This window comes from Amphiprion ocellaris, chromosome 16 (assembly GCF_022539595.1).
Source record: "Amphiprion ocellaris isolate individual 3 ecotype Okinawa chromosome 16, ASM2253959v1, whole genome shotgun sequence".
Lineage (NCBI taxonomy): Eukaryota > Metazoa > Chordata > Actinopteri > Pomacentridae > Amphiprion > Amphiprion ocellaris.
The window spans coordinates 30,980,933-31,089,199 of record NC_072781.1 but is presented as its reverse complement, the minus strand read 5'-3'; the positions used below and the strand labels follow the sequence as shown (position 1 = coordinate 31,089,199).

Below are 108,267 nucleotides of genomic sequence, written 5' to 3'. Positions count from 1 at the left end.
TATCATGATGCAATTGTTGAATCTTACAGAACGGGGGTGTTTTTAGTCGCAAAGATTCAACAATCAGTCCAGGATTCACCCCACTATAACCAAGCCAGCACTGGCTGGACGTGATTGGATGATGTTAGACTTAGAGGCTGCCTGTTCCTGGATTTCAAACCATACTAATATGGAGGCTTGCTTAGAAACTCTCTCTTTTATTGTGAAAACGTGTCAGTGAAATGTTACTATCTTATTCAAGGGAGGAAATAAACTATCCAGTTGCTTGGGGCTGGAGTCTATCCCAGCTGACTTAGGGTCAAGGCATGGGACACCCCAGTAGGGCTGGACTTGAATATCCAAATATTTGGTCATTGTGGTGGTATCCTAATATTAATTTCGAGATCCAAATATCCGGATCCCCCCCTGGCTGTATCACGCGGACCTACCAACCCTGATGTCACGCTTCACTTCGACCGTGTTAGTAACCAGAAGACAGATACGGAGATATCCATGCTATTACTATGATAATGCTGTCGGACTCTGAAGCAAAATCAAACTTCCTGAAAATGTGCTTCAACCCCCCTGCTCAGCGGACAACGAGCGTGAGGGGAGCGCATTTTCAAGACAAGCTGAATATTCGGATATTTGTCACTAATTGAGACCGAATATCCAGAGCCCAGAAATTGCTATTCGGACCAGTTCTACACCCTGGACAGGTCACCAGTCTATCACAGGGCTGCACATAGAGACAAACAATCGCACTCACATTCACACCTATGGACAATTTCGAGCTACCAGCGTGTTTCTGGATGGTGGGAAGAAGCCAGAGTACCCGGAGAAAACCCACGTATGCTCAGGGAGAACATGCAAACTCCATGCAGAAAGATCCCGTCAAGGCCGGGACGTGAACCAAGGGTCTTCTAGCTGCAAGGTGACGGTGCTAACCACTGATTGCAGCCCTGATTTCAAAAATGTTGCCTATGAATCAGAATAGTCCGTTTTAACATCTGCTCTGAGATGTGAGGACCCGTCTGCCCAGTCAGACCAACCAGTTGTCTCCTGAGATGATCAAGTGGTTTAGAACAGTTATCTCACTAAGCCCTCTGGTTATTTACTGCTGACACTGATGTTGGTAGTGTTTATATATCACATAATTTCTAAAGGAAGATAAGCTTTGGTCTCAGCTGAAATGTAACATTTCTTCCTGCCAGTTCGCCTGAAGGCAAAATTAGCTTCATGTTTACTGAACAGCACAACGCTGCCTCTGTGGACTCTGGATCTGGCGTATACATCACCACATTTCAATGAAACTGACATTCAGACAGTCTGTTTATGGACTTCTAGTGGATTGTCTGTTGTATTTACAGTGCAGTAAAGTTGTGTAATTATCAGAGCCAAGCTGAGCTGCTGGTGTCAGCAGAGCGTTTCTGTTACAGCTGCAAATATCCGTCTTGGCTGCAAGGGTCTGGTGTCCTAAGATAACCGGCAATCCTGTATTATAAGGAGCATTTTGGCTACATATGCCCGTTTTTTGGGTTTCAACATAAATGTGGTAGTTTTTTTTATAACCTGTCTCTTTATTTTCCAATCCCACATCAGACAGAGATGACTAAATGCAATCTGATATTGGGAAAGAATTCACTGGTATTGGAGGAATCCTTTGGTGATGGAATAACAAATGGTCATTTACAATCATTTACTGCTTTAACACCTGTTCTGGTGCACAAAAAAGGATGGATCCATCTGATAGACAAGAATAGTGTGTTCCATCACATACAGCATCTGTGGTCAGTGTTGGATCGCCAACAGGGGAAAGTGGCCTCAGAAATCATGGTTCAGTGCATTTTATTCTGCTTGTGGAAGATATCTGAGAAGGCTGCCCCTTGCTGCCATGTAGCAGGGACTCATGTTAAAAGATGGGTTTAACATATTCATTTAAATAGTCATCACCTGGTACATGTCGCTAAATCAGTTTGGGTATGAATGAATAGTGAGACAGCAAATGTTCACCTCAGGGTCATTAAAGTGGTTAATCTGAAACACATCTGGACAAGAAATTAAATGAACACCATAAGTTATTTGGCAGCAGAGCTAAACTAGAAACAAAATCAACTTTAAATAGGTCAGACTTATTAATCCGTAGACTGCAGACAGTGAAGTAGAGGGCAACGGGAGCAGCAGGTTTGATCTTCCTCCTTTTACAAACACTAGTTATGACATGACTGAGCTTCTGGGATGCTTAAAGTCGCACTAGATGCCCTTTTGCATTTTTAAAATCAGCTCAGGATGTAAAACACCTCAGACTGACCTCCAGCGTGCCCTGAAACAGCACTCCAAGCTCCGCCGCTGGCTCTAGCAGAGCCTCCCTTCCTTCCCTAAAATGCTCATTTACATATGAACAGCCCCTCAAATACCTTCAAACAAATCATGTGTGATTACCTGCCTCTCTGCTGGATGAAAGCTTCTGCAAAGAGACTCACGAGGAGCAGAAGGAGCTCATAATGACCACCGTTTCATGTTTTCCTTTGTGCCACTCGCAGTTGCTCATTAGTGGCAATATTCAAAATATGAATCTTCCTCGCAGTGGGCTCCACTAAGAGATGTGAACACACGGACCAAAATATCTCATAGCTGATGAGATGCAGACTGGAGTAAAACTATCAGATAACTTGTGGAGTTTGCAGAGAGTGTAACACAGGGCTACGGATTCTTTGAATAAATACACAACCAAACTACGTCTGGGTTTGCTTTTGGGTTATTTTTCATGCTTTGAGTCCTCTATAACAACAATATAAGGGAAATGCAAAGATTATAATGTGTTTGAAACATACTATATCAAACTAAATGTTGTCTGATCACTTATAAAGGCACAAATGTTAATACCTGTTCCAACATGCATCCTCAGCATTGTATATACTTTGAATATTTGGCAGAAAAATCACCAATTGGCTAATAAATTGGATAAAAAGTACCATGTCCAAGCCCTCCAGATGTGTTTGAAAGGTAAAAGACCCTTTGTTTCTGGGGTAGACATATTAAAAATATACCAGTGCACGCTTGTGTCTTCTTTACAAAGAAACAGTAACATTTGCATTCATCACAGTTGTGCAACACCTGCATCTGTACCTTGGCTGTTAAGACAAAATAAACTTCATTGTTCCCTCACTGGGGAAATTTACATGTTACAGCAGCTAAATGCAAACACAGAATGGGGAAAGCAAGTCAAAAAATACAAAACTGCAATAAAGATATAAGGTTATGTTTACATTTTGCATACAGATGAGGCGTAATGAATTTACAGACTCGTAAAGGTATGCAGGTCATGAACAGGTGAGGTAAGGGTTAACCAAAGCATTTCATAAACTGAAGTCAGAAACAAACACAAAGAAGCTCAAAAAACTAAACGGGTCATTCCAGAATTGGAGGGCATTTTACGTCCCACCCATGAAATTTCAAATAGACCATGAACAAATTACTAAAATATGCAGTTGTTGTGTAAATTGACTTGTCCTGAGACCAAATCTAAAAAAAACTAGGAGAAAATAATGTTTGAAAATATTTTTTAAAATACCAAATAGGTCTAGAGTTCCCCTAAAATGCCATTTCTCTCTTGTCCCACCCCCTGATGACCAGATTGAATCTCAGATAAAACTATTAAAATTAAATTTAAATCTCCTTTTTGTTACAGCTTGGCTCATAGCCTGCAACAAAGCAGGGAGACAAACGCAGTGTGGTGTCTAAAAGTTAGTTTATTGTAGCCAACCAATCCAAAAAGTGCACAACAAACCACAACTGAAAAGCCCAGAAGCACACGGCTGAAGCTCCACAGGCTGAAGCTCCACAGGCTGAAGCTCCACAGGCTGAAGCTCCACAGGCAGCAGATCCACAGGCTGAAGCTCCACAGGCTGAAGCTCCACAGGCTGAAGCTCCACAGGTAGCAGATCCACAGGCAGCACATCCACAGGCAGCAGATCCACAGGCAGAGAGCTGCTGTAGAAGTGGAGAAGGTTGAACCCAGGTGTGGCTCATCAGCTGACAACCATCAGCTCCAGAAAGACAGGCACACCTGTCCAGGTGGAGGGTCGTCACACCTTTTATTTGATTTTTTTTCATTGATGTCTCTTGTAATTGTGGAAACATTTTTTAAATCAACATAATATTTTAAACAATAATTATTATGCATGGAACGTGTGTCCTACAACAACCCTACTAGCATAACCTTTTTAGCTGGTAGAAGAAGAAGAAAACCTTGAACTCACTTCTTAGGTGTTTAATCTGTTGAGAAAGTATCACTTCTGTGTTTATTCTGGTGCATAAACATTCCCATCGCTTCAAAAATATCTCGTTCAGACAGATGTCGGCTTTCAGATCTCTAACCACTTTTGGCTCAAACTCCACTTTTCCTTCAGCATTTCCATCCTCAGTGTCTGTAAAGGGTTTTATTCCTGTTGAACGACCTCTTCTGAATTCTGCTGCCAAGTCTGTTGCAGGTAGCTTTGCAAGGCATGTGGAGGACAAATATCATTCTTTGGAAACTGTTCATTTGTACTTTTTACACAAACAGCTTATCTCCAAAACAAAGAAAAGAAGGACAAATTATATAAATTTTCACAACCTGCATCACACAGTTACCTGTACCACACTTTTACCTTCTGAACAAACCATTTTCTCCCCCAGGACACTCTTATAAATAGGGAAGAGGGCTTGTCTTTCCAGCTTAAACTGGCCACATCTATTATCCAATCATAAAAAGAGCTGCTCTGGAGGCGTGGCTTCCCTTAAAAATCCAGGACAAGATGGACATCGCAAGAACGAAACTCTGACAGGTGATCTTTAAACTGAACGTCTTTTTAACAGGCTGCTGCTTTATTCAGAAACTAACTAAACTTAACTTTAAGAAGTAAAATGCTCTCCGTAGCTACTAGAGTTACAAAACAAACACAGTCAACAACGGAGACGGAAAACTTTAGCATCGCTCCTTCTGAACCACTACTTCCTTATTTCCACTCCCATGTGACCAAAACAACCAATCAGAATCATGAAAGGCTCAACCTGCGGTATCTGTAGCTCTGTTAAAGAGACATACAATACATGTCTGTTTAAACATGAAAATGTGTAACGTATAATTTAATATAAAATGATTTAATCACCTAATGTGTAAACATAGATATGTAAACACTAGGACAATATTTAAATCTGCAAATGCTACTGAAAATATTCACATTTTATTACATTAATTGTATGAATTACTACCAAAATATGAATTAGGAACTTGTGCATCTTAAGTTCGCATGTAGTCATGGTTAGTTTTTTGGGGGTTTTTTTTGCATTATTTACAGTGACAGAGTTGCTATAACTGTCATAGGTTTAGATTTTCTTTGCTCTCCATTGTGGCAACCTTCTTTACTCAAGTAAATGACACAAAATTTGTACATTTCATGCAGAAAAGAAGTCAAATGATTAACAAAGAAAGTTAAAAACTCCAATTGTAATACCCTTTATCTGTGATTGGGTTTAAACTTTTGTTCACCTGCACACTGCACACCTGCTCCTCTTCCAATCATCCATCTCCCCCCTGCAGCGCTTAAAATCAGTTAATTTTTTACCCAAATCATTCAAACTGTCAAGTGGTACTAGCCCTGTTCTAGTATCTGTTACTCCTCGTGATTCCTCTGCATTGTTTTACTCCGTGTTTCCTTCAGATTCTCACCTCCTCATGTAACAAAAACTCATCATCGCCGGCCACGCTTCACACCACTCACCATCCACTCTGCTGCCAAACCTCCACGCTTCAGCTCCGTACATCCAGTCCTCATCCATTCAGCTTTCACTATTGTACTTAAACGCTGCTTGTGTTTGTCTCAGAAATCCCTGCTTACATAACAGAAAAAGCAGACAACATGCAACGTGGGTAAATCTATGTGGACACCTACTCCTTGTTGAGTTCCACTCCTCTGGTTTCAGTCTGTCCACCAGATGCTGAGGCCTGGTTACCTGGGTTTTCTGCCCTGTCTTGTTGCTGCTCTTTCACATATTTTGTAGCTTTTTTTGGGTCATTTTGTGCTTTTTGGAAATTCTTTTGTGTCTCTTTGGGACGTGTTTGATGCAGGTTTGTCAAGACTGGTGTGTCAAAGTTTGCTGCACATCTTTCTATGGTAATTTTCCATCCTGTCTGGGTTTCCTTTGTGTCTTTGAAGTTAATTTTTATCTCTGTGGTCATTTTGCACCTTTTACAGTTTATTTTTTGCCTCTTTGTGGCTGTTTTGCATCTTTGGAGGGTCACTATGTGTTTTTGTGGTCATTTTGTATCTTTTTGGGAGTAATTTCTGCCTCCTTTTGTTCACATGTCTTGTTTTTGTTTTGCATCTTTGGAGGGTCACGATGCATTTTTGTGGTCATTTGCGTCTTTTTGGAGTAAGTTCTGTCTCCTTTTGGTCACGTGTCTTGTTTTTGTACCATATTTTGTGCCATTTTTGGGCATGTTGGGAGTAGTTTTGTGTCTCTTTGGGTCATGTTTGATGCAGAATTGTCAAGACAACTGCAGCACAGTTTGCTGCTCATGTTTCAGTGGTCATTTTCCATCTTCTATGAATTTATTTTGTGTCTTTGAAATAATTTTTTGTGTCTTTGTGGTCATTTTGCATTTTTTACAGTTTATGTTTTGCCACTTTGTGGCTGTTTTGCATCTTTTTAGGGTCACTAACTCTGACTGTTTTTGTGGCCATTTTGCATCTATTTGGAGTAATTTCTGTCTCCTTTTGGTCATGTGTCTTGTTTTTGTACCTTTGTTTGGGGCCATTTTGTGCCTTTTCTGGAACTGTTTTGTGTATCTTTGGGTCCTGTTTGATGCAGGATTCTAAAGACCAATGCATCACAGTTTGCTGCTCATCTTTCCATGGTATTTCTTTTGCCTTCTCACAGTCTCTTTTGTGTCTTTGAAGTTCATTTTTGTTTCTTTGTGGTCATTTTGCGTCTTTTACAGTTTATTTTTTGCCTCTTTGTGCCTGTTGTGCATCTTTGGAGGGTCACTTTATGCCTTTTTTGTGGTAATTTTGCATCTTTTTGGGGTAATTTCTGTCTCCTTTTGGTCATGTGTCTTCATTTTGTGCCTTTTTGGGGTCATTTTTTGCCTTTCTGGAACTGTTTTGTGTCTCTTTGCTTCATGTTTGTTCCTTGTTCTCCTTGGTTTCAGTCTTTCCACCAGATGCTGAGGCCTGATTGCCTGGATTCGCTTTCGTTCAGCTGCTTGCTGGCTGATAAGATCTGGCACACAGTTCCAGATGATCCCAAAGTTTTTCATGGCGATGAAATCAAAGCTCTGTGCAAATCTTCCACACCAAAAGAATATTTCCTTTAGATCTGACTCTGCACACAGTCATGAAATATACACACAGTTGGTCTCTTTGCACTGCAAAAACTGCAACACTTGGCTAGGAAAAATTGCACAGAGTAACCGAATAATTCACGTTGCATCCAACCTGTATGCGTCTCCACTCAAAGCTGCACTGATTTGGTGATTGTAAACTGTATGTAGTCGGCTGAATGAACACTCGAGTGCAGAAATTACCATGAAAGATGGGAAACAAACATCTCAGGAGCTATTGGCAGCTTTGGAGGATTGTATCTATAATCAAGAAATAATCACATTTTCAAAATTCTAGATTCAAAAAGGAGATAATACAAAACAGAGACATTATTCTGAGGCATATTTTTTTTATTACCAAGAAGGTAAATGGAGCTTAGTGTTGATAAATGCATCTTCATGAGGAGTCAGTCAGGTTTCCAAACATAAAATGACCTGAAAACCTGGGTTTGCTGCCTGTCTTGTTGCTGCTATTTCACAGATTTTGCACCTTTTTTTGGTCATATTGTGCATTTTTGGAATTGTTTTGTGTCTCTTTGGGACATGTTTGATGCTTAACTGTCAAGACCAGTGCATCACAATTTGCTGCACATCTTTCTATGGAAATTTTCCACCTTCTCTCAGTTTCATTTGTATCTTTGAATTTCATTTTTGTCTCTTCGTGGTCATTTTGCATCTTTTACAGTTTATGTTTTGCCTCTTTGTGGTTGTTTTGCGTCTTTGAAGGATCACTTTATGCATTTCTGTGGTCATTCTGCATCTTTTTGGAGTAATTTCTGTCTCGTTTTGGTCATGTGTCTTGTTTTAGTACCTTTATTTGGGGTCTTTTTGTGCCTTTTTGGAATTGTTTTGTGCCTCTTCGGGACGTGTTTGATGCAAGATTGTAAAGGCCAGAGGCTCAGTTTGCTGTACATCTTTTTATGCTCATTTTCGGTCTTCTCTGGGTTGCTTTTGTATCTTTGAGGCTAATTGTTGTCTTTTTGTTGTCATTTTGCATCCTTCACAGTTTATTTAGTCTCTCTTTGTAGTTGTTTCACATCCTTTGGGGGTCACTTTTTGCCTTTTTGTGGTAATTTTGCATCTATTTGGAGTAATTTCTTTACCTTTATTTGGGGTGATTTTGTGCCTTTTTGGAACTGTTTTGTGTCTCTTTGGGTCATGTTTCCCTCTTCGCTGTTTTTTGTGTGCGTGTCTTCGAAGTTAATTATTGTCTCTGTGGTCATTTTGCATCTTTTACAGTTTATTTTGTGTCTCTTTGTTGGTCATTTTGCATCTTTCTGGAGTAATTTCTATCTCATTTTGGTCACGTGTCTTGTTTTTGTACCTTTTTTGGGGTCATTTTGTGCCTTTTCGGGAATTGTTTGTGTCTTTCTGGGTCATGTTTGATGCAGGATTGTAAAGATCAGGGGTTGAAAGTTTGCAGCTCATCTTTTTTATGATAACTTCCATCTTTGCTGTTTTTTGGGGTTTTGTGTGTGTGTGTCTTTGAAGTTAATTGGTTCTGGGATAATTTTGCATCTCGTACAGTTTATTTTGTGTCTCTTTGTTGGTCGTTTTGCACCGTTTTTGGGTAATTTCTGTCTGGTTTTGGTCATTATGGTCATCATGTGTATTGTTATTGGTGTTTCACATATTTTGTGCCATTTTGGGGCCTTTTGGCCTATATAAAATTGGGTCAAACATGTAATGAATTATTATTCAAGCATCACAAACAACTAGACTGAAGATGCAGTAATTTTTATAATTAAGCTCTTCATGTCTTCTGTTAATGATTTATATTAATGCTTAATGTTATTACAGCAAAGCAGTAATGTGTTCCCATGTGACGTTTAATGTCTTTAGCACTTTATTATCAGTTGGCCTGAAAGAAAATTAAATGTATCCTGATGAACGTCTGCAGCAGCAGCACTTTTTTTGGCAGATCAGCATGAATTTTAAAGTTGGGCTAAAAAGACAACGTCCTAGATTTTGAACAGGATGTTATCGAGCTCCGGATGACATTTAATTACAAAAAAATGTAAAAATAGAATGGCTTGAATGCAGAGCGCGACTCACCATCCTGTTGCCCCTCATTTCCTCTCGCTCGTCTTTTCACTGAAGCATTCTCCAAAAATACACACCCGCATTGTCAGTCTGATCTCATCTGATGTAATGATAACACACATTTAATTATTTTTGGGGGCTCTTTTCTACTTCAAAAGAAATGACTCATCGGTCTTTTTGAGGGGAAAGCTGTCTTTTCAGTGTTCAGATCTTCAACAGTATCTGGGATTCATTCACATCGCTGCTGTCAGAGGAAAATGTTTTGTAGTCTTCAAAAGTAGGTCTTATCTTCAGCAGAATCGAAGCGATCGCTGAGAGTCTTTTTTCTGGGAGAAATCTTTGACAGAGAATAACAGAAGACACAGAATAAGGTTCTTTTTGCTCACTCTAAAATATGAACTTTGGTTAACAAAACTGCACCACATTCTGCAGATGTAACTATATGTGTGCTCAAAGAATAAAGAAAAAAAACATAAAATATCCCCTGATAACTGTTCATAATGTGCAGATACTGAATGACATGTTTAGCTTGATTTTGAGAGATTGTTCAAAAAGAAGAGGATAGATAATAATAAGCTAATTGTTTAAATCAGTCGAACATGCGGCTCACGGGCCAAAACCGGCCCTCCAGAGAGTCTAATCTGGCCCACCAGACGACTTTGTAAAGTGTAAAAACTACAGAGAAGACATTAACTGCAAATTGTACATTTGTAAAATTATAAATTTAAAATAATTTCTAGACCATGGGAAGTTGTTTTCATCATAAAGTAAAATCCCAGATAGCTCATTGTTCTTTTGTCATTTTGTGTCTCATTTCTGTAATATTTTGTCTTGTTTTTATTGCTTTTTTGGTCTGACGTTTCTCATTTGTCTCACTTTTTGTCGTTTTGTTTTTGTTTTTGTCATTTTGTGTTTCCTTTTTGTCTCGCTTGTGTTTTTTGTCTTATTTTTGTCATTTTGTGTTTTGCTTCATTTGTTGTTTTGTGTATCGTTTGTGTTGTTTTGCGTTTTTTTTGTCTCACTTGTGCTGTCTACTTTTTTGCCATTTTCTTTCTCACTTTTGTCATTTTTGGTCTTGTTTGTGTCATTTGTGTCATTTTTTTGTTGTTTGTCTATTTTTTGTTGCTTTGTAACTTTTTTGTCTAATTTTTTGTCTCTTTTTTGTTTTGTTTTATGTCATTTGTCTCATTTTTCATTGTTTTGCATTTCGTTTTTGTCATTTCGTGTCTCATTTTTGTAATGTTTTGTCTTGTTTTTGTTGTTTTTGTCTGACTTTCATCTGACTTTTGCCGTTTTGATCATTAAGTAAAATACTACATCATTCAGTCCCAGATAGCTGTGACTAAATGTTGTGTTCCTTTGTAGAAACTCTGTGATCTGGAAGTTGTAATGTGTAAATTATAAACTGGGGCATCATATTTTTGAAATTGAGCTTATTTTTCATAAGAAATTCCAGGTTGTTCATAATGTTTTGTAGAAAGATAATTCCTTAAAAGTGAACATTTTCAGATTGTACCTTTTTGCACTAAAACAAAGGAAAAACTTGGAGTTGTTATTTATAGGTTATTATGCTGTGATTTTACTGGTCTGGTCCACTTGAGATCAAATTGGGCTGAATGTGGAACCTGAACTAAAATGAGTTTGAGACCCCTGATTTAAATAATGATCAAAATGGCTCTTTTGTTGTTTTTTTGTTTGTTGTTATCTCTTCTATTGTGTATAATTACAGTTAAATGGTCAATTATTTCATTTTGTCCATTGAAAAAGGTAAAAATGCCCTGACAGTACGTTATATCCAACCTCACCGAGTGCTAAACGCGTCAGAAACGTGTGAAGCTGTTTCTCCACCCAACACATCGACGAGTTTCGCAGCTAATTAATTATTTGTTGGTTTTTCTGCCTCGAGTGTTGCTCAGATTCACATCAATCAGCCACAACATTACAACCACTGACAGCTGATGTGAACAATGCTGATTATGTCGCTCCAGTGGCACCTGTCAGAGGCTGGATTTATCAGGCAGGTCTTGAAGTTAATGTGTTGGAAGCAGGAAAAAATGGGCAGCGTGAGAATCTGAGGGACTTTAGCAAACTGTGATTACTGCTTCAGAGCAATGAGACTGTTGTGGATATTCCCAGGATGCACCAAAAGTGGTCCAAGGAAGGAAAACTGGGGAACCAACGACAGAGATATGACTGCCTGAGGCTTCTGCAGCACAAACTGTTGGAAACATGAACACACAAAGCATCACAGTTTGCTGGTTTTGGTCATCACGGTCATCATACGTACTGTTTTTGGGTCATTTTGCGACTTTTTGGAATTGATTTGTGTCTCTTTGGGTGATGTTTGATGCAGGATTGTAAACACCAGTGCATCACAGTTCGCTGAACATCGTTTTCTGATCCTTTTCCTTCGTCTCTGGGTTTATTTTGTGCCTCTGTGGTTCATCTCTTTTCCCATGTTGCATCTTTTTGTCTTCATTCGATGCCTTGGTGGGGTCATTTCCTTCTGTTTGTGGTCATAGTGCACCTTCTAAGATTTATTTAGTGTCTCTGTGGATGTTTTGCATCTTTGCAAGGTCGCTTTGTACCTTTATGTAGTCATTTTGCAGCTTTTTGGGGTGATTTCTATCTGGTTTTGGTCATCACGTGTACTGTTTTTGGGTCATTTTGTGCATTTTTGGAATTGATTTATGTCTCTGTGGGTCATGTTTGATGCAGGATTGTAAACACCAGTGCATCACAGTTTGCTGTACATCTTTTTGTGGTTGTTTTCTATCTTCTCTGGGTTTCTTTTGTGTCATTTGCATCTTCTTGGCTTCATTTATTGCTTTGTGGTGTAATTTCCTTCTGTCTATGGTCATTGAACATCTCTTGGAGTTTATTTCATGTCTCTTTGTGGTCATTTTGCATCTTTTTGGGGCAATTTCTCTCTGCTTTTGGTAATTATGGTCATCATGCGTCTTGTTGCTGTTTTTTTTTTTTATCTTTGTGGTCATTCTGCATCTTTTACAGTTTATTTTGTGTCTCTTTGTCATGTTGTGCCTGGGATACGATGGCAGCAGGATGCACTGTAGGAAGAAGACAAGCCAGTGGAGAAAATTGTGATGTTCTGCTGAGAAATTTTGGATCCTGCATTCATGTGACTGTTACTTTGACACCTTTAGACCACATACATCCCTTGATGGTCCTTCCTTTGACACCTTTAGACCACATACATCCCTTGATGGTCCTTCCTTCCACACTGCAAATGTTGTTCAGGGACGGTTTGAGGAACATGACAAAGAGTTCAAGGTGTGGAATCGACCTCCAAACTCTAGACTTCAATCTGATTGAGCATCTGTGGGATGTTCTTGCAAAACATTGGTCCATCGAAGCCCACCAGCTTGCTAATTCCAAGCTTCAAAGGCTCGTCTCAGTGCCTGGTACCACAGGACACCTTCAGAGGATTGTGGTCGGAGCCGTTTTGGTGGCACAAAAAGAGATTTGAATGTTATGGCTGGTTAAAATTCCAATCTGCAGAACTGACAACATGTTCTACTACCTGTGTCTTTTCGTCCATCGTCTTATCTTTCTTGTTGAGTAATGCAGATCTTTAAATGCATTTTTAAATGTTTGTCATATTCCAGGTAAACCACACGTTCTCATGATGAAAGAAAGCAGCCAGAGCCCTTAAACACACCACTTACTCTCACCACTTACAGTGACAGCTCCTTCTGCAGGGAGGACTTTTTTATAAATGCGATGTCTCAGGTTGTTTTCTGCGTCATCCAGCTGTCCTGGAGCGTGACAGGGAATCAATAGCATCTCCACCTTTGAAGTATCGCAAATAACCACTGAAACACTGCAGACAGAGGGTTGTTGATGCTTTATATTTTTAGAAAGGGCTGACTTTGAACGCTTTTATTCTCGGTGCTGTCTAATCAAACACAGAGCAGCGATGTTGGCCACTGAAAGATGGAGATTAAAAAAAAATGCTTTGTTTAGTTTCAAGTGTTATTTTTGCACAAAGCAGGATGTCATTCTGTCATGTTTCTCAAGAAAGGGTCACGTTTTCTTGCAAAGCTGAAGATCATCAATGAGGGTGCAGGTTATGTCGTGCCTATTTAAAGTTTTGCACATGAGGGGTGAGATGAGGACGAGAATCAGTCGTTTTTAATGCAAAAGGTGGTTCTGCAAGCTCATGTTCTACATAAATGTAAGAGTAAAGACCTTGTCATTGTGTTAGAAGTCAGATATTTGTTACTCCGCCAAGAAACACAATGGAGTTATGTGATAATTGGCATTGGGTTGTCTGTCTGATTGTCTGTCTGTTAGCAGCTTAACTCAAAAACGGACAAACAGATTTGGATGAAATTTTCAGGGAAGGTCAGAAATGACACAAGGACCAAGTGATTAGATTTTGGCAGTGATGCAGCTTATAGTCTGGATCCACGGATCTGTCAAAGATTTCTGTATTATTGCTGCACCCTCTGAGTGCTTTTCTTGTTGAAGACACTGAAAGAAATCACACCTGTTTCATGTTTAAGTGTTTTTTAATGATTCATTCGAGCAAACATTCGCTCATCACTCAGCACCCTGATAAAACTGTACAGACTTTCAAATATATTTACATTTTAAGCAGCTTTGCTTCCATCATTGCGTTGTTCTTCTTAAATTTCATTTCACTGCTTCACATAGATCTTACTTCATGTTTTCAGTACTAAGCTTCATGGCCGATGCTTATAAAAGATCTTGGAAAACCTGCAGTTCAAGTAAAAACATAAGAATGCAGCAACACCCTGACGAGAACGACGTGTTTTTACAGTCTTTTCCACGTGAATGTGCTGATATACAAAGAAGCTAGCCGTTTGATTGGTCAAAGACGCATCACATGTGTGCAGATTAATCCCATAAAGCTTCTCCTGCTGGGCTTAATGGGACGTTAAGCCCAGCTGTTGTGGTCACCGGGGAGCAATGGAGTCCTTTCTCTTTTTTTATATCATCATAATATATGTACAGCAGTTTCACACCATATATACATGTCAGTAGAGCGTATAAAAAAAAAAGCAGTGTCGCCCCTCGAGGACCCTTCTGGCTTCTCGGCAGCGAGGTTCTGCAAAATCAGCGACGTATAATCTCTGCGAGCAACATCCCCTTTGGTTCAGATACTTCATATTATGAAAAGGTGACTAAATGCTCAAGAGCTCGACTTGTCTGGGTCAAAAGTAGCTCATGATTAGGACGCTCTCTTGGCACGAAATTAGCATGAAATTACACGAATATCTATTAGCAGAAGGGTCACCTCCCATTCTTCAGCCTTGAACAATTTTCTCTTCACATCTTTAGTCGTTTTCTGAGAGCGTTTTCAGGTCAAATGGAGGATTTATGGGAACAAAACCTCGCAGTTTCTTCTGTTTGGCAGCTGTCAGGTCTGTGGATAATTAGATTTTTGGTTGACGAGACACTGACACAGATCTCACCGACATTTTCTCACCGGTTTCTGACTCTTATTTGTAACATCTTGCCATAGGTTGTGATCAGAAATTGATTTTTGCCCTCTTTGGTTTAATGTTTTTTTAGTATTTCTAAACGTCACTCACAAGAAAAGATGCAGAAAAAAAGACCATGTTTGATTGAAAAGCCCAAAAATTGATCTATTTTGAGTGTTTTGTTGATTAAAAAAGCTCAATTTTTAAGTAATTGATACATCTTTCAGCCATAAAACATCATTTAAAAAAAACAGCTAAGATAGAACAAAACTTAAAAAAAGACAGAGATCCTGCTGCTGTTTATTTTAGTGCCGTTATCTGCTAAGGTGACCGGTTAGATCTGATACTTTTATTTGCCCACTTCCAGTGTTTTAGGGGTCGCTCAGGCTAGAAAAGTGCAGCTCGGAGGGTAAAAAAGCTTTTAAATTCGACTCCTTTCAGTGGGAGGAAGCATTCGGCTGCACTGACAGCTGACAGACAGCGACTGAATGCCGGTTTAGGTGCTTTTCTACCTTCCATTTAACACGTCTTTCCTCTTTTCTGTCTCGTTCCCAGCATGTTCTCTTTTGCTCTATTTCCACTAGAGTCGCAGCATCTTCCAGACATGCTGTCAGGTTAACAGTACCTTTGCTTCTCGTGCACATTTTGCGTGATATCGGTTCAGTTGGAGCTTCTGGATGCTCTTTTCAGAAACATGCAATCCTGCTCATATTCACTGGCAGCCGTCCTGCGTATCTTTATGACAGGAAATGCAGCCGAGCCAGTGAGCCCAGAGTGAGCACAGTTCAGTGGATCTCAGTGAATTCTTTCTGACTCTGCAGAAGCGTAAACTCTGACAGCAGAAGACGACTTTCTGAAAGAGGTTTTGCTCCCACAGATCCTCCACAGTGACGCATACTGGATGAAATTATAAAGTTTTCTTGTTTTATTTGTGTGGTTTTGCAGTGATCAAAGCTGACGCCGGGATTTCATTTTGGCAAACTTGTAGGCATCTACATAAGGGGTGTCAAACATGCGGCCCGTGGGCCAAAACTGGCCCTCCAGAGGATCCAATCCAGCCCGCAGGATGACTTTGTAAAGTGTAAAAATTACAGAGAAGACATTAACTGCAAGTTGTACATTTGTAAAACTATACATTTAGAATGATTTCTAGACCATGACAAGTTGTTTTGATCATAAAATAACATACTAGATTGCTCATTGTTCTTTTGTCATTTTGTGTCTCATTTTTGTTGTTTTTTTGTTGTTTTTGTTGTTTTTTGTCTGACTTTTGACGTTTGTCTCATGTTTTTGTCAATTGTTTTGTTTTATTTGTTGTTTTGTCTAACGTTTGTATTGTTTTGTGTTTTTTTTGTCTCGCTTGTGTTGTCTACTTTTTTGCCATTTTGTTTCTCGCTTTTGTCATTTTTGGTCTTGTGTCATTTGTGTAATTTTTTGTCTCATTTTTATCGTTTGTCCATTTTTTTGTCGCTTTGTGACTTTTTTGTCAAATTTTTTGTCTTTTTGTTTTGTGTTGTCTCATGTTTGTCGTTTTCTGTTTTTTGTTGTTTTGTGTTTCCTTTGTGCCTGCTTGTGTTTTTTGTCTTATTTTTGTCATTTTGTGTTTTGTTTTGTCTCCCCTATGTTTTTAATCTATTTTTTGTAGTATTGTTCCTTGCTTTTGTAATTTTTTGTCTTATTTGTCCATTTTTTTGTCATTTTGTAACTTTTTGTCTCATTTTTTTGTCTTTTTGTGTGTTGTTTCATGTCGTTTGCCTATTTTTTGTCATTTTGTGTCTCGTGTTTATAATATTTTGTCTCGTTTTTGTTGTTTTTGTCTTTTTTTTTCTGACTTATCTGACTTATCTTTTTCTGATCATAAAGTATTATACTGTATCATTCAGTTCCAGATATCTGTGACTAAATGTTTTGTTCCTTTGTAGAAACTTGTAATGTGTAAATGATAAACTGAGGCATAATATTGTTGAAAATAAACTTATTTTTCTTCAGAAATTTCAGGTTGTTCATGATGTTTCGTAAAAAGATAATTCCTTAAATGTGAACATTTTCAGAATATACTTTTTTGCACTAAAACAAAGGAAAAAACTGGAGCTGTGGTTATTTATAGGTTATTATGCTGCGATTTTACTGGTCACTTTAGATGAAATTGGGTCGAATTTGAACTAAGATGACTTTGACTCCTCCTGATCTACATCCCTTCTGCTGTTGTCTGACTTGCTGATTAAGGCTCAGAAGCTTGGTGTGTTTTAGTATTTGTCTAAAAATAAAACAAAAGTTTCACACAGACCAGCTTTAATTAGTGATTAAAAAGAGAATTCGGCGTTCACATTTCCTTGATTTTACTGCTCCTTCTAACTTGCACAAATTCAAGTTAATGAGGACAAATTTTCACTGGCATGGTGGTAAAAAGTGCATCTCTTTGAAGAGTTACAGAAATACAACTGCCGTCCTATAGGTAGCAAGAATTGATGCTTCATCTGTACATGGTGAAAAACACAATGTTAGGAAATAATGCTGCCAGAAATAGGACCAGGCCGTCATTTCCAGGCTACTGCAAGAGCTTATTCCTGTTGTCATACACAGGGGAGAGGACATTACATTAAATGGATTGAATTTTTAACGTGCATATACAGTAACCTGCTCCGGTTGATTCCACCAGAGCTTAAACCTGTGCTTTACAGTGATCTCCTGGCCTCTGAGGGAGGTGCAGCAGTGAAATCTGCTCTCTCAAATCCAAATCAGATTCCTTGTCTGGGCCTCAGCCTACATTAACTTCCCCAGAGACGTCCACGTTAGATCCTCCACCGCTGTAATGAGCGTCTGCTGTCACGTAAAACGCAATAATAGCAGCAGCGGGTGAAGAGGTGAACAATATCCTTTCAACAACACACTGGAAGTCAAATAATTAACTTAAATACTTTAGTGAATAATTGATCAATAGAGGGTTGATTGATGAATATTTTTTTGTGACTCTTTTCAGTTTATTTGCTTTGGAAAAGGGGAGATTTTTGTGCATCATTGGAGTCAAAAGTTACAGAAATCTAATCAACCCAGTGTCCTGATGAGGCAGATTAATGTAAATTTTTTAGATTTAAGCATTAAATAAATAATAAAGAGCAATTTTGTCATGATTATTTAAGGCAGTAGAAAGAATATTGAAGATTGGAAACCAAGTTTGTAGGTTCACCAGCTTCTCTAATTCCAAAATTAGCAGCTTTATTCTGTTTTATATCTGTGTTAATTCATTATTTTTGGGTTTGGGGGCTGTTGATCAAGCAACAAATACACAATGTGTGCTGATTGACAAAATTTATTTATTTATATATATATATATATATATATATATAAAAATAAAAATAAAATTTACATTTTTTTTGCTAAGCAGTTCAAGGGAGATTTTTGTTTATCATTTGAGTCAAAAGAGTCAAAAGGGACAGAAATCTAATCAATCATTGAAATCCAGTCAACCCAGACTGTCACATTAAACATCTAACAAAAAACAACTGAGAATGCTGTGCTTTAATGGGATTGTTTAATGCCTAAACCAAGTTTTTAGTGCATTAGCAGCTTCCAGCTTCTCTAATGCCAACATTAGCAGCTTTATTCTGTTTTATATCAGTGTTAATGCTTTATATTTTAAGTTTGGGGCTGTTGATCTGGCAACAATGCATGTTGTGTCACTGGAAATAAGAAAGATTGCCAGGAAGTAGTTTAAAATCCTCCGTAGCTCTTTCCCGCCTTTTGTCAAACCTAAAACACGTCGTGCATAGTTTGAAAGGAGACTCTTGGCCCTAATCGGTGACGCAGGAAAAGGCACAGACACATTCAGGAAGTGTCCTAAATGATCTTTTCAGGTCTTTATCTCCAGCTTGTTGACTCCTACACAATCATAGATTCTAAAAATGCTTCTTTGTTCATCACCAAAATGATCGTCCTGTAAACTGGTTCTCAACAAAAGGGGCGGCTGTGACTTGAGCGGAGGGGAAGGGATGTTGTTAAATCAGAAACTGATACCAGGTCCAACACATTGGAACAGTTTGTTCCAGAAACAGACTTGTGTACAGTTTTTTTACATGTCAGTGGAGTTTTAATCCTAATTTGTCCACTTGTTGTTGTCCACATTTAGAAGCAGTGAAAAACAGTGTCGCTGTGATGACCAAGGACCCAAGGTGAATACATTTGGTGTTTTAGCCTCGTGGGCCGCTTAAGCTCCTCCAGGTTTGTTTGTGAGGGCAAGTTTTCCTTGGCTCAAACTGGGATTAAAAGAGTTATTTCCACCCACGGCAGCAGCCCAGAACAAAGTCAGGGAGCTCTGGTAGCTTTTGCAGCAACATAGAGTTCTGAATGCACCAAGACAGCGACCATGGTTACAATTGTTGGACTTTACGACACGCTGAAGAATCATTCAGATGTTCTTGATCAATCTGCGGCACACACAGCTAAAGTTTTCCTCTTTTTCTTCTTTTTTCAATCCCCCAAAATAAAACCTCATCTGCGCCTTCGTGTGGATCCATCTAATCACAGCATTCCGTCTCTTCTGGCTTCTTCTTCATACAAGTTTGGGGAAATAACCAATCCGGCAACATGATGGCCGTGTGCCACAGTCTTCCTCCCCCCTGTTGGTCGATTGGCAGAACCTGCAGCTCTACACATCAGCGTCTGGCTTCTCCACCAGTTTCAGAGCCTCATGCATGCCAGCCGCCGACAGCTTCCGATTGATGTTCCTGTAGCGGCACCGCAGGAGGTTACTGTAGGTGGTCCTCAGATCGCGGTTGAAAAACGCATAAATGAAGGGGTTGATGAGGGAGTTGGCATAGCCGAGCCACAACAGCGTCCTCTCCAGCCACAGCGGCACGCAGCTGCACTCCACGCCGCAGACGAACGGCCTGGCAGTGGACACCAGGAAGAACGGCAGCCAGCAGAAGCTGAAGGCGCCGACGACGATGCCCAGCGTGGCGGCGGCCTTCTGTTCCCGCTTGAAGATGGACTGGTTTTTCCTCTTCCGGCGCTGGTGATGCTCGCCGGTCTTGAGGAGGCGAGACACTCGGGTGCTGCACTCCTCCTCCACCTCCCGCTGGAGCTTCAGCGCCGCAGCCACGCAGTCCAAACTCTCCTCCTCTTCCTCCTCGGCCTCCTGCTCCACCTCCGTCCCCTCCACGCTGCCCGTCTCCCCAGACTCCACCGGCTGCTGGGCGTCCGGCACCCCTCGGCCCCCTCGCGGAGCCGCCCCTGCTCGGTGCTCCCGTTCTCTGGGGAAGCCGGTGATGGTGTGCTTGGCGGCGCTGAGTTTGGCCGCCCGGTAGATCCTGTAGTACATGATGAGCATCACCGACATGGGGATGTAGAAGGCCACGGCCGTCGAGTACACGGTGTAGCCGAAGTCCTGGCTGATGAGGCAGACCCGGCCGTCGTTGACGTTCTGCGCCCAGCCGAACAGAGGAGGGAGGGTGATGGAGGCGGAGAGCAGCCACACTGACAGGATCATCTTGGCCATGCAGCAGCCGTTCTGACGGACCGGATACGTCAGGGGTTTGGTGATGCCCAAATACCTGCAGGGAAAAATCAAACATCACATTTTTTTCTGTTTCTATTTAAATCTTTCGGTGTTTTCTTGCCTCAACAAGGTGCAATTCAGCAGAACACTACAATCTGATGCAGCCTCCAGGTGGAAACAGGGTATTTTTATGAATGGGAAACTCCAGGAAGCCGAGGAAAACATATGTGATCAGCAAACCGTTGTGTGATTAATAAAGCTCCTTCCTAAAGCTCCATCCTGCTGGGTTTTACCTGTTCGCCTCTGAACTATTCACCTGTCACCTCCTGCTCACCCTGTGGACTCACCTGTCCTGGTCCTCCTCATCAGATTTGCTTCATTCTACCTCATTCGCTCATCATTTTCCAACAGTCTTGTACTCATCCCTTGTTCTGTTTTTTTTTTAGCTTCTCCCTGCCTGGATTTCTTTCACTCTGAGTCTCTGATTTACCCTGAATGATCACGCTCCAGTCTCCAGTTTGATGTTCACGCTCTAAGCAATCATTCACAAAACACTCACTGACAAAATTTCATCTTCTCAGACAAGCAAAATAAGATTTTATGATTCTATTAAAGTGATTCAGACAGATTCCAAATTAAAGAACATAAATCAACAAATACAGGTAAATTTTGGCATTTTTGCACCATTTATAAAGACATTTTGGCTCCCAGTGGACAATCAGTCCAGCTGAAAGGTCGCAGGTTTGCTAAGAACATCGGGACACTTTGTCTCCCAAATTTGGAGTGATTGCCCTTGAACGACTCTGAACCACAGCGAGGATTTCACAAATCCCAGGTTTCAATGTCGCAGAGGACTGAGCGGCAAAATATCCTCTTAGACTGCGCACAGGAATCTGTTAGAATATAAAATGTGGGATTAAAAATGGCACAAAAAATGTGTCCACTTTTGGCAATTTTTATGTTCCAGTCTCTGGTTCCAAACAGTGATGAAGAATTTTAAAGCAGTTCTAGGAGAAGGTGGTTCTATTTTATGGACAGTTTGGCTTCTTTTCTGGTTTTACTCAACAATAATTAAGTCGTTTTGTTTGATTTATGATTAAATGCACTTTCGAATAAAATCCGACTTCTTGAAAGGGAAAAGAAAAGTTTATCTCACCTGTCAATGCTTATTACGCACAGAGTCATAATGGACGCGGTGCAGCACATCACATCCATGGCGATAAAAACGTTACAGAAGAACTGTCCGAATATCCACTGACCCCCGATCAGGTCCGTGATGGAGACGAACGGCATCACGGCCAGAGCCACCGACAGGTCCGCCACTGCTAGAGACACGATCAGGTAGTTGGACGGTTGGCGCAGCTTCTTGACGAAGCACACGGAGATGACCACCAGTAAGTTCCCGCAGATGGTGGACAGCGTGAGCATGGTGAGGACCCCGCCGATCAGGACCTTCTCCACCCGGCCGTAGCTCAGGATCTGCTCGCCGCACCGGGTCCCGTTCGTCTCCATGACCTGCGGCTGACTGGAGGTGGACGGAGAAGTGGCTGTTGCCGCTGCTGCCGCAGCCTCTGCGGCGCCCTGCGCAATCTTCAGCAGCCGGGGCGCAAGAGCCTCCGAGATCATCATGTTGGTGGAGCCCCCGGGATCCCCACCACCGACTCGATCCTCTACCATGAACGACGACCTCATGTTGCCACCGCCGAAAGTTCCGTTACTCGCTCCCACAACAACCATTCTGCTGCCGCCTGTTCCTTTTTATCCATGGACTTGGAGACCCGTCCGGTGGTGACATAGACGCGCACAGATGTGCCGGTGTTGGTGTGAGAAGTGAGTAATCCCTGTTCCACAGCCCCCCTCAGGATAAACTACGCTGACATGCTCTCTTTCTCTTCAAAAAACCTCGACGCCTTAATTTTTCTATTTAGAGGCAGACTCGTCATTACGCACGTGGCGCGCCGCAGGCATATTCCCAAAATACCTGACCCATAAAATGCCATTTAATTTCCTCCTGTCTGTGTCCTGTACCTGGCTACGGCTCTCACTTTTCAGCCTTGTGTGCAGAATGACAGAAACTTCCAAACCGTCCTGCGCGCATAGCCAATATATATCTGAAAAGTTGGCGTGTGACGTCAAAACACATGTTGGGTCGCCTATAGGCTGCCGATCAGCTCCTATCGGAACATCTACACCAACGGTACACACGGAGCAAAATCTCCTGGGCCCCTTTCTGGAGTGCATTCAAGCAAAAAAAAAAAAAAAAAAAAAAGGACAAACTGTGCCCATGGATGGCCGTGCGTAATTACGCAGAATGGAGAAATGTTCTGTCGGTGTGAAATGCATGCATGGCTCCAGTTATTATTCACCTCCACGGATCAAGGTGAGGCAGCTGGAGTTTTAATTTCCCCCCAATTCCCCCTTCAATCATCTTTCATTTCAGCCAACAGTCCAGGCGGAGGGTTTGAATGATGAGTGTGAGGAGCAATCATCTGTCTTCGTCCCACTTCTCAGACTTTTAAGATTTATGCTGCTTGAGGTGAGAACGGGACCCCCAACTGCGTCCAAAGACTCTTCATCATTCTTTAATCTGGGCCCAATTATTGCAAGATTATCCCAGACGTCGGCATGAGAGGCTGTTCTTGCTGAGGATAGCCTTGGATAGTACCGCCCCCATGCGGTCAGAACCCTCAACTGCACTCTGTTCCTGAATTCCCTACAGTGCTGGAATTCCTGTGCTTCTGATTATTTACTGTCACAGTTTAATTTGGACATTTTTAGTGTACAGTGTGTTTACCAGACAATATTCATCCACTGAATTATATGTTTAAAAAGGATTAATTTCAGAACTGTGGCACAGAGGTCATCAACGGGTCCAATTTCATTTTGATTTGATCCGCTGGAGGTTGTTTCCAAGATGAATAATAAAATCTCTCTTACAGTTCTGGTGGCTTTTCGACTTGTGTCCCCAGAAAATGAAGCAATGCACACACCTGGTTTAGTTTAAAGGATGAAACGCTTCAACAGAACAAAATAAAGAACATTTTCTATAACAGAAATGTGTTTTTGTTTGTGTTGTAACTCCTTTTGGGATCTGAAGCCAAAAATTATAAGCCGGAGTCTTTGATACACACATATGGGTTAATCTGATCTTACAAATGTATAGACTTGAGTGGAGCTTTAAGGTTCTGCTTCTAGAGGAAGAACTTCCTTCTTCACGGATCCTCTCAGTTCATGTTGATGTAAAACACTGTGGACACTGACAGCTGTGTTCCAGCAGCTTATCATTCATTCAGACCTCCTTTTTGAGGATTCTTTGTTGACTCTTGACCATCCTGACCCATTGTTTCCCATTGTTTGTGTTTTCGTCCTGATGGTGGCAATAACACAACTGGATCATGAACTTTGTACTGACAAACAGATGATTTTGGGATCTGAAGCTGCTTTCAAGTGACTTTCTGACTTGTTCATGACAGTAATTAGCTTTTTCAGATCTTTGCTGAGCTCCTCAGACTTTCCCAGTGTAGTGGGAAAGTCTGAATCCATGCAGCTCTAATGAGTGGATCTAATGGGTTCTATTTAAATTGGCTCAGAGGAATCACCAGCTGTGGTCAATCATAATCACTCACTAGAAGATAAGAGGTCACGCCACTTGGATCAAACAACTTTCTACATCATCAAACCTGATAATTAAAGTTTCTGTATGTATATTTCTGACCCAGCAGATTTTGTCATATCCCCAAAAGACCTGTACTAAATTTATGAAAGAACCAAAATGCATCAAAGTTTTAGTGACAGAGATGATCATCGTTTTGTATTGTTTTATGTCTGGTTTTTGCCATTTTACATCTCGTTTGTGTCAATTTTTTGCCATTTTGTGTCTGATTTTTGTCATTTAATGCCTTGTTTGTGTTGTTTTGTGTCTCATCTTTGTGATTTTGTGTCTCATTTGTGTTGTTTTGTGTCTCGTTTTTGGCAGATTGATGTACCAGCCTGATGTTCTGATATTACTGGTCATTCTTATTTCTGATTGACAGTTTTTAGTTGTATTTTTACACATTGAATATTATGGACATTTTGTAATTTGTGAGATTGCAAATCTTGAATATTTGTCTAAAGCTTAGCTCGTAAAAACTTTAGCAACTTTAGTTTAGCAGTAGTGAAGAATAGAACATAATAAATACACATTAAGGTCTTAACCTTAATATCTAATTTAGTCAGATAAATTTGCATAAATCTGAATATTATAGGTTCTTAGCCTTTTTCAATTTTGTCATGTAAATTTTCATGATTAAAAGTATTGCAAGGTTCTAACCTTAATATTTAGTTTAGTTAGGTCAATTTGTAATATCTACAATATTGTTGGCTGTCAACCTGAATATCTCAGTCAGGTAAATTTATGCTACATACAGTATTGTAAGGGTCATCAAATTTTATATTTAATACAGTCAGGTTACGTACATTTTTTCTATAATATTGTTGTCTCTTACCCTTATTTAATTTTGAAAAGTAAATTTGCATGATAAATAATACTGTTTTTTGTACTGCTGTAAATGCATTTAGCAAAATAAGACTGTAGGGTCTTAGCTTTAATATTTAACTTAGTTGTGTTAGTTTGCAAAATTGTTGTTTTTGTAACGTCTTATTTATTTAGCCACAAGCTAACATCCAGTATGCTAATGTTGTGACTCTAATATGGCATTTACAGGAGTACTAGCATATTAGCATGCTATTAGCACTAGCATTCATCTATGCTACATCCTGCAGGTAAGAGCTAAATATTATACCGCACTTTATGACACAAATGTGAATTTCACTTTAAAATCTACTAGAATCACGTTTTTTCATTATTTCAATTTTAAATAAATTCCAGGTTGTTGTGAAGGCAGTGTTGAGCTCCACCTGTCACCACACTGATAATAAATACAGGGTCTTAAACTTAATATTTAATTTAGTCATGGAAATCTGTATGATGATTAATTAATAATATTGTAAGATCCTAACCATAATGTTAAATTTAATCAGGTAAATTTTAATTACACAGAATATTGCTAGTTGTTAACCTGAGTATCTCATTTAGTCAGGTAATGTTGTTTTTTATATGTATAATATTGTAAAGTCTTAACCTTCATTTTTTATTTACTGTATTAAATGCATATATAATAAAACTAAATAGCACTCTAGAGTCTTAAATTTATTTATTTATATTTATTTATAATATTTAACTTAGTCAGATGTTTGTATTATATCTAATATTGTAATGTCTTAGCTTTAATATTTAGTTATCCAAATTTGCCTAATTACTATTTTTGTAGAGCCTAGTCTTGTTTATTTAGTCACAAGCTAACATCCGGCATGCTAATGTTGTGATGCTAACATGGTATTTACAGGAGTGTTAGCATGTTAGCATGCGATTAGCACTAGCATTCATGCATGCTGGGTCCTGGATGTTGGACCTAAATATTACACCGCAATCTGTGATTCGGCAAAAAAAACTGTGAAGTGATCTTTAAAATCCAATGGAATTACACAAGTACACAATATTGTATGGACTGAAATAAAACATTTAAATTAGTCATGTAAATTTTCATAATTGTTATTTTTATAGGGTCTAATCCTGTTTATTTAGCCACAAGCTAACATCCGGCATGCTAATGTGATGCTAACACGGTATTTACAGGAGTGTTAGCATGCTATTAGCATTAGTATTCATCTATGCTACATCCTGGAGGTAGGAGCTACATATTAAACCACAGTTTATGACACGGAAAACTGTGAATTTCGCTTTAAAATGTAATAGAATCACATTTTTAAACCGTTATATTATAACGTACTTCCTGTGAAGATGCTGTGGCTGTTCTGAGATGGGCGTTGAGCTCCACCTGTCGCCGGACTGACACAGCCGATCCTGTTCCAGCTCCTCCTCCTGCATCCTGGCCACAGTTTCCAGCGCCCCCCCGGAGAAACGGCGTAAATACTGTGTTGCCAGGTTGGACAGAAATCCTCCTTTTTAACAGAAGAGCGGAGGGCTTTTCTCACGTAGCTGCCGAGGCGTTTTCCTGGCGGATCGACAGCAACAGATCTGGTCTCCGGGAAGACCTGTCCTCTGATGAGGAAGAACCAAGCGACGGAGATGAGCGAAGGGCGTTTATTTCCCGGATTTAACCCCCGCTGGACGCCTGACAGTCTGTGATTATCCGTCAGGTGCCTCCGCCGTTCCTCCTGGAGGCCTCAGCCGGGGATTTATGAACCCGCACCGCCGCTTCCTCCTCGGATTGACGGCCGGCCTGACATCACCGACGCCCCGGTGAATCATCGCCTCCATCCGGGGGGTCCGGGGATGCTGTCACCGTCGCTGCACCCTTAAAACCGCGCAGCCGAGCCCCGCACACGCCCGCCCAGCCGTCGGATTAGAACAGCTCCGGAGGCAGCATGGAGGAAATCCTGAGAAAACTGCAGAAAGACGCGTCCGGCCACAAAAACAAAGGCATCCGCGACGCCTGCGTGTTCGCCTGCGGTGAGTCCTCAGCAGCCCCCGGCTCTCCGGCTGGAGGATGGACGGCTGGTTCACCTGCTCGCTTTTAGGAACCAGCAGCTCCCCACACTAACCCCACAGGCCTGCACAGAGAAAAACACAGAAAACAAGCCTGTAGCACCAATAAACCAGCGTTTTTAACGAGTTGAGAAGTGATTTAATGTCAGGGTTTAGGTATGGTTTCAGCTTCATCATCCAGAAGCTGCACCTGCTGCCAGTTTTAGTGTTTAACTTCACAAAAGTGAGATCAGTAAAATTATCCAACACGTTAGAGGTGCAATGGTCTACTGCTTAATTGTCAACTAGCAAATGAATTAGCTTTAAAAAAAACTACTAAATAAAGTCTGACTTCACTGATTGCAGCTTCTTAAATTAGAATATTTGCCAGTCTATTATCTGTTGGCTGTGGACAAAATATTTTATAGACCAAACAACTGCTTGATTAATAGAGAAAATGATTGTTAGATTAATTGTCAGTGGAAACAATTATTTATTTTTACATTTTACTGGTATTTTGCAGATTTTGCTTGTTTTATTTATTTATTTTTTATTTAACAGATAATATCTAGTTAGCTTGCAGAAAAAGTATTAAATTACAGGTTAGCTGTGGGGAAAAAATGTAAATAATGTCAACATCAAAAATCTGTGTGGTAATTATAGTTACCACACAGATTTTATTATCTATTTAGAATTCTAATTATGGTTATTTGCCCTTTGACAAACTTTTGACATTAAAATTACATGTTATTTAAATGTAACAATAAAAACATAATTAGATTACAGGCATTTGCTGTTATTTTACAGAAGAATTATATACATTAAGGGCTGAAAAATGATGAATATTTTTTCACTGTGGTTTTGTAGATTTTCTCAGTTTTTTATTTTTTTTAAATTGCAGATAACTACTTGTCAAATCACAGAAAAATTATATTAATTTATAATTAAATTTTTTAAAAAAAGGCCAAAACTGTACATCATGTCACAATGTATGACCATAAATTTACAGTTTTACTGTATTTAATTCCACTAATAATAGAACTATTTTGCTGATTTTTTTTTTTTAAACAACAGTTCATGTCTAGTAAGCTTGCAGAAAAAATATTAAATTACAGGTTAACTGTGGAAAAAAGGTCAAAACTGGAAATGATAATTTTTAAAAAAGAATCGGTGTTTTCACTAATGTTAATTCACCCATTTACAAACTTTTGACAGTAAAATATTTGGTTTTCCTCCTGTATTTAAATATAAGAAAAGAAAACCAATTTGTTTTACAGGTGTTTTTATATACATTAAGGGGCTTAAATATTATAAATATTTTTTAACGTGATTTGATAGATTTTCCCTGTTTTCATAAATTATGGATAACTACTTGTCAAATCACAGAACACAGTATTAATTTATTCTTAAATTTAAAAAGGCCAAAAGTGTACATCATGTCACAATGTGTGACCATAAATTTACAGTTTTACTGTATTTAATTCCACTAATAATTTAATTATTCTGCGGATATTTGTCATCTACTTTTTTATGTTAATGTATTTTAAATGTGTTTTCCCCTGCACTCTTGCTGCCAGACTTTTGCCATTATTTATTTATTTATTTATTCATTTTTATTCATTTTTATTCTTCTTCTTCTTTTTTTCACGTGTCAGCACATCCATTAATATTCCTTTGGGGCTTGGTTGTGTCTTGCACACAAATATCGCTTTAAACGGCTTAAACTAGTGAAATGCTCGACACAAATTGCCCACTTTACACGCGATAATCTGTAGATATTTCAGTCTCCCCTGGCAACCACACAAAGCTTTATATTATAGTGAGCATTAAAAATCAGATGAACGTCACATTTCAATATCAATCTGAGACAAGCTGTTCCATGCAGGAGTATTTCTAAAGTATAATAACGATGAACTCAGAGCGTTATTTATAATTTACAGCGACTGTGACAGTAGCAGCTTTACAGGCAAACACTTTATGATGAAATCATACATGACACAGCTCAGTGTTCACAACACAGCTGCTGCTTTACTGCTAAATATTAGAGCTGTATGCCAACAAAAGTCATTTATATTATATCCTGAAAGAAGAAACACCTAAGGGCAGCATATGAAATCAAACACTGAACTTTTTGCTGACTCATTAGCTCCGTATCTCTCCTGCAAATGCGAGCACCATTAAGAACCTTTTCAGCAACAAGAGGTTTCCCAGACTTTGAATAAAAACCTTTTTACGAGTCTCATTACTGTCTGTCTGCACAGTTCAGTGCTTTTCCCCTCCAGCTCTCTCCTTGGCGAGACAGATAAGCTCAGAAATTATATGAAGCAGCTTTTAGGCATGTGGAGGAAAAAAAACAAAAAACGCTGGTTTCCACTGACGTCACTGGGAATACTATTAGTATTTGCAGGCATGATGGACCAGCCTGACCTTTGGTGAGACAGCAAGTGAAGAATGGGTTCAGGTTGTGCTGATGAAGGGGGAATAGTGTAACACATACACTTTATTTATGCACACACACCATTCAAGGACATGTACAGACCTAATTAGCCATGTCCGGAGTGGACTGCAGACCTTGAAGGTGTGCATGTGTCCACACTGCAAAAAATATAGATTTTAACTGTAATATTTTGCACAATTTACATTTTTTTAATAGACTTTCCCTGCGTTGTTAAGTTTCATGTACAAAATTGGTATCAAACACGTATTTAAATAAAAAAATGTTATTTTACAGATTTTTGGCCATTATTTTGAAGAAGAATTATGTATATTAAGAATTTAAAAGTTGGAATTTTTTTTTTTTTTTTAAAGGTAATTTTCCTTGTTTGTTAAGTTACAGGTAATATCTAGTAAAATCACAGAAACAAGAGGGTATTAATTCACACGTTGACTGTAAAAGAAAAATGGCTAACATTGTGTATTGTGTTTATAAGTGATTGTAACATCACACTCTTTTTCTGTATTTAAATAATCAAACAGATTTTATTTTACAGATATTTGCCAATTTTTGAACGAAAAATGATGGTAATGATAAAATTTTTTTAAAGTGTTGCAGGTCTTTTCTGTTTGATAAATTACAGGTAAAATCGAGTAAAATCACAGAATAAAAGTCTAATAAAAACACGCAAATTGTAGGCAATGTATACATCAAAATCTGTATTGTTCTAAACATTTATATTCGTTATTTTACAACATTCAATCATAATGTTACTTTCAGCTTTAAAAAAACAGTCAAAACTGGTATTTCACCGATATTTTCCATTATTTGAAAATAATATTATGTGTGTGAAAGTGTAAAACAAACATTTTTAACCACACATTTTTATCTGTTATTTTACAGATTTTCCCTGTTTGTTAAATTACAGATAATATGTAGTAAAATCACAGAGAAAAAGTATTGATTTACATATTGAATGTAAAAGCAAAATCGTGCAATATGTCCACATCCAAAATCTGTATCTTTGCGAATAGCAATTTATTCTTTTATGATTAGTTTTTTTTCTTGCAGCCTCACTGCCAGATTGTTTGTTTACAGACTTCCATAAAATGTATAGAGACACACCCATAACATCAATCATTGTGCAGTTTATAATGATCCTGAAACATGAAGGAAGCCTTGACACATACAGACTGCAGAGCAAGGCTGGCGTACGCTAAACCTTGAACACGTATGAAACATGATAGCGTGTGCAGACTGCACGAGGTTTATACTGTTGAGCACATCTCATATTGTAAGTTTGTTCAGGGAAAACTGTTGTAACTCAGTACTTTTCAAAGTGTGAAGCAAAGATCATATATAGTGATTTAGATGTACAACTAACTGAGTTCACAGCATTACTTTTAGGATAAAATGATTATTATGCAGACGTTTGATACTTTCTTCAAGTGGAACCGCATTTATTCTGCATCTTTCTTTTTTGTCTCTGTCATTCATAGAGGAGACAAAAATCAGATTCTATTTTTCAAAACCTCTTCTTTCCTAAAACAGTTGCCTGCTGTAGTTTTTATTCATGCAGCTGCTCAAACAGGTGATGGAACATTTTCTTGGCACTGTTTTCATCTGTAGGAGCTAAATATTATACCGCAGTTTATGACATGGAAAAAGTGTGAATTTCACTGTAAAATCTAATAAAACCACATTTTTAAATTAATTAATTTTAAAATTAATTATTGGTTGTTGTGAAGGCAGTGTTGATCTCCACCTGTCACTGGACTTAAACTTAATATTTCATTTGCATAATTAATTAATTTATATTGTAAGATCTTAACCATAATGTTTAATTTAATCAGGTAAATTTGTATACCACAGAATATTGTTATATTATATATATATATATATATATATATATATATATATATATATATATATATATATATATATATATATATATATATAGATGAACGTGTTAAAGTTAAAATCAACTGTTTGTTTTCACAGTAATAAAAGAACTTTGTACAACAGAGTGACTTGCTGATGTGTTTTTGCCTCTGGCAAAAAAGAATGTGAAATATTGGGCATTACATACTTTTTCATAGTTTTTTTTCCTTGTTAATTTTTTTTTAATAAGAATTTATTGTTATTATTTTTCATTATTCACCATCAACTCTCTGCCTCTTTTGTGCTCAATTGTTAATGTTAAATAAAATACTGATTAGCATTCACAGCTGTTGTATTTCATGCTTTTAATGTGCCGGTTATGCTTGTGTGGGAAATCAGATTTTTCTTAGAGTAAAGGTAAGTCTTTCTAGCTTCAGAAACAGGTTTTACAACTGCGACTTTGTGTTTTTTAAGTAAATCACCCTGTCTTCTTTTGTTTGTTCCATTAAACTACAGAAACTCTCGAGTCTCAGAATGGATCTTCCAAGATTTCCCCTTCACAGCTTCGGTAAGTTAAATTCCACTAATCCTGTTTCGTTTACACTTTGTTCAGCTCAGATCAAGTGACTTCAACTCAGAGTTTCTACAGCATGAAGTCAAAACTGGTTTTTAATCACTGTAGCAGAGAACAGAAAAGAATCTTTGGGGCTGATCATCGTCACTGGAAGTTGTATCGACCAATCAGCGGTTTATTTGAATCCTTCTGTTCAGTCATCTGACTGTCCTTAGCAGCATTCTATATTAAATATTTAACATAAAAAGAAAAATTATCTTGCAAGTTTTGTGTCATCAATTTGGCTCTTCTGATCACCAATCAGATTTTTAGAAGAAATATTTTTGGAATTAAAGCATCTTTCAAAGAGAATTTGTTAGAAACACCTGATGAACCTGATGACTAAATATTGAAATTCAAACTGCTCTGGCTTACACACCTCTAGTTTGCATAACCGACATGATTGGTATGGATTTTAATACCTGGGTTGATAATGCAAATGTTGAAGTTAAGCTCTAAACTCAGGCCTCTTTAACTGACAAACACAACACTTCCCTCAGTTTGAAAGTTTCAAACATGGATGCCTTTTAATTACCGGAGGATAAATCAATCTAAACTTAGCAGCTAAAGGATTGTGCGAGCTAATCCATCAGCCTTGTAGCAAATACTAACTTTGTAAAGCGCATGATAATGTTATTGGCTCGGTGTCCGTTTGTCCGTTTTTGAGTAATGTTGCTAACAGACAGACAGACAGACAGACAAACCAACGCTGATCTTCACATAACTCGGCTGCATTCCTTGGTGGAGTAATAAGTGTTGGTTCTCCTGTGTGTTTAGTTTATCAAAGTAGGAAATTTAGTCCACAGCTGCAAAATGACAAAAAAATTCATATTTACAGTTTCTGATTTGATGTCAAATCCGACTTGTCTGGTTTAGTTAAAATGAACTCACAGTTAGCATGGTTCATTTAGGCTGCTGTGAAACCTGCAGATAGGAGAATCCAGCTTGTTTATTACACCGTTTTGAGATCTACTTACATATTTGTGTTTATATTTTTTTAGTCATTCAAACATGGCACAGTTTTCTTTGGTTTGTTTACCTTAAAACACATTTCTCACTGCTTTACGCAGACTTTAGTTTGAGGTGACGTTAGTGCTTTTGCCAACTCGGTGCTCACAATTTGTTAAATTCAATGAAAGAATAACTTCACTCAATTAAATGCAGCATTTCTGGCAACCAAATCCTCTGCTGAACACTGCAGTTTAAGACGGGGTCTGTTCCGTTACGTAATGCAGCAACTGTGTTCGAACCACAAAGCTCAAGTTGTTGTTTTTTTCCATTACTTTGCTCTTTCTTTGTCTTGGTTGTAGCGTTCCCTTCGCTCGCTCTCTATCTCCCTCTGATTATTTGTGCTTGGTTGAGTCACCGTCTCTGCTGCTGATAGCCGACGACCGGCCTTCATCTCTGAGCTCTGAGGCTGCCCCTGATGCTGCCACAACTTCACTGTTTCAAATGGGCTGCGAGGAGACACAACTGGCGCGGTAGTTCCCTACATTTTCAACAAACTCACAGCAGCAAGAAGCCACAAAGAAAATGGAGAAAGAGATGGCTTACTTAGTCTCAAAAGGAGCAAAATTAGAATAAGAATGCTCAGAAATGTCCACAGACACACCCAATCCTATGATTTTAATGAATAAATACACTACTTTTTGAGTTAATTATGCACATCCTCAAACAAAAAACATCATTATTCTGTCTATTTTCAGGAAGAACAACAGTTTTATCCTCATTGTCATCTCAGTTCGAGTGGCTGAGAGCCTATTTTGTAATGAGAAACCTGAAACCTCTCTTGTGGAGACAGAAGAGCACACTGGCTGAGAATCCTTGCACCATATTACAAAAGCATTATCATCAATATTTAATCTAATAATCTCTAATAAAACAACAGAGGTTACTGGATGAATAATTCACAGCATGTGTGAGCTGCAACAGCATCCAGAATTTATGGCACGTCATCAACCATCCAGCATCAGCAGCAGCTCGTCTTTCACTTTGCATTTTACTCTTTATCTCAACTCACAGATTAGCTTCTTACAAACAAAGAAATCCAAGAATTGTGTGGTTCATATTCCTGTAATGAAGAACTATGATGGTGCAGCAGTAAATATAGACTTTAAGTTGTAAGTACGGCTTCTGGCAGCCATGTTGTAACTCCACAGCTCTTTGGCTAAAGTCCCTGTGAACAGCTGTCTGCATTTTTTATACCTCCAACCAGGTTTTCTCAACATTATTTCATGTGTAATTAGCATAAAAGGACATGGAGCCAGTAACAGGAGCACCTGTACAATTTAAAAGAGCCCATATGGTGAAAATCCATTTTCATTACTTCGCCAAGGTACGCAGTGGAGTTATATGACGATCGGCGTACGTTTGTCTGTCTGTTAGCAACATTACTCAAAAACAGAAATCTCACAATGATACAGAAATCTTTAACAAATCCATGTATCCAGACTATAAGCCGCATCACTGCCAAAATCTAATCACTTGGTCCTTGTGTCATTTCTGACCTTCCCCGAAATATTTCATTCAAATCTGTACATCCATTTTTGAATAATGTTACAGACAAACAGACAGACAGACAGACGCCGATCGTCACATAACTCCGTCGTTCCTTGGCGGAGTAATAATGGGACCAGATGTCGGTGAGATGGAGGATGAAGGTCAGGAAGGGAGATAGTTCGACAGAATATTTGTGAATCCCAGTCGTCTCTGATTAAAGTTTGTACAGTTTCTTGGTGTAAAATGTTCTCTGCAGAGGTGGGTGTTGGTGGAGATCCTCAGCTCTTCATTAACACAAAATAAATCCACCTCTTCATCTCATCCTTCTGAGCGAATTTAAACAAGGAGATCGAGCTGTTCTGCAATTTGGTGTTTCTAGAGAGGATGCATTTGCACAGCTAGTAATTCACAACCCAACAGGAGAAGCACTCTAGTTTCTTTCGTGTTTCGGGGACGCGTCCTGCAAAGTCCAGTGCATCATCGAAACATAAATTCTGACCCACCCAAAAAGTCAACACAGAAATGACAAAAAACATTCTAATGATCAAAGTCCATATTTCAGTGCTGCATAAATAGTTCACACGTTTTCAGCAGTTATTTTCCAACAAATATTATGTGTTTACAACAATATCTGCATTTTCCTTACACATATTTAAGCAGAAACAAAGACAGGAAAGAGCATTTAAACTAAATAAACACAACAGAACAGTTGAATGGTTGTAGTAAACATGTTCATATTCTCATAGCTTTTATTTTACACCTCCAAGTTTACAAAAAACACAATAAAAATGTATTTTCTCCATATGGGACCTTTTATCCAGGAACTACTATCCTCTCCTGAATCTTTCTAGCTTTCTTTCTTCTTAAAAACACTAAAAAAGTGGACCAGGACAACCAGACTCCGCTACAGCAGCAGCGTTTAACCACAGGCTGTTTAGTGTAACCTGTATAATGCATAACTTCAGTGACTTACTGTAGGTTTCTCCTCTGTTTGTGCCACGAAAGCATATTTGTTCTTGAGACTGTGATACCCAGAAGAAGTGAAGATAGAAGAGGGAAAACCTGAGAAAAATACAAATATGCAGATTTCCATCTCAGACCTTGATTAGAGAATCTCAATGGGACTCGGTGGTCGGTTAAATCTGGAGAACAGACGAGAGAAGCTCAAGTAAATCGTCTCCCACTCGGCTGTGATGAGAAACTACAGTATCGCAGAGAACAAAGCAGAGCGGAGAGGATCTGGGAGACATGATTGAGGTCAAGACTGAGACTTTCTCATATTCTGCTGAGCCGCTCTCCCTTCACATCTCCAGCATCTCACTTCCTATTAAATTCTGCAGGTCAACAGAGGCTCTCGCAGATTTAAACAGGGTTGATCAGATGCTGTGGGTTCAAGTTGTTGTATTGTGTTTTCAAGAAACCTTCCAGAGACACAATTTCAACCACAAATCACAGATTTTATTTAGTGTCTTTATTGCCATTAGTTTTCACCAGTCACATAATGAATTTTTTTGGTAGTACAGTCATCCCTCGCCATATCACGATTCACTTTCTGTGGTCTCATGGTATTTTGGATTTTTAAGTTGTATATATCCACTTTTGTATCGCGGATTTTCACTATATTGCGGGATTTTGTGATATATAGATATTTTTGTATATTTATTATTTTAATTATTTTTGAGGTAAAATAAGCATTTTCTACCCTAAAAAATTTAAAACAATACAAAAGAAATACAAAAAATAATAATTGAAGCATATTAAAAGAATATTAACCTCCTAAGACCAGAGCTTTGGTTGAGCTACATTTTAGATTTCTTCTAGTTATTTGGGATAAGGAGTAACCAATATATATAATAATCGGGTAATACCTTATATCTGCTTATTAGATTTATTGTATTATTATTATTATTATTATTATTATTATTATTATTATTATTATTATTATTATTATTATTATTATTATTACTATTGTTACTATTCTTCTTCTTCTTCTTCTTCTTCTTCTTCTTCTTCTTCTTAATAATAATAATAATAATAATAATAATAATAATAATAATAATAATAATAATAATAATAATAAATTAAATATTTTTTTATTGTTGTTATTATTATTTTTTGTTATTATGATCAATACGCTCTTTTTGTGGAAAAAAGTAAAAAAGATGTCCATATATGTGGATGCCAGGTCTTAGGAGGTTAAATGGAATTAAAATGCATGGTGTACAGTGCTGGGTGCTGATTGGTTCAGCGACTGTAGCATCAGTCTCCTGTGTATAGCATCGTTCAGCATCTCACTTTGTCCAGTTCACATCGACGTCTGATCGCTGTGCATATTGTTGCTCTGCGGTGTGTTTTTGTGAAATTTTTGTAAAAAATGTTTTTTATTTCAAGCCCTATGATGTCAATCAAACGTTCTGCGCCTTCTGAGGCTTCAGGCACCAAACCCAAGCTCCAGAGGAACATGCTTGCCATCGCAGGATAGGTGGAACTCCTCGACATGCTGAAGGAAGGGATGTTTAAGAGCATAGTAAATAATTCATGCTTACAACTAAATGTCAGTAGAACTAAAGAAATGCTGATAGATTTTCGGAAAAAATCAACCTGTCCCAAAACCCCACTTTCATTAATGGTACAGCTATGGAGATTATAAGCCAGTACCAGTGTTTGGGAACCATCTTGGATGGCAAACAGATTTTGAGGCCAACATGGACTATATCTGCAAAAAAGCCAACCAGAGACTGTTCTTATTAAGGAAGCTGAGGAATTTTGTGTTGACAGTATGGTTTTCAGAACGTTTTATTCATCCTTTGTTGAGTCACTCCTAACTTTTTCGGTGATTTGCTGGTACAGGAACCTCAGCAGAAGTAATAAAAATCGGCTGGGGAACATTGTCAAACTTTGCCAAAAAATCAATGGCACCCGCCTGCAGCAGCTTGACAATATTTATCAAGCAAGAGCCATTCAGAGAGGAAAGTTCATCTTAGCCGACCCACATCACCCTCTGTATGCTGAGTTTCCACTTTTGCTTTCTGGAAGAGGTATACCTTCGCTAAGAGGGCCAAATCAAACAGATACCTCAGATCATTTGTTCCCTCAGGTTTCTAACTAAGATTTAGGTTTGTGTCCTTGCACTGTAGGCTACATATCTGGTCATGATAACTCAGCTGATGAAATTTATTATTTATATCTATGGTTCAATGTATTGTACTGTACTGTTTTATGGTATGAATTTTGTTGTCGACCGCTGTTGCAAATCAAATTGCCCAAAATGGGACAATACAGACTTTCTAATCTAAGCTAGGAAGTGTTTATAAGAGTGTGCGAAAGGTTAATAACAGCGTGGTAAAGGTTTCTAAGAGTGTGGGGAGGGTTTATAAAGCCGTAAAGTATATTTAAATAATAGAATAAATATAAGGTTGCTACTTCGCGGACTTTTTAGCCAATACAGGGACCACTGTACCGGCTTAAAAGTCAACATTAAAATACATGGACAGTAAAACATACAGTGCATTAAAGAATACCTGAAAAGTAAGAAAATATATGTGCAACAGACTGATTAAGGTGGAGCAGTGCAAGGTGTAGTTTTGGTTCCTTTCGTCTCAAGCTTTTAAAGTGAGAGTGTGTGAGGTTGTACAAAGTTTACAGCTCTGGGGAAGAAGCTGTCCATCAACCTGGTGGTTCGACTTCTTATAGACCTCGTGCCAGCCCTTCTCTGGAGGCAACCAGCATAAACAGGTTGGCAGAGGGCATCCCACAATCCCCTGAGCTGCCTTCTTGTTTGTTATAAGCTACAGTTCTTTAAACTGCCTTTCAATCCGATTCCCGATGAAACATTTCTTCTACTCTGCTTCAGAAATACATGTTCCCTGGTTGGTTCCCTGTGAGTTTCTTTTCTGTTGTGGCTGAATGTGTCAGTTGAATGACAAATGCAAAGGACAGTGGTTGTGTTACTCAGCAGCTTCTTCTGCTATCCTGAAAGTTGCAGCTCTGTTTTGTGTTTGTGTGCTTGCAGAGAGCGCTGCCTGCTGCCTCTACAGATGGCTCTGGAGTCCAAAAACACCAAACTGGGACAGACGGCGCTTACTGGCATGCAGGTACTGGAAGATACAGCAGAACTGTATATCGCAACTGTTTTCTTTATCCATATTTTTCTTTATGCAGAAAGTTCTGGTTCTGCACAGAGGCCAGATTAAAGTGGAAAGTACAAACTGAAGCTCTTGCCTTTCCCCATCCAGAAGCTCCTGTGCGAGGACCGGTTTGTGGGCGCTGTCGGTGTGGAGGTGGAGGTGCTGGAGAAGCAGCTGCTCAGCCAGATGTTGGAGGCCATCAGGATCACCCCGTCTCTCCACGAAGACCTGCAGGTGGAAGTCATGAAGGTGAGAATTGGGGAAGTACGATTTGTTGCCCTCAAATCCTGATCCAAGTTCCTGAAGACCAAGAATTAGAGTCAGCAAAAACAATGCGAATCAGTTTGGTTTAACTGTAATTTTCCTGCACCATGTTGCACAGTGCACCAGCTCCACATTAAACTGGGATTTAAATATTACTGGTAGTCAGATAGTTCTGTATGAAGCAAATTTTGCCTGTTTTGCTGTTTTTTCTGATAGTTTCCTACAATTTGGCCTCTTAGCAGCTCTGTAAGTCACCATCTGTTTTTGTTTAACTCATGAACTAACTTTGTCACACTGTTTGTGATTGTATTTAAGTTAGATCCATTAATTTAATTTCCCCTGAGCTGTTAAATTTCTCTCCCCCATGTTATTAACCCTCCGCACCTTCCAAATTGTTGCAGGTTGGAAAAGTATCTCTAAAAAAATCACCAAAATTACAGGATTTTTTAGCGCCAGAAACTGTAAAAATGGAGGACGCGGTGCTGGATTTTCAACTTTCCAACAGTCATTGAACTAATCGTGTGCCACTTGTGGTTCTGTCAGGAAAATAAACCAGATCTGAGCATAAACTTGTGATATTTCATTAAAATCAATTCATTCTAAACGTCTCATTTAAAAATGCGCCATAAAAACTGAGTTTTTTCCAGCTACAGAAAACTAATAATTCTGCCTAACTTGTTGCGACTGAGAAGTCTTGACTGACTGGCAGAAATGACAGAAGACAAGTATGGAAACAAACTGTTGATCTAAATACTTAAATATCTATAGTATGTAGAGAAAGCTTTTTTTTCAGTATTGGTAGCACCTGGGAAAAATATTGTACATGTTGAGTCCCGTATTTTTACCCTGCCAAGGAATGCGGCAGAGTTATACGACGATCGGTGTTGGTTTGTCCGTCTGTCTGTCTGTTCGCAACATTACTCAAAAACAGGCGAACGGATTTGGATGAAATTTTCAGGGAAGGTCAGAAATGACACAAGGACCAAGTGATTAGATTTTGGCAGTGATGCAGCTTATAGTCTGGATCCACGGATTTGTTAAAGATTTCTGTATCAATGCGAGGTAGCTGCACGGTGTCATTGTAACCATGATAACAAGTGAACACGACGTCAGCTGCCTGCTGACGATCACATGATTGCGATCCTTATCGGGACTTATCCATTGGAAATGATACAAGGAACAATTGATTAAATTGTGGGGGTGTTTCTGAGTCCCATCAATTCTCGCCAACCACTGCATATTTAGGTGATACGATTCGGTATCCGTACTTAACGTACACATGCATAACACACGCCTGTACTCAGCACAAGGTCATTTTGTTTGTGAGTACAGTAGGTCCTTGGTTTACGACGTCCTCAACCTTACGGCATTTTGTGGTTATGTCGCCATCTCCCGTAAATTTATTAAAGTCTTGTTCCATTATTCCGACGTACAGCATTTGTGACGTTAAAACAAATTTCATGCGGGAACTAGTTGGCAAGCGGAGTGGACAATTTCATTCCTGTACAGTGTTTTTATGTCCTAGATTATGATTTTACCACTGTGTTAGCCTAAGTGAGTAACATAGGTACTTAAATACATATGTGAGTTATGACTTGCGGCAAAAATCGTGTTCCGTCATGCCATGCCGTAGAATCGAAATTCTGATGTAAGTCGAGACCCACCTGTAAAATGGCAATATTCTATATTGCTGTGATTTTGGATCATCAATAACTAATAAACAATTGCTGCATTTCTAAAAAACAATGTTGCATTTCTAACAATGCCCTATGGGGGATTGAACAGCCTTGGTGGAGTACTGTGTTCTCTGAGTGCTTTTCTTGTTCAATTATTGTAAAGTAAATAATGAAATTCGATCAAATTCAAATTTTGCTTCTTTTTTTAAGATTCATGGCACACTAATAGTGTCATACAGCAAAAGATATTTCTGAGCTCTCTCTCCTTCTCTCCTTCATAGTTATTATGTTTCCACAGATGTGCAGGACTTTATATAGCAGTGAAAAATGAGTCTGCAGTGAAGAATAATGTGACAGGAGAAAAGTATTCCAGAAGCTGCTTAGTATTCGGAGGCTTTAGAACAATAGAAGCATTAATCACATTATAATGAATTCCTCCCTATTATTAAGAATGTGTCTCTGTGTTCTGTGTTCAGGTCCTGCTGTGCATCACCTACTCGCCAAACTTTGACATTAATGGAGACTCCATCCTGCGGATTGCAGAGGTAGGACTGCCCATTTAATACATGACAGCTTCAATGTTAGATATTTGATATTTTAATCCAATAACATGCATGGACTTGGAGTAGTTTAGACTCCATGTTCAGCTGTAGTTTGAAAGAGAAAACTGTGCAATAGCCAAAGGTGTAGCTGTTTAGATGCAGCTGTTTGTATCCTTAAATGATTAATTATGCATCCGTTTTTGGCTGGAATGATTAGACAGATTTAGATGGACTAAACTGGGATAGACAAGAACAGTTTGAAGTTGTTTTTAAAGAGCAAAATGAGCTTTAATGTGGAAGTAACCTGTATACACAAAAAAACAGCCCCAGACCATGATACTGCCACCACCATGCTTGATGGTAGGTTTCGCTCCTCCAAACATGTTTCTGCTAATTGTGGCCAAATAGCTAAATTTTTGTTTCATCTGACCTCAAAACTTTCCCCCAGAAGGATGCTATAAACTACACATCCTCTTCTGTTCACCCTTTCAGTTTCTTATTTGTGGAGCCATTCTTTAACTTTTTCCACCGTGACAAAGCAAAACGGAGGCATAGATTTTTTGTCACGGTCACGGTATTGATCGGGCTGTCTCAGACGGAGCCGATGACAGATTGCATCACTCGTTGTTTTTGAAAGGAAAGTAAAGTGTGAGCACAGCAAGCGGAACATCAAGTCTATTTTTAAATGCGAAGCTTTGCTCTGTCCCTGTTCACCCCGAGGCCTTAGTCTCACGCTATAATCCGATTGGTTATTCAGAAAAAAAGTGAGATGAGTTTTCCAACGTGCACACACCAAAGCACATAGGCGTGAAGATCAGCTGACACAAACAAAGAGCAGGAGGAAGTTCTGAGGTGAAAATAAAGCAACGGCTGTTTTGGTCATGCTAACTCTGGGAGGGATCACTGAACAATATACTGTCGGCTATGAGTGACCTCTGAGCCAGTTGGGATTTTTAAGGCCGAATCACCATTGAAATGCTGAAATATGTCTGTGGAATTGTTTATTTGTTTGCCTCTTTTCCTCTTGAAAAATGTGCATGTTGTAGTCCAGTTTCTGATGTTATCTCTCAACTTGCCTCGATTGTTGCTCGACAGTGTTGCTTAAAATAAACTAGAGAATATAAAGAATATGAGCTTGGAGGAATAATGAATGCTGTTACTAAGTATTGCAACCATTTACTGTAATCATTATAAAAGCGTAATGCAGCCGTTAATCAGAGCTTTCTGTTCTGTTGGCTGCACAGTCAATCAGGTACAGCGACATACAACCTTGTAATCACTATGTCCACTGAAAACACTGATAAAAACAATCTACAACATCATTTTTTAGGCTAATGAAGGTGTGGAATAGTTTCTAGCACACTCTTGTTGCTGTTTTATGTCAATCTTAGAGCAAACTGAAAGGATTTTCTTAGAATGGTACCACTTAGAGGTGCACAAATGCATCATTATCTGCATCTGTTCAACCAACAACCTTATTTGTTTTTGTGTGAGAGCTGCACAATGTATTGTATCAGCATTGGAAGTGCAATTTGAAATGATTAGAATTAAATCCAACACTTCATGCCATAACTTCTTTTGCTGCTTGATACAAAATGAAAACGTTCAAGTCCAACAGAACAGTATTTACTCACATTTAAGGGCTTTTGGTTTTTCTTTTAAACTTTATTTAGAAAAGTCTAAGTTCGGTGACATGCAAGCCTCATGTGCCCATCAAAATGAGGGAGGAACAAGAGAAAAGAACGATTTGGTTGCAAAAAGAAACATCAGTCGCGCAACTGTTGCTGCTATACAAGGCATCCCCAGTACAGATCAGAATCACATCCAGAGCAAAAGGCTAATTTGTCAATGAGAACGGATGCAAACTTTATCAGCTTTTTAGAGATATTTTTTTCTATTTTTGATGCAGATTGGCTTCTACTGTAAAATCTGTCCAATCATTGTACAATTATTAATTCTTTCCACATTGAGTGGTTCAATTCATCTGTTGAAATCTCCTGTATTTTATATATCACAGTATATATATAGAAAAAGTAAATATTGCAATGTCAATTTTTGGAAGTGTCGTGCAGACTTATGTTATATCTGTAGACTGGAAGTGTTGTTTAAATAACCCTGAAATACTTAAGGTGTTACTGGATGCTAAATCAAAGTTCCATGAAACCCGTAGCCGATACATGCACTATTACATATTTAAACTGATAAATACACACCAGAATGCAAGGTAAAATGCTGGTTGTTTCAGTATTTGTTCTATTTTCTTTTAAATTGGATGAAATCACAACATACTGCTTGAAACTACAGGTTTAAAGCTTCATTTGCATCTAAAATTTGCAGAGGTTTGAGAGAAATCCAGCTGCCAAACTTGGCTTTTGTCTTGCTAACTCCCACACGTGGTACTCCTCTTTTTGGATGCAAGTTTTTCTGAGTGTTAACCAGGAACAGACAAATATGAAACAGTTTGATGAGGTTTATGTAATGATGGAAGCACAAACATGTCAATCACGGAGCTCATTTATTTTGCAGAATAGTAACAAACAAATTTGGGTAGAAGAAAGATCTGCTTCTGTCACATTATTTGTGCTTTTTTAAGTTACGTATTTGGATTCGGATATATCCTCAGTACCTATGATGTCACAGCATATACAATTGAGTCATAAGGAGATACAGTCATGACCATAAAATAGAATCAAAACATCTATAGAATCTTCTCCTACACTGTAGTCTTCATCCCCACTGATCTGCTTGTTCAGAATGTTTAAAAAGTTGTTGCTCTGTGTAAAAATACCCCATTTATGGACCTTTACAGCTGCAGTTCAATGTAACAGTAGCACATTTAGCTCTTTTAGGGAGTATTTAGAACATATAAAACTCTACATATACTGTCTGTAATGATATTTGGATGCTTTTTTGGCACATATTACAATCTAAGATGACTATGCATGCCTATGCAACGGTAAAAATGGGCTTCAGAACCATATTAAACATAAGTGTTGTGACTATGATACTCAAAAACCAAATTTAAAGACTTTATGATTCTCTTGAGAAGGACACATTTACAACAAGTATAATAAAATCGTCGTTTGGTATTTCTCCTGAGCAGAAATGCAACATATTCAACTGAAAATGTCATCTTAGTCATTAATTCTCAGTCCCGCCACCCCTTTTATCTCCAAACATAAACCCAAATACCAGAATTCGCGTATTGTTTTCCACATTACCGAGTGTTTTCCTGTAACGTCGCCTCCCTCGGCGGTGGCGTCTCCTGTACCCAGGTGATGTGTGACATCCATTAACAGCCCATAAAAACCTGGTCAACATGGTGTGTTAATGGGCTCTGTGCTGCCAGGACCGGCCATCTGGTGCCGGAGTGCTTCTGTTTGTGTTGGGTTATAACTCAAGCTGGCTGGAAGGGCTGTCAGCAACACTCCATTATCAGTAACATCCCAAACAAGCAGCCGGGCTCAGTGCAGCCTCTTAATGCAGGGATTGGCAGTGCTGAGGGATTTGTTCAGTTTCAGACGCTGGGAGCTCGAGGTTTAAACTTTATGTCTAATATGAGCATCAGTTACATGAACACATATCTCCAACTGGAGACAGTCGAGGCAGTGAATTTCCTCTTTAAATATTTCCTGCAGAAAGCTGATGCCACCATTGGAACCACCAAAACCAGACATAGCTTTCTTTGTCCAAGCCCCATCTGCATCATAGACTGTATATAAAAGGTAGATGTCGTGACTGTGGCGTCCTCCATTTCTCGTTGGTCACATGAACAAATGGTAGTAAGATACATCGTGTGTACCTCAGGGCTCCATCTTGGGCCCAGCCTTATTTTCCATCTACATTACTGATGTTGCAAAAGCTGCTGGAGTTCCCAGATCAATTTATATGCAGATGAAACCATCTTATACTCAGTTGGCCCTTCATTCCACTCTGCAGCATCCACTCTTCAGCTCAGCCTCACTTCTGTTGCTTCACCACTGGTTTCATTTTGTTTATCAGTCAATTCTGGACAATACACCCTCCTAGCTGTCCTCTCTTCTTCACGTCGCCCATAATTCATATCGCACTAGGTCTAGTGAAGACATCAAGCTCATTATCTCCATACTTCTACTGTTTTTGGCTGTACCTCCTTTCGCTTTGCAGCAGCTCACAATTGAGACACCTCACAAAACACCCTCAAACTTGCAACTTTGACTCCAGTCACCACCTTCAAGCTTAAACTCCAACAGATTGTAGCTGACTGTTGCTCCTGCTGATCACTTTAGACCTTACTTACACGCATACTTATATATACACATGCACTTTCTTACACCTCATGCACATTTTTTCCACTCACATGCACATGCTCCCATGCTTCTTACTTGTTTACTTTTGTTCATGTGTGTTTGTTCCTGCTGGCTCCTCTTGGCCAGGTCATGTTTGCAAATGAGAACTGGTTCTCAAACATTTTTACCTGGTAAAATAAAGGTCAAAGAAATAAATGTGTCATTTATCTTTTAAACGTTGTGCAAATGAGCAGCTTTATTCATATCAGCTCCAGAGACATGACCTCACATTTCTGGGCTTAAAATTTTAAATATTAAACCTTGATCATATTCTTACTTACACTAAACGGCAGCTATTAAAGCAGACTGTATTGACTGACTGCAGGAAGAGCAGACATTAAAACTGTAGGAGCTGAAAGGAGTTGTAATGTTGGGAGACAGCACCTTCTCACACACATACATAGTCACTGCAGCTGTGAAGCCTAATGGTGCAGGACGTATTGATCTGTATTGATTAGGTGCAGGTGATTTAAAACATCCCTGAGGCGACCAAAAGTTGAATCTGAATAGAAATAGCAGATACGCTCTTTCTTTGGGCTGGTAGCTCTCAGCCCCTCAGTTCTCAGAGGATAATTAGTAAAATAAATCCTGACATTTTGTTGTTGACATTTCCTCTTGCTCACCTCTGGAAGTGTTTGTGATATTGAACAGTTCCTATTGGAATACACACACTTAATCCTGTTAACCCCAAAACCCTTTGGTGGGCAGGAAGGGCATGCTGTTGTCAAAATGACACCATTTATAAGAGCCAAAAGCTGTAAAAACAGGAAGGTCCATGAACTAATCATCACTGATGTCCTGTTTTGTTGAAAAGCCAAACCAAATCACTTTGTTGTACATGTTTAATTTTTTAAAAAACTGCAAAAACAAAGCCTTTACACGAACCAAACTCTGTAAAAACTAAATATTTTGCAACTATGAAGTCATCGGTGACTCAGCTGTGACCAAATAGAAATTCAGGGAGTTTTTGGTTGAACTGCAGGCAGTGTAGAGAAGACTGAATGTACTGATAGAATTAAAAGTGTAATTAATAAAATGTCTGTAACATGTAGAGCCAGTATTTGGTAACATTCAAATCCTTGGAGAAAATATTGAATGGGTTAATTAGATAAGTTTGTTTTTTGCATTTTTATAAAGTAAATAATCAAACAAATCCAACTTTGTTTGTACATTATTATGATTTATGGCATAATTATTGTGTCACACTGCACACATGACATTTCTGAGTTCTCTCTACTTCTAGTCATGGTTGTTTTGTTTCCATAGAGGTGCTGAACTTTATAATGCAGTGAAAAATGAGCCCACAGTGAGATAAAATATGACAGAAGCAAAAAAACGTCTTTGTAGTTCAGAGGGTTGATCAGTTGCAGCTTGACAGTTTAGTTAAATCCTTGAAATATCATTTAGAAAATGGTAAAATAAATACAATTCTTGGAAACTCACCATTCTAGCATGGAATAAACATATTACTAAAGAACTTTGGCCTGTCAGATGCAGCCTCAGTCAGTTTTACTCATTTTAACTGATGTCAATTTGGTTTATTAGAAACATTTTGTATGGAGTAGCAGGAGAAATTAAGCTTTAATTTCTTTTAGTTGTGCTTTTTTATATTGTTTAATTGGGTGGGTATCCATGTGCAGTTTGTTCTATAAAAGTATGGTTGACATAATTGATTTAACTTCTTTATTTGGTGATTATAGGCTGTTCAGTCTTTGAGGTGTATGTCCCAATCACATCACAAGCGACGAATGTCATGGAACATCACAAATTTTCCTCACGTCTTGCAGATTTCGTCTCACTGATGCTTTAATATTTCAGGTTTCTTCTCAGGCTGTGCAAATCCACACCCAGCAACCCCGCTCCTGAACTTAACCGTCTTCAAACAAATACCACAAAATATCATTCTTAAAGCTTCTTTAAAGTGGAAAAATGTGCCAACAGGGCAAAAAAACATCCTTCAAAGAGACTCGGTCTTTCTGTTCAGATTACCTGCAGCTGTTTTCATCCAAACTTTAAGCCTTTTCTACTGAATCCTCTGAATTTTTAGTCAGGAATCGGCTGCAAGTCTGATTTTTGCCGCACTTTGAACGTCCTTGAAGGTTTTTAAATAGCAAAAACTGCACAAAGCAAAGTGTCTATGTGTTTGTGCACTTACAGGCCGAATATAAGGAGTGAGCCTTAACTGAGGGTCCATGAGAGCTAAAAAAAAAAAAAAAGACAGCTATACTCTCAAGATACAGCAGCGATAAAAGCATCCAGTGGAAAGTGTGTTATATATGACGTGTGTGTGTGTGTGTGTGTGTGTGTGTGTGTGTGTGTGTGTGTGTGTGTGTGTGTGTGTGTGTGTGTGTGTGTGTGTGTGTGTGTGTGTGTGTGTGTGTGTGTGTCTGTGTGTCTGTGTGTCTGTCTGTGTCTGTGTGTGTGTGTGTGTGTGTGTGTGTGTGTGTGTGTTGCTGACTAGCTGCTGTCTCATCTCGCAGTGATCTACAGTGTTCCCTCTGTGACCTTCTTCTCCGTCCGGAAGATGTTTGACCCCCTGATAATACATCCTCCTGCTTAGTCTGGTTACTGCAGCAACCAGTGACACCATGGAAACCTCCCGTAAATCTCCCCCCGACTGTCCGTTGCGTGTCCGGTCTTGTGCGTCACGGCTTTCTGTCTGTGTTCGTTTCCAGGTGTGCATCAAGACCTACGTGTCGAGCTGCCACCAGCGCAGCATCAACACGGCGGTGAGGGCGACGCTGAGCCAGATTCTGGGAGACCTGACGCTGCAGCTGCGCCACAGACAGGAGGTCAACACACACACACACACACACACACACACACACACACGTACACACACGCACACTACACAGATATGTGCACAGCGTCACATCGTGTTGAAGCTCAAAGTCACTCGTGCCCTCTGCTCTGTGTTGGTCCTCAGGGTGCTGATGGAGATGAGGTGACTGCACCCCCGCTGCAGAGAAGAGGTACATCATTACCTTTATGTCTCCTCTGCAGCTCCTCTATTAGCTACAGGACTGTAAAAACCTCTATTATATAACAATACATATGATTTATGGACATGGGACGCTAGCTTTTTATGAACAGATGCAGATACAGGAGTTACAAGAGAGAGACTAGTGATGGAGGCCACCAAGACACCTATGACTCTTCTGAAGGAGCTCCAAGAAAGAGACTAGTGAGGGAGGCCACCAAGACTCCTATGACTCCTCTGAAGGAGTTACAGGAAAGAGACTAGTGAGGGAGGCCACCAAGACTTCTTCTGAAAGAGATACAAGAAAAATTCTTGTGAGGGAGGCCATATAGACAGCTATTACTCCTCTGAAGGAGTGACCAGAAAGAGATTAATGATGGAAGCCACCAAGACACATATGAGTCCTCCGAAGGAGTTACAAGAAAAGAGACTAGTGAGGGAGGCCACCAAGACACCCATGATTCCCTCTGAAGGAGTTACAGGAAAGAGACTAGTGATGGAGGCCACCAAGACACCCATGATTCCCTCTGAAGGAGTTACAGGAAAGAGATTAGTGAGGGAGGCCAGCAAAGTCCATCTTATACTGGATGGGACTGAAACAAGACTTCCTTCCAATGAGCCTCACAAGCTGCTATGATGTTCTCAGAGGATAAACCCTTCTGACCTACACAACTAAGTGACTCCTCCTTTGGTGCTTAACTTCTATTCGCCCTTGTCGCAGCAAGAACCCAAAAATAGCGAAGCCTCTGCAGTTTTCTCCATCCATAATGTGTTTGTTTTGAACGGAGCATTAAAGCCTCAAAGGCCACCAGCAGCTGTGGAAGTTCAGTCATGTTTAGTGTCAACCACAAACTCTTTATAGCTGGTATAAAGCCGTTGTAATCACCAGTCTGACGGTAGTGAGAAAACACCTTTGCAGAGAGGGTTTCAGCGCTTCTTTGTGATCTTGTAAACAGTCACATACACATGAAGAGTTCAGACAGATGCTTCAGCAGGCGGAAAGCCAAACAAGTTCACAGCGATCGTATTGATTTTATTATATTTATTACAGCGGAATGAGGAGGTGAGGAGGAGACAAGGTAAGACACGGGGAAAAGTAATGAGTTTTTTATCACTTTAGGTGCATATTGAATAAAGATAAAGTGGAATTAACCTCTTTATGGTGTTTGCAGATATTTCTCCCACCAGCCAGGCGCTGTGTGAGGACGTGGTGACGGTTCTGACCGTTTTCTGTGAAAAACTGGAGTCGGTGGACAGGTATGGCTGCAGGTTTCCTTTAGCTGAACCTTCTTTCTGTTTTGTTGTCCTAAATGTGGAGATAATTCATCGTCTCAGTCTTGCATGGGAATCATTAGGCTTTAAAATAGGATCATAAATTTTCAAAGAATTGCAGTTAACACTCATAAAATTGATTAGAATTGGCTTTGTGCAGGATCTAAAGAGAACAATGTTATATACTTGTTAGTTTTGGGTGAGATGCTCATGTAAGCCTCTTAAAAAAAAGTAAACTATAGTGTGTTCTAGTGTGCGTTTCTCTGAGGTTGACTATATAATTCAATTTCAGCTCATATCCAGAACTGCTGTTCAGGTGCAGTTTAGTTTGGCTTTTCCTGCATAGAGGAATTTTTGTGGCCCCACAAAGAGATTTTACCTACCACCAAAAGAAAAGTACCTTTTCACAAAGATAAAAAATGAAGATTAAATGCAACAATTTCAATGTTTTTAAGAAGTTTTGGAAAATGAAATTTCATTTAGTCAAGTTCCAATATACAGTCTTATTTATAAAATGCTCAGAAACAACAGGAAAGTACATCTATTTGTGCAAATTTAGGCAACACAGACTTATTGCCTACTGTATACAGAACCAGTCATGCTTATTATTGTAACTATAGACAACGTAGACTGTAAATACAGTTGGACGAGCCCTCGCTGATGCTACACATAGGTTTCCTGAAGAGCGGTGTTGTCATTTTCACAGTACTTGGCTCCTTCTAACTCCTGGCTAATTCTAAAATGAATTAACTAGGCATTATTTTAAGCCCAAATACAATCTAAATGAATGAATAATTTACAAATTCCCCGCCCGTAGGGTTTCCATCAACATGAAAACAAGACATAGAGACCAAAACTGTTTTTGAACCAGGCTGTAAATATCTTTATTTCTAGTGTAAAGTTGGACATTTTAACATGGAGGTCTAGTTCCCTCTCAGATCACCAACTGTGGATTTTTTAGCTTAAAAAACGATCCTGTCTATTCCAGCTTTAAACTGAGGCCATCTGACTTGTGGCGGCTACATTGCAGTAAACCTTTCTTTTAATTTGTGTGTTTCCTCCCTCCAGTGACAACCAGCTGCTGCAGCTGCTCTACTTGGAGTGCATCCTCTCTATGCTCAGCAGCTGCCCTCCCACAATGCACCTGTCCAGAGGCTTCACCGACCTGGTGTGGTAAGACTTCCCAGCGCTGCACACGTTATCACAATTAAAACGAGACAAAAATGCGCTCTTGATTCTTAATATTTGCGTTCACATTGAGGATAAAAAAAACCTCTCCTTTGATGGTTTAGACAAAAAAAAATCTGTTGTTATTTAGGATTATTTGTTGGTTTCTGTTCATGCTGTTGAAATTTATTGATAAGAAATCATGCAATTTAGATGTAAAAATATATGAGACTGCAAGGAAAAAACTATATGAAATTAAAGCTGCAAGCAGCGTTGGTTGGGTCACGTGTGTCCACCAGGTGGCGCTGCGACTGAGAGTATATTTTGGCCTATGGCCTTTTTGATGGCAACCTGTCAAAACTGTCCACCAGGTGGTGCTATCACTGTGAATGTAAATCGGCCTCGGTATGTAATCATCGCCGGACTGTGATCACACATGTAATGTTTGAGGCAGACTGGAGCATGTACAGGCTAGTTATACATCACTTCCTGTTTCATGGTGAATTGTTAAAATTCTGACAGCCGCCATTTCATGCCCTCAGACTATTGTGGAGCATTTTGATAACTTTTAATCACCCATGCCTGGTGGACATCCTGGCCAAATTTCAGCTCTGTTGAGGTTACCTTGTTTGAGTTTCTGCCTTTTGAGTATGTGCAAAAATTGGTCCAGAATCATCCCAAATATGTGTCACAATTCAAAATGGCCGACTTCCTGTTGTGTTTTAGGTATGGTTGTCAATTACATTTTTTGTGCGTCATGACAAGTTACTTATGCCTCCCAAAGATCATAGTTGTAGGTGATGCGTACTGGTTGTAGAGCCTGTTTGAAATTTTCCAGGTGGCGCTATTGAACCATTTTGGTTCACATTTATTCAAGTTCCATAAAATATCAAATTTTTCACTGGTCCTGATGTGTGTGTAAAGTTTCACGCATTTTCAAGTATTTTTAGGCCTTCAAAATTGCGATTCAAAAAACAGGAGAGAAAATAAAAAGAAGAAACCCATTGGTTCCGAGAGGATCCTAGACACCTTTGTTGTCTGGACCCTAATTAAGGCAGCTGAAATATCCATTGGATGCTTTATGTGGTATGTTTTGTGAGCCATTCATCCAGTTAATGATAATTTGAGATTTCTTGGATAGTGGTCAGTTTTACGTCACCATGCTCCTTTATTGTAATATGCTGTGTTCTAATGGATCAGTAATCCTAAAAACATCAATATTCCTCCTCACAGGAAGCAGCTGTGTCCGTCTCTGGTGGCCATCATGGGAAACCCCGTCAACGATAAAACCATCGCCTCCCATCACGGCTACATGCCGGCTTCAGAACGAGATCGGCTCTCGGAGAGACTCAGTCTGGGTAACTGGATTCACAAGATAAACCCTCTGTAGGAGCTTAGCATTTATACAAGAACATGAGGGCCATTGTGAGCTGGAACGAGTCCATATGGGTGACATGAAGGAAGAAACTAATTTGGGGTGTACAAAGATTGTGTTTAATGATGGCTTGTAAAATGTAATCAGCTATTAAGCTCAGTAATGAAGCTAATGGTGTGTGAAGAGCTGCTGCTGTTGGAGGGGAACTGACTCTGAATGCTTCCTCGTACCCCCTCGTTCTCCTCAGGAGTCAGCCAGGAGGTGGACCCCTCTACCGGGGGAGTGTCCGATCAGGGCCGAGGGTCCGGCTGCTCCTCCAGCGCCCCCGCCAGGATCGCTCCGGTAGTGCGGACGGTGTGCTACATCGCGGCAGAGCTGGTGCGTCTGGTGAGCTGCGTGGAGTCGATGAAGCCGGTGCTGCAGTCGCTCTACCACCGGATCCTGCTGTACCCGCCTCCCCAGCACCGAACCGAGGCCATCCGCATCATGAAGGAGGTGGCATGAGGAGACGCTGTTTTTTATCATCACCTGAAGCATTTTATAACTTTCTCTTTTGTTTTATTTTCACCTCTATGTAATTCATTTAATGTTGTATTGTCATGGAAAAAAAAAACTTTTCTTTCAAAAATAAGGACTTTTCTGAGTGAGCCCAAACTTTTGAACGGTGTATTTTAGATAGATGCTTTTTATTTTAGATATTGTACTACTTCTACAATAGAAAAGTCCCTGAATTTTTGTTATGTGACCATTGCTCACAGCTGAGTCATGAATGACTTCCTGGGTGAACAGAAGAGCACAGAATTTTTTTCTTTTTTAGAGACTCTAGTTAAAACAAAATCCTTATTTTTGGCCATTTATTAAAAATGACGTGCTTTTCATTAAATATTTTGATTTGGTTTATTTGTCCCTGAGGAGCAGTTAGGTGGGCAAAAGCGGCACATTTCAAAAGAGCAAGAGAAAGAAAAAACACAAAAAGGTGGGTGGGTGCCAGCAGCAGATGATGTGCAGTAGCAGGTCTGCTGAAAGTAACAGTATGACTGAGTGAAGGCACTAGTGTCCATATAAGTGTCACAGATGTAAAACAGCTGATTATGCACAGCAATATATTAAAAATAAATTAAAATTTAAAAAAATACAGCAAGTATATTAAAAGCAGCAATTAAAACAGCAGATTCAACAGGAGAATGTACAGAATGGTAATGTTATAAATGTTTAGTTCGAGGACAGTTGGAAACTTCAAAATCTGACTATTCTCTTTGCTTTTACAGTTTCTGGTTTTGCTAAATGGATCATTTTTGTTGTTTTTTTTTTTTTTTTAAAGACAACTAGTCTTTGAAACCTGCCAACAGGTTTTAGGGTTCTGAGGGTTAATCAGCAAAGTTTTTAAGTTTTTGAAAGAGAAATCAGCTGCATATATTTGTGGAAATGAAACATCAAAGGAATGTAAATGATTTGATTGTGTGTGTGTGTGTGTGTGTGTGTGTCAGATTCTGGGCAGCCCCCAGCGGCTCTACGACCTGGCCGGTCCCTGCATGGCTGAACCTGAAACCAGGAAGCGCTCCTTCTCAAAGAGGAAGTCTCACCTGGACCTGCTGAAGCTGTCAGTAACTCACCTGTCTTTGCTTTTTATTTGAAAGACTGGTAATCTTCTAAAATGCACCATCTTGAGCAATATATTTGGTTTGCTGCTTTTCTTAAGCAGAAATCAATACACTGCATTTACCCACTTATTAATAAAAAGGTGTAGATTTTGGTCACAATATTTCATGAAATAGTGCAATTATTAATGAAAATCAAATGCATACTTTGAATCTTGTGTGATTTTTCTAACTGCAGGTGAATCAGTTATGCTATAATGCACTATGTGTGTGTTTGTTTGCTGTTGCAGAGTGATGGACGGGATGACGGAGGCCTGTATGAAGGGAGGCATCGAGGCCTGTTACTCCTCTGTTTCCTGTGCTTGTGCTCTGCTCAGTGCTCTGGATGAACTGTCACAGGGCCGCGGCATCCAGCCTGAACAGGTTTGTAGTGGAGATATAAGGGTCATTCCAGAACTGGAGGACATTTGGGCTTCAAAATTTTAGAATTTCATTTTTCTTTGAGATTCAATTTGGTCATCAGGTGGGTGGGGCAAGAGAAAAATGGCATTTTAGGGGGAACACCAGACTTATTTGGTATTTTAAAAAATATTATCAAACATTCTTTTCTCTTATTTTTTTAGATTTGGTCTCAGGACAAGTACATTTACACAACGACTGCATGTTTTAGTATTTTGTTCATGGATTATTTGAAATTTGATGGTTAGGACGTAAAATGTCTTCCAATTCTGGAATGACCCATAAATCCACAAATAGTGAGAGGGGAACTCCAACGTTATAATAATCCACTTTATATTCATATAGACTTGAACCTCTGAAGCGCGAAACCTGCAGCAGGTTTGAAATTCATGTTATCTTTTTGCAAATCGCCCAAATTGCAACGTTCATTATAGCTAGAAACTGTGAAACTAGAAAGCATTGTCAGATTTTAAACTCTCATATGGTCCTTGAAGTAATCATCTGTGATGTGCAGTTTTCTCTGAAAACTTAACCAAACATGAGCTGAAAATCAAGATTTTTTTTTTAATGAAGTTACTTTAGTCTGCATGTTTTATTTTTAAAAATGCTAAAAATAAGCAGTTTTCACCAACCAGATTTTGAAAAAAACAAAAAATTCTGCGTTCTTTGACAAAACGGAAAAACCATGAGTGACTCGGCTGCGACTAAAAGCCACGCGGTAAAAAATTCAGAGGCCTTCTGGCTGAAATGAACTAAGCTTGCAGGCTGTCCTTACACAAAGCAGATAAGAGACAAGTATGAGGTCAAGATAAACAAGTGTCTCTTTATTTGCTGAAAGCATCTCAGGGAGTTTGCACCGAAGAAAGTGGAAGTTATAGAAGGAATAAGCTTAAAAATGAGGATAAAATGAAAAATAATAATGCTGCTGCTGTGTTTTCCAGGCTCGACTCCTCCTCAGACGACTGGACGATCTGAAAGATGGAACCGAGTCGACCCGTGAGTCCATGGAGATCAACGAGGCCGACTTCAGGTGGCAGAGACACATCCTGTCCTCAGAGCAGCCTCAGTGGGACCCCAGCTCCTCCTCCTCCAACGTGGCCACCACCGGGGCCACCGAGCGCAGCCCCGACATCAGCATCAGCATCACCACGGAGACGGGACAGACCACGCTGGACCTGGAGGTGGGGGAGCTGGGCATGGCTCCGGGACACACCACTCCTGAGGAATGCGGCGAGGAAGCGCGACTCCCATCGCCCTCGTCCTGCAGCGGTCAGGAGGCGACCAAACCGAGCCCCGGACCGGACCAGGGGAGCCAGAGGGAGGAAGGAGGAGGAGGAGGAGCAGTGGAGGTGGAGGGACGAGTAGAGAAAGAGCGAAGAGGAGGAGGAGGAGGAGAAAGAGGAGGTGCAGTTCCTCCAGATGTGGTGCAGAGGAGTCACGCCCTCGTCTACCCCGACATCACCAACTTCCTGTCGGTGGAGTCCAGGACGCGGTCGCATCACGGGGGAGGGTCACGATACAGCGAGAGCAACTTCAGGTACACATGATCTTATCTTTAACGGTCAGTGGTTTTGGCTTTTTAAAGCTACCTGTCTGACTTTGGCACCATCTAGTGGCCGATTTCAAAAAGACACGATGACGCGAAGGTACTAGCCATGTTTCTGTAACAGTTTCATCCATGTTTGAAAGTATAGTGTTCTAAAAAGTTAATAGAAATGGCAAAATTAGCAAAAGTAATTTCATTTTTTTCATTTTTTTTCTAAAAATGTAACTTCCATGACTCATCAGCTGTTTCCACTTCTAGAAAAGAAGTAGAATTTGATTAAAGTCATGGTTAACGTATCCGATAATGCCACCCTCTGATTGCACTATTCCGCGTAGTTTGTTTGCCTAAATGTAAACAAGTGTAATGTACAATGTCTTTTCTTTTTGTTTGTGCCTTTTCAAAAGATTCCTTCAAATTCGCTTTACAGAAAAGAAGGCTATTGTTGCACTTTCTACAAGTAACAATGCTTTTGTTATTTGTTGGGAGCTTTTAGTAGAAATATCATAATGTCGCCACTTAGGGTTAGAGTTAGAAATTACTTGCCATGGTTCTTTAACAGTTTCAACCACGTTTGAAAGTATAGTGTTGTAAAAAGTTAATAGAAATGGCAAAATTTGCAAAAATAATTTCATTTTGCCCAACCCTTAATTTATGCAGTAGAAAAGTCTGGATCCACCCTATAAATGCCAGCCGTGTGTGCTTATTTCTGAGGTTATTAGTCACTATTTCAACATGACGTATTCCTAAATGCAGAACAGAAGGAAGCTTTATGGCTCACAGCCGCAACTGTACACACAGATTATTGCGATTATGACAAATACAATTATAAATCAAGGCAGGATGTTGTTTACTGTCGCCAAAAACAATCTGAAATCTAAAGTCTGACTTAAATATGATGATAAAGCAGTGAAATATAAATGTGTTTATGCCTCTGCGTGTTGTCCAGCAGTATGGAGGAGCAGGACTTGTCCCGGACCGAGTTCGACTCCTGTGATCAGTACTCCATGGCTGCTGAGAAGGACTCGGGCCGCTCCGATGTTTCCGACATTGGTTCTGACAACGTCTCTCTGGCCGACGAGGAGCAGCAGACGCCTCGGGACTGCCCTGGTCACCGCTCGCTGAGAACCGCCGCCCTGTCTCTCAAACTGCTGCGAAACCAGGAGGCCGACCAGCAGAGCGCCAGGCTGTTCGTCCAATCGCTGGCGGCGCTGCTGCCGAGGCTGCTGGGACTGGCCACCGCCACCGAGGTGGACCTGTCGCTGCAGAACTTCTCCTCCACGTTTTGCTCCGGACTGCAGGCGGGTGAGTCTGTTTCTGGGTGTATTTTCAAGCCTGGGATCAGAATAGAGTCTGTGTTTAACTTGAGTGTTTGCTGAACAAACACGGTGTATTTGCTGAAGGAGGAGAGGTCGGAGCAGCTGCTGTTCCTGGATCAAACACAAAACACTTTAGGAATGTCACTGATAGAGCACACAGATACACACACACAGATAATACAATGTTATAGAGGTACACCACTGTTCAAAAGTTTGGGGTCACTTAGAAATGTCCTTATTTTTGAAAGAAAATATTTTTTTTCAGTGAAGATGACATAAAATTAATCATAAATCCAGTCTAGACCTTAATGTGGTAAATGACTATTCTAGCTGATTTTTGTTTAAGTTATATTTTTGACCTTTGGCTTTATTAGATAGAAACAGTTGAGAGGCAGACAGGAAAGTCGGGAGAAGAGTTGGGGGAAGACATGCAGTAAAGGGTCGTGAGCAGGAATCGAACCCAGGCCGCTGCGCTGGGGATGCAAATTTAAACACCTTTCTAAATCATCTTTTGAAAAAGGGCTATTTTTGACTATTTTTTTGCATCTTTGCAAACATGAATCATTCATAAATTAGCCTAATATTAATGTGTGATTCATGCATGGTGGTGATTCATCACTTTCACACTTAATAAAAATACTCACATGCATGCTGCTCTTCCTTTCCCATTCAGAAGAACAAAACAAGGCAGCAAACTGTAGATTTACCAAAGAATCAAAATCATTCGCCTGTAATATAAAATAATGTTGTATAAAAGCTAAATCAACTGCTGTGTAAGTATTGACTGTGTGACTTTAGACCATGAAAAAGTGAAAAATGTGAGCTTCCTCTGAAAGCCACGTTGTAGTTTTCACACCGTTTCCTTTTCATTTCATCACTTCAGAGCAGGAACAGTTTAATAAAAAGCTTTGGCTTCATGCGTGACTCAATAATCCATCAGCAGAAACAGGAGGCCTGCTGGGAGTTTTTACATCAGCGGAGCAAAAATTACCGATGAAATTAAACTGTACGGTTAACTGACTTAATGAATTTGGTCGAGACTTTAAATCCCCAGCGTGAGTCTTTGATTAAAACACTTGACTCATCAGCCAACTGATTGCATCTCGCTGCATCCTCTCACCTCCACGTTCATTTTCTGTCTTCTTCTTGTCCCTCTTTACATATTTTACCATCTCACCTCTCAGTGCCTTCCACTTTTCTTTTCGTAGCCTTCTTTCTCTTTATTTAAATCTGACACAATCCCTTTTTGACCCCTAAATCTCTGCCTTATTCTCCCTTCTTTCCACTTTCGCCATCACCACCATTTTCTAAATGTTTCACACAGATTCCAGTTAATTTAGAAGGATATGTTGACGTTTTTGAGGCATAAAGGTAGATAGCTTGTAGTCCTAGATAGGTGTAGTGATAGTTCAAGTGTTGCCAGGACAACTTGGATCGTGCAGGAAGGCAACCCTGCTTGTTTTTTTTTATTGAAGTAGCAGCTTGAACTGCAGATGTTCCACCAAAAACAATTCCAGCTTCACTATTTTGAAGGAACACTGAAGCTGTCTGTCTGTCTGTCTGTCTGTCTGTCTGTCTGTCTGTCTGTCTGTCTGTCTGTCTGTCTGTCTGTCTGACTGTCTGTCTGTCTGTCTGTCTGTCTGTCTGTCTGTCTGTCTGTCTGTCTGTCTGACTGACTGACTGACTGACTGACTGTCTGTCTGTCTGTCTGTCTGTCTGTCTGTCTGTCTGTCTGTCTGTCTGTCTGACTGACTGTCTGTCTGTTACAAACATTACTCATTACTGCTTCTGTTTTCAGCACCTTATTATTTGATTTGAATATTATTTGCACAATACCGAAGTGTTTGTTTTGGAATAAAGCTCATTATATCCCACATTATGTCCCACACTAATAGCTTCTACAGACTGGGCTGGCTGAGTGACACGATTAAACCCCTGATACCTTCACCGTCTTCCTCAGGTGGGATTCACTCTCCGGGCTTTGAAGCAGGTGACACTCTGAGCTGTCAGTCCCTGATGAACGCCGACGGCCTCTACCTGGTGTCTTACTACGCTCTGCTGCTCAATCTCAAGCTCTGCTGCTGCGACTATTACAGACGGCGAGCGCTCGCACCCGTCCTCAGCCTGGTGAGAACATCATCTAGTCCGTCAGAACTCAGAAAGATCTTATCCAAGTGTTGCGTGTGTGGATGAAGTTTGGATGCGGTAACGTTTAATGATGTGTTCCCGTCGTGCAGAAGGAATTTGTGCGTCTGATCCAGAGCAGCGGCGTCCTCGTGGTCCTGTCTCAGGCCTGGATCGAGGAGCTCTACCACCAGGTGTTGGAGAGAAACCTGTTGGGTGAAGCTGGATACTGGGGCTCCCTGGAGGACCACACTCTGCCCCTCATCACCATGCTGACAGGTGTAGTGTCATAGTTTTTGGTGCGATATACTAAAAGTAAGAGATGATGTAATTATGGCAAATGATATTAGAATGAAGAATAGAGGTGTGAAATACATAATGATGAATATTCTAGTAATGACTGATGTGTTGATGGTATGGTGTGTGTGACTGTGGACTATACAAACACACACAGCTGGAATATCACAAAATAAAATGTGTATTTTTGGTGTAAAGACAGATCACATGCTTTTTAGAAAATGATGTATGGAGTACTCAAAACATACACCACTGTTCAAAATTTTGGGGTGAAAATTTCTAGATTTTAACTGACTGCACAAAGCATTAGCTCTTCTTATATCCCTGGGAAAATTTCTCCTAAACACTCCTCTTCTGTTCTGGAAAGCCACGACTCATCATCTTAAGACCCAATCAGGATGTACACTACCGTTCAAAAGTTTGGGGTCACTCAGAAAAGTCCTTATTTTTGAAAGAAAAGTATTTTTTTCAATGAAGATAACATTAAATGAATGATAAATCCAGTGTAGACATTGTTAATGTGGTAAATGACTATTCTAGCTGGAAACAGCTGATTTTTAATGGAATATCTCCATAGAGGTACAGAGGAACATTTCCAGCAACCATCACTCCTGTGTTCTAATGCTACATTGTGTTAGCTAATGGTGTTGAAAGGCTCATTGATGATTAGAAAACCCTTGTGCAATGATGTTAGCACATTAATAAGTGAGAGTTTTCATGGAAAATATAAAATTGTCTGGGTGACCCCAAACTTTTGAACAGTCATGTATGTAAATGTGATCTAAAGGTCTTCCATTCTCTTCTGTCACTGCCTGTGAAGTAAAACATTTAAACTATTAACAACTTAGACATCCTCTTTAATTATCTGTGATTGACAGCTCATCCATGTCTTTCTAATTTCTCATTTTCCTCCCTGTTTCTCTCTCAGATATTGACGGTTTGGGCAGCAGTGCGATTGGAGGTCAGCTGATCAGAAGGGCGTCCAGCCAATCCCCTCTCAGCTGTGACAAGACAGGAAGTGACACGGCGATGGCAGGTCAGTAGATCATCAGAGTAAAACTGCCCCAAAACCTCAGAAATATGATTTAGGTAACATTTATTCAGGGCTGCACAGTGGTTTGGTGGTTTGCACAGTCACCTTGCAGCTAGAAGATCCCTGGTTTGCATCCCGGCTTTCTCAGGATCTTTCTGCATGGAGTTTGCATGTTCTCCCTGTGCATGCGTGGGTTTTCTCTCCGGGTACTCCAGCTTCTTCAAACAGTCCAAAAACATGCTGAGGTTAATTGGTGAGTCTAAACTGTCCGTAGGTGTGAATGTGAGTGTGATTGTTTGTCTCTATATGTAGCCCTGTGATCGACTGGTGTCAGCTGGGATAGACTTCAGCCCCCCACGACCCTAATGAATATTTAGAGGTGTATAGATAATGGATGGATGGGTGGGTGGATAACATTTATTCACTGACTACGTCGCTGTAATAGAATGAGTCTTCACCTGAATTCATACTGAGCTTCAACTCGTCTAATTTCCTCCCCTTCGGCTATGACAGGATTTATGTTGCAAAAGTAATGAGCATTTAATTCTCCTCAGTCAGCAGCTGCATTTTTTATTGCAGGTCAGAACCTCTTAATTCCGAGACTTCTCGTGTTTGCAGTGAGCTGAGGAGCTTTTCCTCCGAGCCTCTGAATCAGCTCGTCTCACTCCTTCTAAATGGAGTTCACTTACCCAGAAACTGCTGCCGAGCTGCTGCTGTGTTAATCAGTTCAAAGCGCTGCTCTGGCTGCTCGCTGATAGGTGAGGGATCCCAGAAGAGTGCTGCATGGACAAATGTTCCAGCGTTTTTTTTTGGTTTTTTTTGTGGTGCCGTGAAAAGCAAAAGGACACAGATGAGCAAGGCCATAACAGATGAATATTCAGGGAGTTTTATATCCGACTGCACAGTTATGTAACTGGGAAGGTGGTGCAATCGCTTGCTACTCGGTTACCCTCAAGTGGTAAATGTAGTGAAATGTTTCCAGAGAGCTTGCAACAGCAGGCTGGGAAAAAACACACAAAGAGTTCTGCATCAAAACACAGCCTGTTTTCACAAAATAAAAATATAAACCAGCACTTTTTATTCTCAATTTGGTTTCATAAAACAATTGAAGTTGTGTTTTTGGTCCCATTTGATCTGTTTATTAGTCACTGGCTGTCCCTAAAACAAATTCAAATCAATTAGATTGTGCCTGGCTGTTCATCCAAACGCACCATCCCTTTGAGACATGAATAAAAATGTCTGTTTGTAGCTGCGACAGCATATTTTACAATAATCATTCTTGGAGTAGCTGCACTGAGAAAGATAAAAGGCAAGTTAATTATAAAAAAAAAAAAAAAAATCAAAGAGTAGATGGGTAGAAAGAAGCCACACACGGGGACGGACATGGAGAAAATGAGTCAGGGACCACATGCGCTCCTTCAGCATCCCCCTGGAGTGCTAAGGATCGGCCAGAATCGCCATGGTAACTGCTGCTGACTCACCTATGATGACATTAATGTTCTTTTTGAGTGTGTATACAGCACTTACCTTCCTGTTGGGCTTGCCTGAATCACTAGCTCTCCAGCTTCTTGCTGTGTAAACTGTCAAGATGCTGGAGTGCAAAAATGAATGAGTACTTTGTGTTGTTATTAGGGATGTTGTAGTTTCCAGACTACAGCTTTAAAGGTCCCATACTGTGCCCATTTTCAGCACATTAACAAAAGTCTCTCATGTCCCCAAAGTGTTTCTTTTTAGCTCAAAACACCACAAGGATGGTTCATTTCTCCATGACTGTATCACTCCAGGTTTTAATCCTGTTCTAAACAGGCTGTTTCAGTGTTTGTAGTTTTAAAAGCAGCCTAGTTGCTGCTGTCCCTGCCCCTTCAGGAAGAAGACTCTCTCTGCCTATGTGGTTGACAGCACAGCAGCTAACACAGTCTTGAATGAGTGCCTGAGACCAGACCTTTTTGTTGCTTCTAACTTTTTCTGTGCAAGTATTTGACACGGAAACATCTCCTAATTCACTGCACAGTCATTGTTCTTAACTTATGTGTTTAGTGAGTTAACATTGTGGTTATAAAATTAGAGAAGCTAACAGATAGAAACAGCAGATGAGTTTAGGTTGAAATGAAGAACAACAGGAGACATGAAAACACTGTAACTCACACAATTTATTGTTTTACAGTAAAGTTTTCACCATCTCTGAATGTCCCTCAGTGTTACAGTTTCCACAGAGCTCTGACCTGTGAACAGACCATCAAAGCTAATGGTAACGTTAGCCATGTTAGCCATACAATGTACTAACACTAAGGATTTTCCTGTTGTTGCTGGGACATTGCCATCAAAAAATAAAACTGATCAACTGAGTGTTTAGCTCCTTGGAAGCTGGGAGTGCATGAAGACTCTTGTGTTCACTCTTGCAGCCAACAGCAGAACATTTGATGAGATTTGCTTGTAACTGAGACATTTTAGACAGAAGCAGCTGTAGAATGTAAATACAGCTGGTGGACTGTGAGCTGCTCGTTCTGATTGGTTCATCTGGAAGCAGTGAGGGGGCGAAACTTTTCGGATTTTTAGCTGCGCGACTATTGGCTCCTTAGTTTCTGTTTGCATAGAAATTAGATACAAATCTGACCTGCTTGTAAATCTGGACGGATATCTGAGAAGGTTGATGTAGTGACTTCAACGAACAAGAGTTGCTGAGGGACTGAGGTTGGGCCTGTTTGTCTCACGCACTAAACAAAAGAATTCACTGAGATTTCCAAAGAATAAATTTAACCTTTTATTACAGAAAAAATATAATCAACTCATGGTAATGTGCACACAGTCATAAGCAATAATAATCAAAGCGATCAAATAGCAGTCAACAAAAAATATGGCGACTCAGCTCATCCCCTCTCTCTCCCTCAATGAAAAAAGTCAAGAAAGGTGAACAGATGAATATATCAGCTTTATTATCCCCGCCCATATCCATGTGACCTGCTGTCCCTCTATTCAACATGATCACAAAATAATATCATAACTAAGCAAACACAAACAAAAATTATTAAGCCCCTAAACCTCATAATAGAACAACAATTCATTCATGGCTCCTACACTTGAGCTTGAGGTTCTCACAGCTTTTATTGTCCACATCCAAGTTTTTAAGACATGCAAAACACAATAATAATGAATATTCACCATATGGAACCTTTATAGGTGCTATTTCTAAGTTTGAAAAGTTCCCGTCCTGTTTTGTGTTTTCGTCCCTGCAGGCTGGCTAGGTCACTGTTGTACCAACTCAACTTCTGAAATAGAATAGAATAGAATAGATAGACTGTCTGCCCAAAACCGTGCCAGAAATTCTCCTTTGACAAGGCTCCAACAATAAAATGCAACACATCAAAACACGCTTAAGACACAAGCTCATAATGTACAGATATCTAAAGGAAAAAAAAATAGATGTACTGTTCAGTGTTTTACTTCATTTTGTTCAGGGAGATTATTGCAGTGGGAATAAAGGATTTTTTATAGATGTTTTTGCGGGCCAGTAGGACTTTGTAACGTCTGCCTGATGCAAGTAAGTGATGGAGGGGGTGAAAGGGGTCCTCTATGATCAGGGTGGCTTTCCTGATCACAGTTCAGAGACACGAGTTTGCAGTGAACCAAAGATTTTGCTGGTCTGATTAACAATACGGGAGAGTTTTGTTTTGTGTAGTGGAGAGGGAGCTTTACCCAGATGAAACGTTGAATGTGAGCATGGATTCAGTGTGAGGTGGAAACCTGGGTTAAAATGCCTCTGCTGACATTAAAAGTCCTCAATTTCCTCAGAATAATAGGAATAGAATGAAAATACAATTCCTACATATAGCACCTGTTTTTTTTTGTGTGTGTTCTAGGAGCTGTGTTCTCCCGCTTCATCCTCACCGGCGTGTGGAAGAACCTGATCGACGTTCTGTCCACGCCGCTGACGGGTCGCATGGCTGGCAGCTCCAAGGGCCTGGCCTTCATCCTGGGAGCCGAGGGGGTCAAAGAGCAGAGCCAGAGGGAGAGAGACACCATCTGTCTGAGCTTAGACGGCCTCCGCAAAGCAGCAGCGCTCAGCTGTGCTCTGGGTGGGTCAAGCATGTTTCATGTGTCCACGTTAACTAGAAAAATGAGGCTCATCAGTCAACGCTGTGGGGAACCTTTTGTTCTACTTTCCTTGAACATAGAAGAGTCAAAGGATCGGGATCAGATCCTGAATATCAACCCTGCAGCTGGAACACACTGAGTTTACATTAGAAGGACGAACAGTGTGTGCACCACTTGTTCTCTGCAGCTAAACTATACTAGCATGGAAAAGTTCACTTTCTTTGACAGTAACATTCCAAAAGAACATTGAAAATTGGTTGTAAAAGTGTGAATCTTTAAATGAGCACACCACGATATAACTCCCTAAGTTTGGGGATTTTTCTTTGTTATTGTAGAACTACAATGCAAATAGAAAACAATATCTTTGAATTGTATGAATCAGCTCAAACGGAGCACTTTTATTTTTACTCCGCCAAGGAACGCGGCAGAGCTACGTGACGATCGGCGTTGGTCTGTCTGTCTGTCTGTCTGTCTGTCTGTCTGTCTGTCTGTCTGTCTGTCTGTCTGTCTGTCTGTCTGTCTTTCTGTCTGTCTGTCTGTTCGTAAGATTACCCAAAAACAGTCTAACAGACTTGGATAAAATTTTCAGGGAAGGTCAGAAATGACACAAGGACCAAGTGATTAGATTTTGGCAGTGATGCAGCTTATAGTCTGGATCCACAGATTTGTTCAAGATTTCTATATCATTGCGAGATAGCAGCATGACATCACTGTAACCATGACAACAAGTGAACACTACATCAGCTGCCTGCTGACGATCACATGATTGTGATCCTACTATAAATTGACCGCTGTGGACCACGAATTTTTAAAAGATTTTGTCCGTCGGAAATCATACGACTGAGCAGCAGTACTGGCAGAGTACTGCGCTCTCTGAGTGCTTTTCTTGTTATTAATTTAACACTGAATTCCCCGTTGTTTCTTGTGTATTTTTGTTCCTGTAAGACTTTTTTCTCACTGCTGACTCATTTTTCACTGCAATATAAAGTCCTGCATCTCTGTGGAAACACAAGCATAACAAGATGTAGAAAGCTAAAAAATGTCTTTGGTGGAGTACAACAAAGTTATAATGCCATAAAACACCATAAAAAGAATTTCTATGATTATTTGATTTACAAAAATTCAAACAAAAACAAAATCACCATGTACATTTTTCCACAAGTGTTACCAATCCTGTAAAAAAAGATGACTCTACATACTATAGATATTTTATTACTTACATTTTTAATTTGTTTCCATATTTTCTTATGTCTTCTCCAGCACAGCCTGCAGTTCAGCTGAATTGCCCCTGATTTTTTTTCATGTGACTGTTGGTTTCAGCTGAGTCACTGAAGGCTTCACAATTGCAAAGAGGAGTGCCAATTTTTTTTGCTTTTTACAGAATCTAGTTCGGACAAGCATTTTATTTTTGGGGAATTTTTGAACGAGACACAGAAGAATCACAATTTTAGCTTGAGTTTGGTTAATTTCCCCAAATAAAAACAGCACGTAACAGATGAGTAGTTCAAGGACCGTCAGAAAATTCAAAGGCTTTTTTTTTCTTTTTTACAGTTTCTGGCTCTGATAAATGGTTTAATTTTGTTTTGTTTTATGTTTTAGTTTGTTTTTTTTTTGCAGACCATATGCCTTTCCAATGAGTTTCAGAGGGTTAAAGTTCCTTCCACACACGGGTTTCCACTCGTTTCAGTTGATTACTCTCAGAATCTGCAGAGATTGTGGTTGATTGGCATCTACCTCACTGTCCTATTAGTTTAGTTGTACCTGTTCGGCTACGGCGGCCGACAAACCTTTTCCTAAAAGAGTATCCCACTTTGAAGTCACTCTCAAACTCCTCATTAGGGAGGGAATATATACAGTCATTAAACTCCCGTCACTTCAGATGCTGATGGAGGTCTTGCCCATCATGCTGACACTCATAATGAAGCTGGAAGTAGTAAAACAGGACTTAAATGTATGTTTTCTTCAGCTTCGACACAGGGTTGGTGGAGGAATGAGGGCAGCAGGGAGGCCTTGCTGTCAGATGGTTTTACTGTTCACTTCAACTCCACACTAACTTGGTTGGAATGTTGAACTCTCCACATGGATGCACATATGTAGCCAGCCTGTCAGGAGATCGATCTTATTCGTTTAAAGGCCTCACGTGTTCCTCAGCACAGCTTCAGTCAACTCCAGTAAGAGCAGAGTGCTAATTAGCCAGAATAATCGAGAGCCCCTGCGAGGATTTACGTGGCCTTTAAGTGACAGTAAATAAAATGTTTTGGAGGAAGTGCAGATGACACTTGACACATGAAATCTGCTGCGGTTTGATCCATCTGGCCTGTTAGGAGTCCGAAGCTCATCCTTGAAAAGAAATTCAATGGACCTGAATAACTAATGCCTGCATGGTTCACATAAATTACATATTTATGTGCTTAACCCTCTGAACCCCAAACCCAGTGGTTGTAAAAGGGACGTCAACTTTCATGATCTTATTTTCACTGCTCGTATTGTTTTTCATTCATCTTGTATGTTGTCTCTCATCTTACCTTATTCCATTTAAGCTTTTTTTTAATGTCCATTTGCCTAATTTTTACCATCCTATGTTTGATTAATTAATCGAATATTATGGCACATCTTTACACCGTGTTGTCTGTCAGGTGTGGCTGCCAACTGTGCATCAGCTTTAGCCCAGATGGCTGCAGCCTCCTGTGTTCAAGAAGAGAAGGAAGAGAAGGAGGTTGGAGAGACTGGAGACGCCATTACACAAGGTACGGCCTTTTTATTTCTACAAAACCAGCCAGAAGCTCATAAACACGGCCACATTTACATACAATACACACTTAAAAACCACCAACACAGATGGGTTCCTGTAGAAAAAGGATGCTGAAGGTGCCATCTTTAAGACGTGGGACTTTAGTGACACCTAGTGACGGCTGCGGGGAACTACAAGCAAATCGATAAATACATCTTTGATAATCAACTTGTTTGAAAAATTTTACTAATTTAACTGCCTAAGACCTGGCGTCTACATACGTGGACATCTTTTTTTTTCAAAAACAGTGTATTGTTTATATAAACAACAACAACACTACTAGTGATAACAGCAACACTACTATTAATAATAACAACAACAATAATACTAATAATAATAATATAGACAACACTACTACTAATAATAAAAACAACAATAATACTACTAATAATAACAACATTACTACTAATATTACCAGTACTACTACTACTACTAATAATAATAATAACAATAATAATAACAATACAAATGTAATAAATATGATATAAATGTAATAAATAAATATAATATAAATATAATAATCACATATTAGATATTATCCAATTACTATATTTACTATAAATCTAAAATTCAAGCTCGGGTCTTAGGAGGCTGCTGCTCAGAAGCTTGAAATTCAGTTTTGTTAAAACTGTGGTTTTTTTTTTTAAAGGCACCTTATGCTTATTTCTAGTCAAACACTGTCACCTTTAAATAACGCCATATTCCATGCATTTTTGCTATATTGTCCTTTTTGTGTCCAGTGAAGCAGCGTGTTGAGCAGCGTCTGGAGCAGATCGGTCGTCCTCAGGGAGTTCGTCTCCACACGGCTCATGTGTTGTGTATGGACGCCATCCTGAACGTGGGTCTGGAGATGGGCAGCCACAACCACGACTGCTGGCCGCATGTCTTCAGGTACACTCACACATACTGCAATACACACAATATACACCAGGGCCACACAGACGTCGTCATCTCGACCGCCTGCCACCCGACAGAGAACATCATCGCATCTGCGGCTTTAGAAAACGACAAAACCATCAAGCTATGGAAAAGCGACTGCTAAACCTTTTTTTTTTCTTTGGATTTTTTGGGCCACCCGTGTTCTTTTTTTTTCTTAATTTTTTTATTCTACATTTTGTTGTCAGACAAGCGAACCTTTGTTTTTTCTTTATTCTAATGGAAAGCATTAGTATATTGTGTACTGTGCCTGTTAAAAAGTACTCACCCCCACTGGAAGTTGCTTTTAAACACTGGGTCTTGCATGGTCAGTATAATCTGACTTTGGTGCAACCACCATGCTCAACATCATGATGCTGCCACCACCATGCTCAACATCATGATGCTGCCACCACCATGCTCCACATCATGATGCTACCACCACCATGCTCAACATCATGATGCTGCCACCACCATGCTCAACATCATGATGCTACCACCTCCATGCTTCACATCATGATGCTGCCACCACCATGCTCAACATCATGATGCTGCCACCACCATGCTACACATCATGATGCTGCCACCACCATGCTTCACACCATGATGCTGCCACCACCATGCTTCACATCATGATGCTGCCACCACCATGTTCAACATCATGATACTGCCACCACCATGCTCAACATCATGATGCTGCCACCACCATGCTTCACATCATGATGCTGCCACCACCATGCTTCACATCATGATGCTGCCACCACCATGCTTCACATCATGATGCTGCCACCACCATGCTTTACAGTGGAGATGGTGTGTGATGATGTGCAGCATTTGGTGTTAAAACATAGCATCTAGCCTATCCTTTATCTAAAAAACTAACCTTTGATCACATCAGATCAAAGAATGTTCTTCTAATTGACTTCAGAGTCTCCCACATGTCTTCCAGTGAACTCTGGTCCAGATTTAATATAAACTTTTGTCAACAGTGGCTTTCTATTTGCAAGTCTATCACAAATCTTTGACTGAACATGCAACAATTATCTCCCATCTCAGCTGCTAAAGCTAATGATTCCTGTAAATAGTAATAATTACTAAAAACTTCCAAGGGGAGTAAATACTTTTTATAGGCACTAAATAAGATTTGGGCATCAATGAAAGTTATAATGTAGAATTGGAAATTTTCAAGCCCTGAAATGGTAGCATCAAAAACATGACTGACTCATATTAAAGCCAAAACCTGTGGAGAAATGCTGTAAAACTCCATTTCTCTCAGGGTGACGGAGTACATCAGCTCTCTGGAGCACACCCACTTCAGCGATGGCTCCTCACAGACGTCCTCCCTGACCACCATCACCCAGCAGAGCCAGCATGCGGCCGGCATCGACCTGGGCCTGGAGCTGAGCTGTGAGCCCAGTCCGGAGGCCTCGGAGCTGAGCCTGAGCCAGCCGGTCATCCAGCCGCTGTCCATCCAGGAGCTGCTGAGGGAGAGCAGCCGAGGAGGCCGAGGCCTGGACCTGAAGACCGGCAGCCTGATGACCGGAACCAGTGCCGCCAAGGCTGTTTGTACACTGTCAACACAAGCTGACAGGTAGGGCAGGGATATGTTGCTGTAATCACACTTTATCTGTCATGGTTCTCAAATATATACGCTACCATTCAAAGGTTTGGGGTCACTTAGAAATGTCCTTATTTTTGAAAGAAAAGCAAATTTTTTCAATGAAGATAACATTAAACGAATCAGAAATCCAGTGTAGACATTGTTAATGTGGTAAATGACTATTGTAGCTGGAAAAGGCTGATTTTTAATGGAATATCTCCATAGAGGTACAGAGGAACATTTCCAGCAACCATCACTCCTCTGTTCTAATGCTACAATGTGTTAGCTAATGGTGTTGAAAGGCTAGTTGATAATTCGTAATGAACAGTTAAAAAAACATATCTAGGACTAAAAAGATTGTATAGATAACGATTATTTTTCCTTGTTAAAACATGGTGTGCATGTTAGCATGTGAGACAACTTTAATTTTTTAATAAATGTGCAGTTTACGTAGAATTGTCAGGTGGAAAAGTGAAAACACTTTTGTATCGCCTGCAGTTAACCTTCAGCAGCCCTGAATAACAACATAACGACAACATAAATACATGTGGTGTTCACTGTTAATATGTCAAATAAATATAATTTACAGTGTTAAGAGTATCAGTTTGTTAGGACTTTATTGTCTGTGGTCAGTCACTGTGGTGGTTCATAGTCTGACCAAGACTATGATCACCTCAATAATCAAACTCCAGAGGTCATCCAAGGGACTGTAAATTAAATGAAAACACTCCATCACAAGTAATTTTCTGTTTTAGAAATTTCTGATAAAACTTTAATGGTGTTGTAGACCAATGTTCAGTTATTGAGATCAAAATGTGCTGAATGTGGCCCCTGAACTAAAATGAGTTTGACACCCCTGCAATAGAGTAAGAATCGTAGTTGGTTTAGTGATTAATTCAGGCGCAACAGCCCAATAAAATGTCTGTTTCTTCTTTGTTACCGCCTTGTTTAATCAGCAGCCAGCATGGCAGCGACTCTTAATGAATTTATCTAACAACACTGCATTTCCCTGACATTTGGAGCTCTACAGGAGGTTATTGTGACTTTTTATAGCCATGAGATGGCAGCAGCAGCGGCGCAGAACTACCAGAGTATTAGGATTTAAAAAAGGAGAACAGGCTGTATTGTTGTAACTTTCTTGAAGAGCTGCTTAAGGAACTAAATTTAATATAAGTTTCAGCTCATTTTAGCCTCTTCACTCATGTAGAAATGCAGATGTATATTTAGATGTATGCGTGCCACAGTGCTGCATTAGTTAAATCTCCATCAACACAGATAAACAGAAGGCGCTGCAGTAAATATGGAGTCGGTGTGTGTGTTTATTCCAAGGATCATCTCTTACGTAACCAGTTATCTAGGCTGCTTTTAGGGGCGAATAAAAAAAAGATGTTCCCTCTGATCTTTTGGAACAGATGGACTGAACACATTTACAAGCTGAAAGTGGAGCCAAAAACACTGTAAACACTCCTGCACAGGGCTGTCCCAAAAAGAGGCGGCTTAAAGGGCCACACCGCTGCATTTCAGCCCTGAAACTTTGTTCTGTTCCAAACATTCAGGTGTATTCAGGGGTGAAAACCGCTTTGAAAGCTGGTCACAAGATCGTAATCGGCCATTTTAATCAGCGCAGATTTCATGTTGTCGGTAAACTCTTGATGACTCGAGTCTCAAATACCATTTCTCAGTTGAATCTGTGTTTGTATATTGATAGAATGTTTTATGAAATGTTAGCTAACAATAGTTGGATAAGCCCAGAGTTTATAAAGACAATAATCTGCTTTCCTTAGAATCTACTTTGTGCTCATGTGCAACAGATAAAGTTTTATGACATAGGATCAGAGTTTTGAGGGCAGGTGTTCTGTCCCACCAAGACCTCAATCTGCCCTTTTTATGTCCTGAATCTTTAATCTTCTTCTGCTCTTAGGGAAGTCGTATGACCCCTCACAATACTGAACATTTTCCATTATCTGTTTCTTTTTTTGCAACTGGTGCAGTTTAGTGCACAGAAACTTGTCGTGGTCGCTGCTTGTGCTATTTTCTGCCTTGCTTAGCTGTGTTTGCAGCTGACAAGTGTTTGACGCTTTTCATAACTTTCTAACTTACTCTACGTTAGTTTACTTTGCTTTATGAGTTTTTAACCCCCTCGCTAGCAGGTATAGTAGACATGTTATCTTAAAAAAAAAAAAAGATTTCCTAACTTGCACCATCTATCTATCAGAGCCAAAAGTGTAAAAAACCCAAGAATTGTCAAATTTTTAACTTTAAAGGGTCTTAATCGAATCATGTGCTACTTACATTCACAATATTTGATTAAAATCACTTTGTTCTACATCTCATTTACACATTTGCACAAAAACCACTGTACATATATAGTATAGTACAGGTGTACTGTATATATCTATAGTACAGTATAGGGGTGTTCTACATATATAGTATAGTACAGGGGTGTTGTACATAAATGTGTATATATCTTATTTGATTAAAATTGTTTTATTCTGCGTCTCATTTGCCCAAAAATAATGTTTTCAGTAACCAAATTCTGTTAAAAAAGGTAAATGCCAAAATCCTTGTTGCAACCCAGAACTAATTAGTGACTCAGTCCTGACCAACAGAGAGCAATTAAGTGGCAGTTAGACTGAACTGGGATGAACTGCAGGCTGTGTTTAAACAGAACGGATAGGAGTGAAGTATGGAAAGAAGTTCCGCTAAGTAGTGAAATATCTATATTATGCTGTGCCACTATTTTTTCCTGTATATGTAACATCTGTGGACACTAGTTGTGCATGTTGTTTCAAGGCTTGTTCCATTTTTACAAAATTAATAATGGAAGAAATTCAACTTTAGTTGTTTTTTGTTTAGGATTAATGTCATTCTGTATATTGTGGTGAAAAATGAGTCCACTGTGAGGAAAACTGCAACAGGAGCAACAAACAGAGGGTTAAATAGAATCTTCCATTGCAGCATTTCATTACCTTTGTACTGTAAACGTTCACATGGATGTAATGTTTCATTCTCTGTGTTTCAGGTTGTTTGAGGAAGCAGCTACTAAGCTAAACCTGGTTGGTTTGGTTGGTTTCCTGCAGCAGCTGAGAAAAGCTTCTCAGTCGCAGCTGTTCGACTCCGTTACTGAGACTGGAGACTATTCTCTGGCAATGCCGGGTACGAACACAGATACACAACCATCATGTTTCTGTCTCTATTTCATATAGCATTTTACCCTGTTGCCTTCTTTTTGTCCCCAAAATATAGCTGCACTCCATAATGTGACTGTATAAACAGACCAACATGAGAAATTCTTAGACATCTATTCACCTGAGGCTGTTTAGTCCGACTCAAATCCCTTAATAATTACAAAATATTAAAGAAATGATTGTTAGTTTAATAAAGACATGAATGAACAGACATTTTCTGTATGTGTCTCTAGGAGAAGCCAAGTCAACGCTGGACCGACGCAGCGCCCTCCATCTCTTCCGTCTCGGTGAGGCGATGCTGAGAATCGTCAGGAACAAGAGCCGCCCTCTGCTGCACATGATGAGGGCCTGGAGCGTGGTGGCGCCACATCTGGTGGAGGTATGGAGCTCTAAACTTTTAATATGAGCCTGAAGTATTACTGCAAAATGTGTAAAACTTGCCATTATTGTAAAATTTTAAAAGCATTTCAATCCCATTTTTTTCTGTCTCGTATTTTTCTAACATAAAACCTTCTGAACCTCAAAGTCCACTGGCTGGTTTGAAAGGCTTGTAATCTTTAAAAAGCTGAGAAATTGCTTCATTTATCAGAATCACAAACTGTAGAAACAGAAAGAATCATTGGGATTCCAACTTTCCAACAGTCCTTGAACATTTCATGTTTAATGTCATGTACAACTCAACCAAATCTAAGCTTACAATTGTGATGTTTCTTCACAATTCTACATGTTTCATTTAAAAATTTGTCAAATAGTAGTCAATCATGCTGACCAGATTGTCTAAAAACATTATTTTTTAATGATTTATGGAATTAGTAGTTTTGCTATGCAGCACAGAAGACATGAAGATCAAAAAATAAATGAATAAAATGCTTGTAAATGCTTGTCTTTCACAGCTTTAGAACATAACACCCCAAACTGGTGTGACGTCGGTGTAGTTCTGAGTCAAAGCAGAATAAAAGGCAACACATCTGAGATAAAATAATGTATCATGTCAGCTACTTTAGACTCAGTTTACCCAATTTCTGTCATGCAAAATAGTGTTTTTACAAGTACAGCTGTGTACTTTTACACAACCCAGTTTGTTAACCTGCTGCTTTTATGGAGGATTTGTTCAATTTAAGTTATGAAACATCAGTTTGTCTTCTTTCCTTTTATTTGATTGATTTCATCCTCCTCTGTCTCCTTTCTTGTCTTGATTTTAAGATTTAATCCATTTTTCTTGGTTCTGCTTGAGGAAGCATCCTTACTAATAAAAACTCGGAGGGATCACACATGAAAGATGAGCATGTAGATGTCACTATTTTAAAAAAAGGGTTTGAAATACCATTGGTTTGGAACACTGTAATGTATACTACTAGTCAAAAGTTTGGGGTCTCTTAGAAATGTCCTTATTTTGGAAAAAAAAGCAATTTCTTTCAATGAAGATAACATTAAATGAATGATAAACCCAGTGTAGACATTGTTAATGTGGTGAATGACTATTCTAGCTGGAAACAGCTGATTTTTAATGGAATATCTCCATAGAGGTACAGAGGAACATTTCCAGCAACCATCACTCCTGTGTTCTAATGCTACATTGTGTTAGCTAATGGTGTTGAAAGGCTCATTGATGATTAGAAAACCCTTGTGCAGTTATGTTAGTACATGGATAAAAGTGTGAGTTTTCATGGAAAACATGGAATCGTCTGGGTGACCCCAAGCATTTGAATGGTAGTGTAAGATTTGATGCAAACAGGAAACTGCAAAATATGAGATGTACAGACAAATTAAACTTCATCCTTCTCGTTTTCAGATATTATTTGAGGTTCTTTCGTTTGTTTAGTTTTTTGTTGTGTTTTTCATTTTGTGTGTGTGGTTTTTTGTATTTATGATACTGTCACATATCTTCAGTAAATAAAGATCTGGTTGCACCTCAGTATTATTCTGCAGCTTCAGTGTTCCTTCAAAATAGTGAAGCTGGAATTGTTTTAAGTGAAACATTTGCAGTTGAAGTGGCTACTTCAAGATAAAAAAACACTTGAACTATACCTACACCTGTCTAGGAATAAAAATGACCTACTTTTATGCCTCAAACAAGTCAACATATCCTTCTAGATAAACTGTAATGTGTATGAAATGTGAAAGATGAGTTTGTGTGCAGCAGTGCACATTGACTTTTCTCATTTCTATGTTAAAATAAATATTGTTTAAGTGGATTGCAAACAAAAAAAAGTTTGTTTTTCTCCCAGGCTGCCTGTCACAAAGAGCGCCACGTGTCCCAGAAGGCCGTTTCCTTCATCCACGACGTTCTGACGGAGGTGCTGACCAGCTGGGCCGAGCTTCCACACTTCCACTTCAATGAGGCGCTCTTCAGGCCTTTTGAGCACATCATGCAGCTGGAGCTGTGCGACGAGGACGTGCAGGATCAGGTGAAGTCAAGTTGCTGAAAACAGCACAATGAATCTCCCCACTTAACTGTGTCAGTGAACCACATCTGCACACAGTTCTGAAGGCGTTTCTCTGCTTGAATCCTTGCAGGTGATAACATCAATCGGAGAGCTGGTGGAGATGTGTTCTCCTCAGATCCTGTCTGGATGGAGGCCTCTGTTCAGCGCTCTGAGGACCGTCCACGGCAGCAAGACCGACACCAAAGACTACCTGCTGGGAGAATACTCCATGGGTATGTCTGAAAAGCTCTGATCCAAAAAAAAAAACCCAAAAAACTTAAGTTCATCATCTGACAGCTCCAAATGCTGTTAGCTTGTTTAATGCAGAAAATAACTAAGATGAAAACCTGTTTTCCTCCAGGGAAGTCCCAGGCGCCGGTGTTCGACGTCTTTGAGGCTTTCATCAACACTGACAACATCCAGGTTTTTGCCAACGCTGCCACCGACTACATCATGTGCCTCATGAAGTTCGTTAAAGGCTTAGGTCGGTCCCGCTAGTTCGATCGCCATTGTGCAGATATTACTTTTCCTAGAATCATGCATGTAGAGTTTGCATTTGCGTCACATTCTTAATACTAACAGGCAGGGATTTGTGTGTGTGCAAATGTGTTCAGTTACTTCTTGCGAGCTTAGTAGGGTTTCTGGAAATTTCTAATCTTTTCCGGGTTTAGATGCTGCAGTTGAAATTGATAAATCTGCAGCAAAATATTGCAGCAAAGAAGCAACTTTTTGTAATGTTCTGTCCTAATTAATTATCTTCTATTAGCTTCCATCATTCTTTGATGGTTTTTTACCGTTATTGTGTGTTTGTGTGCAGGAGAGGTGGACTATAAAGAAATTGGAGACTGTGTCCATGTTTCAGGTTACAGCTCCACTGACCTCTGCCTGCCGGCTCTCGACTACCTTCGCAAATGTTCGCAGGTAGGAACCCTGTTTGCACTGAAACACCGACACAACAGCGGAGCTTTAGCTGGATGTTTCGGCTCACTGACTTGCTGAAAAACAGATTCAAAATCGCAATTCTCTGGCAGACTGCATCAGGTTGTCTGATCTACAGTATAAAGAACTGCCAAAATTACAATTGCAGTTATTATCAGATCCAGAAACTGTAAAAACTGAAAAAAAATGTTGAATTTTCAACTTTCTGACAGTCCTTGAGCTACCCAGTTGTGAAATGCCACAATTAAAGCTTAATCCCTTGATGTATTATCAAAATCTACTTTATTCTAAACGTCTCATTTAAAAGGGCTCCACAAATAATTGGGTTTGCTCGAACTAGATCCCATTAAAAAATGAAAACAATTCTGAAATCCTTTCCACAATCCTGAAGTCACGAGTGACTCAGCTGTAGCCAACAGTCACATGATAAAAAGTCAGGAATTTTTTGGATGTGTTTGAGCAAAAACATTGGAGGCAAGTATGGAAAGAAATTGAAAATGTTAACAGTCAAATATCCATCATGTGTAGAGTTCTCTTTTTTTCACAAGTTTTGGTAACACTTGGAAAAATGTTGTCCGTGTTGATTTTAGGCTTGTTCAATTGAAAGAATCAAAAAAATGCAACTTTTTCTTTTCATTATATACGGTATTATATCTGTTTCATACTGCACAGAATCTTTGAGTTCTCTTTCCTTCTAGTCATGGTTGTTCTGTTTTAAATCTGTTATCCAGGGAGTATTAGACTGAAGCTTCACATTAAGATATTGTATCACAAACCAGACAAAAAAAGCACTCAGAGAGCACAGTACTCCACCAAGGCTGCTCATTCCCCCATATGGCATTGTCAGAATGCAGCATTTGTTTAGTAGTTATTGATGATCAGAAATAACAGCAACATAGAATGTGTCCATTTAATATAGATGTACCCACAAACAAAATGACCTTGTGCTGAGCACAGGTGTGTGTTATGCATGTGTACATTATGTGCGGATACTGAATCGCGTGACCTAAATATGTAGCGGGCGGCGGGAATGGATGAGACTCAGAAACACCCCCACAATTTAATCAATTGTTCCTTTTATCATTTCCTGACAGATAAGTCCTGATAAATCCACAGCGTTGGCTTTGCACTAGGATTGTGATCATGTGATCATCAGCAGGCAGCTGACGTAGTGTTCACTTGTTGTCATGGTTACAGTGACGCTGTGCCGCTATCTCGCAATGATACAGAAATCTTTAACAAATCCATGGATCCAGACTATAAGCTGCATCACTGCCAAAATCTAGTTACTTGGTTCTTGTGTCATTTCTGACCTTCCCTGAAAATTTCATCCAAACCCGGTTGTCTGTTTTTGAGTAATGTTGCGAACAGACAGACAAACCAATGCGATCATCACTCCGCCAATTTTATGCCGTAAGTCAGAACTCGCATGTGGCGTACAACCAGCGAATGTAAACAAAGCCGTCTTCCTCATGTAGCATCAACTAGTTCCCGCACGCAATTTGTTTTAATGTCGCTAACGCTGTCCGCCAGATGGATGGTCCAAGACTTTTTTAGTAAATTTATGGGAGATGGCTACCAAACCATGAAACACCGTAGGTCGAGGACATCATAAACTAAAGACCTGCTGTAATAATATCTGTCAGAAAAAATGCAATTCAATCAGTTTTACAATAGTTTAGCCCGACTAATAACTCTTGTTAGTCTCGGTTAGTGGCGGTGTAACACATTTTAATCAGTGTTTACTACTATAAAGACTGATAGCATTTTTTCAGTAGCCACAGATAGCATTTTTAATGATTTTTTTAGTGAATACGTTGCATTTAATTGACAGCTGCTTGCAAAGATCTACAAGATGCCGTCCAAACCGGTGTTTTTAGGAGCACGACTCGCCAGCCTGCCAATGAGATCACAGGAACGATCGATCAGCAGCGAGGACGGGATGGACTGTGTCCTCCAGGAGTTCGACGATGACACAGGTTAACACGAGTCTTGGTCTTTGCTGCCTTTCTTCTGTTAGTCTCCACTTTCTCCTTCTTCAGTGCAGCTTTGTTCTATTCTGTCCTGCAGGTTTGATCCAGGTGTGGATTTTATTGTTGGAGCAGCTCACAGCAGCGGTTTCAAACTGTCCTCGACAACATCAACCTCCGACCCTGGAGCTGCTCTTCACTCTGCTCAGAGAGGTCACCACTGTACCAGGTAATAAACACCGACGTATCAACATGTGTGTGGATCTGGGCAGGGCTGACAGGTCCAAAACAAAAACACAAGCTAAACAAATCAGATGCTAGATTTCAAGAAGAAGAAGAAAAGGAGCAGAAGAAGAAGATAGTTATGAAGTCCTTTTCAATAAAAATAATGTCAAATTTGACAAATAATAAAGAACAAAAATGTAACATCCTGTACAACAAGATAAAGTAGTGAAACTAAGCTGATGTTTGTTTTTTATATACAATGACAATCAGCCATTGTATCAGAATGTTTTCCACTGAAAAGGATTGTGATTGTTGTAAATATTAGAATTAAGACCCTATAGTGTTTTTTCTGGTATGATCTTAACTGAGGAATTTACATACTATGGATTAAAACCCTTAACATTTTATTTAAAATGCTAATTTACCTGACTACAATACACACTATTTTACATATTAGAGTTAGGAGAACTATGTAGAATAAGCTACCGGTAATACAGCAAAGACCCTACCTAATCTTTGACATAGTCTGACTCCGTCTCCTTCCTCCAGGTCCGGGCTTCGCCATCTTCTCCGTCATCCAGCTGCTACTTCCTGTGATGTCACTGTGGCTGCAGCGTAGCCATGGCGACCACTCCTACTGGGATGTGGCGGCGGCGAACTTCAAACACGCCATCGGCCTGTCATGTGAGCTGGTGGTGGAGCACGTCAACAGCTTCATACACTCCGGTGAGAGGAAGAAAGTTTCACAGCAGTACGAGTCAGGATTGAAGGCTTTGATTCTTCACTTTGACCCTGATTATTCCCTGAAGTTTCCCTCCATGACTTGACGATTTGCTGCTTTTAGTTTCTTCTTGAAGCTGGAAGATTCTATGCCTAAAAAGTGTGCTGCTTCGCTTGGATGAAGAATATGTAATGCTTCCACTGATAGGTCCTCATTTTAATAGTTAAAGGTTCGCTAATTCTGCAAAATAATCCAAACTTCAGTTGAAACTTTCAGTTCCTTATAGCAGCTTATTGGGCCCATTTTAGGCAAAACAAAAACATTTCACAGCCAGGGGAGGAGGTGATATATTCAGAGAAAAACTCAGAATTCCTGATATTATTGAGCCTGTTTGTTATGCTTTTTGAGTTTCCTTAATTTCTCTGAATGCGTTCTAAAGCTGCTTTTATTGATCCATAAGTGAATTCTTGCTATACATTCAGTAGTGCACATGTACCCAACTAAAGTCTATAGTCAACTGAAGTTAAAAAGAAAAAGTTATTGGTAACACTAGATCAGAGGTGTCAAACTCATTTTAGTTCAGGTTCCACATTCAGCCCAATTTGATCTCAAGTGTTCTGGACCAGTAAAATCACAGCATAATAATCTATAAATAACCACAACTCCACATTTTTCCTTTGTTTTAGTGCAAAAAAGTACATTCTGAAAATGTTCACATTTAAGGAATTATCTTTTTGCAAAACAATAAAGAAACTGCATTTTCTTAAGAAAAATAAATTCAATTTCAGCAACATTATGCCTCAGTTTATCATTTACACATCACAACTTACAGATCACAGAGTTTCTACAAAGGAACACAACATTTAGTCACAGCTATCTGGAACTGAATGATGTAGGATTTTACTTTATGATCACAACGACAAAATCAGACAAAAAACAACAAAAACAAGACAACATATTACAAAAATGAGACACAAAATGACAAAAATGAGACACAAAAGACCAAAAATGACACGAACAATACAAAACAAAACAAAAAAAGAGATAAAAATTTTGCAAAAAAGTTACAAAGCAACAGAAAAGTGGACAAACGACAAAAAAATGGCAAAAATGAGAAACAAAGCGACACAAAAAATAGACAAACGAAACAACAAAACACAAAACGACAAAAACGGTACAAAAAAAACAACCAATAAAGCAAAATACAAAATGACAAAAATAAGACAAAAAACACAAACAAGGCAAAAACGAATCACAAAACGACAAAAACATGAGACAAACGTCAAAAGTCCGACAAAAAACAACGAAAGCAAGACAAAATATTGCAAAAAGGAGACAATAACAAAAGAACAATGAGCAATATAGTGTTTTACTTCATGATCAAAACAACTTATCAAGGTCTAGAAATTATTTAAAATGTATAGTTTTGTAAATTTACAATCTGCAGTTAATATCTTCCCTGTAATTTTTGCACTTTACAAAGTCGTCCTGTGGGCGGATGTTTGACACTCCTGTTTCATCCAAAACAATGTGCCGTTCTGTTTTGAAGAAACTCTCCAGAGTCCAAATGCTGATGATAGTCTGGTGATTTGGGTCTAAAATCAAAAGTGTTTCCTTTTTACTACATCTGATTGCAAAGTTTAATTTGATTAGTTCATCTGCTGCAGGCGTGATTCACAGCTCAGTGGCACCATTAGCTGGATTCACTATTTTTAAGGTTTTTTTTCCTGTAAGTTTGCGACTTTTTCTCAGACATTATTAGCTTTTTTCTTGAAATATTACCCCTCTTCATCCAGCTACACATTTATTTGTTTCTTTACCTATAGTTGCTGTCGTATTTCCTTGAAATTATAACCTGGAGGTCGTTTATCTTGAGCTTACCACGTGTGACAAAATACTCTAAAGTATACGTCCACTGCCACAGATCTGATGTTTGTCTCATGCATAGAGTGACTCATTCAGCCAAGAGAACTGGAGCGTGACTGATGACTTGTTGTTCCACTGTCCTCCTCTTTAGTCAGATTAAATAGGGGCCCGTCCACCTCCACTGCATGTGCTTGCAGGACATGTGTTGTTGTGATGTGCTTGTGAGTCTGATTTTGTGTTTCCGGTTGCAGATATCGGCTACGAGTCGCTGATCAACCTGATGCTGAAGGATCTGTTCAAGCTGCTGGTGGCCTGTGTGTCTGAACCTGCGGAGACCATCTCCAGAGTCGGCTGCTCCTGCATCAGGTGACAACACAAGTGAACACCTCAGCGACTCGAAGTGTGGAAAGTTTTAAATTCAGGAATCTCTCTTGTTTGTTTGATTCAACCTGCTGAACTCCAAGACTTGTCGGCGGGTTAGAAAGGCGTTTTGTCTTTAAAGGAGCGCCAAAATAACTAAATTCATCAGAGCTACACGCTTTAAAAACAAAAAGAATCATCAGACTTTCAAATTTCCAACAGTCCTTGAACTATTCATCTGCTGTTCCGTTGGAAAAACTTTACCAGTTACACTAAAATGTCATATTGCATCAAAATCACTTCAGTATGATGTTGGTTTTTTTTTTTTAAATTCCAAAAATAAATCATTTGCAATAACCAGATTCTGTACAAAAGTAAAAATTCTATGCTCTTGGGTGCTACTGTACAGCCATTAATGCGCAGCGCTCCACCGAGGCTGCTCAGTCGTTGTATTATTCATGACGGCTGAAATCTTGAAAAATTTCATGGCAGAAATCACGGCAACATAGAATGTGTCCATTTAATATAGATGTACCCGCAAACAAAATGACCTTACGCTGAGCACAGGTGTGTGTTCTGCATGTGTACGTTATGTACAGATACCGAATCACGTGACATAAATATGTAACGGGCGGTGGAAATTGATGGGACTCAGAAACACCCCCACAATTTAATCAGTTGTTGCTTGTATCATTTCCGATGGATAAGTCCTGATAAGTCCTCAGTGGTGGATTTGTAGCAGGATCACAATCATGTGATCATCAGCAGGCAGCTGATGTAGTGTTCACTGGTTGTCATGGTTACTGTAGGAGCAGATTAGGAAATGCAGGTAATTATTTTGGTGTCAGTGGGTGTCACTTCTTTATGGGTTAATTGTCGATTTACCTATATAAGGTAGGAACCTTTGTGTTGACGCAGGGTTTTTCTGACCGGAAGGGCACAAACCAGTTTTTGAACGCTGAACAGCAACGTGTAGATGCACAAATTTATGCATTAAAGAGATTTTTTTGGACAAAAAATATATACACTATGTGCATCGCAACGTAAATCGAGTTGGACTTTCATTCATCTGTTATGGTAATTGTGCGCGTCAATTAAGTTTTTATGTTTCCTGATTGGATTCTCTCAGTGGTTTAAACCGTTGGCTTAGCCTCTTGAACAGTTACAGTGATGTCATGCCGCTGTCTCACAATGATACAGAAACCTTTAACAAATCCGTGGATCCAGACTATAAGCTGCATCACTGCCAAAATCTAATCACTTGGTCCTTGTGTCATTTCTGACCTTCCCAGAAAATTTCTTCCAAATCCGTCTGTTTTTGAGTAATGTAACAGACAGACAGACAGACAGACAGACGCCGATCGTCACTTACTCAGCCAAGGCGCCACCTCCTTGGCAGAGTAATGAACACAATTTCAAAAAGTTTAGGGCCCTAAAGTTTTTTGAAGATTATGAAATCGCATGTTATATTGACTTCAATATCATCCAGAACAACCAAAACTAAACTGTGTAAAATGTTGATACTTCTTATATGTTTTCTACAGCTAAAAGCCTGGGGTCAAATGGACTCCAAAGAACACTGATGTGTACAATGTGTATTTACCCAGGTGTCCTCATTAGATTATGAAAAATCATTAAATATGAAGAAAAAAGAATGATGTCACTCATGTATTTAGAGACGTTAAACACTGAATGGGGTCAAACTAACCTCAAAGATAATAGGAGGGTTAATCACTAAGATGTCTACAAGCCTCGTGTTTTGGATGAAAGTAGTTTTTTTTGTGTGATACTGGACCCGATTATTGTCTGTCTAATCTAATTGTTGTTTCTCCTGTTGTTCCTTCGGTCTCTCCAGGTATGTGCTGGTCACAGTGGGTCCGGTGTTCACGGAGGAGATGTGGAGGTTGGCCTGCTGTGCTCTGCAGGACGCTTTCTCTGCCACCTTAGAGCCCGTCAAGGTACAAACATGCAGATAATTAGTGTTGTATGGAGATAAAACAGCACAGAAAAATACACAATCTCTCCCTCCAACAGGCCTGTTGGCTGAAGTAAACCACATAATCCATCCCCAATCTGAAGCTGCTGGTCGGGACAAGTAATCTAAAAGCTGTTGCTGTTAATGCTGTCAACATTAAGCTTGATAACCCCAGTTAACCTCAAACACACACATGCAGCTGTGAACTGTGAGTCTCCTCAGCAGATAAAAAGCAGTTTTATCTGCTGCATCTCTTCTCTGGTTAACCGATTAAACTGGGTGGAGACAGACACGTGCAGCTTCAAAGCTTTATTTCATTCTGCAGATAAATCCAGAATATTTGTCTTACAGCTACAATTTCATATCTTCTGAATTTTTTGGAAAATTTTCTTGTATTGTTGTGTCATCCACACAACTTGCACATCTGTAATGACCCTCAAAACCTAATGTACACTTTCAATAGTCACAAATTTCCTTACTAAATTACAGATTGTTTTACTGCAAGTTTTCTATAATCATCCAGCCAAACAAAATCAACAGAAATGGAGTTGTGCTGACGTTATATTTGAGTTTTGTTTATAGGAATGTTGATAACAGACAGAAAGACAGACAGACAAATCAATGCAGATCACAACATAACTCCACCACGTTCCTGGATCAAACTGACACTTTTCTTTTTAACAACCACATCTTCCTTTTCAGTATTTCTTGATGAACAAGATTGATGTCTTTTGTAAATAAATCTGAAAAACGGATGTTCAAGAGCAAACAGTCCAAAAAGTTACTTAAAAATTTTAATGGAATCACATCAAACCATGTTTTTTGAGGAATAGCTGGAATATGAAACGATAAAAACTTTTCATTACAAACATGTTGCAAGAAAATGACCTCACTGGGTCATTTTTGACCCACTTATGCATCTAAAGGTTGAAGAATTTAGTTTTTAGAGGCAACACGGTCAGTGTAGTTTAATTTTTTAAGTGCAAGAGTGTCAAACATTCAGCCTGCGGACCAAAACCGACCCCTCAGAGGATCCAATCCGGCCCACAGGACAACTTAGTAAAGAGTAAAAGCTACAGAGAAGACATTAACTGCAAACTGTAAATTTGTAAAACTATAAATTTAAAATAATTTCTAGATCATGACAAGTTGTCTGGATCAAAAAGTAAAATACTAGATTGTTCATTCTTCTTTTGTCATTTTGTGTCTCATTTTGTCATATTCTGTCTTGTTTTTGTCTGACTTTCGCCATCTGTCTCATGTTTTTGTCATTTTGTTTCTTGTTTTTGTCGTTTTGTGTTTCCTTTTTGTCTCGCTTGGGTTTTTTGTCTTAATTTTGTCATTTTGTGTTTTGCTTTATTTGTTGTTTTGTGGACCATTTGTGTCATTTTGTGATTTTTCTGTCTCGTTTTTGTTGTTCGTCCAATTTTTGGCACTTTGTACCTTTTTTGTCGAATTTTTTGTCTCTTTGTCGTTTTATGTTTCGTTTTTGTCATTTTGCGCCTCATTTTTAAAAATTTTGTCCTGTTTTTGTTGTTTTTGTAATTTTTTGTCTGACTTTTGTCATTTTGATCATAAAATAAAATACTATATCATTCAGTTCCAGATAGCTGTGACTAAATGTTTTGTGTCTTTGTAGAAACCCTGTGATCTGTAAGTTGTAATGTGTAAATGATAAACTGAGGCATAATGTTGCTGAAATTGAACTTATTTTTCTTCATAAATTTCAGGTTGTTCATAATATTTTGCAAAAGATAATTCCTTAAATGTGAACATTTTCAGAATGTGCTTTTTTGCACTAAAACAAAGGAAACATTTGGAGATGTGGTTATTTATAAGTTTTTATGCTGTGATTTTACTGGTCATTGAGGTCATATTGAGCTGAATGTAGCCCTGAACTAAATGAGTTTGACTCCCCTGTTCTAGTGGAATCATTGCAAAAGTTGTTGAGTGTTTGCGTGTTTCCAGTGTGAGACAGTCGGCCGGGCCGCTCAGCTTTATGAGAGATTTGTGTTAATTTGCTGATGATGCTACCTGCTGGGTGGACGTGGCGTTTGGGTGCCGTGGGAGATTTGGCGAGCGCAGGCTCTGCGGGGAGTCCGGCGTCCTGCTGCTGCTGCTCCATTTCAGCTGCTAACCTTGGCAGCGTGTGAGCGCTGGACAGAGGTGGCATCGCGACGCATTTTATTAGAGGATGTTTGGAGGCAGCTGACTGCAGATAAGCAGCTTTACAGCTTAGAGTCACATCTGTGTGAGCGGGATTCAGAAAGAGACACGATGGCGATCATTGACAGTTTCTCTTTACTTGTTTCCAAAAAATAGAACTTTCCTAACAGACCAATGAGCTGTGGCCAGTTACTGTTACTAGCAAAGTGTTGGGAGGAAAAAATGAAATAGTTGATGAAATGCGTTGTCCTGATTTTGAGACAGGTTTTGAGGGGGATTTGAAAAACTTGATTTAAAGTCTTGTGTTTATCTCTTATCAGGAGACTTTAGGGCTTAAAACATACGTCAGTTTGATATACAAAATGTACACAAATAGCTCTATATGCCCTGAGCCTCACAGTCAGACATGCAGGACTTTTTGTTTATGTAACAGCTTTGGTGACTTTGTGTGCATCAGGTTTAATGCTATTGTTTTACAGTATTTAGGTCTTATAGTATTTATATAACAGTTCCCGTTAACCAGTGGCACGTTGCAAATACTGCACATAAAGATGCTGTTCAAGCTTTGCATGTGTGAGGGTATTTTATATTACATGTCGGATAGTAAAGTGGGACATGCAGCAGAAATGTTGCTCCCTTTTCACGCTTCTAACTCAGAGGTGTCAAATTCATTTTAGTTCAGGTTCCACATTCAGCACAATTTGATCCCAAGTAGAGCGGACCAGTAAAATCACAGCATAATAACCTATAAATTACCACAACTCCAAAGGTTTTCTTGGTTTTAGTTCGAAAAAATACATTCTGAAAATGTTCACATTTAAGGAATTATCTTTTTATAAAATATCTTGAACAACCTGGAATTTCTGAAGCAAAATAAATTCCATTTCAGCAACATTATGCCTCAGTTTATCATTTACACATTACAACTTATGGATCACAGAGTTTCTACAAAGACACAAAACATTTGGTCACAGGTGGAACTGAGTGATATAGTAATTTATTTTATGATCAAAAGGACAAACATCAGACAAAAAAAGACAAAAAAACTACAAAACACTACAAAATATTACAAAAATCAGACGCAAAATGACAAAAGTGAGACAAACGAAATGAAACAAAACAAAAAAGAGACAAAGAAATTATACAAAAAGTTACAAAATGACAAAAATGATAAATGACAAAAAAAATGACAAAAGCAAGAAACACAACAGCAAATAAGTAGACAACACAAGCAAGACAAAAAACACAAAATGATATGAACGAAACACAAAATGACAAAAATAAGACAAAAAACACAAGTGACAGAAGCAAAGCGGCAAGAACACGAGACAAGCGACAAAAGTCATACTGCTGTCTGAGTGGAAACTAGAAGCTTCTCTGTGTGCAGTCCGCTAGCTAGCTAGCTTCTACTGTAGCCTCCATGTAAGGCGTTCAGGGAACATCTGGAAATTGTTGTGTCCATTTATAAGCAGATGTTTTAAATAAATGTTGGGTTCAATAATTATTTATGTAAGTATTGTTTAAAATCAATGAATAATTGTGATAAGTAGGCAAAACATGATCGTAATATTCATCAAAATAATTACTATTATCATTTTGGCCATAACCTTGTAGCTCTAGTCAGCTGTATGAAACTATTTCAGCTACAGAAAGGATGATTTGGACCAAATACAGCACCGTCTGTGGTGTTTTGTTGCAACTACATGAGACATTTGACCATAGAAATCAACGCCACAATGCTCCTTATAAGGAATGGAAAGCCGAATCTGAACACAATGCAATGCAAAAAACAATTCTTGTGGTACACCATGTGAGAAAGGTCTCATATGGTTTGCTTTCAAGAGAAGAATTCACAGTAAAAACTCATTTTTGAGCAAATGAAACCTTATATCTTAACCATATAAACCAGTATCCTGCAGCCCTAGTATGCTTGTTATTAGGAGGAAGATAAATTTCAAAATCTCTACAATGAACATCAAATGCAAATTATAAATACATGTTAAAATTATTCCTCTATATTTGTTGCTTTTTCTGAATTTTGGAGCTTTAAAGTCGAACGAGATTTAGCTCATCTGGAGCCCTTTATGTTTTCAGGAAATTTCTATTTTGCTCTACAAGTTGATGAAGTGTTTTGCATGAGATGTGTTTTTTGCATCAAATCTCCCCTGAGACCAAAACTGACATTGAATTTCTCTCCAAATGTCAAAGTTATTCCTTCAAGGAAGTGTAGAATTACCACAGGTGCTACGTGGGTAAAAATATTTACAAAACTCTTCTTTAGTTTAAGTGAAATCCCAGCGAATGTATAGCGGCTGTAGGACACCAGCAGCCCGTAGCGTGCAGATTAAAGTATGTGGAGGTCAATCCTTAACATGTAGCTTATGCTTTCAGACATATGAACATGTGATCTCCCACTGATTTCACAGTAAAGCTGCTTTTGTTTATAAGCAACGAATTCAGGCCACATGGAATATAACGTACTCACCGTATTAAAGTAGAATATTTCAGAATTCATCTGCTGAACCATACGTTAGGAAGATTGACCAACTTTAATCATCTTTAAATTAAAAAAAAAAAAACTCGTGTATATATGTTCCATAAATGATGCTTTTAGTTTTTCATCTTAAATTTTTTGTGTTTCCAGGAATGTTATCTTTGAGTATAAACCACTTGTTATTCCATAATCTAGCTAAGATGTTCCCAAACAGATGCATCTCCTTCTATGTTCAAGCCTGACCAGTCCTCACATCAGTCCCTGCTCTGTTCTTGTTGATGCAGTAACTTAAGAGCAGCTGGAGGGAAAGTCATCGATTCTGGCACCAATTTACAGACTGGAGGATGAACTGATTGAAATTCGGTGACCAAAACTGGCTTCAGCGTTTGAAAAGTGCGCAGTTCTGTCTCAAAATTCCGTCGTGTTGTAGCCCAACTGTCTACTACAGGAGAACAGCCGCATTCAATCAGCAAAAAAAGATGGACTGGCAACTTTTAAAGATAATTTTATTTTGAAAATTACTTGATATATTAAGCTAAAATTCCACAAAAATGTTTCTAAATATCCATATTTTATGCTACAGGAATTTGGGCATATTAGAGACAGTTGAGCAGAAATTGTTCTGTAAATTGGATGATTTTAGATGGAAACACCCTAAAACGTTTTTGGGTTGTTTCCTCATCTGTCTCATTCTCATGAGTGTAATAACTCTTGAACCACAAGCAGGAATTTCTTTCATTAACACGTTTGGCACAAATGTTTGCTTCGACTAATTAAGGACAAACTCTTAAGATTTTGGTTGTTTATGCTTAAAAGACTCTGTTACCTCACAAAGCACATTTTTGACCAAATTTCAATAATTCAAAGGCTGATTATGACAAAATTTCACCCAAATTTGTCATTGTTTGCCATTGTTTAGCACTATAACTCTTGACTTAATTGTGAAGATGTGAGTGAAACATGGACATTTTAAAATCTATAGCCTCTTTATGACAACATGGATGTAAACTGCAGCTTGGGTGGTTGTTGGATGCATACAAGTGTTTTAATTTGTCTTATAACAGAGCTGGATAACTAACAGCTCTTCCATTACTTTAGTTTCTACATTTGTGCTGCAAGTCTGTCAGTTAGGTGCTCATTCAGTTTATTAGCAGCGTCATCTGTCCTGAAACTGAGAGGAAGCATCGGTTCTCATTTGCAGATCAGTGATGAAATGACTGTTCTTGTGTTTAATTCAGATCTGTGTTAACTTCCTTTTGTTCGTGTCTCTCTGTAGAACCTCCTGGCTTGTTTTCATAGCGGCTCTGACAGTTTTTCTGGAGACGCCTGCGAGGTGAAGGTAGCAGCTCCGTCTCATTCGCCTTCAGCCGAGGCTGAGTACTGGAGGATCAAAGCTATGGCTCAGCAGGTCAGTGTTTGTGGTACAGCATTCATATTATCCAGGAAAATGGTATCAGGCACCAGCAGAGATGAAATATTAAATCATTTGGGTTGGACACGATTGGATTTGGGGCAAAAATATGCACATAGATATAGATTTTCTCACCATATATTTACAGACACTGCATCATAAATAAAAACAACATGCATTTGTGTGTTTTAAAGATGTTCTTGATGTCTTTGCATTAACGATGTGAATTTTAATTTCATGCCAGTTCACATAACTGCAAATTTGACTAAAACCGTTCAGAAACAGGATATTTTCTATCTCAAAAAACTTTTATGAGGTCAAATATACCAAAATATTGGGACCAGAACTTATCCGTGTAGTTATATTTAGAAGCTGCTGTATGATGTTAGACAGTTATGTAATTTTATTTTGTTTATTTATATTTTAATTTATTTTTTATTAGTTTTTTGCTTTTTTTTTTGCTTTTTTAAATGTTTTTGCTCTTTTTTTTACATTTTTTATCAATTGTTTTAGTTGTTCTTTGCTTTTTTTATTTCTTTTTTGCTCACGTTTTAATTATTTTTTAACTGTGTAATTTTGTAACTGTGTTTTGTATTTGTCGCTGCCTATCTTGGCCAGGATTCCTTTGCAAATCTCAATGGGATTTCTCTTGATTAAATAAAGGTTAATAAATAATGTTGTAAATCAGTTGCTGGCCCAGTAGAGCTTATGAACATGTCCTGTTTGTGTCCCAGGTCTTCATGTTGGACACCCAGTGCTCTCCAAAGACTCCCAACAACAAGGACGGCTTTGAGCACGCCCAGTCCTGCGTTCTGATCATCGAGCTGCCGTCCGACCAGCAGTCCAACGGACACACTCAGAAGAGGTGGATGAAAAACACAAACACACACACTGAGGCGTTAGATGGTTTAATTTACATTTTCTAACCTCAAGCTAAAACTGCATCCTGACTGAAAAATGTGAATCGTGTGGGCGTTTTGTTAGCAGCATGACTGGTTTTCTTTTGCTTTGAAGGTGCGGTGTTTTATATGTATTTGACTATTGACATATGCAAAAACAGATTTATTTACACTAATTTCTAACATTTGCTGTAAAAAATAAGTTCTGTGCTGCCTTTTGGGAAGCCAATACTTTAAAGATTTCATATTGTGCGTCTTTTAAGCAAATTCATGAATGTCAAAGCTCAAAAACTCTAAATACTGCTTGTAAATCTGGGAGGATTTTCACGATATCTTTTAAAAACAAGATTTTAGCCGACGCTTACCATAGTGATAAAATACTGTTTTTCTTTAAGTGCCAAACTCTTCAGTTGTTTTGAGTCCAATACTTTCTATTGGATGAGTTATCGGAGTATAGTACTCTCTCTGTCAGTAACTTTGAAGAAAATGCAGCTAATTATTTCTTACTCTCTTTGCTTGTCTTTCTGCTGCTGTGGTTTCAGGAAAATTGGGTAAGGCTGTTTTCTCTGACATTGCTCTGGACGATTTCTCTTTATCAAACTACTTCATCAACATATAGAGCTGCATAATGTGGAGAATATTTGCAGCATGTGGTAAATTAGATGGGCTTTGGTATGAAGAGATGTGAAGAATCCTGTGAATTTGTTTTGACCACGAAAATTATTTCCAACGGAAGCCACGATACAATAGTTATTAAATAATGTCACTGTATCAGTAAAATGTAATTCTTACTTGAAGGATGAGGTGAAAACTGAATGAATGTGATCTGATCTCCATCTAGGATCCCGTTCCGGACCATCGTGGTGAGTCTTCTGTCCCACCAGGTTCTTCTCCAGAACCTCTACGACATCCTGCTGGAGGAGTTTGTCAAGCAGCCCGAAGGTAATGAAAGAGTCACACCGGTGACCTCCGACCCCAGCAGACCCACAGCCGGCTTCCTGCGCTACATCTCCATGACAAACTTAGCCATAATCCTGGACCTGCTGCTGGACTCCTACAGGTCAGAGCAACTGCAAAGTCACTGTATATGCTGATGACAGTGTTTTACAGCTTTCTGATGTAGAAATAGAAACAAAAAATTGTCAATAATGATCCTTCTAAGAGTAATGATGAGGTTTATACTCAGCTGATAAATGAATCTCTCGTCTGCAGGACAGCGCGGGACTTTGACACCCGTCCGGGTCTGAAATACCTGCTGATGAAGGTTTCAGGTGTTTGTGGAGCAGCAAATCTGTACCGTCAGTCTGCTATGAGCTTCAACCTTTACTTCCAGGCCCTGCTGTGTGCTACACTGAGCCAGGCTGACAGCATGACGGCACAGCAGGTAGAAACCAGCCAGAAAACTCTTTCTGTAGTTGTCCATGTGATGTTATTTTGTTATATTTTTACTAAATTCTACTGTTATGTGAACCCCAGAAGTCATCAACAGGTATAAAAGGCATTTTATCTATAAAATCTCACAAAATTTTTTTTACAGAATATATCTCCTTTGCGCCCCACAAGTCGTGTCCTTTTCCACAGAGCAACCTGATCCAATCTAACCCCACAGTGTTTGGAGCAGCATTCCCATCTTCCAAGCATGATATCTTGATTTTCCTCACTGGAATTCTGAATGGATGGCTGTTTTTTAATATCTTTGAGAATTAGAGAAAGAGAGAAATGACTGGCTCTACAGGCAGCCAAAAAAGGCACTGCAACTGGTCAATGTTCACTCGGTCCTACATTTCTGCCCTCTGATTGGTTCCCTTGTCTCGACCAACTGTATCCTCCTCTACCTCCTCTTCCTCCTCCTCGTAATTCTCTTCTCATTATTGTTTATGCCGTTTCTGTGACCTCCCTCCTTTCTTGGTCCTTCCTGGCATTTTTCTTCGTCCTTTTCTGTGATCAAAAACTGCAAAATCAGAAGTAATCGATGAGTTTTCCACTTTCCCACGGTCTGTTGGAACTCTTAACCAAATTTAAGCTTAAAATTTTGATTCTGTATTTCATCAGAATCTCTTTATTCCTCGTATCTCAAATATATATTTGCCATTTTAAAATGAGAAGTATGAATTTTTTAAACGTGACGTGTAGAATAAAGTGAATTGAGTGAAATTTTAGCTGAGATTTGGTAAAACACACGACTTTTTCTGGATATACAGTTTCTGGTCCTGATAAATGACCTTTTGTTTTGTTTTTTTAAACATGGATTTTGAGGTTTTGGGGAACCTTTTTTTCTAGTCTTTATTATATAAATCTTTAGCTCCAGATTTACATCTTTACTTCTGTGTGTTTGTTAGGTGTAATGAAAGAAGTTCATGGCAGGTATTTTACATGTTTGGAATAAATCCGTACAGAAATAATAAACTAAAGTGATCTTTTCATCTATTAACATATTTACCTAATGATCTGCCAAATTAGCGACCACTTGGCTTCGACCTACTAAAGACTTGACATATTAACATCTTAGTAACCATTTTAAAATGCAATGATAACCGCCTAGCAACACATTAGCTACCACTAAACTAACTTATGGTTAGTTAGCGTATCTCTGTTTCACGTGTAAACATTTCATTATGTTCAGGTGAAGAGGATCCTGTATGAGGAAGAGGAGGGGAGCTCCGACTCCTCTCATCCCGGCTCTGCTTCCTCAGAGGATGAAGACATCTTTGAAGAAACAGCACAGGTGACATTTACAGCTTCTGATCTGCAGGATCTGAGGATTTTCATGTCACTTATTGTGATGCGACAGCAGCGATTTGAATTATTCTCTGCTAATTAAATTTTTTGACAGTTTTAAACTAGTAAATATAATTTGCATATAGAAATATGTGTTTTCTTAGAACAACTGTGTAATTTTGCCAATGTGTGACAGCTGAGCTGAGAAAGAAAACACTTTGAGATCACAGTGACCTCTCAGTGAACCACAGAAACCAAAAAAACAACAACAAAAATAAAGGATTTCTGTGGATTAGTCCTCCTGCTGCTCCTTTCTCCCATCAGTGATTTCCTCTGTAGTTTGTCCCAGTTTTACCAGGACGGTTCTCGGAGGGTTTTCTGAACTTTTCACACCCTGAATGTAATAATGAGGATGGATGACTCACGTTGTTGTAATTTCTTCCACGTTACTTGGCGTCTCCTCTGGCAGGTGAGCCCTCCTCGCGGCCGGGATAAGCGTCATCCGTGGCGAGCTCCGGTCCCGTCGCTCAGCGTGCAGCCGCTAGGCAGCGCCGACTGGGCCTGGCTGGTCAAACGCCTCTACAAGCTGTGCATGGATCTGTGCAACAGCTACATCCAGATGCACCGCGACCTGGAGAGCACGCTGGAGGAGACGGCGCTGCTGAGGGGGAGCATCGGAGGGGGAGGAGATCACGTGTTCTTCCTGCCTCTGTTCCAGTCCGAGGCATCCACGCCGACGTCTGCCGGCGGGCTCTCGACGAGGGGGACACCGTCAGAGGAAGGCAGCTACAGGTGTCAGACGGCAGATATAAGCGCAGCATCACCAGGAGACACACCGACACCGAGTCCAGGATTCAGGTCTGACTTCACTCGTATATTAAAGTGATGTAAAAGTCAAATATGTTGAAAACCCATTTTGTTTGTGTTTTGCGGTTGATATAAACTTAGAGGTGTCAAATATAAGCTGTTAAAGTATGAAGACGTTCAGTTCTACCATTTCTGAAACCTCCCCAAGCAAGTCGACAGCCTTTCAGCTTTACAATCCAGGAAGAAGTGAACTTTTTTATACTGAATGCTACATAAGGAACTAGAAACGCATTCAGAGAGCGCAGTACTGCGCCAAGGCTGCTCAGTCGTTGTATCATTTCTGACGGCAGAAATCTTGAAAAAATTGGTGGCAGAAATCATGGCACCATAGAATGTGTCCATGTAATATAGATGTACCCACAAACAAAATGATCTTGCGCTGAGCACAGGTCTGTGTTATGTATGTGTATGTTATGTACGGATACCGAATCGTGTGACCCACGGGCGGCGGGAATTGATTGGGCTCAGAAACACCCCCACAATTTAATCAGTTGTTCCTTGGATCATTTCTGATGGATAAGTCCTGATAAGTCCACAGTGGTAGATTTGTAGTAGAATCGTAATCATGTGATCATCAGCAGGCAGCTGACGTAGTGTTCACTTGTCATGGTTGCAGTGCTGCTGTCTGGCAATGATACAGAAATCTTTAACAAATCTGTGGATCCAGACTATAAGCTGCATCACTGCCAAAATCTAATCACTTGGTCCTTGTGTCATTTCTGACCTTCCCTGAAAATTTCATCTAAATCCGTTCGTCTGCTTTTGAGTAATGTTGCTAACAGACAGACAGACAGACAGTCAAAAGTATGCCGATCTTCACACCGCGTTTCTTGGGGGAGTAACAATAGTTGTCTAGCTCAAATCTTATATAACCCCGCCCCCTTCCAGATGTTTCCAGATCAACCAATCAGAATGAGCAGCTGCCTCACAGTCCACCAGGTTTATTTACTTCCTACAGCTGCTTCTGCTAAACTCTCAAATGTCTCAAAACTCACCAAATGTTCTGCTGTTGGCTGCAAAAGTGAACACAAAAGATACTCCCACTTTCTGAGGAACTGAAGATCCAATGAATTTCTTTCATTTTTAGTGGTAATGTTTCCACAACAGGACAAGCCATAGTGTTAGCAAGTTGTGTGGCTAATTTTAGCACTAGCTTTGATGGTGTGTTCACAGGTCAGAGCTCCGAGGGAAATTCAGAGACTTTAATGTAAAACAATTAACAAAGATTGTGTGTGTCACTGTGTTTTCATGTCACTTGTTTTGCTTCAGTTTAACCTAAACTCACCTGTTTTTTCCCTCTGTTAGCTGCTCTCCTGCTCCCTGTGCTCACTTTTGCTGTATTTTATTATAGCTGACAGCAGAACGAGCATAAAACAGTGACTACACATTTATCAGCAGATCCATTTTCAAGCTGAAATACTGATTCTTTAACCACAAAGTGTTTGACAAACACATGAGCTAAGAAAAATACCTGTGTCATGAATTTGGCAATATTTTCATGCCAAATGGTAAGAGAGAAAATTAGAAGCGATAGACAGTCCTGGTCTCACACAGTCATTCACAGCCAGCTGATGTGCTATTAATCAGATACACAGAGAGAGTCTTCTTCCTGAAGGGGGTGGGGACAGCAGCATCCCAGCTGTTTTTAAAGCTACAGACACAGAAACAGCCTGTTTAGTACATTGCTAACAACAAGGGTTAGAAGTTGAAATGAACTATCTTTCTAGTATTTCAGCTGAAAAAATGTAAATATACACTGTGATGACATCTGAAAAGGGGCACAATACGGGACCTTTACAAATGGCGATAGTGATTTAATCCATCATCAACTGTCAGAAAAGTCATGATTACAACTCTGGCTTTGATGAATCACATTTATCTGAACAACAGATGGAAAATAAACCATTTGTTTGCTCACCAGTCAGATAAAATCAGCTGTTTCCTCTCGTCACAGCTGCACAGGAAGTCTTCCCCACCACTTCCGAACCGGAGGCGAGAGGAGGGACTCCGGCATCGTGGGAACCTCGGTGGGCGGAGCTCCTGGCAGCGCCGGACCGGGAAGGAGGAAGGAATGGTGGGAAAGCGCCGGAAACAAACTGTACACCATCGCCACGGACAAAACCATCAGCAAGCTGATGATGGAGTACAAGCGGCGGAAACAGCAGCAGCAGCAACCTCAGCAGAGCCACGTCAACCTGTTCATGAAGGAGCAGGGCCGGACGGCGGCAGCGGGAGGCGTCGGGGACCGGAGGGGCCCGGTGGAGCCTCAGAGGCCCCCACAGAGGCCCCAGCAGCTGGTGGACCAGCAGGGACCCCCACTGAGGCACTCAGTCAGCGCAGGACCAGAAGTACTGAGGCAGGAGAAAAGGCCAAGATCTGGATCCACCATCAGCTCCCACAGCATCTCACTGAGGGACTCGGAGGCTCAGATCCAGGTCTGTAGTAGAGAACAGAAGTGTAGACAAATATAGAATCAGTTTATCCCAATCTGTCATTTGAATTCAGTAAATCAGTTCAGATTAGGTCAAAAGAATGGAGGAAAGGTGGTTGCTGGAAATGTTCCTCTGTACCCCTATGGAGATATTCAATTAAAAATCAGCTGTTTCCTGCTACCACATTAACAATGTCTAGACTGGATTTCTGATTCATTTAATGTTATCTTCAGTGAAAAAAATGCTTTTTTTTTTTTCAAAAATAAGGACATTTCTAAGTGACAAACTTTTGAACGGTGTAGATTAGGTAGGTGAGTTTAAAACTTTAAAACTTTTCGAGTAGCATCTGTTACCATTTGTTCCTCCTTTTGTGACGTGCTGATATGATACGAGACAAGAAAAAATATAACTTTATTAATCCCAACGGAAGTTTGGGATCATACCAGATATCGCTCAGCTAAAAATATCATAATTTTGCAAATATTTGCTGTTATTTTCAATTTCTTCAAGTTTTGACATTACAGTAGCGCAAAGTTTTTCTACTAGATTTTCACCGTTTTTGCTCTGATTTTTATTTTTATTTTTTAGATAAAACTTTATTAATTGAAGGAAATCTTGTGCCAGATATCGCTCGGAAAAAAACAAGTACAGAACATGAGAAATACAGTGTCTAAAAGTAGAAAGCAATAAGGTATGAGTGTGAAACATTACTGAGATAAATATAGTACTGTTCAAAAGTTTGGGGTCACCCAGTCAATTTCATGTTTTCCATGGAAACTCACTTTTATTCATGTGCTAACATAACTGCACAAAGGTTTTCTAATCATCAATGAGCCTTTCAACACCATTAGCTAACACAATGTAGCATTAGAACACAGGAGTGATGGTTGCTGGAAATGTTCCTCTGTACTCCTATGGAGATATTCCATTAAAAATCAGCTGTTTCCAGCTACAATAGTCATTTACCACATTAACAATGTCTAGACTGGATTTCTGATAAATGTTATCTCCATTGAAAAAAGACTGCTTTTCTTTCAGAAATAATATATTTTAACATGACCTCAAACTTTCGAACGGTAGTGTACATCCCTGCCATACTTTTTTGTGGTTGTTGTTTCAGATGAATATCTGCTTGTGTGTTTGTTTTCACTCATTGAAACCCTCCTCCTGCAGGCGTGGACCAACATGGTCCTGACTCTCCTCAATCAGGTCCTCCTGCTGTCGGACTCGTCCTTCCTGGCGCTGCAGCCGGCGCTCTATCCCTGCCTCAGCCAGCTCTCCTGTCACGTCACCGACGCTCGGGTCCGCCAGGCGCTGAGAGAGTGGCTGGGCCGGGTCGGCAGGCTCTATGACATCATAGTGTGACGCTGCAGCAAGGAAATGTGAAAAACGCAGACTGTCGGTCAGTGAAGGAGGTAAACACATGAATTTGGAAATTGGAAAGATTGATGAACCATTTGGCTGAGTGTTGGCAAAATGTTGCGTTGGTGGAACAGTCATGATCTTGACTGGGCGACTCGCAGCCTTTAATGTCATCACGCTGTACTGGTGAAGAACGCTGGCAGACATTAATATGAAGGATTTGTTGGCTGATGAAGGATGTGCAGACAAAAGAAGCCTTCTTTATAGAATGGAACTGATTTGATAGTAAATGTGCCATTTCTGCTCCTGTTTTTAGTTGAATTTCTTCATTTCCAGACCTCGAAATGTGCAAGAAAACCAACAAACACGCAGCTATTTAATATGATTTGTTTGTTATCGAGTTGCTGGCCTCACCTTGATGTGGATGCAAACATAAATGTGCACATGTGCAGTGAGTTACAGCTGTTGTTTATCTCCTGCATATTTTTCCGTCACGTGTTACTTTGTGGAACTTTGTGAAGTTTCATTGTGAAGAAACAACCATATTTACATCCACTGCATTGCTCCATTTCAATGCAATCAAATGGGTTTTTTCTCTTTATTTTACATTTAACATCTTACCAACACTGCACATTAGCATTGCTTCCTTCTGTACTCTGCAGTGAGGTGTGTCATGTTGCGTTTGTGTGCTTGTACTCATGTACTTGTAGAGTTTTTTACAAACATTAAAACGTTACTCTGTAGCAAAACAAAAACTCCACAAGGCACCTTTAACCCTCTGAACTCCAAGCAGCAGTTTCTGGATGTTTTTTGCTCCTGTCACAATTTTTCTTCACTGTTGGCTCATTTTTTTTTTACTGCAATATAAAGTCCTACACCTCTATGAAAACAGAACAACCATGACTACAAGGAGAAAGAACTCAGAAATATATGTTTATGCAGTAAGACACAGTTAAAATGACGTAAATCATAAATATGACAATCAAAAGTAGAATTTTTTTGATGTTATTTGAAAAAAATGAACAAAATATCCTAAAATCCACATGTACAACACTGAGTGAGCACAGGTGTCCCCAACACTGTAAACAAAAATGGCATATTTGACATACTATGCATATATTTCTTTAAACAATCTCCTCTCTGTTCCGTGTAAATGGAACCTGCAGTTCCGTGGAAGAGTTCTGAATTTTTGTCATGTGACTTTTGGTTGCAGCTAAATCACTAATGGTTTCACAGATGCATAAAAAATGTAGAATTTGTCATTTTTTTACAGAATCTAGTTATTGCAAATGTTTTTTTTTTTTTGTCAAATTTCTAATTAAGACATGTAGAATAAAGTGATTTTGATTTTATATCTGCACGGCACATCACAGATTAGTAGTTTCAGGACCATCAGAACGTTGAAAATTTCACCGTTTCCAGCTCTGATAAATAGTTTTATCTGTTGAATTATTTTAAAGATGGAACACTTTTCCAACCCAGCGGCAGGTTTTGCAGTTCAGAGGGTTAAGAGGAAACTATATTTTATTTACAACCTGGCACATATTTTCATCTTGGCCATGTTTCCTCTGCTTGTTATGAGAACAATGCTGAATTATAAAAGGAACTTTGTGAGTCCTGAGATTTTTTTCCACTTGCGAGGAGGAAGAATTAACCGTGTCTCAGTTGTGCCGACAATCTCCGACTGACAGCAAACCCTCGAGGAATGTGACATCATAGCGATTAGAGCTGAAGACCAAACCAAAAGCAAACCACCACGATCTTGGACATGAGTCAAAAATGTCTGTCTAAAGGGTGGAGGTGATAACATAAACAGTTACTTCTGTTCTTTTATTTCTTCAGAATCACAGAGTGAGGCATGGAGAAGGAAACTTGCCTTGCATTTAATCCGATTGTATGTGTGTTTCTGCCATCGATCCTCCAACTTTAAATACACCTGCAACTGAATGTCTTTATTATTCACTCTTGCTGAAATCTTCTGCAACAATCGAGTATTTATTTAAACCAAATACAGCATACAGTATGTGTAATTTTGATCTTTAATGCCTGCTACATGTTATTTTTCCTATTTATGTATGTATGCACAAGTGTGTATTTATGTAAATGCTTCTTTATTTTAAATATTTAATGTCATATTGAGATTATTCTATTTTTTGTGAGGCTTGGTTTTCTATCTGATCCTGTGCTATTTAATTTTCTTCTTCTCTGTGTTAAAGGGAAACCCTGTGATTAACAGTGAAGCTACAACTGTCAGTGATTGATTCCCCCAAAGGTCGCTGATGCTAAATATTCATTTAAAGTCAGGTTGGTGATGAAGCTTTTGGATCTGCTTAAGCTTAAAAATGCATCTTATGATTAAATCTGTTCATTTACTCACTTATTGACTTCTTTTGAAGTACCCAACACTTCTACTTAGTGGATTCCTCTTTTATTTATTAATTCATCAATCCTGTAGTCTATAAAATGCCAGAAAACAGCAAAATTTCTCAGAGCCTCAGGTAATGCTTTCAAGTAACTCTTTGTGTTCTATTTATAATGGCGAAAGACAGGAAAAAGCAGCAAATTTGGATTTTTGTTTTAGCTGCTCAACTGACTTATATCAAATTTCCTGAGGAGGAATCACATGCAGTCAATCTGTTGCAATCAGATGAAATGAAACTTCCTGAGCACGTTGCTCCTCCACAGAGGATGAACCCTTTAAATTTTAATGACCTGCAGAGTACCAACCCTGTGAGAAACCTGACATTTTTGCTCCGGTTTTATGGCAAAATTTGTGTAAAATCTGTAAAATTCTAATCCATAAGTTGTCCGTTCTTTCCTTTAACATTCTTACCTACTAACCGTGATATTTGAGGACAATCAGTTTCAGCTGCAACAATAAAACCAATGACAGATGAAGCAAATAATCACTGATTATCTTGTTAGAATGGCACCTGTTTTTGGGTGGGATATGTCAGGCAGCAAGTGGACAGTCAGTGTTGGAAGAAGGACAGATGGGCATTTGAAGGATCTGAGTGACTTTGAAAAATTGTGCTGACTAGGTGATCGATCAGATCATATCCAAAATGGACCAGTTTACCAAAAGTCATCCAAGAAAGGATGACCGTTGAACTAGCAACGAGGTCATGGACACCCAGGACCCACTGATGAACATGTGGAGCAAGAGTAGTCCAATCCTGATCTTCCATGTTGCAAAAACTGTTAAGGGATGGTTTTGAGACTTCAACTTGGCCTCCAAGTTCCCCAGATCTAAATCCAGTTGAACATCTGCAGGATGTGCTTGAAAAAAATCTGATCCACGGAAGCCCCATCCCTTAACTTCCTGGACTGAAATGCTCTTGTGTTAGTATTTTGGTGCTTAAAACCATAGAACACCTTCAAATGCCCATGGAGTCCAGGACTCAACAGCTGAAAACTCTGCTGACTTCCACATTATTAGATAGCAAGTTAAAAATCATGGCTGATTGGTGTATACTACCTCTTTGTAGTCAGAAATCTGCAAACTGAAGAGTGTTAATTGAGTATTTCCAAAGAAAAATGCTCTGCTCTCTCCTGGATACCAAAAATACATTAATGTAAGAACATCAAGTATGTTTAGACCAAAAAAAGGACTACAGATGTCATTAAAATGATAATTTACAGTATATAACTGGCATTACTCTGGGTTGCGGCAGCAGGCTGAGCTGAAGCTGCACTGACCTCCATTCATTCATGTGTATTTCAGTCCAGCTTATGGCAGAATGAATGAATGAAAGAAGAGAAGTGACGCTAACTTCAGCAGCTGGAACCATATTGAGGGCAGGCAGTAGGTCGGGGAGGGCGGGGCGTCTGACGCTAGTAAGAAGATTTACTCTTCTTTTTTCAACCAGTTCATCAGCAGCTGAGGTTTTTTCATTTATGCTCTCACTTCACCGGCTTCTTCTGTGGCTCCATTCACTCCTTTGTGCAAATTATCTCTTGTATTTGGTGCAGAGTTGGTTACTGATAGGGTTGGACTTCATCACCATCTTTAACCAACCAAGTGCTCCTGTGTTTAAGGCTCCTATTTGTCACCAAGAAGTAAAATTAGTTCCTGACACCTTCAAGTCCTTCAAAATAGCATTAAAATATGGTTTTCTGTTATTTGTTTGTCCAGAGAAACTACTTCTGATGGAACTTGAGGCTTCATCTCATCCATAGTTGTTGAGATAAGACACAAAACCTAAATAATTCTACAGAAGAGGATTTAAAAACCAACAATGATGGTTTTTCATTCATTTTCCACCTTAGTTTCTCCACTCCTGCGTAATTATACTTTGAAAGCTGTGTGGATGTTTCCTTGTTAACACTGCAACTAATTTTCTAACCTCATGAACTCCATGGGTAGTTGATCACATGGCAACAAACTGGTTTGACCTGTAGCCACTGAAACAATCTCTTCTCCACCTTTGAGCTGCACTGTTTTCCTATGTAGTCCTTACCAAGAGGTCTCTGCTTTCTTTGGCCTGTTTTTCTTTGATGAAGGTTGTGCTGAAGGGGAAACTCCACATTTGCTGATCCTTTGTGCTCCTTCAACCACATTCTCTGATCTACTAAACTTATGCCAAGTTCAGATTGCAATGTATTAGTAGTCTGCAGGAAGACCACTGAGCTGTGCATCTGTACTTTATTTGATCATATTCATAAATGTGGAAAGGTCTTGAGGAAGTCGATCAACTTGACCAGCAAGAGAATCAGTCATGCATGTTTTCAACAAGCTCTCCCGAGAAGGACGCCCATGCAAGAACTCCATACTTTCTTGTAATTTGGTTTCTTGTTCTTCCTAAAAATGATAATAGCCCAACCTGAAAGACAAAAAGCATCCAAAAGGACAAATAAATGGGCATCAGGTGGATCATGTATTGAATCATCAACATGCATTTTGGACACCTAATTTTTACCTTTTGTTTTGCCAATGTTCACAATTTCTCTGCAACTTTGCCAATAGGAGCAAAAATCTGTCGTTTCTGTACAGTAGAACTCCAACAAAGATTGGCTAAATCACAGAAAAAAAAAAAAATGAAATATGGGTCCACTTTGACTTTAAGTTTCTGTTTCAAGGCCAGTATCATACACACCACTTTGGACAACAGTGTCTAGAATCATTTAATCATGTAAAGCGATGCAGAGGAGACGCCATGGAACTGGATCTTGAACATTTTCAGGATTGGAAACTTTTGTCCTAATTCCAACTTGTAAATCCCTCTTTATGGGGCTGCTCCTTTGCACTTTAGTTCATTTGAAGTAGTAAATTCGGACAAAAGACAGACAGCATTAGCGTATCTGTCTCGCCGCTGTATCTCATCGTGTCTTTGCTGACTTTGACGTCCCTCGGCCTCTACTAGCGTCCTGACCCCTTCCCGATTGTCCTTATTCCTGCTGTTGGAGGCCGAGCAGCCGTCGGACAGATGTTGTCGGCCATCAGTGTGATCAGCAGCAGCAGTGAGTAGAAAGGATTTAGCCGGTGTTAAGTCTGTGACAGCGGGAAAAAAAAAAAGCAGTCGGCTAATGTGTCGGTGTCATGCAACGATTCTCTGGCAGCAGTTTATTTCTGCTTATTCTACATTTTCACTCTGATGATGCACATTCATCATAGTGGAGATTAAAGGAGCTTGAAATCGTCGTGATTGTGGCTGAAGATCAGCATGAGTGAAAACTTCATCTGCACTCTAAGCAGATTTGGGTAAAACTCAGCGCAGCAAGAAATCCGTCACGTGTTCCGTCCGGCCTCTGCTGGATTTGAAGCTCTTATTGTTTTGTGCCCGGCAGCTCCTTCCTCTGTCCTTTTTGCTGGGAAATTCTAATCGCATTACCTCCAATAATTTACAGTAAAACCATCTACAGTTTACTGACTTCACTGAGGGATTATTGGGGCTCGGGAGTGATTGAAGAGAGACTGACCTAAAATATTTGCTTTGCTCGGACAGAGGGATTGTCTAAAAAAAACGTAGAAAAAAGACGTACAGATTCTGCAAAAAACGTCGCTAGTTTGACGACTGGCTGACTTGATATATAAATGTCTGTCTGCAGGGAGGCTTTGCTGACTGTCTGAGAGCGTAGGAGGGAAAAAGTAAAGCAGCTTTGACTTTACTGTCTGAACCGGACGCAGAAACATGACCCAGACATCTGACACAGTTTCTGAAGAGGAAGGTCACAGTACGGAGGGGATCTGAAGAACATATACAAGCGGGAAAATGACAGGAACCTCCAGGAAATAGAGAGGAAAGGAAATGTCTCTTGACCAAATAAGCATATTGAGTCCTTTGCAGAAATATTTTGCCAGCAAACTTTTTGATTAGATTTATTTCTGTCTTCTAAACATCATTCGAAGGGAAAGTTTTTGGATGTTCAGTGGCAAAGAGGGATGCGCCCCAGTTTCACTAACCCATACTACACTTTTATGAGTAATCAACTTAAAAACTTGTTTTAATGCAACCAATCATTAAATAATTCAAATACCTTTGATTGTAATTCAGTTGTAGTTTGTTGGTTGAACATAATTTGAAGTGAATTTGAAGAATATGAAGTTGTCATAACTCAAAACAATTGTTTTTTTTTGTGTGGTGAAACATGCAGTTAATAAATAAAGCAGATACACGCTAATTCTGTTTGTATATTAGTAAAGACAATTCTATATATTCTTTGATGACTTTATACTTAAAGTTGGATAAAGTTTGACTAAATCTACTATTTCTAGATCACTGAGGCTCATAACGTTTTCTTCTTTTACTTTTTTTTAAAGAAACTTATTAAAATCTGGATGTGTGGCTCCACTCTGCACACTTGAACTTGAATTAAAGATTGTTTAATTTATCAGGTAGAAGGATTCTTAATTCCAAAGATGAGATATTGTAAGGAATGATGACGATTCATGATGCAGAAAATACAAAACACAACTTGGTGTACGTTTTATTTTGTTATTCAGGCTGGATGGTGATTTAACAGAAACTCTGTTCGGTCTGTGTGCCTTTTAAAAATGTCATGGACTGTTTCTGGAATGATGCAGCTGTAAAACTGTGACTCACATCCTCCAGTATTCCTGCAGATGAATGTGCAGAAGCTTCTTTCTGCACGTTCATTCAGGTCTGTTTGCTTCCTCTGCTGACCCTGAATCTGCTGAACCGACATCAGCAGGTCAGCTCTTGTTGTGACTGAGATTTCTTAAAGTGCTTTTTTTCCCTGCTTTTGATATGACAGAGAAGCACCTGTAATGTTTCCTCCTGATGTTTCTAACACGCTCCGGCTTTTCTCCTCCCTCCTGAGCTCCGTTGTGTAACTGCTGTACGTTTCAAAGCGCTTTGCCAGCAGGCCTGTGTGCTCTGTGTGTCGCACAATAAAAGCAGTTTGTCCCACGTGTTTGTCGTGTCGTACGTCTGATAATAATCTCCTCAAATACCTGCTGCAGTTACATTTAATCCCAACAACTTTAGAAGAAAATTGTTTGTTTTTTGTGCACATTAGCTAAAAGCGTTGTCATTGGTCACAATCAGGCTAGCTGTTTCCATTTGTTTCCAGTCTTTGTGCTAAGCTAAGCTAATTGGCTGTTTATGGGTCATTCCAGAATTGGAGGAGATTTTATGTGCCATCCATCAAATTTCAAATAATCCATGTGCAAAATACTAAAACATGCAGTTGTGTAAATTTACTTGTCCTCAGACCAAATCTTTAAAAAAAAAAAATAAAAAAAAACTAGGAGAAAAGAATGTTTGAAAATATTTTTAAAATACCAAATAAGTCTGGACTTCCCCCTAAAATGCCATTTTTCTCTTGTCCCACCCCCTGATGACCAAACTGAATCTCAAATAAAACTGTTAAATTTAAATCTTCTTTTTTTAGTATTATTTTTTCATTGATGCTTCTTGTAATTGTGGGGAAAAAAATTTAATGAACATATTTTAAATAATTATTATACAAGGAAATTGTCCCACAACAACCCTGTTAGCGAAACCTGTTTAGCTGGTAGAAGAAGAAAACAGTGAATCACATGAAACGCTGGAATTAACATCATCAGTTTTTCAAAAGAATGGGTAAGGATAAAACAAATTCTGTTTACCTTTTTCTTGACTGTTTTCCATCAGTCAGTTTGTCCTCTTGGTCAGCAGTAACAGCAGCTAAATATCTAGCTTCTACTGCTGAGAAAAAGATCACATTAGCATGGATTAGCAACCCTGTTACTGTGATTAGAGTAGGGTTAGCAAACAACACAGAAAACATGGAATAAAAATGCTACCATTGATGTGGAAGCTGAGCCAATCAAGCCTTTGAAAGTTTATTACCTATTATTGATGAATATGGGGCAGAAAACTGTAAAAGAGGTTCACAGCGAAACTTCTGATTCATTTTTGGGAAATCTTTGAACACTTTTTGGTGGAAAAAAACAAATGTTAAAAATGTTTCTTTAAGAACATTCACAAAAAAATCAACCAAAATCCAGCGAATTTTGCTGGATTTTGTGTACTTGCTTTGTGCAAAACAGATGGCAAGTCATTTGTAAAAATATAATAATATTAGATAATAGTGTAAACATTTCAGCTGCATGCAAATAGTAAATGCAACTGTCACTGTGTTTTTGCATTGGATTTTGCACAGTAATTTGTGCAGAATAATTGATTATTCTGCACAAATGCTGAGTACATTGTGGTAGATTTTGTTGCCATTGGTCACTATCAGGCTAGCTGTTTTCACTTCTCATTTTCATGAACCTCTGTGCTGCAGGTGCCACTTGCTACTGTAAGTTTTGAGTCTATTAAAATGGAAAATGTGATGTTTGCATGACGTGAACTCACTGCTGCTGAGCGCCCAGCGGCTGTAAATCCTCCCATCAGGACCAGTGACGCAGCTCCTCCCTGCTGGACACCAGGACTGTCTGCTGGCCTCATTTCTTCCTCCCACCTCCTCCTCTTCCTCCTCCTCCTCCCCTGACGCTCATTATTTCAGGCTGATGACTTGGTGGCTGCAGTCAGTGTCTCTCTGAGCTCCTGCTGCTCTTCACCTCTTCGTCCTCCACCAGCCCTCTGAGCGCTCTCGGCCCCCCGTGGCCCCCTGGCTCCGGCTGGGCTTCACATCCGTCGTCCACCATGAGGTTTCTGCTGGAGAGCAGCTGGATGAAGTTCGGACCGGCCGGCCGGGACTCTCTGGACTGGTCGTCTGGACCCTCGGCTCTTCCCTCCACCGACAGACAAACACCGGTCAGTTCATCCAGACACCATGAGTAGTTTTTTTTTTTCATTTTAAATGAATCAGATTGTTGTTTTTTATTCATCTATAAATCCTTTAGCCTACAAAAAAGTCTAAAAATTGAATGCAGCAGAAGGTTTCTAGAAGAAAAAGTGAATTAAATCACTTTTTACAGCCAACATTAGGGAATAAAATGTGTTAAATTTGTATGAAATTATTAGAAACTTTGCACAACAACATCATTTGTTGCTTCTCATGTCTGTAAAGGTCTAGATCTTTCTACATGTTGCTGATCTGAATAATAACATTTTGGCATTTGGCCACTAAGATGACATAACATATTTAAATATAAGATAATCTGATCCTGAGTGCTGTAAATAATTTTGGCAAAAGTCCCCATTTGGCATTTTTCATATTTTTTGTGGCACTTCTTATTTTTTATGCTTTATGCTGATAAGTTTACATGCCCATCCAGAATTGGTCAAATATGTACCATTCTTTAATGACAACATGAATGATCAGCGCATAAAAAATGGACTTAGTCTGACCACTAACCCTAAATGAAAGAAAAGTTTTCTTTGATTAAACATCTTTTAATATTTCACAAATTATGCACAACTGTATAGTCCAACAGAACTACAAGATCAAATGTGGATTTACTTTCTGATAGATGTCAAATGAAAAGATTTTTTCCAAATCTGAATCCAAAACAGAGCCTTTATATTCAGTGGTATTCAGTTTAATCAGTTATATCTGCTTTTTAAAGGGTATTTGATTATTCTAAGTGAGATCTGGTTGTATTTAAAACTAATGCATCAACCAAACGGAGTGTAAACATTTCAAGTGTGTGAAATGTTGAAGTGCAACTTTCATGGATTCTTGTTTAGTTGAACTTTGCACAAAATATAAAAATAAAAACAGAAACATTCCTAATTTTCCCACTCAGATTCTGTCCGAGCAGTTTTGCAGCTTGTTTGCATTTAAAATATTTACTTCTAGTGTGACACGTCTTACTTTTTTGCTTTTTTTTTTTGCTCAAACTCTACAGAAAAATCAAATATAGTAACTTTATTTCACTTTTATTAAAAGTCAGAGCTTTATCGAGTGTTGAAATGTGCAGATCTGCAGTGTCCAGCAGCTTTTTGATGGTGCAGATTATCTCCTGTAAACAGATGTGTGTGACTGGCAGCGCCCTCTGTTGGCCAGATGTTGTCTGACTACTGACTGACCACAGTATTCATTTTA

The 108,267-nt window shown here is 39.4% G+C and overlaps 2 protein-coding genes across 4 annotated transcripts; one reads left to right on the top strand and one right to left on the bottom strand.

The window, feature by feature from the left end:
* Nucleotides 1-13,901: 13,901 nt before the first annotated feature.
* On the bottom strand, nt 13,902-23,216 carry LOC111583967 (5-hydroxytryptamine receptor 7-like). The gene is made up of 2 exons (XM_023293221.3): nt 21,507-23,216; nt 13,902-20,405 (listed from the first exon to the last, which is right to left on the bottom strand). Exons 1-2 carry the CDS (start codon nt 22,085-22,087, stop codon nt 19,502-19,504), a joined length of 1,485 nt encoding a protein of 494 aa, XP_023148989.1. The 5' UTR covers nt 22,088-23,216; the 3' UTR covers nt 13,902-19,501.
* A 3,103-nt stretch (nt 23,217-26,319) lies between these two features.
* arfgef3 (ARFGEF family member 3) lies at nt 26,320-105,197 on the top strand. 3 transcript variants are annotated; one of them, XM_023293218.3, is made up of 41 exons: nt 26,320-26,864; nt 31,711-31,762; nt 38,319-38,400; nt 38,542-38,682; nt 40,850-40,918; nt 47,919-48,035; nt 48,170-48,215; nt 49,396-49,480; nt 50,564-50,668; nt 51,896-52,020; nt 52,285-52,532; nt 53,525-53,637; nt 53,926-54,058; nt 55,036-55,631; nt 56,590-56,942; nt 58,917-59,083; nt 59,194-59,359; nt 60,306-60,413; nt 64,268-64,483; nt 67,139-67,249; nt 68,034-68,184; nt 69,485-69,799; nt 72,831-72,964; nt 73,230-73,375; nt 75,225-75,404; nt 75,514-75,655; nt 75,784-75,906; nt 76,240-76,343; nt 78,196-78,340; nt 78,432-78,560; nt 79,106-79,282; nt 81,395-81,509; nt 83,359-83,461; nt 89,415-89,546; nt 90,284-90,414; nt 91,290-91,508; nt 91,661-91,832; nt 93,072-93,173; nt 93,636-94,024; nt 95,988-96,468; nt 97,639-105,197. In XM_023293218.3, exons 1-41 carry the CDS (start codon nt 26,780-26,782, stop codon nt 97,828-97,830), a joined length of 6,900 nt encoding a protein of 2,299 aa, XP_023148986.2. In that variant the 5' UTR covers nt 26,320-26,779; the 3' UTR covers nt 97,831-105,197. The 3 variants fall into 3 exon arrangements, with proteins under 3 accessions (XP_023148986.2, XP_054874246.1, XP_023148985.2); XM_055018271.1 differs by having other exon boundaries at nt 56,587-56,942; nt 76,285-76,343; XM_023293217.3 differs by having other exon boundaries at nt 56,587-56,942.
* Nucleotides 105,198-108,267: the final 3,070 nt, after the last annotated feature.

Bases quoted from the DNA above. Each gene is read 5' to 3' on its own strand.
- arfgef3 (XM_023293217.3), top strand. From the start codon at position 26,780: ATGGAGGAAATCCTGAGAAAACTGCAGAAAGACGCGTCCGGCCACAAA. The intron at 60,414-64,267 runs GTCAGTAGATCA...TGTGTGTTCTAG, and splicing joins AAGTGACACGGCGATGGCAG to GAGCTGTGTTCTCCCGCTTC. The intron at 81,510-83,358 runs GTGACAACACAA...CGGTCTCTCCAG, and splicing joins GTCGGCTGCTCCTGCATCAG to GTATGTGCTGGTCACAGTGG.
- LOC111583967 (XM_023293221.3), bottom strand. From the start codon at position 22,087: ATGGTTGTTGTGGGAGCGAGTAACGGAACTTTCGGCGGTGGCAACATG. The intron at 20,406-21,506 runs GTGAGATAAACT...TTTTCCCTGCAG, and splicing joins TGCGTAATAAGCATTGACAG to GTATTTGGGCATCACCAAAC.